The sequence below is a fragment of the Erpetoichthys calabaricus genome, chromosome 10 (assembly GCF_900747795.2).
Source record: "Erpetoichthys calabaricus chromosome 10, fErpCal1.3, whole genome shotgun sequence".
NCBI classification, from domain to species: Eukaryota; Metazoa; Chordata; class Cladistia; order Polypteriformes; family Polypteridae; genus Erpetoichthys; species Erpetoichthys calabaricus.
The window spans coordinates 44,320,360-44,464,538 of NC_041403.2; the positions used below are offsets into that span (position 1 = coordinate 44,320,360).

A 144,179-nucleotide genomic window follows, 5' to 3' on the forward strand; every position below is an offset into this window, starting at 1 on the left:
CTCCAAAAAACTCAGCATACAAGGCAATGGTCTCACACATAAATCAACATAAAATGTTCCTTTTTGATAAATGTCACAATGTTTTATGTTACATGAGCCTCTACAGTATGTAAATTCACATACAGTACTTATTACATACCTACTTGTTTTATCACTCATAATCTGAAAGGCACTTTCTGGAAAAAAACAGAAAGAGGAGCGGCTGGTAATCCATAGCATCCACTAGCATGTCATGCCATTGATGAAGTCCAGGTAGCAGTTTGTCTCCCACGGATCGATATCTGTGTAGTTATCCCTGGGCAAACATTTCTGTAGGCACATCAGCAATATGAGTGTTTTCAGCACTACGATCACCTTGGGGACCAATCAGCTGACTTTCATTTTCGATTTCCAGATTGCTTGCATCAAAATCGGAGTTTGATAAATCAGGGACCAATTCAGCAATAATATACAAAAAATAAATAAATAATATGCACAGATATTATGTTTTGAACATCGGCATCACTCTCTCGCCTGATGTTGACACCTTTCTAGATGGTGTTTATTCCACGCTACTCAGGCACACGCAGGGATTTGGTGTCAAGTTGAGTCTAACAGTCCCTTTACCAAAGATGGTCAACCTATAATGCAATGGTGACTTTCATCGACGCTTACAGCTTTTTTTCACCCTCTGGTCACGAATGTTGACTTTAGTCAACATCTGCCTTAAAAGAGTTAATCTTTCCTCATAATGCATCCCCTGTAGCCCAGGAATCAGGATAGTTGTTCTTCTCTGGACTTTTTCTAGCACTGCCAGGTCCATATTGTAGCCTGGAGACCAAAACTGTATATAGTACTCCAGAAGAGGCCTCATCAGTATGTTTTAAAGACTGAGCATAACCTCCTTGAACTTGTAGACTACAAATTATGCTATATAATTAAACATTCTGTTAGACTTCTTAATGTTTTCTGAACACTGGGAGTGCTTTTTGGGACTCCACTTTTCTTCAGTTGTCCAAAGCCATGCTATTACAGGAAGATGATAGGGGACTCTAAGTTTGACTTTAGTGATAGTGTTCCTTGAGATAGGGTGTCATCCTGTGAAGATTAAGATTAGTATGTAAATGGATACAAGCTTTTGGGAGAACATTTTCATTCATCCATTCATCCTTTTTTAAACCTGAACAAACCTGCCATGAGTAACTTTTTAGAAATATTTTTTTGTATGCTAGATTTTTCTATTGTACACCTACTGTATCTGCAGTATGTATTTTACATTCTACAAACCTTTGAGTGCTGAGTACTCATTCCTGGACAGCAATACACCATTCATTAGGTCTGTCACAAGCAGGCTTCAAACCTGCCATGCTGTAAATTGCCATTCTCTTATGTGAAAGTACTTTAACCTCTGTCGCTTTGGCAAGTTTTGCTCCTGTTTAAAATGTGTTCTGATTATAGTAGCTGAGCATATGTAAAATGAGGGAAAACTTGAGTGAGACTGAGGACAACTAAAATTTGTGGAAGTATGATATATTTTCCAATCTGCTTAAAGTCCGAGCATATCATTATGTGTTCCTGAATCTAGATGACTGGATTATGCAAAAACAAAATCATTATTTAAACCTTTTAATGCAGTATATTCCAATATAATAAGTACTTATTTAAGCACTATTAGCATGCATTCAATAAGGATAAGCTTAAGTGGAGCTGAGATGCCCAGAGCTAATGCAATCTTGACATTTCATCTAACATGTTACAATGAAGGCATTGTGGCTGTTGAAGTTAAGCATCCATATTTTAAACTCAAAAGTACCACTATTTTTTCTAAAAATATATTCACAAAGAAAAATCTATTGAGAAGAAACATTATTCAATGTTTGTTACAATGCTCTGTATTATATAAAAAGTATTGATTAGCATTATTCTTAAAAGTTTTCCAACATAAAGTTAAATGTTTACAATACGTCATATTTGATTACATCAAAATTCCTCATCTTTATATATATATATATATATATATATATATATATATATATATTGAAATAATGGTCTTCTTCTGCCCAAGTAACCTTCACACACATTTTCTTTAACCTAATGTCAAAAAGTTTTAAATAGAAGTACCCTACACTGCTTTATATGAGTAATATATTTTTATTTTCATTTTAGAAGTATAATGATACTTAAACTGTATGCCTCTTTCTATGAATCATATATAATATAAATAGAATGGTTAAAACCTAACCACGAAATAAAATGTTATTAACTATGTTTTCTTTCAACTACTGCTAGATTCATACACTTTAGTGCTTTACTGTTTGTAACTGCAATGCATGGTTATGACATCTGTGTTGTGGCATAATCCTTTTATCATTCTAGAATGAAAATACCTTCTCTATGATTTTTTTGTCAATCTTACCGAAAACAATCATTAAGTTAATATCCAATATTTATTTTTTTCCCCATTTATGATATTAAGAAAGCATTCTCACAATTGTATTTTTTAAAATGTATGGCAAAAGAATTACATTTCAGCAGCTTCTTATATCTTGTTACTCCTATATCCTGTCTAATCTACATCCATCCATCCATTTTCCAACCCGCTGAATCCGAACACAGGGTCACGGGGGTCTGCTGGAGCCAATCCCAGCCAACACAGGGCACAAGGCAGGAACCAATCCTGGGCAGGGTGCCAACCCACCGCAGTGTCTAATCTACAATGGATTCAAATTAAAGTGCTATATTTTTTAATAAAAAGTGGTAATTTAGTCTGTCATGCAGGTATAATCAGTCAGCAAGGCTAGGATGTCCCAAGTTGTTATGGAACTGTTTTTAAGAATCCATCTTGGTCATAGCTTCAGCTCAAAAACGTATTCCTGCTTTCTGCAGAGAAAGTTGTTGTGTACATGTCTTTTACAGAAATATGCAAGGACGGATTGATCCATCCATTGCCTTGTCCAGGTACCAGGCAAGCAAGCGATAAAAGAATACACACCCTTCTTTAATTAAAAAGAGCACCACGATTTTCTTGGAAATACAAAGGTGGAAAACTTCAAGGAACTAGTTGAGGAGCCTCTCTTGTCTTGCCTAGCACTTGGGTGCAACATATTTAAAAAAAAAACATTTCCTACACTCTCATTTGGATTTTCTTCTTTGAGAACATAGGAGTGGTCTCTGATGACTATAAGGAGAGGTTCCACACCAGGACATCATTCACATTAAAAAAGTGAAGTGAGTCCTTGTTACCGGACATCTGTTGTTCAATCCACCATGAAACACTTTCAGAGGATTATAAGAGGAAAATAAACTACCAAGTGACTACTTTATAGAAGCAATAATTATATTTAAAACAATTATATATATATATATATATATATATATATATATATATATATATATATATATATATATATATAAAATTTACATTTTTCCATGTATAATTAATTTTAAAAACATTACATTTTTTTCAAAAATAGTGTTTTTTCACTTTAACCCTTTATCTAAGAAAAACTGGACGAAATAGGGCAATGGATGGATTTGAGCACCCTCAAGTCTATGAAGAACACCTAATATTTTCAGTGGAAGTGAAAAAGAAATTTAAGGACTAGTGTAATCAATAACAAATAACAAATTAGTCAAATCACTCAATGAAAATCCTTCCATCCATCTGCTAAACTTCATCTCATAATTCTCAGACCTGCTTAATCCAATTCGGGGTCATAGTGGGTTACAGCCTATAAAAGGAGCATTAGGCTGAAGACCCTGGACAAAATGCCACAGAAGCCACCCTCTCATACAGTATACACACACAGAGGAAATTTGCACTTGCCAGATAGCCTAACCCAGGGATCCTCACTCATGGTTACAGGGCCTCATTTACAAAACTTTGTGTGGATTCAAGCATGAAAGTATGTGCACGCCAAAAAAAAAAAAAAATCTGATTTATTAACGGGCAGCACGGTGGCGCAGTGGTAGCTGCTGCCTAACAGTAAGGAGACCTGGGTTCGCTTCCCGGGTCCTCCCTGCGTGGAGTTTGCCTGTTCTTCCCATGTCTGCGTGGGTTTCCTCTAATGAATGGTACAGGCTATATGAAACACTGAGGGTTCCGCCAATTAGTTACCTTACCCACAAGCCAGCTACCATGCACATTACCATCATGTTTGTTAAAGCTACTTTGCCTCAAAATAAATGAATCATGGATTAACCCAGGCCACTAAGTCCTACCATAATTTGACATTCCATTATTTTTCAGCTCCTATGTTTTTTGCATCCATCCAGAAATTACAAGCTAGTAATACTGTATTTTTACTGAATGAAACAGGAATATATGCAGTATGTACTATATGGGAACGAATGCACTCTTTTTTTAATATTCTCGTTATTTAGCCAACCATTTACTAATTAAGTACAAAAGTGGGTAGCAGTGAAGAAGTTGTTCCTTTCAGAGTCATTTGCACTGGTGTCTGCTCTTCTTCATCATTTACTGTTGGCATTCAGAAACAAGAAAGAAAAGTCCACAGAAAAAGTAAATTAAAACCAAAACAAAAAACAAAATACGCATTTAAATATATGCAGTAGAAACAATACCAACATGTCTTAAAGTCTTATATATGCAAACCTGGCACTACCGCGCTTTTCTAAATGCAAAATAAAAGAAAAAATTAATCATGTAATTAAACAATGGCACGCAAAACTTCAAGTCCTTCTAACAATTTCTGCTGAAGACTCCTGTTGGTTTACTCTTTATCATAAGGGTATCATTTACTGTACAAAATATGGTCCAAAATTAGGAGTGCATCCCAAAAAGCTTGACATCTTGCATAACTAGACTTCGAGACAAGTCAAGTGCCTCATGTCACATGTTAGGGTTTTCTTGTACTAGTCAATCAGAAGGTGCTTGACAAAGAAAACTGAAGTGATTTCAAAGTAATTCTTAGTACTAGGGTGTTGTACCGTGTTAGCCATTATGAATGTAGAGAAAACCCAAGCAAAATGACACCTTTTATTGGCTAACTAAAAAGATTACATTATGCAAGCTTTCGAGGCAACTCAGGCCCCTTCTTCAGGTAATGAAGAAGGGGCCTGAGTTGCCTCGAAAGCTTGCATATTGTAATCTTTTTAGTTAGCCAATAAAAGGTGTCATTTTGCCTGAAGAAGGGGCCTGAGTTGCCTCGAAAGCTTGCATATTGTAATCTTTTTAGTTAGCCAATAAAAGGTGTCATTTTGCTTGGCTTTTCTCTACAAAGTAATTCTTATAAACACAATATTTAAAAAAGAAAAAGAATGGAGGGTTACCCACCTAACACATATAAACTTCTGCTTTATTCAGTAAAAATAAAGCTTAACCAGTTTGCAATTTCTGGATGGATGCAAAAAGCATGGAGACCGTGAAATTGACTAGCCTAAGTAAGGTTGGAGTTCAATAAAGAGAAGAAACTGGTTGGAACAAAAACTTTGTAGCCACGGTGAGCACCCAAGACTGAACTTGAGAACCACTGCTCTACAATGTAATTACAATTTGTCATAGGTGAATGAAAGTGCTCACAAGCCATATAGTTAAATATGGCGTTTCATTTTCAGCAAGGATGGAATTCTAATTAGGAAACTGGTTGGAATGAAAACCTGCAGCCTTTGAGGCCCTCCAGGATCTTTTACCTAGCAAATGCTTCTTGGATATGAAAGGAAAATTGAAGTACCTGGAGAAAAAACAATCCACATTTCACAATGACATTGACCAGGCATTGGATCTGAAACCCTAATGCTTTACATGGGATTGTGAGGCAGCAGTGCTAACGACCATACCTCCTTTCCACGTCTTAAAATTACAGGATTCTCAAGGCTCATTAGATTCAAACCTCCCAAGCATGCATATGTTGGGAATGGGGGAAAAATTTGTATACTCGAGGTAAAAAAAAAATCTAAGAGAAAGAAAACATACAAATTCTACAGACAGTGACCAGACCGGGATTGAACCTTGCCTTCTGCAATTATGAAGCAGCAGCAATATGTCAATGTAATTAAAATGCTGTATATACAATACGTGAAAATAATAAATAGGTAAAAAAAATGCAAGCAAGTATATTAGAAGAAATCCAGAACGATGTGATGTGCATCTTCCCGACATCCAAAAAACCACACCAATAAAACAAGGCGACACGCTTATCTGCACATACGGCCCAGCGACATAAAAAGGACAACGAAACTCCTTCTTTAGAAGCGCACACGTGGTGGTCGTGTATTGTTCCTCGCAGGCAGTCAGAGCAGAGCCTTGACGCTCCGCCGTAGAGTTCCGACAGTAGATCGACGATGTTCGGCCATTTCCGTCCGCGCTTCATCCGCCATTTTGTTGTCTGGCGTGGTTTTGGTTGTACTGCTGTAGAACACATCGGAGCGCTTGGTAATCCGGCAATGGACGGGTAAGCGTCTTTCTTTTTCTCGGGACCTTTTAAGCACGGTTCGGCCCATTATTTCACACAATTATGCACGAATGCACGCTAGGGAATTTTTCCTACATCTTATAGGGGGCTTCGTTAAATGTACGTTCAGAAAGATGCCGTCTTACATGTCAAAACAGGATGAGAGTATTCGCCGTTATGTTGTGGTGGACGGTGCGTATGGGGGATGGTTAGTGAGGTTATGATAAACGTTTCAGTGAATACACCGGGTATACGTGCTCATCATTTTGATTTGTCAAGGGTTAAATCGTTGAGCAGTGAAGCGGAAGGGCTCTTTGCCTGGCAGGCTGCCAGTTACTCGTCCCCGGGTTGAAAGTTTAGGTGCAGTCCCTTACTCAATACGAGGTGGCGGGTAAATGAAGATCGCTGTTTGCCACTGCCGTTCATTTGTCATATAGAGTAGACATGGAAAAAATGGTCTAGTTTTGTCGGGAGTGTGTTTTGTATCATGTGTCTGTATATGTTAAGCATTGGGGTGTAATGTTCGGCACGATTCAGCTTTGCGGTTTGGATGTTATGTTTTGCGAACCAAACTGTTTATTGCATTTCCCCCCACCGCCGGCTAGTGCAGGAGACCAGGGAGCCAGAGCATCCTTCATACATTGACTCGGAGCTTAAGTCGTGAGAAATCGCTGGATCATGTTTAAGTCTAGTTCTTATTGTAATAAGGCTGAAATGTAAGGCATTTGTTTTACTGTTTGTGAAGTGGATACGGCGTGGCGGTCTGCAGAAGCCTTGTATTTACATCGCTTCCCAGAATTCGGGCCTTGTACATATATAGGCCTTCGAACACTGGGCTCCAGTCAATTGAAAAATTCCAGACCTAAACATCCAGTAAACAAGGCCTGTCAGAAATGAAGGCATTTTAGCGTGCTGGCAGGCGGCGTCCAGAAAGAGATTCCGTTTGTCTGTCAGTATACACAGTCCTGAAAGAGAAAGAACCAGAGTCCCCTTTATTACGTATATTGCCGCAGAGGAGAAGCGGGCATTTCACGTCGACATCGACAAGGTCCTCAAACCCTTAAACTGCCGCAGATGTTAACATTTCCAGGAAAAAGATGATGCACAGGTAGGGTACACAGCGCCCCTGACAACAGTGATTATAAGGCCCTTTTGTTGCACCGAATCTCATGCGTGTTTTTTTGTTTCCTCTCTTTACAGCGTTGTCAGTGATGTTGCAGTTGGTGTAAAGGTAAGTGGAGGGTATCGGGAAGGCACGTAGTGCATGCTTGCTCGCAGTTTTAAAGAAAAGCCTGTAATTTAATTGAAGATCGCTTTCCTGAATCCAGTGTTGTCCACTGTTACTGGAAGGACGCATGCTTAAAGTGGCAGGATGATTGTTTTTAAGGTTTTGATCCCAAACAGCCAAAATTGTATACAGTGAAATAATGCAAATATTCATGATGATAAGAAAATGTACAGCTATATATTCTATAAATACAAGTGACATATACTTTATTGATCCTTAAATATTCCCTTGGGATCAATAAAGTATCATTTGTATTTATAGTAATGATATACAATAGCTGTACATTTTCCTATCATCATGAATATTTGTATTTCATTGTATATAATAAAGATGATGACATTTGCAATGTTGGCTGTTAGATATATCACTTTCACAGATATTAAGGATCGCCACTTATGCTTAATTTATCATTTGTGTGTTATTGGTTTTATGACCCTGGGTACATCAAGTGTCATGACTGTCACTATACAATTGTGTGTCTCTTTTTTCCTCCCAGCCTTTTATATATCTTCAATCTACCCATCTGGAAGGCATAACTTGCATTTAAAGTTCCTGTTTTCCTTTGTTTGAAACACAGAGAATTAGTTTGTATCTTTTCTGACTTATCCTGTTTTGTTTGCTACAGCGTGCAAGATTTTGTAGCAAGTGCCATTTTTCTGTGTGTTGGATTACTGTGCCTTATAAACAGCTTGTCACAGTAAACTATGTATATGAATCTCGCTTTCTGGGTGGCCACAGTGGCTGCAGGTTTTTCGTTCTTGCCACTTTCTCCATAATTGACCAACTAGCTATGTTACCTGGCATTGCCCGGGAAATTTCATAAGACAATGGGCCCTAGTGATAGTGCCATCGGTTAATTGGGTGCATCAGAAGTACACTGCAGCAAACTTGGTGCTTTTCTGTATGCAATATTTTTACTTCCTGTGGGTTAATATTCTTGGCAGGAAGTGTGGTGTAGTGGTTAAGGCTTTGGACCTAGAACTTCAAATTGTGCTAATGACCATGAAAAAGGCACTTCTCCGGTCTGTGCTTCAACTGGAAGAAAAATGGAATATAACCATTTGTATTTCAAATGTTGTAGGTTGTCTTGGATAAAGATGTCAGTCAGATATAGTAGTAATAATATTATTAGATCACTTGAGCTGCACTCTTAAACATGCTATACACAATCGCCTGAAAGTAAAACACTACTGCGTTGAATCAGTTGCTGCTTTTCCTAGTGAGTTGGCTTTTGTTGCTGATCAATTCAGAACACAATTTTAGAGGAAAGTATACTGTTTTGAATTGAAAGATGTAATCAGTAAGAATAATGTGAAATTTCAGCACATATTATTAGATGTTGACAATTTTCATTTATTTGTCGTTCTCCCAAATGTTTGTTCTTCATCATATGCATATGGTTGACCTGTAAAGTCTGCAGATGTAAATGTATTTATAAAAAATTATGAAGATTGTGGGTCAGGGCATCCCTGTTCCAAGTAAGCAGGCATGCGTGTAAATGTAAACAATTTTGGAGAATGGGATGGGGTTCCCCTTTCAATGCCTGTAATATGCAAACCTGTATTTCAATGGAGTAGCTCAAAGATGACCCATTAAGTTTAAATTGAACCCGTCAGTCCTGGCTTGTCTTGTGTCCGAGGACACCACTTCTGCCTCTATGTCTCTTCCCTCTCCCTTTATGCTTCTAAAGAAGTAACACCTGCAGCCACAGCACATGATACCCTCACTGGAGTTTTGTAGCACTGTTGAGCTTTGCATGTTCCTTAAGTTTCACTGAACTTTCCTTTTAGTGCTACAGACCTCGCTGTAATCAAAAAATGTGACAGTGTCTCTTCTTTCCTCTCCAGGACACAGTCCTTTCTTAGCAGATACCTACAGCCTCAGATATACAGTCCTGCCAAATTTCACGTTTCCAGCTAAAAGGGAGATATTATTTTTGTTGATAAGTGAGTCAGTGATTGAGTCAAATTTGCATTATTACTAATGACAATAGGCTACACCATGCTGCCTTTAATAGATTGTTTCATTTTCTGTAGTCTACATAACATTTGGATGGTGATCTCAGAAACAGTGAAATCATTTTTCAAAGTGACTGGCATTGCAGAATGGCAACAATAAGCCGCCTTAGAATTGAAGGGTTCCATCGACACTTAAATAGGAAATTGGTTGAGGTGAAAATGGTATCACTGCAGCCCTCCAGGATTTAAGTTTGACATCCCTGTAGTAAGGTATCAGAACCTTCAAAAATGTTACAATATTTAGGTCAGTTTCGCGGAACTGGCAATGCTGGTAGATCATTTCAGTTATTTCAATAAGGATTAGTTGTGCTTTATAATTGGTGCTGTGTCTGCATCTCAAAGGTAGATCAAATTCTATTGTAGATGTAGAAAAACAGGATAGAATGCTCTTAGACCTTAATATCCTTAATGAAATAACATCTTATTTTTTTACAAGTATTTTATGTTGTAAACTTGAGTACTTTTTGAAATTTGATTGAGCTGTGCATTTTTTTGTGTATGTTGTACAGTTTGTTTGCTTCCATTAATTTCCTTGGCCTATTCTGTTAGACACTTATATAGTCCTATTTAATTTAGTCAACTGAAACTGATTAAAAGAAAATAGTGTGTGATATAATGCTGGGTGGTATGATCAAAATTCTGTATCACAGTATTTTTCAAAATTACACCAGTTTCACTGTATTCAACAGTATTTTTTTCCCATGCATGAGTGGATGTTAACCACATTTTCCACTGCAATTACTGTAGTAGACTGGCTAAGAATAACCTATTCCACTGTCTTGAGCATTGTACAAAAAACATTTTAATGTGCACACAAGTATTAATACAGGTTTGCATGGCCCCATAAAGTGATAGTTTTCAAGGGGGGTGGTGCTAATGAAGAGAAGGGATCGCATTGCATGACAGTTGCAGTCAAAATATAGAACCATTTTATTGAACAAATTTTGCAAACAACTTGAACTAAAGTTTACACAACATATTTTCAACCATCCAAAGAGGAGTTTAGACTTAGTAACTTAGTAAATTATCCAGAGGTGCTTGTCAAAAGTTGTATTGCACTGAACATGTCTTAGAAAAGGAATAAATAGTAAATATTTTTTGTAAACCAACTACACTTTCTGTTAATGTTAACAATCTCTGTCCACTGGCACGTTAAAGTGACTTTTTAAACCACTTTACCATCATTAAATTGCATAATATTTAAACTAATAAATAATAACAATAAAATTTAAAAAATAGTGAAACTTCCAGTAATAATACTATTACTTCAAGACTAGGTGCATTACACAGTATTCACCAAATAAAAATAAAATAAGTGCAACTTGCTGAGACATCTTTACCAACTGAACCATCATTAAGGCAAATTGCATTAATATGGACCTTGTTTCAAGCTAAGCTATATACTATACATAAATATTAAAACTGCAACTTGGATTTATAATGCTATTTGTGGTCTAGCCCTATGGAAGCATATTAGGGCCACGGTGAAGAAGAAAAAACTATGTCGAGATTAAAGTCGACATTTCCACTTTATTCTCATAGTTTATTTTGTCATTAAAGCAGAATGTCGTAAACTAAACTTCATCCTAAAATCAATGTTTAATTTACTACATTTTTCTCAAACCCCGTCATAAGTTAATGTAGCACATTAAATAAGAGGAGGCGCAGGCAGGGATTGCCACACAGAATACATTCACTTCATGATATTCCTGCTCTCTGAAAAGTTAAGAGTGCTAAGATAAATACTTGATCTCATTTTCATGATGAAATGTATTAAAGCAGGTATTAAACATGCACGGTAGTATGGCGGTAGTGCTGCTCCCTTGCAGTAAGGGGTCCCCAGGTGTACGTTCAGTGTAGAGAGGTTTATGGCAGGTGTGACATGGCTCCAAAAAACTGGATGTTTGAATGGGTATCGCAAAGGTTTAACTTAAATATTGTATAAATGTTGGGTTTGTGATCTGGTGGTCGGAGACACAAACATAGAATTCAATGGATGTTCTTCTGAGCGGGCTTTCTTTATTGTATGTGTGCTGTCTCTGTCTGACGTACCAAACCCCCAGTTCCTATCCTTCCTTTTTCTTTCTCCACATAACCAATCGCTACACGATAAACTTCTTTGTGAAATTAAAACTAGTTATAAACTTAGACCACGGAGTGTTCAGATGTGTTTTCCACATCCTACATGACTTTGAAAGGAAACTGAAGCACACCGAGTAAACCCACCAGAAAAACACCCGGGACCCCCTTGCTGCGAGGCAGCAGTGCTTTCATGCCACCGTGCCCCTACATGATTAATACATGTTTTAATGCATTTCATCATGAAAATTATATGAAGTATTTATCTTAGCATTCTAAATGTTCTGGGATATCATGAAATTAATGTATTCTGTGTGGCGATCGCTGCTTGTGCCTCCTCTTAGTGCAAGAGGAAGTCAGTTTTAAGAAGCACGTAGCAATTAACATGGCTCGGGGAACACTTAACACAAAGCATTTAATGTGCTACATAACTTATGACTGGGTTTGAAAAATCTAGTAAATTAAATATTCATTTTAAGATGAAATTTAGTTCATGATGCTCTACTTTAATGACAAATCCACATTACTAACCGAAGGTTGTAAACCGGATATGGACGCAGGGCGCATTGAGGCGCACGCGCACTGCAACGAGCCTGCCCATAGCTAACGACACAGCCACAGAAAACACAGAAACGAGAAGGTTGTAAACCGGGTGTCACGCGCACTGCCGCATTGCAACGAGTCCGCCACCTGTAAACTAGACTTGCTGTAATCCACTGTGCCAGTAATGTAGATTACATAACGGTCATTCAGTTTGGCGCCTGCACCAGAGTCAAACGCAGCGGCATCCCAAAACGCAGTGGCACCTGCCCCAGAGTCAAACGCAGCGACTTCCCAAAACGCTGCGGCTTCCCAGAGTCAGTAGGTGACGCCCAAATAACACAACGTAATGCGCCGTGGCGCCCACCCCAGAGTTAAACACAGCGGTTTCCCAGAGTCAGTACATGGCGCCCAAACAACACAACCTGTGAGCTACACTTGCTCTAATCCACTGTGCCAGCAATATAGATCACATAACGGTCACAGACTCTAACCCAGCGGCCTCCCACACTCGGTGGCTGGCACACAAACACCACAACCTGTAAATTGAACTTGCTGTGCTCCACTCTGCCAGCAGTCGGTGTCAGCAAAGGCAACGGAATCATGTCTCCACAAAACGAGACCGCTTTACTACAGATATGCTTATGTAATTAAATGACATTTCCCCAGACACACCCACCCTCCATGATATGTCATCCATCCAGATATCGGACGGAACAGAAACTGATTGCCATTCTTGGATTTCCGATTTGCTAGCGAATAGCGGGCTTACTTGTTACGAGAATAAAGGCAACATGTCGACTTTAATCTCGACATAAACGGCGAGAATAAAGTAGAAATGTCGAGAATAAAGTCAACATGTCGTTACACTATTACACAGTACCCAGGTACATTACACAGTATTGAAAAAAAATAAAACAAGTACAACTTGGCTTGCTGTATTATCCAGTAGTATAGAAACAGTATTCACACATTTGAACATAATGGTCCTCATCCTACCTTTTAAAACCAAAGTATCTCCAGACAACAGACACGGCTCCTTTTTTTGGCAAAAGTTCTTTTGTGTCATCATGTTCAACTTTATCGTCTGCTACAGCTTTAGTTTTGGAATGTTCTCTGTCCATTTTCACCGTCCAATACCTCCACTAACGCATGTACTCTATTAAGCACGCATGCAACAGTGCAGCAGTGAAAAAGGTCCCCCCTTAAACAGTTTCCTGCTGCACCACATTCCGAACGCTGTTTATGCTATTTAAACCAGTGTTGCGGTATAATAAAAATCCATATCATAACAAAAATAAAAAACTGTTTTTGGTATGAACGGGTATACCGTCCAGCACTAGTGTGCTATTAATTTCTAACACAATGTGAAGAGGGTTTTGATTTTTTTTTTGTTTGGCTTCTTTAAGTGTTTTCCAATTATTCTTTGTTTTTATTGTGTTGGTTGTAAATGCTAAAGAATAATAGGACTCCATGACCTGCCTTTAGACTCCCAGTATTTTACCACTGTTTCTTCAGGTATAAGAATTGTTTATATAACTGCAAAGTTTAGTTGTGAATATTCAAAGAAAGTATATCTTCTGAATTCCATAAGGAGGAATATTAAATTCTTACTATTGTCAACAGTTCATTTTATACTTTTAAAATGTATATTTCAGCAAGTTTTACGCTGATAGTAGACTACTGTAATGATTAAGTAAAGGAACTTTGAAACGCACAGCCCTGTATGTTAAAATTTACTTTACCAGGGGATTTATTCTGCTCTTTTGTTAAATTCAAGGATGTGTGTTAATGCATTAGAGAATGCGGGGAGTGCTTTCTTGTTCCATTGTCCGTAAAATGTACTTTAACACATTGACTGCCACAATGAAAATAGGTAAATTTGTACCTGACAATGTAAAATCTTATTTTAATATGCCTATTAAATTTTGTTATTGAACTGAATTCGCAATAAAAATTTATTTTCTTTCAAGTAATCTATTTCAGTTATCTTGCAGATGGTGCATGGAACAGAATTTTGTTGTAAATGCCAGCTGTGTGATATAGACTTTGTGCACTCTTTCTGCATTATAACTCTGCAGGGTCTAACAAGTCTGATCTCGCACAATTTGTTGCAGTCGAATGTCAGTTTTGATGTGAAGTTCATAGTGGAGAAATGCTAGTTGCTGAGAGATATTCAGATGATTGTGGTTCTACGTATGTAAATTAATTTTGAGAAAAAGAAATGTTCTCCAAAATATGGCTAATCAGAAGCAACTAACTGAAAGTGAAATCTTTTGTTTTGTGACACCAGGCTGAATATATTTTAAATTCTAATTTATGATGCCCACTATTCTCAGTTTCTATGTGTTTTCCATGAATATGCTTGTATTTGGTATTACAGCCCTGAAGATGATTTGCAGGGTAAGTTGTAGTTGATCTGTTTATTTTAAAGATTACTGAGGGTTGACCTTAAGGATGTACTGATCGCTGATCAAAATCGACCAATTTTTTAGTAAAAATGAATCACCTATCAATACCTAAATTGGCTGATCACAAAAGCCAATCGTTACAGCCCCTGCTTTTCTAAGCTTTAGGGTAATTAAGATGCAGTACTCGTTTATGCAAGGTATTATGGTAGTTGAGCCAGCAGTGCTGACTCTTCTGTATAGCAGAGAGAGAGGAACGATTTGAATATTAGCCGTTATGTTAAAGAAAGTGGAGTAACAAACTCTACTCAGAAAAAGGAATTGGAGGAGTCATCCCCCTGTGCAGTTAGACAAATACCAAGAAAAGCTACTTTAATGAATTCTGACCTTTTTAGTTTCAGTTTGGACTGCGTGTTAGTTTTAAGTATATTAGCATATATTTTAATGGTGAAAAAAATAGATGAAGAATTAGAAATGGCTGCTTAGTGAACAATATACTTTAGTGTAACAGCAAATGTATAGTTTACATATAAACCTGTTAAGCATGTTAGTGTTGTGTTTTCTTGATAACACCTTATGAACATTTAAAGCTTTTTTTTTAAGATTTCTACTGTGTTTATTATTTGTATTTGTGTCATACAGCATAAGTTTTGGTAAGAAAAAAGTACTACATAATTACAACTAGTGCTGGGCGGTATACCGGTTCATACCGAAAACCGTTTTTAATTTTTTTTATGATATGGATTTTTCTTCTAACGCAACACTGGTTTCAATTGCCTAAACGACGTTCGGAACGTGGGGCAGCGGGAAACTGTTCAAGTGGGGACCTTTTTCACTGCTACACCGCTAAACAGATTTGTTGCACTAGGGCTCTTTTTCACTGCTACACCACCAAATAGTGGGCGGTAGCATAGGTATGCCGCGCGGTGAAAATGGACAGAGAGCCGAAAAAAAGCAGTCACGTCTGTCGCCTGGAGATGCTTTAGTTTTGAAAGGTCAGATGTGTAAATACTGTTTTTCTATACTACTGGATAATACTGCAAGCCAAGTTGTACTTGTTTTATTTGTTTTCAATACAGTATCTCTCTATCTATCTATCTCTCTATCTATCTATCTCTCTATCTATCTATCTCTCTATCTATCTATCTATCTATCTCTCTATCTATCTATCTCTCTATCTATCTCTCTATCTATCTCTCTATCTATCATGTAATGTAATGTACCTGGGTACTGTGTAATAGTGTGACGACATTTTGACTTTATTCTCGACATTTCCACTTTAATCTTGACGCTTATGATGAGAATAAAGTCGACATGTTGACTTTATTCTTGTAATTTGTCATTAAAGTAGAACATCATAAACTAAACTTCATCATAAAATGAATATTTAATTTACTAGATTTTCTCAAACCTCGTCATAATTTATATAGCACATTAAATGCTTTGTATTAAGTGATTCGTTCAGAGATGGGCGCAACTCTGAATGGATGGCATAATTTAACATGTATAACGAAGATATTTTTAAAGTTCTGAACACTCCGTGGGCTAAGTTTATAACTAGTTTTAATTTCACAAAGACGTTTATCGTTTGGTTATGTGGTGAAAGAAAAAGGAAGGATAGGAACTGGGGTTTTGGTAGCCTACGTCAGATAGAGACAGCATGCATGCAATAAAGATAGCCCGCTCAGAAGAACATGCATTGAATTCTGTGTTCCTGTCTCTGACCAGCAGATCACAGACCCAACATTTACACAATATTTAAGTTAAACCTGTGCGATAGCTATTCATATATCCAGTTTTTTGGAGCCTCGTCACACCTGCCATAAAGTTCTCTACACTGAACATACACCTGGGGACGCCTTACTGCGAGGGAGCAGCTCTACCGCCTCACTACCGTGCATGTGTAATACCTGCTTTAATGCATTTCATCATGAAAATGATATCAAGTATTTATCTTAGCATTCTAAATTTTCAGAAAGCAGGAATATCATGAAGTGAATGGATTCTGTATGGTGATCGCTGTCTTCTCTTAGTGCGGAGGAAGTCAGTTTAAGAAGCGTAGTGATTAACCACTGGGTCGGGGAATGTAACACAAAGCATTTAATGTGCTGCATTAATTTATGACGGGGTAAATTAAGTAATTGATTAAACATTGATTTTAGGAAGAAGTTTAGTTTACAACATTCTACTTTAATTATGAAGTAAACTATGAGAATAAAGTGGAAATGTCGACTTTAATCTAGACATAAACGGCGAGAATAAAGTGGAAATGTTGACTTTGTTCTCGACATATAGTTTGTTTTTTTCTTCCCAGTATAGCTTAGCTTGAAGCAAGGTCCATATTAATGCAGTTTGCCTAAATGATAGTTCAGCTGGTCAAGATGTCATCACCAAGTTGCACTTGTTGTATTTTATTTTAATTTGGTGAATACTGTGTAATGCACCTGGGCTTGAAGTCTTGAAGTAATAGTGCAACTATCAGTAATAATACTATTATTTATTTTATTGTTATTATTTATTAGTTTAAATATTATGCAGTTTAATGATGATAAAGTTGTTTTAAAAAGTCACTTTAACGTGTCAGTGGACAGAGATTGTTAACATTAACAGAAAGTGTACAGTAATCCCTCCTCCATCGCGGGGGTTGCGTTCCAGAGCCACCCGCGAAATAAGAAAATCCGCGAAGTAGAAACCATATGTTTATATGGTTATTTTTATATTGTCATGCTTGGGTCACAGATTTGCGCAGAAACACAGGAGGTTGTAGAGAGACAGGCACGTTATTCAAACACTGCAAACAAACATTTGTCTCTTTTTCAAAAGTTTAAACTGTGCTCCATGACAAGACAGAGATGACAGTTCCGTCTCACAATTAAAAGAATACAAACATATCTTCCTCTTCAAAGGAGTGCACGTCAGGAGCAGATAATGTCAGAGAGATAGAGAAAAGCAAACAAATCAATAGGGCTGTTTGGCTTTTAAGTATGCGAAGCACCACGGCACAAAGCTGTTGAAGGCGGCAGCTCACACCCCCTCCGTCAGGAGCAGAGAAAGAGAGATAGAGAGAGACAGAGAAAAACAAGCAATCAAAAATCAATACTTGCCCTTCGAGCTTTTAAGTATGCGAAGCACCGTGCAGCCTGTCGCTTCAGGAAGCAGCTGCACAGAAGGTAGCAACGTGAAGATAATCTTTCAGCATTTTTAGACGAGCGTCCGTATCGTCTAGGTGTGCGAACAGCCCCCCTGCTCAATCCCCCTACGTCAGGATCAGAGAAAGTCTAAATGCCTCTTTGTATGGTTGAAAATATTTTGTCAAAATTTAGTTTGTTTTTGCAAAATTTGTTCAATAAAAAGGTTCTATATTTTGACTGCATCTGTCATGCAATGTGATACCTTCTCCATTAGTGCCACCCCCTTGAAAACTATCACTTTATGGGGCAATACAAAACTGTATTAATACTTGTGTGCACATTAAAATGTTTTTTTTTTTTTGTACAATGTACAATACTCTTGACAGTGGAATAGGTTATTCTTAGCCAGTAATTGCAGTGGAAAATGTGGTTAACATCCACTCATGCATGGGGAAAAAAATACCGTCGAGTACCGTGAAACTGGGATAATTCAGAAAAATACTGTGATACAGAATTTTGGTCATACCGCCCACCCCTAATTACAACTGTAATCCATATTTTAGAATTACAAATGTCTAGCTGATACACTAAAGAAAAAAAAATACCTTTATAAATCTATACTAGAATATAAGCAGTGTTTAATTGGCAGTGTTAGTTAATTGATTGGGGGAAAAAAAAAAGTGTGTGTGTGTATGTGTGTATGTATGTGTATATATATATATATATATGTGTATACAGTCATCCCTCACCTATCGCGGGGGTTACGTTCCAGAGCCCCCCGCGATAGGTGAAAATCCACAAAGTAGCGACCTATATTTATTTTATTATTTATACATATTTTAAGGCTTTATAAACCCTTCCCACACTCCTATAAACCTTTCTCACTCTCTTGTTAACCTTTCCCACACTCTTATAAACACTTCCTATGCTCTTAAACACTTTCTATATTCTTAAACACCGCAGACCAACACTGCATGCAGCGATCAGACATCCATGTGTCTGCACTCGCTTTGTGAAGGGGGGCAGCTGAACTCACGCTGAGCAGAATTGGACTTTGTGCTGCTTCTGCCAAAATGCCTGCTTGTCGCTCTGTGTGTTCGGAAGGAGGAGGAGGAGTGGAGGTGTGTGAAGGCCTGAACGCACGTTCGCTCAAACCCCCCTCCCCGGAGGCGCAGTACGCTCCTGCCACTTCGCATTGTCAAGGGGGGTGGGGAGCTGAATGAACGCTAAGGAGAAGTGGACTTTGTGCTGCTTGTCGCCGCTCTGCGTGTCAATAATTTTAAAGCCTTGTATTTTCCTGTCTCACTGTCTTGTTTGTGTGAAGTTAAAATGTTTTATAATAGTGAGATGTTACACGCATCCTTAGCCCAACATCCACATATCATATGTGTTAACAAAGTGTGTTTTATAAGTTTACATGTGTTTAAAGCATGTGGGATGGGTATTTTAAGGCTTAAACTATAAAAATGTTTATTTATATGGTCTTTCTATATCGTGGATTTTCTCCTGTTGCTGATGGGTCTGGAACATAACTTCCGCGATAGGCGGGCAATCACTTGTATTTAAAAACCCGCGAAGTCGTGAATCCGCGAAAAGTGAACCGCGAAGTAGCGAGGGATTACTGTATATATATGTATATGTATATATATATATGTGTACAGTAATCCCTCGCTATATCGCGCTTCACCTTTCGCGGCTTCACTCCATCGCGGATTTTATATGTAAGCATATTTAAATATATATCGCGGATTTCTGCGGACAATGGGTCTTTTAATTTCTGGTACATGCTTCCTCAGTTGGTTTGCCCAGTTGATTTCATACAAGGGACGCTATTGGCAGATGGCTGAGAAGCTACCCAGCTTACTTTTCTCTCTCTCTCTTGCGCTGACTCTCTCTGATCCTGACGTAGGGGGTGTGAGCAGGGGGGCTGTTCGCACACCTAGACGATACGGACGCTCGTCTAAAAATGCTGAAAGATTATCTTCACGTTGCTACCTTCTGTGTGCAGCTGCTTCGTGAAGCGACATGCTGCACAGTGCTTCGCACACTTAAAAGCTCAAAGGGCACGTATTGATTTTTCTCTCTCTCTCTCTCTCTCTCTCCCTCCCCCTGCTCCTGACGGAGGGGGTGTGAGCTGCCGCCTTCAACAGCTTTGTGCCGCGGTGCTTCGCGTACTTAAAAGCCAAACAGCGTATTGATTTGTTTGCTTTTCTCTATCTCTCTGACATCTGCTCCTGACGCGCACTCCTTTGAAAAGGAAGATATGTTTGCATTCTTTTAATTGTGAGACAGAACTGTCATCTCTGTCTTGTCATGGAGCACAGTTTAAACTTTTGAAAAAGAGACAAATGTTTGTTTGCAGTGTTTGAATAACGTTCCTGTCTCTCTACAACCTCCTGTGTTTCTGCGCAAATCTGTGACCCAAGCATGACAATATAAAAATAACCATATAAACATATGGTTTCTACTTCGCGGATTTTCTTATTTTGCGGGTGGCTCTGGAACGCAACCCCTGCGATGGAGGAGGGATTACTGTATATATGTATATATATATATATATATATGTACAGTAGTATATATATGTATATATATCTGTATATATGTATATATATGTACAGTGTATATATATGTGTGTGTGTGTGTGTGTGTGTGTGTGTATGTATGTATATATATATAATTTATATTTTCACGGCATTCAAAGTCTGTGTCACAATCTGATTGTATGGGTGGTTACCTACCAGGTAACGCTTGTGGTTGGCCAGCAATCTGCTAACATCCGCCACGGTGCCCTCAGTTTGTGAAGAGCAGATCATAGAATGGTTGAAATAGTTTACTGTCAAATAAATGCAAAGAGTACGCGACACGTGTTTCGCCCTCATTCTGGGCTCATCAGGCGTACACACTCACTGCTGCACTCCCTCTGCTGACCAACCACAAGCGTTACCTGGTAGGTAACCACCCATACAATCAGATTGTGATTCAGACTACGAATGCCGTGAATATGTATGTATGTATGTATCTATGTATATAAAAGAATTTTTTTTTTTTAGCTTTGCTTCAGATAGGTACATTGCAGAAAAAAAATATTAAACCGTATGGCCATTTGTAATTAATGAGAAGCATTTTATTTTCTTTTATACCTTATGAATTATGGATACATATTTTTGTACGTATTTTATTAGTATATATTTTAAGGAAATTTTATTTTTTAGTATTTTTATGGTCACTGAACAATAGGTCTACATAATTTCATTTTGTTAATAAAAAATAGTTAACATCTGTGGTCTATAGCTTAATTATTAAAATGCACATTAATATGGGACATAAGGCTTCTATGGGTCTGGTTATGCCGGAGCTTATTGTAAAATGTTTTTAAAGGGATAGGGGGTGGAATTGGCTGGTCAAATAACATGAAATTGGTGATTAATGTTGGCCTTGTGAAAACTGATTGGAGTATCCCTAGTTAACCTAAACTAAAAATAATCTTTGCTGGAGAAACATTGTCAATTAGAACCTAATTCATTTTCAAAATTTTTGGTAGTTGTTGACATGTCTGTGCTACATTTCTAGGAAAGTAATGCATTTGGAACCTACTTTATTCTCTAGTATGAAGAAGTTGATGTGTTTTAAGTTGTACAAAAGTAATCATTGTTTTGTTCCAAGTTCCTATGAATAAAGCAGTGTTATACTGTGGGACATAATGAATGTATACACAATCACTTATTTTTTTTAATTTGTTGTCCATCGGAAGTTAGTCCTTAAAGGCATGACGTGAAGCCTGCACTTTCCTATTTAAAGCAGCTATGATCAAAATACTAAAAAAAAAATCACAAAATATCTACAAAGCCAACTCACACAGCAGTGTACAAGCTTTGTCTTTGCCTCATTGCACAGACAAATACATTTCAGATCTTGTTTATTTAGTTTAGAATTTTTTTTTTTTTTGGTCAGTATAGTATTGTTGGATGAAATCTAACTATCTATATTACTAACCGAGAATGGTAAACCGGATATGGACGCAGGTACATACCCATGGACGCAGGAGACATAGTAAAACAAGAGCAGTGAACAAACAAGAGCACGCCCCAGAGTGAAACGGGACACACTACGGAGTCCGCAAAGGCTCATACATCAAACCCGAGATGGTATGGACAAGCGTCTGAAACCGCGGAAGCAAAACTGTCTCGGCTCCAAAACCAAACAGCTCAACAACTAACACGGCTACAACAACGAGCCCGCGTGGACAGATCTAATGAACGTAGACGCCTACAACGTGCGTCTCAAACTGCGGAGGCAAAGCAGGCACGGGTTCAAAACGAAACGGCTCGAGTGACCGAGATACAAACACGCGCCTGCCTGGATATAATTAATGAACGCAGGCGCCTACAATGTGTGTCTGAAATGCCGCAAATCAGGCAGACACGGCTCCAAAAAGAAAGAGCTTGACTAACCAGGACTCTATACAAATACAAATCTTATTATGGGATATATCATCTACTGTTAAATTCTGCTCTGTACTTCTAAAATTTATATATATATATATATTTTTATTTCTTACTATATTGAGAAATTGTTCTGTGTACTGTACTGTATTGTATTGACCCCCTTCTTTTGACACCCACTGCACGCCCAATCTACCTGGAAAGGGGTCTCTCTCTGAACTGCCTTTCCCAAGGTTTCTTCCATTTTTCCCTACTAGGTTTTTTTGGGAGTTTTTCCTTGTCTTCTTAGAGAGTCAAGGCTGGGGGGCTGTCAAGAGGCAGGGCCTGTTAAAGCCCATTGCGGCACTTCCTGTGTGATTTTGGGCTATACAAAAATAAACTGTATTGTATTGTATTGTATTGTAACCAAGATACAAAGTGAAACGGGAAACACTACGGAGTCCGCAGTGGTCCACAATGCACCGCATAATAGTTCGGAAAGTGCTCCGTATTAACAGTGGTGGGCCCCAGAGTGACACGGGCGAACACTCCATATTAAACATATGTCATCCTCATACGTCCAAACTATACAGCATAGGTGAATCACATTACAGTGATGGATTATTAACAGTACGGTAAAGATCACAGTATCGCAAACAAATGGAAATTATTACTCGAAAAAAGGAAAATATAATCACCACGAACCAGGTGTCATTGAAACAAAAGCAGGATAAAGCGAGTTCAGAAATGAAAGACAGAGTACAAAACAAAGAAAAACGTCATAAAGAGGTTATTACTAACGGTACACAACGGAGAACTACTGGAGTCACGATCACGTCTCCAAAACTATACAGCTCCACAATACACGTAGGCGCTTACAACGCGCGTCTGAAACCGCGGAAGCATAACTGTCTCGGCTCCAAAACCATACAGCTCCACTAATGGAGCTACAGAAAAGAGCCCGTGTAGACACTTGCAATGAACATGGATGCCTACAACGCGCGTCTCAAACCGCAGAAGCGGGGCAAGCACGGGTTCAAAACAACGCAGGCTCCTACAAATGCAAAAGCTTCAAAAAAAACATAGGCATGAAACACATGCAGAGCAAGATACAGAATATGAAAGCAGAAAAAAACGACAGTGTCAAGACAACCAAAGTAAACATTGCATTAGCGCAAAGAAAGAGAAATACCACACATGCATTTATTGGTTACTTTGCAAAAGAAATTATTGACCGCTGATGATGTGGATTGTTTGGTCTGTGCTGAAATGCTAAACAGAGAATCCAATCCTGAATAATTGGTACAAAGTCATGAAACACATCAAACGGACCTCATTTAAAAGATTCAGCACATTGGGACTCGAAAGATACCAAATATTGTTTTTACAGAGGTTCAAAAATAAAAGTGAAACTAATGAAATACCAACAGTTCAAAGACATAAAAAGCAAACGGGGGTTGGCGAGCAAAGCGAGCCGGGGGCAAAGCCCCCTAGTAGCAAAAAAAAGCTGGCAGCACATTACACAAGTTCTGTTTGGAGGAGATGTCATACTTAACAGTTGTAGTTGCTGGAACTTTTCACCTTGAAGATGTCATCTTATACAACTAGGAATCACAGGGGATGACCAACTGTGTGACTCTGCTGACTTTCTAACACAGTTTTAGACTTGGAAATTATAGATTGGCTGTCAGAATGAGCAAACCTATGAGTGTGCTGCCTGATGGCACCAGAGCCTAAACAAAGGGTCTCCTGGCATGGCAAGTTCAGGTACAGTCCCTGTTCTTTTAGTTTTTCAATTCTGTTGAAAACATGACAGATTAGACAGACAAACCTGTCTTCTGTTTGTACAGTCCAAAACATTCAGTTTCATTCATTGCTTGAGGCTGAAGTGTATGCATTATACTTCTGGGTATGTACTTGCAGACATGAGTCTACCCCTATGACTTTTGGATTAGAGAACACATGAAGTGCTTTTGGGTTGTGCTATCCATGAAATGTTTGTTTCAATTTTTTTTTTTTTTTGGTTAATTTGGTACAGGTAAAATGGTTGTTACTAGTAACATTACTCTGCATGCTTTTACTTTAAGATTTGAAGGGGCCGTGTGATGTTGGATGGTGTTTACTCTCTGTACTTTGGCCAAGGAGTTCTACTAATTTTGCAGCTAGTTGTCCAGTTTAGAGTTGCATAGTATACCAGCACTAGAAAAGTACAAGAAAACCCCAAATTTTTATATGGTACAGTACCAACATTTCAGGATTTTCTGTACTGGAAGTAGATGTCTGCTTTCCTCTCAATCCCTTGGACATCCGCCGATACTCACTGTTGTTATTGTCAGATCAGGTCAGGTTGGGGAGCATGCACTGGTACAGCGCGTTGCCGCACCCATCATATGACTAAACGGCTCGACATCCAGGTTAGCAACCCCAACCCCCAGGCAGACACGCGGTCCAGTCTCACCCTCCTTACGTTTAAACACTGTCAATATCAGTTAATTGAATGAAAACTACTTTTTAAAATTAAGCTTTGTTTCAGTATTTTTGTCATCTGACGTTATTTTGTTAATACATAACATTTTTTTTAATAAATAATGAACAGGTGACACCTGTGCTCTCTAATTATAAAAATACCAAAGTTAACACTTTAGTATAGAACATATAGCTTTTCTGCTTCTAGATATGCAGGAGCATATTGCTATTGGCCCTAAAAAAAAAAAAAAAGAACCTGATTGGACCTTCTGTACAACATTCCAAAATAAACATTGCTGTAAAATCTTGCAGGTAACCCTCCACCTCATATATAATGTTGGGCTACCAGAAAGTGTACTTGCAAAGCTGCTAGCCCAGCAGACTACTGTATGCATGTACAGTGTGTCCACCCCTGCCTTCAAAGTACTATTATGTACAAAGTCTAACAAGTCAATTACATTTAAAATAGCCTTCTCTGTATGTGCTAATGAACCTTTTAATTAAAATCATCTTAAAGTGTATTTGATACCTCCAAATGCCAAGTAGTCTTTTTTTTTTTGAAAATATTTTACTTGTGTTTGATTTGTAGCCATCACTGACTTAAGCACTAAACGCCAAAGCACGTGTCTCTGAAGAGATTGAAACATGGTAGTGGAACACCAGCACAAGCATCGCTTAATTGCTTGTTCATTGTCTGTCATAAAGACTAACTATCGTGGAGTGCAGAGGTAATATGCTTAGCAACCAGAAGGCCACTTGCACATGCACAGTTTTCACAGCATGAATTTTAAAAAGCATTAATAGTGGTATTGGAGAAGGTTGTAAATTTTTATCACTCATTCAGTTTTTAGCACAATCTGCTAATGAAAAAGTTGTAATAGATTTGCTCACAGTAACCCAGTTGAGTCAAGGGTGGAGATAGGTTAGCTGTTTGATGTAGGGTCTAGTGCTTTAGTCAGTAGACCATGCTGCTTGCTATACAACAGAAATGTGCTTCTGAGAAATCTACAACTTGAGCCAATGTTGATTTCATTACCATGACACTTATTTAAAATCTACAGATGGTTTACAGCCTCACAATCTACGTCGTTAAATTTAATTGCAAGATGTGCATCATCCTCAGTCACGTGGAGGTGGTTTGGCTTTGAAAAGACTGATGTTGCTTAAAAGATGGCAATCTGTAAGCCATGTCGGAAATCGTTTGCCATTAAAGACAGCTTGACATCTAACTTGTTTCACCATCTGTGGAGTGAAATTGATCTAGTACAGAGCCCCATTGTGTCCGGGTAAAAAAAAAAAACAAAAAAAAAAACATCAGTTCAAATGAATTATTAATCCATTTGAACAAATTATGTAATTTGTTCACACAGATTATTTTTATTTCCGTAAAAAGCATGTGCCTATCAGGCGTGTTTTTAATCACAAGCCGTCCTGGTTTATGGCCCTCGATTCCAAAGCACAACATTATTTAAAACACTGGTACAGATCCCCACCTCCTGGCCCCGCTGGGATGACACAAGGGATGGAGCAAAAAAGAAGAAAAAAAAAGCCTTTTAGCAGCTATTTATATAAAAAAGTTGCAATTCAGAGAAGGTGAGTCTCTGCATACTGCTATTGAAAAAAGGTCAAGAGCTACAGTACTTGATGATACCTGAGGTGGACAGTGATATAAATCCACTTGTATGGCAGATAACACAAGAAGTATATTTCCCCAAATAGGAGTGTCTTGCAAAAAAGTGCCAGTGCAGCCCTACCTCAGGCAGCCCTTCTGAGTGGGCTTTTAGCACTGGAGGAAATGTAACCGTACTGCTAGATGTTGTGGACAGACTGGTGATTCTGTCACACAACTTGAAGTTTCGTCGGTAAAATTTTATAGTTTTATTTTTTGTAATATGTTTGTACAATATTGGACAGAATTTGAAGTTAGTAGTTTAATTTGTTACAGGTTCGGGTTTTTTTGTATCTTTGTACATGTGGCAGAACTTGTTTACTTTTTTTTTTTTTTTTTTTTTTTTTTGCAGCGTTTTGACAGAACTTTAGATTTTTTCACTTGTACATTGTTAGGTTTTTGTTTTTGCTTGTGGGCTGCACAATTCACTTTACAGCAGAGCAGTTTGTTAGTTTATGTTAATATGTTAATGATCATGCCCTGTATTTCAATTATGATTAGTATTTTATTCCTTTTGGATTCATATCTCCTTTATATAAAGGATAAGTGTTTAAAATGTTCTCATTGAAACGGTTTTGTTGGTCTTAAGTGTAATCCTTGTTGTACTTTTTTTGTGTAAATCCTGTAGGACACTTTGAAATGGTTTACTCATACTTGCATTGTTTGATCTCAGTAATACTTCTGACTGTTGATTTTAATGTTTTTGTGTTATTTTACTTTAGTTTTAAGTAAAAAAAACAATGACCTGTATTCCTTTACTGTTTCCATTAATCTCATTATTAAGCTACAATTAATATCCTATTATCAAGACCAAACTAGATCAATAATACTTTTATAAATACATTTTTAAAGGATGCAGATTATCATCTATCTTTATCACCAAAGTCCCAGAAAATATCAGGAGGTGATTTTTATTTATTTATTTTTTTTGCCAATATCTCACACTCCTAGTCAGGGAATGGATTTGCAGCATTGTTCATAATGGTACTCAGTTTTGTTTTAATGACCTCTTTTGCTACTACCTCTTGGGGGTCCAGAATGTGTCCTATAACTGAGCGTGCCCTTTTAATTGGCTTGATGATTTGGTGGTCATCTCTTGACTTGATGGTACCAGCCCAACACACCACAGCATAGAAAAATCACACTGACCATCATAGAGTTATAAATGATGTGAAGGGTGTCACTTCCCAAATTAAAGGAATAAGTCTCCTAAGGAAAATATCCTTGCTCTGCCCTTATATAGTTCCTCTGTGTTCTGAGACCAGTCCAACCTTTCATTAATGTGGACCACTTTTACATCCACTCCTTGAATAGTGACCGGACATAGAGGCCCTTTGGTGTGACGAAAGTCAACAACCAGGGGCCTCATGCATAACGCCGTGCGTAGAATTCGCACTAAATGTAAGCACAAAAGCAGAAATGTGCTTATGCACAAAAAAATCCAGATGCATAAATCTGTAAACAGCAACTTCCACGATGTACTGCTCCATAAATCCCGGCCAGCGTGAAAAGTAACACGTGCACGCGCCTTCTGTCCTGCCCCAACTCCTCCCAGAATTACACCTCTTTGAATATGCAAATCAATATAAATAGCCCTTAAGCTCAATCTTCTGTGAAAAGACAATGGCAAAAGCAAGAGGGAAAATAGAAGAATTTCAGCGAATACCAATTGGAGGCAAGGAAAAGCATACTATTTGTTGGTTTAAACAGTGATGTAATCAACAAAAGAAAGTTGATCGAGTGACATAGTGTGTCGGAGAAACTCGAAAGCTCAAGTTCACAAAGTTGCACAGTGCCCAAAATAAAAAAGAAGTCGCATATCAAAGTCGCCGTGAAAAGGCAAGTCGTAACCCACTGTCTGAGTGTCACATGAAAGCTTATTAGGGTACAAAGAGAGAGAAAAAAAAAGGCACACAGTGGGAGGGTAAAAAGCACAAAATGTCAACTTTAATCTCTAAATTCCCACTTTAATCATGTAGTTTATTTTGTCATTAAAGTAGAACATCATAAACTTCATCCTAAATAGATAGATAGATAGATAGATAGATAGGTAGATACTTTATAGTTTAATTTACTAGTTTCTCAATCCCATCATAACTAAAGTAGCATGTTAAATGCTTTGTTTTGTATTTGATCTTCTATTTGCTCTGTGTGGGTGAATCACTACGTGCTTCCGGGCTTTCTCTTCCTCCGACAGGACACAGAATCCATTACATTCGTGATATTACAGCTGTCTGAATAATTAAAATACTGAGATGTATACGTGATATCATTTTCATGATGATAGGAGTTAAATTATGTTATTAAACATGGGAACACAGTGGCGCAGTGATTGTTCATGTCTCATGCAAGATGCTTGCTGTGCCATGTGCGACCTTCAATGAAATACTTTATTGTAGCAGTACAGTCTCTTTCAAACGTACTAACCCCCAATTCCTGTCCTTACTTTTCTTTCTCCAAATTCCCAGTCGCCACACAATCAGCTCTGTAATAGACGTTAAGCCATCTGTAAGCTTAGAACACATGGTGCAGTGAGAGTAAAATGGAAAAAGATGATCCACTGTGGCAACAGCTAACGGGAGCAGCTAGAAGAAGAAGGTACAGTGAGAGTAGCAACGCTAAAGCAGTTATGGTTTTTGGAATAGTTTGACCATTCTGTGGACCATTATATTGTTACAGGTTAATTACAATCAGATGCATTAAACTAATAAGCAATATGCGGTTAATTTCAGTGTATTTATAAAGCTGCGTCAGGGATGTGGATCTAAAAAAGAATGGGTAACCACACAGGAACAGTAGCACTGCTTTGATGCTGGGTGCCACCAGTCTGCAAAACCGAGCAGAGAACTTGCGTATGATGGTATGAGCTACTGTGGAAATGTGCGTGGCTTTACGTCAAGTTTAGGTTTTATACATCGTGATTTGAATGTGGAAACGTTCTTACACAATATTTTTGTGTGTACACACCGTTTATACATGAGGTCCCAGTTCCTTAGTTTTGCTGATGTTAAGTTGCAGACAATTCTCTTTGCATAAAGAAATAATCTTTTTCACCTGACTCTTATACTGTCTCATCCCCCTTATCAGTACTCCCCATAAGTGTAGAATCATCTAAGGATTTCAGCAAGTGACAATGACCTGGTGTTATACTTATAGTTTCGGGTGTACAGAGTAAAGAGAAAAGGAGATAGGACTCATTGTTGTGCTGCAGTGTTGCTGTCATCCATATCAGAGATACAGGTTGCTCCATAGCACTTTGTACTCTTAGCCCATACTTTTGGATGCTAAGCCAGATGTGCAATGCTGCGGTTATTGATATGTAACTGAAGTCACTGATGAGCTCAAATTTAATGCTGTGTACAGTGTTTAAAAGTTAGACATTAGTATGTGTTTATATCAAACTTTTTATTGGTTTTATACGTCTAATCTACACCATAATTGCTATGGAATTTCATTTATACTGGTTCATTCATGTGGCACTGGAGTCTTGCATATGCTCATCAGCGTCTTATGAACATGTCTGCAAGAGTTTCTACTTGGTTGTGATTCACATTAAGTGTTTTTAGTTTTTAACTTCACATCAAAAAGTTACTAATATAAATTAAAAATTGAGACCGGGGGCATCTAGTTAACATTTGTTAAAATGTTATGTAGACGAATAAAGTGAAAATGAAGTTATCTGCAAATTAAAAACAAATCTTACCATACTGGATTATTTCTGGTTGTTCATATTCTGATTTTATTTATGTAAAAATGTGATTTTTTTATTTTTTTATTTATTTATTTATTTATTTTGTTTCTCCCCTACTTCTGGTAAATTTTGTTGTGTATTGGTTAGGTTTGTTGCCTTAGGTTCATTGTCTTTTGAGTTTAAATCTCATGACTAGTTGCCATGTATGTGGCATAAAGAAGAAGACATTTGTATCTATCTGAAAATTTGTATGTTTTTCAGCGTTTTTTTATGTATTATACTTGAACATGGCAAAGACTCTGCTAGTTATTCCATTTTTTATGCTTATGTAGTGTCAAGGATGAGACAGAGCCACGAAAAAGGTTTGGGGCAGCAACCTATATAACTTTTCCTATCTGCAAAATAGTTGAATTGTGTACAGGTTCGAGTCCAAAACAGAACTGTCTTGATGAGACAAAGATGACATCATCGGGACCAGGCAGAATTTTCCGTAATCGGTCTGCAGTGGAAAGAGAGAAAGGGTCCGTACACTCTGCCACCCCCTGGTCTGGCGTGGAATTACCCTCATTCTGGCCCTTTAGCTGCCTCACATGTGCACATGTGTGACAGTAGCTACTGTATTTCATTCTTAAATGTTGGGAGGTGGTGTTTCAGATATGCAGCATGTATTGTCCTTTTATTATTAGGATTCCTTTCTCTTTTGCCCATTCTTTGTCACCCCCTTGCTCTTTCCTTGCCAAAGGCCGCAGCAAAGCAAACATAAAGGGGGGGTGCGTTGTTACTCCCAAATTACTTGTGGATTCTGCCAGTTTGTTTGTTTAAAAGGGTATAAAAGGATTTTATCTGTGGTTTAGGATTAACTTTAAGTGTGTAAGACACCTATTTATGCAATGTATTTTTTGTTTACACACACAAGCTCATTTTTCATTAGAGCAAATGCTAAGAAGCAGGTGGCCTGTGAATGAGAGAGAGAGAGCTACATGTAAAAATATTTATTACTCAAAGGAAAGCCAAGCAAAATGACACCTTTTATTGGCTAACTAGAAAGATTACAATATGCAAGCTTTCGAGGCAACTCAGGCCCCTTCTTCAGGCAAGATTACTCAAAGGCTAATCCACAGAGGCAAGGAGTGCACAGTCCCCAAATGTGAGATATGTATATTTAATATGGGAACAAAAGGACAAATTTTTATGTGAAAACTGGTTTAATATTTTGTTGTTAAAATACAGAATACAGAGGATTTGAATGCAGTCAAATTAAGTATAGGTTGATATTACTTAATAAAAGAAAATTAAAGGATTTAACACAAAAAGCACTCACTGGCTCCTGGACGCTTACAGAAAGAGTAGTGTGACCCTGATGCAGCTAGACCAGAAAGAGAAGAAATCTCGTAAGAGTGCAAATGCATCAGGTTTAGATGCAGTGTTTTTTTTTTTTTTTTTTTAATTTTTAAAATTAATTTAAAAGGTGTGAAAGGGAGATCATCATACTGCTCTATGCTCCACTAACCTACCAATATGCTGACAAAGCAACCCAGCTGTAATCCAGAACTTCAAAGGTTAAAATTACTAAAGCGGAAGAGCTCACTAACTTCAGCAACTGCTCTGCATTATAATAAAGGATTGCTTATTGTACACTCAATACTGTGTCCTAAGTCCAAGAAAGCTATTAATTGTTTTCTTATTTTGTCTGTGCTACACACTCCACAATGTTAGTTTTGGCTGTCTTTCTACTTTGTTTGCTGGATGACTAACTATAACCTCCCCATTACTTCTGTGCTATGTTATAAAAGGTGGCATTGCCTGAACACTATATTTAGAAGTTATTTTCAAGTATGTGAATAAGTAGGACCGATGTGGAAGGGTTCTGCAACCCATTTTCCCAGCTCTGTCAGAAGTCGCTTTACTGTTTATAATACTTTGACAAATAAGCTATATTGGGACTTGTGTACTCTTAATTAAAAAAAAAAAAAAAAAAAAAAAATTTTCCCAAATGTGCTAAACTTTAAAATATAGTCTGTTTCAAACAATTTCATAATCAGTACACCATTCTTGCCTTTAACTGAGCTAATTGTTTAGTGAACTTTTTTTTTTCTTTTTTCCAACAAGTTCTAATGGTCAGATTTTTGCCAAAATGTAAGTTTCCTTTGCTGTGTGTTTTTTTTTTTTTTTTTTTTTAAATATATAAATGCAGCCTTTTCTATATTGTGTGCTCCCTTAATTGTATCCAAATTCTGTCAACTCTGAATGCTAAAGGGCAGCGATTACCTAAGTGTCACATTCTCTTGTCATTTTACTTGTAAAAAAAAAAAACATTTCTTAATGTGCAGACAAGCGAAGCTGGCACTAAATTAATTGGTCTACTTTAGTATTCAGTGGTGTAAGCACCTGTAACTGTACTGTTCATTGGTAATCATCAGCGAAGAAAAACCAAGAACTTAAACCAATGACAAAAAGTTTAAATAGTTTCTTAGAAATATCTGTAGGTCATAACTCTAAACAGTGGGATCAGTTTTAAGTAGGAAAGACATACTGATTGTGAAATTGGTTGAAAAATAAATTTATAGCCAAAAGGGTCCTATAGATAGATAGATAGATAGATAGATACTTTATTAATCCCAATGGGAAATTCTCTAAGGGCTTAACTTAAAAACCACTGGCCTGTGCAAGTCTGCATGTTAAAATTTGATGCTGATTTTACCATAGAAACAAGGATTTACGACACTGTTAATCATTTGCTGTCTAGAAAATGCTGTTCAAAACCTTCACTATACTTGAACTGTATTCAGTTTTCATTGAACCCAGTAGCTACACATGCTTGTGTAATTTTTCTTTTGAGACTTTTGAACATTTGAGAATATGGAATAGACTTGTTGTAGTTCAGTGTCATTTTAGTCTTGTTCCAAGTGTTTCAGACAAAAATGGCAAAGGACCCCAACCTCAGATTCTATGTGCTATAAATATGATGAGCCCACACTCCTGGCTTCTCTTTCATTATGGTTGAAGACCAGGCTAAAAGCCTGCCCACTACTGTGTCCATGCCTATCTCCTCCTTTTATCTGTTTGTGACAGGCTATATCTTGTTACAGGCTGAAACTTTGACATTGTGTATTCTGTGCTATCATAAAGCTCACCAACATTATTGACATGTAGAATATCTCAAAATAATTGAGAGAAATAGGGTGTTGCATCAGTTCTGCTAGCTTAGTGCCGTCTCAAGCATCTTACTGTATTACCAACACTAGCCCCCATCTCTCCATTGTTGCTTACTGTCTAATTGCAATATTATGATTATCTCTTCTATTTGATTTTCCACAATTTCTTCTGAATGCTAAAATCTGCAAAATCTTGAGCACTCCACATGTCACAGACAGTGATGAGCATGCAAAAAAAAAAGCAAGTTTCAGAAGAGGAAACGTTTAGAACAGGTAGTTAGTGCAGCTGTATGCTGGGATGACAGTAGGATAACTAAACTAACTAGTAATTCACATGATTCTATCAGTCCAATGCCTATGTAGCGTAAGTCCTCATTCATCCATTTAACACTGTCTCTGTTAATGACATGTTACAATTGGGAATATAAACAATAACCTTTTATCTTTTATTTTGTGTGAATTATTCAATGTTCTTGTATCAGGTATGGGGTAAAGTGCATCCTTGACCCCCTTTTTAATTTTGAGTTTATATTTTTGCATAGTAGATGAATTTAGCTTTCTTATTAAATAATTAATATTCAACATAGAGCACATTAGTTAATTTCAATATTTATAAACACTGTAATGACTCATGGGTGCAGGAGACAGAGGGATGGATTTAGCACTGTTGGGAAAGCTGGTGGTAGCTTCCACTGAACCTGTTACTTTCTTCTTCAGATGTTCCATCTGCACATATACACCACTCCTGTCTCCCGGCCTCATTGAGCACACCCAGGCCGATAGACTTTAGCAGTGGAGATACACGGTTGAAATGCTGTTTAAGTGCAGTGTCTGTGAAGCCCCCAATAACAGCTCTTGTAGTTGTGTTTTATGGCCAGGTTCTCCAAATATCCCCACCTCTTTTGACAGCCAGCGGGCACTTGAGGAACATGTACCTCTGTTCTGGTGACTTTGAATCTGTTAAGATAATTCGAGGAAGTCAAATTTTCCAGTGTACTCCTTTGTGAGCAGAGGTTCCACCGTGCTTCTCAGAATTTCAAGAGCCCCTTACAGCAGCCATATAAAGTTCCAGTTTATACTACAGATAAATCAGGATTGAGAAAGTTAAAAGCACTGGATGTACTGGAGTTGCCCAGCTGCAAAAGCAGTACTTACTATACTAATAAATGTTTCAAAATAAATATCCACACACATCATAGACTGTTACAAACAAGAAAAGGGACATAAATTGGAATCATTACAAATGATGTTTATCATAAAACAGTACAGTATATGTATAATATACATATGCACGTGTTATGATACGTGATTAGCGATGTAATGAGTCAAGCTTTGTCTTATGTAAAAAAGAGAGACAGCAGTGTTTACTGACTGGCAGAAACTCAAATATAGAGGAGTTATTAAACCAAAATGGTTTAAAAAACATGTTATTTGAGCTGGTTTTTAGGCACATTCTAATACAGTCGATTCCTGTTAATTGGAACACATCGGGACGCGATCATTTTGGTCCTAATAACCGGCTGGTCCGATTACACGAACATGCCCTATACATGTGCAACGGGACGTGCTATAAGTAACATATTAAAGTATCTATCTATCTATCTATCTATTAAAATGTCATTATGACTTTTATTGTGCTGCACACGCGTATGGCGAACGTCAAGTCCCGCCGTGGCATTTTGGCAGGGGAGACAAGACACACACAATTTCACAGACTAAAAGAGTTCTGATGAAATTTTGGTGTTTCTGGGTCAAGATGTGGAGGTCAGGAGAGCCACAAAATGCTCGCCATTCAAAACTTCGGCACTAAAAGCGTCCAGTATGACTTTCTTGAAGCAAAAGCTTTCTCGCGTAAACTTTAATCCTGATTGACAGGAAGGAATTCCTTGCACGGACATTCTTGTTTACGCTTGACTTCATGTCGCCGGCTACTGGGCGTTCCGTTTTAGGAAAGGGCAGGCATGTTCACCCCCACTTGGTACAAATTTTCCAACTTCCTGACCTTTGATAAAAGCATAAATTCTCCTGGGGAGCCCTGGGATCCTCCCGATGTCGCTGACCTGCTTTACATCCGCTTTCTGCGGGCGACTTGTGGCTTCTTTTTCTTATTCTGTCACGTTCTTTGGTCCGATTAAACGGAATTTTGGTCCAAATAAGAGAACAATATTAGGCTTATGTAATATGATCTGTTTCGGTTCTTTAGGATTCGGTCCGAATAAGTGGCTGGTCCGATTAACCGGTGGTCCAATTAACCGGAATCGACTATTTCATATTTTTGTGAGAAACCAGGCTTTTTGGACATTGCATAGAAAATGTGTATGTACCGTATATACAGCCCCTGAAGAGAAGGTGGCACAATAAAGGACATATGACCCTGGATGATAAATTTACTGCAGTTAAATGTTGGATTTCTCTTATTTTTTTTCAGGGTCAGGTTAAGGAAATGTATCAAATGTGTGTGGCTGCTGCAGGATGATGCCCTGTTGCACATTTAAAAATTACAAAAAGTGAACTGGTGTGAATCCATTTAAAGAAAAAGCAGTGACAAATGGGGCGGAGTGGTGGCTCTGAGGCTAAGGATCTGCGCTGGTATCCCGAAGGTTGCTGGTTCGAATCCCCGTCACTGCCAAAAGAGATCCTACTCTGCTGGGCCCTTGAGCAAGACCCTTAACCTGTAATTGCTCCAGGGGCGCTGTACAATGGCTGACCCTGCACTCTGACCCCAAGGGGAATGCGAAAACTAACAAATTCCTAATACAAGAAATTGTATAAGGCGAAATAAAGAACAAAAAAAAAAAAAATGGGTGCTGTTCTGTATGACCTAGCAGTGACTCTGAGAGGAAAACACAACTACAGGGAGATTCTAATGGACTAGAAACTAAAGAAATGCAGTGCTTATCCTTGATCACATTCAGTCTTGGAAGTGGTCTCCGCTTTCTCGCAAACACAGATCGACACAGTGCTCCATATTAGCAAGGTATCCACAAGCATTGTAGGGGCGATGGCAGCAATTTCCTGTTCTGGGTTTCACTTTAATTGTTCCAGTGTATGAGCTTGTACACTTTTCCTTTCAGCACTCCCCAAAGGAAGAAATCCGGAGGTGACAGGTCTGGGAAACACGGTGGCCACAGTCCCTTTGAAATGACCCGATTGCCAAAAAACTATTCAATTTGTGCCATGCTGCAAGCTGAAGTGTGACAGGTTGCCCCATCTTGATAGAAATAACTTTCACTGATCTCATGGTCATCCAGTTAATTTACAGTCAAAACATTCATACATTTATCAAGGAAAACTGATCTTTATTTTGTTTGGATTGCTTCCTTATTAAGACTGCAATTATACGTGATGCATCCGGAAAGTATTCACAGCGCATCACTTTTTCCACATTTTGTTATGTTACAGCCTTTTTCCAAAACTAGTCATTTAGCCCGTTACAATAACGGGTGCTAGAACAGTAGTGCATAAACATTAGTAGGAACAGTCTATATTAAATGGCAAGAGACTTTGACCTCATTCTTTTTGTTGGTCGTATTTTTCTTTCTTTCAGCCTTTCTTTTGTTGTTTACTTGCTGAGCTGACCGTTCTTAGTGGGCTGCCGCCATGTATTGTGTGTCTTATTTTTCTGTGACAGTAATACTGTCTTGTACGTCTGTAATATACCTTTAATTTTCTCTGACGGTAATACAGGCATGCGTGTCGGTAATATGCCTTTAATCTCCTCTGACAGTAATACTGGCTTGTATGTGGCTGTAATATGAGTCACTGTATTGTGTACCTTTAATTTCCTCTCGCAGTAATACTGGTTTGTATTTCCATAAAACGCTTGTAACTTTCTCTGAAAGTAATATCGCGCATCGCACCGTGCCCCGCGCATGCACACTTCACCAGAAGACAGACACACACGGACACCTGGACGCACAGAGGGATTTTATTAAAGAGGATGGATTAAATTCATTTTTTTCCTCAGAATTCTACACACCACCCCATAATGACAACGTGAAAAAGTTTACTTGAGATTTTTGCAAATTCATTAAAAATAAAAAAAATTGAGAAAGCACATGTACATAAGTATTCACAGCATTTGCCACGAAGCTCAAAATTGAGCACAGGTGTGTCCTGTTTCCCCTGATCATCCTTGAGATGTTTCTGCAGCTTAATTGGAGTCCACCTGTGGTAAATTCAGTTGATTGCACATGATTTGGAAAGGCACACACCTGTCTATATAAGGTCCCACAGTTGACAGTTCATGTCAGAGCACAAACCAAGCATGAAGTCAAAGGAATTGTCTGTAGACCTCCAAGACAGGATTGTCTCGAGGCACAAATCTGGGGAAGGTTACAGAAAAATTTTTGCTTCTTTGAAGGTCCCAATGAGCACAGTGGCCTCCATCACCTGTAAGTGGAAGAAGTTCAAAACCACCAGGACTCTTCCTAGAGCTGGCCGGCCATCTAAACTGTGCGATCGGGAGGTAGGTGACCAAGAACCCGATGGTCACTCTGTCAGAGCTCCAGAGGTCCTCTGTGGAGAGGAGAACCTTCCAGAAGGACAACCATCTCTGCAGCAATCCACCAATCAGGCCTGTATGGTAGAGTGGCCAGACGGAAGCCACTTCTTAGTAAAAGGCACATGGCAGCCTGCCTGGAGTTTGCCAAAAGGCACCTGAAGGACTCTCAGAGCATGAGAGAGAAAATTCTCAGGTCTGATGAGACAAAGATTGAACTCTTTGGTTTGAATGCCAGGCGTCACGTTTTGAGGAAACCAGGCACCGTTCGTCACCAGGCCAATACCATCCCTACAGTGAAGCATGGTGGTGGCAGCATCATGCTGTGGGGATGTTTTTCAGTGGCAGGAACTGGGAGACTAGTCAGGATAAAGGGAAAGATGACTGCAGCAATGTATAGAGACATCCTGGATGAAAACCTGCTCCAGAGCGCTCTTGACCTCAGACTGGGGCGACGGTTCATCTTTTAGCAGGACAACGACCCTAAGCACACAGCCAAGATATCAAAAGAGTGGCTTCAGGACATCTGTGTGAATGTCCTTGAGTGGCCCAGCCAGAGCCCAGACTTGAATCCAATTGAACATCTCTGGAGAGATCTTAAAATGGCTGTGCACCGACACTTCCCATCCAACCTGATGGAGCTTGAGAGGTGCTGCAAATAGGAATGGGCGAAACTGGCCAAGGATAGGTGTGCCAAGCTTGTGACATCATATTCAAAAAGACTAGAGGCTGTAATTGCTGCCAAAGGTGCATCAACAAAGTATTGAGCAAAGGCTGTGAATACTTGTGATTTCTCAGTTTTTTTTATTTTTAATAAATTTGCAAAAACCAAGTAAATTTTTTTCATGTTGTCATTATGGGGTGTTGTGTGTAGAATTCTGAGGAAAAAATGAATTTAATCCATTTTGGGATAAGGCTGTAACATAACAAAATGTGGGAAAAGTGATGTGCTGTGAATACTTTCCGGATGCACTGTATTTACTATGAATCATTTAACCGACTAAATTATACAGGTATTTAACCGGTATTAACAGTCTTTCCCGTAGAACAATGTTATTAGTGGACGGCACTGGTTGTTAACGGGTTCCCTTTTAAAAATTAACAACGATGTTTCGGGATTTAATAAATGTTTTGCCTCATGGTGATGAGGCATGCAAGGTCCATATTTGAGAACAAGCTTTTCCTCAGATGCAACTAGCCCTTTAAAAGCGGGTCACTCTTCTTTTGTTTTCTAAAAGTGAAGTTAACATTCATCTCAGAAAGATGCATCAAAATAGTAACAGCTCTTACAATTCTGGAGGGCACTCACTGTCCAACGCAATCTGAGCATACAGCATCATGGAGAATCTGGGCTCATACCTGATGAATGGAACTGCAAAACAAGGTTCAGTTGTGCTAGTGTGCTGTTTCATTAAAGGAATATAAAGTGCCATTTCATTGTTTGTTTTGTTGTAGCTGTTACCTCTTTCTTACAGTATAAGAAAAAAAAAATGAAAATCCAAATCAAGGAAAAATAAAACTGTGAAAGCCAAAAATAAAAAAAAAATAAAATGGAATTTGAAAAAATTAAATAGATTCCATAGGGCCCTATCTTTAGGATGAACATACGTAGTTATAAATGGTACCAGCTTAAATGAGTTTTTCTCTAGTTCAGTCTTGGGAGCCCACTGTACCTGCACATTTTTCTTTAACCCATTTCACATTTTGTGTATCATTTTACCTTTAACTGATCTCATTGTTTAATTGAATGACTTTTTTCATATTAATTTTAATCTGACAATGAGCATTAATGATGAGCAGAGGTGACCTAAACAATGCTGAAAAGATTCACCTACTTGTGGCCATTGTGTTTGCTATTAAATAGCCTAAATAAACACCAGGAAAAGTGGAATGAAAATGGTGCATATGATCAAAATCCTGAAAAACCCATGATAAACACGAAATTATCCCCAAGCAATATACGTACAACATAAATGCTGGCTGCATTCCAATAGAAAATGAGCAAATTCAGTTTTGTAACCATGGTGTCCAAGAGCAACAACATATTGAATGTGAATTACCACATTCAAGTACAAATTTCACTGCACTCTTTACATGTGACAGTAGTGCACCTAAAAACCTAAAATTTTTAATTGTTTTTAAAACAAACTAGGAAATAAAAGTTCTCTTAATTAAGGAAGGATTTAGTTAAAAGCACAGCTTAATTTAAATTAAAATGTGCCGATTAGAGTGGGCCCCCTGGATTGAAGTCAAGACCCAATGAGTTAGTGATGAGGTGCAGCTACCTTTTTATTTACATCTCATTGTTAATTAGCAACTGCCTAATAAAACAAGAAACGATTAAAATCAACAGAAGTCTAAAAAGTAAATGAAGCACGAAAATGTTGCTTTAGCAATAATTGGTTCAGAAGCTGTAGTTGGCTTTACATGATGAAATCTGTTCGGAGCAAACATCTGCAAGCCTCTGTGGCCCAGGAAGACCACTGTTATATATCCCTATGTAGTATATGCAGTGACATGTGTATATACTGTATTATAATTATCATAACAGTACACAGCATTTTAAAAGAATTTAATTGCTTTATTGTTGGAAAATCTTTTAAGGAACCCTTCTTAAAAGACAAATCCTTTTTTCAAATGCTTATGTTAGATTATTTACCTGTAGACACTAGGGCTGGGTGATATTGACTTAAAATTGATATTGCGTTTTATTTTGACCTGAAATGCAATATTAAGTGTTTCTTGATAGGTTCTTAAAGACTTTAAACATTGAAGAGCACCACCATATAGACATGTATATACATATTTTCTGTACAAAATCCAAAACTTAGTATACAGTACACCCCCAAAATTTGTGGGGGTTACGTTTCTAGAGCACCCGCGAATATTGGATGTTGTTAATAAAATGCCTGTTTTTATAGTTTAAACCCTAAATATACCCCCAAAAAACTTTATTTTCATACTCGGCTTAATACATTACCTAAAAATAAAGAATGTAAAGGTAAACCTGTATACTGTACTGCTATGTCTCCCGCAGTGTTAGAATGTAAAATACCGATGTTACTGCTATATGTACTGTAATTCATGCAAATGCGTTTTCATTACTAGAAGCCTTAGAAGGTGCAGGGCCTTTTGGCGGCATCTTGGGGCTTTAACTCTTAAACTGCCACATACTTGGGGGTTAATGCATCCCAGGACGCCAAATACTTTTTTGCTGCACTTTAAGTAAACGTCACAATTCACAAAGAAAAAGTTACATTTTAATGGAACACTTTTTTCATGCAAAGAGCATCACAATTACTGCAACACTGGTGGTCATTTTACACACTGCCAATAAACTGTAAAAACTATTTAAAAAAAAAAAAAAAAACTACTGGAACAATATGTACAAGGTGCAAATGACGCAATGGATGAAATTCAGTAAATCACCAAGCCAACTGTGCTTGAACTGGCTGCACTCAAGCACACAGAAGTAAACGCTGATGCTGGCAGGCTAGTCTAGTGCAGCGGCTGAATCCCAGAGACAGTGAGGCTGCAGGATGTCACGCTTGGGTCACAGAATTGCACAGAAACACAGGAGATTGTAGAAACAGGAACTTTATTCAAACACTTCAAATAAACATGTCTCTTTCAGAAGTAAAACGAGTTCAGTATGCAGTTAGTTCTCGATTTTAAAGAATAGACAAACATCATAGGGGAGCACAACAGGAGCGGGACCCCCCAACAGGAGCAGAGGATGTCTGGGGGAGGAGAGAGAAACAAAGCAATCAGCCAGAAAGGACAGGTGATGTTCAGGCTTTTAAGTATGTGTAGTGTAGTGCGAGAAGCATATCATGTGACAGAGCAGCAGCAAGTAAGCCCAGCAATGTGAAAGTAGTCTATCAGCGTTTTCTAAGAGGGTTTTTTTGAGGAGCGTCCGTATCTTCTAGGGGTCCGTTCAGCACCCCTGCTCACAAGGGGCTGGCAGTGGTCATGAGCTGGCTGCTCAACGAATGTATGGCACTGACTGCTCACAAATGGCACTGGGAAATGACTATAGCCGGTTGTGGCGGTTTAAGGGTTAAGAGGAACAAAACGGAAAACACAAGAACACTTGGCTGGAGATGCATCAGTCAATCAGCAGTAAGGAGAAATCAATAATGCTGTAGCGTTCCGGTGCCTTACAAAAACTTTTTTTTTTTTTTGTTTTTGGTCACCGGCCCCCTTTTTAAAAGCTGCGCTGACATCCTTTGACCCCAACAGCCCCAGCACCCTTGGCAGAAGACCAGTCAGAGCCACTGCAGGGACTGCTGGGAGTTGCAGTTTCAAATTCTATTGGCTACTTTCACCATCCCAAGCCGCGTTTTCCTCTACAGTTGCTTCCTGTTCTCTCTACAGTATAGTATTTCCACGGAAAAAACCATAAAAATCGCGGAGGATATTTGCGGTTTCTGCTAACAATTATTAGATAGGTTATAAGGAAAAATCCGTGAATGACTGAGGCCGCGAACTCTGAACCGCGACTTTGCGGGGGTCTACTGTATGTTCTCACAACAATATGAAATATCAGCATAGGTTTTTTCTTTTTAAAATAACAATTTCTTGAATAGCTGTTCCTCAGAGAAACAGCTCAAATTGTTATTTTATTCAGCCATTTTTGTTTTGTATCTCCTCTACTTATTTCAGTTTCCACTGTATGTGTTGCATCCATGTCTGACAGTCAGTAAGCATTGCTGTTTCTCTCACTGTTTTACATAAGTAAGGACAAAGCTCTTGATTAATTTTATGATAATCACTGATAACACATGTGCATATATTATACTGTTTTATGATTAACAAGATTTGTAATGGTTCCAGTTTATGCTTTTTCTTGTTTGCTTTTTCTATGATGCATGCAGGTATTTTGGAACATTTGCCAGTATAGTTTCAAGTACCTCTTTTGTAGCTGGACATCTCATATATAGATCCAGTGGTCTTAGCTTCTTGAATTCTTACGTCTCTACGGTATTCATTGGTACTTTATACAGCAGGGTGACAGGTAAGAATCTGAGGGGTGCTTGAAATTTTCCATTTCCACTGCTCTCTCAGCAGATCTTTCCATTTGTTTTCAATCTTAATCAACAGTAACATGTCACTATTAAAATTTGTTGATATAAAAACACACATTTAATTAACTGACTACTGTTTTATTATCCAACTAGACAAAGAGCCCGTTGAAACGGGCACGAGTTTGTGTCAGCAGTGTATGAAGAACAAATGATAAGTAACGAGGAAGTTGTTTTGTAATGATTGTAGTCCGCTTTACTCATTACTGTACAGGCTTGTACTGTTAGTTGATGAATTGTCCAGGCCTATAGTGTAATATTGAATGATGAATGTTCCAGTACAATATGGAATAGTAATAAGTATAAGCACCACAAACCTGATATAGGTGTATTGAATGAATGCGTAATTGAATTAGAATGCGTAATTAGGCCTCGAGCTGTAGTTGAAATCGCCTTTCAGGCCTCTAGAGCTTTAATCGAAGTCGCCTTTCTCTTTGAATTTTTGCGGCCGTAAATCCCCCGCCTGCCGCGATGTTGGGGTTGGATGTCGGTCTCGTAAGGTTTTTCGGGCAGCGGCGCAGAAGGCGACTGCACATTCGGCTTCGGACGGACGTGAGTGAGTGAGTGAGTGAGGAGAATGGCGAATTATGTATTAAGATGAAATAGCTTTCCTCACAAAGTGACATGGCTGTATATTTGACTTCCTCCAATTATCTTAAAAGATTCAAAAGTCCCCAGGACAGTATACTGTAGCGTCCCTGGTCTAGAGGTGAGAGGGACATGCTCCTCAAGTGGCTACAAGCTGTCAGAGGGGTTTGAATATGTAAAACTACAAACTCGAAATGAAAGGAAAAACAAAAACTTGGCAACATGCAGTTTACCTCATACCTGATACACAAACATTGCATAATTCACACAAAAGAAGACTACAAAGGCTACTATTTTTATTCTTGCTTGTAATGTTTCAGTAATGTGTTTAGTGGATGGATGAGGATTTACACAGGCATCTTACTGGTTAGTGTAGTTGGCTTACTGTTGTCTACTGGAGAAAACCAAATCATCTGTAAGCATTAGTGCTAAATATTCTTCTTCTTCTTCTTCTCCCAATATACTCAGCCATCAACCTCCCCCCCCCCACCCCAGTTGCAGTACATGCTTACAGGGGTGGATGCAGATTAACGTCATATCCAGAATGAAACAATTACAGGTTAAGGGCCTTGCTCAACGTCCCAGTGGCAGAGAGTCAGTTCTTTCATTTACAGCTTTGAACCGGCATCCTTCCATTTGCCAGCACAGATCTCTAGCCTCAGAGCCACCACTCTGCCCCATGTTTAAAAGAACTTATGGAAAATTTAAAGTGCTGAATATTGTGGTATTTGCTTTGGCAAATTGAATTTTTTTTTTTTTTGTTAATTGTCAAATTTTAAATTTGATATATTTTGCTTCAGAGTGGGAGGAGAACAGATACCATCTATAACAGAGCAGCCAGTGAAGAGTCTGGGCAAGGTGTATAACTGTAGCATAAGAGACATGGAAACCATCAAAGATGCAAGCAAAAAGCTGAAGGGATTGCTGAAGGCAGTGGATAGGTCTCTGCTTCCCAGAAAATGTAAGGCCTGGATCTCCCACAAGGGGAAACTTCCAAGGATTCTTTGACCCTTGTTGATCTACATGGTAGCTGTCACAGTAGTGGAAGTTTTTGAGCATTTGGTCAGCAGCCATCTTCGGAGGTGGTTAGATCTGCTATGCAGCTTGAGCAGTATTGCATTGTACAGTTACAGCAGTAAGCTAACACTCCCGTTTAGCTTGGTAAAGGAGGAGTTTATGGTCACTAGAGTGTTAGAGCACCTGTAGTATGCCGAGTCAGGTGACCAAAGCAGGGATTGAAGTCTGACTTCAGCACAAAGTCCTAGTGGGAAGAGTAGCCCAGGATAGAGCTGGACTTGAGAGTGTTGTGACAGAAAGGTATGATGCTGCCCATGGAAAAAAGAGAAGGGAGTTTGTTCTGGGGGGACTTCGAGCAGTCATCAAGGAGGAAAGGAATCCCAGAATAATGGCATTGAAACAGCAAAGAGCATGAGTGAAGTGGGGGCAGGTTTTGGAGTGGAAGATCATCTGGAAGGGAGACCCCCATAAGATTAAGTTCCTGACCCAGGGAGTGTATGATGTCCGACGACATCCATTAACCTTTCTTTGTGGGGTAAGATAGAATCACCAGCCAGTTACCTGTGCCCCAGGGCAGGTAATGTTGGAGTATATCTTAAGCTGCTGCCATAAGGCCCTGGGAAAGGGCTAATATTGATGGCAACATGATCAAGTTCTCAGGTCAGTGGCAGGAGAGATCAGTAAGGGTATAGATGCCAGAAGAAGTGTCTGCGTGTCCACCAAAGGGATGACATTTATGAAGGAGGAAGAGCAGACATGGTAGCCATTAAAGAGCAGTGAGACTGGTCTGCTACACACAGCACGGGATTGGGTGATGTCATTTGATCTAGAAAAGCCAGACCACACAGAGACCCGACATCCTTATCAGTTCAGAGTCTACGAAACGGCACATCCTAGTTGAGCTTACGGTTCCATGGAAGGAAAGGAAGAAGGCACCTGTAGAGGTGAGGTGCAGGGTGTTTGCAAGGCAATCTATGTGGAAGGCCTATGGAAACCTTGGCATAATCTGGGCAAGCATGGAAGAGGCATCAGGAATAATTTGGAGGCTGCAGAGAAAGCCTCCTGATGGCACTGGCTGAAGAGAGGAGAGCCATGGGGCTGTAGTAAACCACTTGGACACGGGTTGAGGCTTGATCAGCCTCAGTTGGGTCGCCTGGAAGAGGATGTATCATATTTCGAAAAACCTAAAATGCCCAATGATGCCAGGTTCGGTCACTGATATGTCCAAGTACATGCATCAAATGATGTGTCATGTAACCAAGCACTAACAGACCCCCAGTTATATTATACACTACCTCTGTTACTGCTCTTGTTTGACTGTTCCTTCACTTGCCAACCTTCAGGTGATATACAGTTCAGTTATAGTGAACTTGCACCTTGGACTATGGGTGCAGTGCCTTAAAAATCACTGCAGCTTCCCTATTGGGGGATTTTCTGTCTCTCTTTCACCCCATATACAGCTAGCTGAGAAAAGAATTCTGTTTCCTAGCACCCCTGGAGATAGAATAGAAAAAAAATAGCAATCAGGAAAGCAGGCGTAATACATTTTAAGTATTATTATTGCCAAACATAAAAAAACAGATGGTAGTAATCCATACCATACAACCTGGTTCATACTATTGCTTTGAAAACAGATGAGGATCTACAGACCCTTCAGTATTTAGTCAGAGTCTGGTCGGAGAGTAGTAGTGGTGTTTTTTTTTTTTGTATTTTTTTTTTTTTAAGTGTTTGCAGCATCTTATAGCATTCTTTGTGACTTCTCTTGTCATGTGCTCTATATTCAGCTCATTTTTCTGGGATTATATAACTCTCTTACTTATGAGTTTCATAAATCTCAAGTATTGCTGGTGTCCACCCAGGCTTTCTTTCAGAGGGTGTGGCTGTAGGGACTTCTGCATCTGGATACATCGGATGCAGTGCTTCCAAAACTACATCAGAAATTGGACACACTCTGAAGTGGTGCCTCTCAAACCAGGCAGAAGTGATTCACACAACTTTGTATCCAGAGACAGATGTTGTAAAACCATAAACTGTGTTTTGTGGCAGCTGCATTTGATTTTAAACGTTTATTTGTTCACAGTCCTAAAATCTCTGGACTTAAATGCCTTAGAGCCTTTGACACTTTTCACTTAGTACATATGCTTATTGTAGGAAGGCTGCTTCTTTCTGTTAAGCTACCAGTTCAGACTAGTCCCTTAAAGACAATTATGTTTCTACACCACAGGATGCATTGTGCCACAGCAGTCAGCAGTTCCATCATCAATGAAGAGAAGCGGGCCAGGACCTGTGGCAGCCATACATGCCCAAGCAATAATACCCTCTGCAAACTTCCAATAAGGTTTGCTAATGTAAATAAATTAATTCACAAACATTCATCTGAGTGATTAATATCACTTAACCGTAAACAGACATGTTTGGTCATATGGAAGTCAAATGGAGGCAGCCCTTGAGTTACAGTCAAGTTCCTTTGCTGCGTTTGATATGTGATTTTGTGTGCAAGTTGGAAGATGCCGCGACATACATCTGAGAAACATATGAGACCAGCCAGACATCACACAAAATCTGGTTGATAAGATTGTTTTCTTGCTTATAGCAGAATTGTCACAAAAAAGTGAAAAGTAATATCAGTATTTAATACTGATCTCCAATAGGAGTTAAATTAATAATTTCTGAGCATACGTCCACATGTTTTTTCAAAGAAAGGAACAGAAAAGAGCAGTGCAAACAAAATGTCTTGTTAAAGCTTTGTAAGTAGGAAACTTATTACTTTCCCTTAAGGAAATAAGGCAGGATTCATGATACTAATTGCTATTCATTGCAAGAAAAATGTGACGTTCTGAAATATTACTGCTAACAAACACTCCCCTCTTTCAAAAAATATTGGAGATTTATAATTTTTTTTTTTTATTCATTATCAATTTCAGTATCAATGTCCGTATCGGTTAAAATACTAATTGTACCCATCCCTACTCTTTTGTGTCTTCCTATGTGAATTCACCCCAGAATCATTGGAGAATTTCTGTGAGTAATGTGACCTGGTGTTGTACTTATAGTCTGAGGTGTGCAGCGTGAATAGAAAAAGTTATGAGACTGTTACTTGTTGTGCTCCAATGTTGCTCAGATACACATGAGTGTGGCAGTCCTTGATCCTCACAAACTGTGTATCTGTCAGACCACTTGAAGAAGTGGAGATAAAAAAGACCAAATCAATACAACAGCAACGACCATGATTGTGATAAATATTTTATCTTCATTTACCTGCTACCTGTAAGAGTCTGCCTCCAGTGAAGCTTGTATTATTTATTCCCAAAGACATGCATTCCGTTACTGTTCTGGACAGAACAGACTAGAATAGCATGCACTTGAAACAAAAGGATTTGGAGAGCCTGTCAACATGATTTTGTGCAAATTATTGGGCTTTGAAATCTGTCAAGTCTGTTTTTTAGCGGCAGTGGCATTTAGGGCATTAAGTGTTTTAACAAAAAAGGAAAAGATTTTTTTTATGTTCCAGTCATGGCTCATACATTCAGCCTAATTGTTGAACAAAAGGACCTGCTTTTGGAGGTATATAATTTAATTTAGAAAGCATGTACTGTACAGATAGTAAGGTGTCTTAGAGGGTCATCCTCTCATCAGTCATTTCTAGAGCACAAATAAAAATTGATTAGACTAAAAAATGTTTGTTACTGTGTTAATCACTAAAGTCACTCGTACTACATTAATCAACATATATCCAAGCAGTATTGACTGCGTTAGTAATGGAAGAAAGCCATCATCTGGATATTAAATTAAATATTAAATGGTTTGGAAAATGGATGGATGGATGGATGGTTTGAGCCATATAAACAGGATAAAGGCATATGGTGAAATTAAAAACTGTTGCCAATAAAACCTTGGTTGGCATTTGGAAGTAGTACTTCAAAAGCATCTACCAAGTAAGGATGCTCCGATCGATCAGTCACTGATCTAAATCTGCTGATTTTTACTACAAAAGACTCGATCTGTGATTCGTAAATAGGTCGATTAAAAAATGATCTTTCAGCCACTGCTTTCTTAGCTTTAAGATAAATTAGTTGCAGTGCTCCATTACATGAGTCAATACAGTAGTTGAGACAGGCATGTCTTCATTTTATTTATTTATTGCAGCAAACTTCCAGTATTGTAAACAGAGAGCAGCAAGTCAATGTTTGTTTTACATGAGAGCAGAGACAGTTAGAATATTAGCTTTTACATTAAACAAAGTGGAGTAATAAACTTGAGTAAAAAAGCTGCTTTAATAAATTCAGACCTCTATAAGTTTGTCCTTTAATTTAAACAGGACACTGTTTGTCTTAGTTTGGACCACGAGCTTGTGTTAAGCATTTTATATTTTTAATCGTAAAGAGAAAAGCATTTGGAAATTGCTGCTTAGTAAACAACAGTCTTGTTAGCTTAACAGCAAAATGTGTCTTACTTGTAAACGTGATAAGCTTGTTAGCCTTGTCTTCTTGATAAACATCTTTAAGAATATTTGATACATGTGCAGCATTTTTTTTTTAAAGAGTTGTAATGGGTTTATCATTTGTGTACGTCATACAGTATTTGGCAAGTTTTGGTCAAGAATGCTATATTTGTTTTTATTTACAGTAGGATATTTACAAATAAAAGTAGTGGCCTATATCACTAACAAATAATAGACTGTGAGCAGCAGCTTGTCTCAAGACTTCACTCTCTAGAAATCCACATGGAACTGAATTTGAAATGCTCTAATACTAAAACGCTGCCAATCAAAAAGAGGTCCAGCCACTTTGTCAGTTCCTCCAATCATCATGCAGCTGCCTAGTGTCCTGGCCAGCCCACTGCCCCATTTACTCGCAGATGCTGAGCTTCCCAGGATGTAACATTTTGAAACATTTGTCCAATAAACAAAGCATATTCTGAAGTGCCACAGGAATTTATTAGAAAAAAATATAACGTTAGACGAACTGCAAGAAACCATTGCTGATTCTGAATGAACCAACCATGAAGTTGAACATGTTGTACGTACTTTGCCATTACGAGAGCGTGCTACAACAGTATGTACTTGACAGATTTTTTTGTGACATTTTAGAAGAGTCGGAGCTTCCCTTGTCTTAGACCAGTCACTTCTGGTCCATGTGTGTACATGAATATACACATGTAAATAAAATAGTTTTCACTATTTCTGTATCAAAAAAATATTTCTTTTAATCAAACTTTATTTCAGATAAGTAAATTACAGAAACATTTAACAGTATGACAGTAATTATGCAAAGTATTTTATTTTCTTTTATGCCATATACTGTATGTTTTGGATAATTTTTTGTACATATTTTATTAAAAGTATTCATTTTAAGGAAGTTTTATTTTAGAATTTTTATGGTCACTGAACAATAAGCGTTCACAATTTTATTTTGTTAATAAAAAATGAACAGTTAACACCTGTGGTCGGTCTGTTATAAAAATACAAAAGATGATACTTTAATATAGGACATAATTCTTCTATGCATCTAGTTTATACAGAAGTTTAATGTAAAAGTGTTTTTAAAGGGATAAATCAGAAAACAAAATCTGAATTGGACTATCCAGTAACATAACATAAAATTAGTGATCAATGTTGGGCCTGATAAACCCGATCAGAGCATTCCTACTACTAAGCTGCCCACTTTTTGTCTTATTAAAGATCATTAACTAACCTGTCTCCAAGGTAATATGGGCTTAACAAAAAAAGACTGCTGAAAGGCAAGATTTAACAAAGTAGTACTAGATGTGCATGCTGATTACTGATGCTTTGAACGATTGATAGCTAGTCGATCTGAATTTTCGCTTTTTTTTTTTTTTTTGTAGTTTTCACTACAAAAGACTCGATTGATGATGGGTAAATTGATTGATTACAGAAACAGATTTTTTTTCAGCATCTGATTTTAAATTAAAAAAGCAAAAAAGCTGTATTGCAATTAATGAATAAAAATAATTCAAACGTGTGAGTATATTTACAATTAAACAGTGTTTAACTTTCAGTATCAATTAACTGAATCAATTTGTGAGAATATATATATATTTTATAGACAAATAGTAAAAGCTCTTTTTAAGATAAGTACATTACAGAGGAAATGTAAACAAATATTGATGTTTGAGTAAGAAATGTTTGAACTGGTTCACTCCCTTGAAGAATCATGTTATCTTAAAATTGTTTGTTTTTCAATTTTGCTTGTTCCAACTAACCCCCCTCAGATATTGAAAATGGTTCTGAATATGAATACTTTACAAAGTATACTAATTATGTTGAGCTGTGATTCATATTATTGGCAACCTTCCATTTTAGGCATCTTTAAAATATTTTAATATGACATAATTTTTGTTGTATATCTTTGAACATTATATCTATGTGTATGTATGTACAGTGCATCCGGAAAGTATTCACAGCGCATCACTTTTTCCACATTTTGTTATGTTACAGCCTTATTCCAAAATGGATTAAATTCATTTTTTTCCTCAGAATTCTACATACAACACCCCATAATAACAACGTGAAAAAGGTTTACTTGAGGTTTTTGCAGATTTATTAAAAATAAAAAAACTGAGAAATCACATGTACATAAGTATTCACAGCCTTTGCTCAATACTTTGTCGATGCACCTTTGGCAGCAATTACAGCCTCTAGTCTTTTTGAATATGATGCCACAAGCTTGGCACACCTATCCTTGTCCAGTTTTGCCCATTCCTCTTTGCAGCACCTCTCAAGCTCCATCAGGTTGGATGGGAAGCGTCGGCGCACAGCCATTTTAAGATCTCTCCAGAGATGTTCAATCGGATTCAAGTCTGGGCTCTGGCTGGGCCATTCAAGGACATTCACAGAGTTGTCCAGAAGCCATTCCTTTGATATCTTGGCTGTGTGCTTAGGTCGTTGTTCTGCTGAAAGATAAACCGTCGCCCCAGTCTGAGGTCAAGAGCGCTCTGGAGCAGGTTTTCATCCAGGATGTCTCTGTGCATTGCTGCAGTCATCTTTCCCTTTATCCTGACTAGTCTCCCAGTTCCTGCCACTTAAAAACATCCCCACAGCATGATGCTGCCACCACCATGCTTCACTGTAGGGATGGTATTGGCCTGGTGATGGAACGGTGCCTGGTTTCCTCCAAACGTGATGCCTGGCATTCACACCAAAGAGTTCAATCTTTGTCTCATCAGACCAGAGCATTTTCTTTGTCATGGTCTGAGAGTCCTTCAGGTGCCTTTTGGCAAACTCCAGGTGGGCTGCCATGTGCCTTTTACTAAGGAGTGGCTTCTGTCTGGCCACTCTACCATACAGGCCTGATTGGTGGATTGCTGCAGAGATGGTTGTCCTTCTGGAAGGTTCTCCTCTCTCTCTCCTCTCTCCACAGAGGACCTCTGGAGCTCTGACAGAGTGACCATCGGGTTCTTGGTTACCTACCTCCCGATCGCTCAGTTTAGATGGCCGGCCAGCTCTAGGAAGAGTCCTGGTGGTTTTGAACTTCTTCCACTTACAGGTGATGGAGGCCACTGTGCTCATTGGGACCTTCAAAGAAGCAAAAATTTTTTTGTAACCTTCCCCAGATTTGTGCCTCGAGACAATCCTGTCTCTGAGGTCTACAGACAATTCCTTTGACTTCATGCTTGGTTTGTGCTCTGACATGAACTGTCAACTGTGGGACCTTATATAGACAGGCGTGTGCCTTTCCAAATCATGTGCAATCAACTGAATTTACCACAGGTGGACTCCAATTAAGCTGCAGAAACATCTCAAGGATGATCAGGGGAAACAGGATGCACCTGAGCTCAATTTTGAGCTTCATGGCAAAGGCTGTAAATACATGTGTAAATGCATGTGCTGTACATGTGCTTTCTCAGTTTTTTTATTTTTAATGAATTTGCAAAAATCTCAAGTAAACTTTTTTCACGTTGTCATTATGGGATGTTGTGTGTAGAATTCTGAGGAAAAAAATAAATTTAATCCATTTTGCAATAAGGTTGCAACATAACAAAATGTGGAAAAAGTGATGTGCTGTGAATACTTTCCGGATGCACTGTATGTATGTATGATAACCTCCAAACATTTCTTAAACCCATGTATAAGCTCCTTGCATCTTTCTGCTGGTAGTTTCTCCAGCTCTTTAGTTCTGGCTCGAGTGCTTGCAGGTATTTTGTTTGCAAAAAGCAGATTTTAGCTCCATTCAAGGATGTTTAATTTGGTTAAGATCATGACTGTTTATCTATACCCAGTGATTTGTTTGATGTTGGCTTTATTTATCCTACCAAAAATTCTGTCACTACAATATGTAAAACATTGATTACGTCCTTAAGAGTCTTTATAGATGATGGGAAAGTATTTACTCACATTATGAAAAACATCAATTTCAAATACTTTGCTAGTTTAGTATCTTTATGTTTAAATGTGTCCTTGCTGTGCCTAAAGCACTTGACCTCCTCTTTCTGTATTTTAATACTATTTCTCTCTAACTACCTTTTAGCATTCTTAATTCAGACACTTCTGTAATAAATTACTATTACATAATGTTCTGAGTCTTTCTGGGTAACCCTAGTATAATTTTATGTTTGTCTGTTCCTTGTGTGTTTTTAAATAAGAAGGTAATTTTTAAAAAGTCTTGCTGGGTAGTAGAATTGCATCTTCAGCAACTCTGTTATCTAATTCCAGTATGACTTTGTCAACAAACATCTTTATATATAATCTTCATTTGGATCTTGATCTTTGTTTGTCCGCGACTTCATGTTCCCCTGACACTGCCTTGGTTGTTACTTTTGTTTACAAACACTGTCGATACCACTCTTTGTGTTTAGATCTGGCGTCGACACCTGCTTCATTGTCGAGACTATCGACTGTCGTTGGCAGCACTTCGTCCAAATCAAATGTTGACCCGCTTCTTGGAGTCGGCAGTCAGAGTATATAAGTCGGACACACTTCTGTGATTTTCCATCAGTCGGCGTTTGGAGTTGAAGAAAGAAGCATTGGTTCTTCCTTACTCTTTGGACTGCCACAAAGCAACCTGCGAGATTGGAGAAAGGTTGAGAAAAGATCGTGAGAGGAAACGACAGCGTCGTGAAAACGAGACGGACTGTGAACAGAGACAAGCAGAAATGCTCCTCCACCACCACATAATTACTATTCGGACAGTGATTCCGAATAGGCCGTTCCTATCGAATCAATGTCCAAGGGTTTTGTTTTGTAATTTTGTTTCCCTTATAAAAAATCATAATGCTGTGCGACGAAGGGCCCAGTTCACGACTGGTAACCGCGTTTAAACAGGGAGCCCTTCACAGACAACTTTAACACGCGCAACGTAGTCGGGCGCACATGGCTAGTTTTATAATATTTTGCTATATTTTCCTATTTGCAAAAAAATAAAAAAAGCTGTACATTCTGACCTACACTTCAAAATGTCTTTTGTGCTTTGGTTTCAGAGAGGATCTGATGAACTCCTATCTAGCAGTTTATACAACAGTCCCAACTCTAATATGAGTGGAATGGTGGTAACTGGTAAGTGTATTTGGCAGTTTTTGTATGTTCTGTAGATCTGACAGTTGGCAAGTGAAATTTTAACGGGGTACTAGTGCACAAAAATAGTTTTACAGGATTACAAGCAATCTTTTGGCTAAAATATAAATACATTTAAATAATTATATAGCCAATTACATTTAGAATGCCTTTTGAGCTGTCTAGATTATGACATTTTCCTCTAAATAATTGTTTTAATTATCTGCATATACAGAAAAAAAACTTAGATGTGGTGTTAAATTTTCTCATTCTCCAGCTAATGGAAATGATAGTAAGAAGTTACGAGTAGAAGATAGGATGGACTGTCCACCATCACGTGTTCTTCACATCAGAAAGCTGCCTAATGAAGTTTCAGAAACAGAAGTAATTGCCTTAGGTTTACCATTTGGCAAAGTTACAAATATTCTGATGCTGAAAGGAAAAAATCAGGTATGTTAACTATACTGTAATTTTTTTTTTCTTATTAATAAAGTGCTACTGCTTATTGGTAAAATTACATTTTAATTGGGACAGTGACTGGGTGGATATATGCTAATGTAGGTGATATTCAAAGAAAACAAAACTTGGAATTTTAATTATGTTGACATTGGAGCTCATTGTTGACATTAAAATTCACTTTTCTGTCATGTTATTAAATATAAGAATTTATTATGTACTAGAATGAATATTACATATATGGAAAATTATTAAACACAAAATGTAATCTTATTAGATGCTTAGCAACTTTTTGTTAGCATTCTACATAAAGCATTTTATGCCCTTGCAAGCAAGTGTTGGTCTCTTTCTCTCTGCACTTTAATGGAGTTGTACTTTGAGTTCAAATTTCATTGATTTAATTAATCAAACAATTTAATTACATTTATGTAGCACTTTTCTAACCTACTCAAAGCACTTTACATAGGCAGTGGGGAAGCACCTTAACCACCAACCAGTATGTGGCATCCACCAGCATGATGCGACCACATACATTCTTGGACTTGTATACTTACCACATATTACCTATTAAATGATGAAGGAGTAAAATAGCCCATTAGAGATAGGGGGTGATTAGAATGAACAAGGCCGTGATGGGCAATTTAGCCAGGACATTGGGAAACACCCTACTCTCTTCGATCCCTAGGGTTGTTTTATGACCATAGAGAGTCAAGACCTCTGTTTTACATCTCATTCGCATGACAATGCCAATTTTTACAGTACAGCATTCCCATAATTTCACTGGGGCATTAGGGTTAACACACAGACTACAGTGAGAGCCCCCCCCAACCCCCCGCTGGCCTAACTAAGATATTTGCTCAATATATGCAATTGCACTTTGAGCATATAAGGCAGAAGTGTCAAACTTAAGGCCTGCATGTTTTTTAAAATGACTTTCATCCTTTTATTAATGTGTTATATACAGCCCATTGTCACTTTTATGTTTTACAAAAACTCTTTGATGTGTGTTTCATATAGATTGTATCGGTATATGATTTAACTAAATTACTTTTACACCTGGCATTACAGCACATCTCTAGTGTCCAGTAGCTCAAATCTTCACTCATGGACACCCTGTGTTTATGTAGAACATATATCATATCATTCAGAATATTCTAATTTGATCTAATTTCTGTGTCTAGAGGACACCATAAAAAGATGGGTTTCAAATCACAGTGACCCTTTTTTCATTTTATATATTGCTTTGTATTACAATAGTAGTTTTAGGTTGCTGACAGCTAGTACATTCCCAGTGTAAGTTAATATATAGGACATTTTAGCCTTGAGATAATACTAAGACTGAAGCTGATGTTTTTCAGAAATTGTTTTGGCTGGAATGTATTTTGGCAATGTAACAACACAACCCTTTAAAATGGAAATGAATCAGTTGTTAAAAAGCAGCTTAATGAATAACGAGGTTACTTTGTAATAATTTAATTGATTATATGGTTCACAGATGCTGTAAATAAAATTATTGTAATGTAAAGTTGGTCAACTGTTTGGCAAATATTTAAATGTTTACTTCTGTACTTTTTTTACTTCAATTAGGCCTTTTTAGAGCTTGGAACAGAAGAAGCTGCAATCACCATGGTTAATTATTACACAGCTGTAACACCTCATGTTCGTAATGTGCCTGTTTTCATACAGTATTCAAATCATAAAGAACTGAAGACAGACAGTGCTCTCAACCAGGTATGCTTTTATATCAGTAATTGCAGTATTGCTACATTGTACAAAGTAGATAAATTGAAATATTAGACTTGAAATTTTGCACTGAAAATATTAAATATTTTTGTTTTGTGCAATTACTATCATGTGGTTTGATATTCCTGATGGTTTGTATTTTTACAGATTAGAGGCATAAGCAAGATTTCACTATTTTTTGGATAAAAGTACTAAACTATCATCGTTTTTGATGCAAAATTAAAGGCATTCAGTGTTTTGTCATTGATCTCAATTAGAATAGGACAATGTCTAAAGGAAATTTTCCCTTGATGTGAAATTCAGTTTGTCACATGCCTTAAAGTTGAACAACAAAAACATCAGCCTTTTTTGAAGAGGGCTAAATGCTTTCTGTTGGTAGAGCACAGTTTGCATTTTATTTCTTTTTGTCCCTTCTAAATTTTTATTTTTGTCTTTATTGAGAACTTTGTGTGTATGTGTCTGATTTTGATTTCTGCCCTGGTCGAATAGGTGGATTTAAGAATAAATAAATGAATGGAAATTGTTTTTTAGCTTATCTTAACCCTTTAACCGCCAACTCCCTAAATATTCCCCACGCCAGGCGAAATCTGAACAATTTTCGTTTTTTTACTTTTTTACTGTAAGCGGCCCTTCCACAACAATAAACTTTCATCAACTGCAACTGACGGTCCTGGCATGTAGGGCAACTGAAATGCTTCAAATAAATGATCAATCAAAGGACGTAGCTTGAACAAGCGGTCGCGGTTTGGATCTTTCTTATCTGGCTCATTTCTGTTGTCATTCAAATGAAAGAATTTCAGCAGCAAAGAGAATCGGTTACGTGTCATGACAGCTGCAAAAATAGGTGTTGCATACATAGGATCTGTAGACCAGTACATCTCAATATCTGGTTTTCTGATTATTCCCATCAACATCAAAATCCCAATGAATTTTTTCATTTCGTTTTCATCAGTGTCAAACCAAGCACGAACACGGGAATGTGGAGGTAAATTGGGATTTTTCTCAATAAACTATGCTGCATACAGATTTGTCTGATGAACAAAATGTCTGATCAAATCAGGTGACACAAACAGCTCATAAAACTGCTCAGCAGTGTAATTGTTTACATCAACAATAAAGCCAGACGTTGCCTCAAACGGATGCAGAAAAGGTAGTTCACCTCGGGAAGCAGTCCAGCTGAGGTGCTGGGGATACACCCACTCAGCGCCGTCATCCGATGCGTCTTCATTCACAGTATCATGTAGCGCACGTTGCTGCTCATCATTGTCGCTAAAATCTTCTTCAGAACTGCTACAATCATGATCAGAATTGTCCAAAATCGCCTGCAAAGCCTCACTTGAAGTCAGTTTACGTTTTGCCATATTCACAGCTGTCACATGCGAATCACGTCACATGACCGGCCAAAACAACCACAGACTTGTCGAAATGCAATGTAGTAATAATACCCACGCCAAACCGTCAGTTATACTACTTGCCAGGCATTCATATAACCACAGGCAAATGTGCCGGATAATTCCGGCAGTATGGCGTTAGCAATAAAGCAACGGTGCCGAGGGGGTTAATAGTCATGCTTGAATCCAAGCAAAGTTATAAATGAGACCCCTGGTGTGGAATTTTCCACTTGTAGTGTGTTTTTTTTTTTTTTTTTTGTGTTAGTGTGTTTTTTTTTTTTGTGTGTGTGTGTGTGTGTGTCCCATGCAGCACTCTTGAAAATACATGGGTGTTGTCATTTGCATGTACAGCATATTGAAACTGTCACATTTTATGGGGGATCCCTTTAAGCCTCTTTATTCCATATAGTTGATTGAGTGATGGTGCTACGTGTTACTCACTACTTCACGAGAGACCCCAACCCCAGTTGTTGATAGCATGTCTTAAATATATATTGTCTCACAGTCCACCCTGCATGGGGAGTGCTTTGAGTAGTGAGAAAAGCACTATATACAGTGGTGCAAAAAAGTATTTAGTCAGCCACCAATTGTGCAAGTTCTCCCACTTAAAAAGATGAGAGAGGCCTGTAATTTTCATCATAGGTATACCTCAACTATGAGAGACAAAATGAGAAAAAAAATCCAGAAAATCACATTGTCTGATGTTAAAGAATTTATTTGCAAATTATGGTGGAAAATACAGTGGGGCAAAAAAGTATTTAGTCAGTCACCTATTGTGCAAGTTCTCCCACTTAAAAAGATGAGAGATGCCTGTAATTTTCATCATTGGTATACCTCAACTATGAGAGACAAAATGAGAAAAAAAAATTCAGAAAATCACATTGTCTGAGTTTTTAAAGAATTTATTTGCAAATTATGGTGGAAAATAAGTATTTGGTCACCTACAAACAAGCAAGATTTCTGGCTCTCACAAACCTGTAACTTCTTCTGTAAGAGGCTCCTCTGTCCTCCACTCGTTACCTGTATTAATGGCACCTATTTGAGGTTGTGGACAGGTATCTTTTATATTGATAACGAGTTCAAACAGTCACACTCCAAACTCTACTATGGCCAAGACCAAAGAGCTGTCAAAGGACACCAGAAACAAAATTGTAGACCTGCACCAGGCTGGGAAGACTGAATCTGCAATAGGTAAGCAGCTTGGTGTGAAGAAATCAACTGTGGGAGCAATTATTAGAAAATGGAAGACATATAAGACCACTGATAATCTCCCTCAATCTGGGGCTCCACGCAAGATCTCATCCCGTGGGGTCAAAATGATCACAAGAACGGTGAGCAAAACTCCCAGAACCACAGGGGGGGACCTAGTGAATGACCTGCAGAGAGCTGGGACCAAAGTAACAAAGGCTACCATCAGTAACACACTACGCCGCCAGGAATTCAAATCCTGCAGTGCCAGACGTGTCCCCCTGCTTAAGCCAGTACATGTGCAGGCCCATCTGAAGTTTGCTAGAGAGCATTTGGATGATCCAGAAAAGGATTGGGAGAGTGTCATATGGTCAGATGAAACCAAAATAGAACTTTTTGGTAAAAACTCTACTCGTCGTGTTTGGAAGAGAACGAATACTGAGTTGCATCCAAAGAACACCATACCTACTGTAAAGCATGGGGGTGGAAACATCATGCTTTGGGGCTGTTTTTCTGCAAAGGGACCATGACGACTGATCCGTGTAAAGGAAAGAATGTATGGGTCCATGTATCGTCAGATTTTGAGTGAAAACCTCCATCTTCAATGCCCTTGCTGATGGAAATGTGGCTGGGTCTTTCAGCATGACAATGATCCCAAACACACCACCCGGGTAACGAAGGAGTGGCTTCATAAGAAGCATTTCAAGGTCCTGGAGCGGCCTAACCAGTCTCCAGATCTCAACTCCATGGAAAATCTTTGGAGGGAGTTGAAAGTCCATGTTGCCCAGCGACAGCCCCAAAACATCACTGCTCTAGAAGAGATCTACATGGAGGAATGGGCCAAAATATCAGCAACAGGGTGTGAAAACCTTGTGAAGACTTACAGAAAACGTTTGACCTCTGTCATTGCCAACAAAGGTATATAACAAAATATTGAGATGAACTTTTGTTATTGACCAAATACTTTTTTTCCACCATAATTTGCAAATAAATTCTTTAAAATCAGACAATGTGATTTTTCTGGATTTTTTTTTCCTCATTTTGTCTCTCATAGTTGAGGTATACCTATGATGAAAATTACAGGCCTCTCTCATCTTTTTAAGTGGGAGAACTTGCACAATTGGTGGCTGACTAAATACTTTTTTGCCCCACTGTATGTGAATGTATGGATATTGCGGGAGTTTTTCCCTTTACTTTTGTATGAGAGCCGTATATTTGCCTATATTGAAGGTCAGTGCCACAGATATTTTGGTTTTCTTCAGACCACTTTATTTTGTCTGCAGGCTTTTCATAATTGTTTTCGTTAGTATAGCAGCTACTTGCTGAAAATAGTAAACGCATCAATTAAAACTTCAATATTTCCTTAAGCATGAAATACTATTAGCACCTTGTAAAGAAGAGCAGCCTGGATGTTACAGTACTTAACTATAGATCCATTTCAAATCTTCCTTTTATAGGTAAGATTATTGAAAAAGCTGTCATCTTACAACTCAACACATTTTTAAACTCCAGTGGCTGCCTTGATGATTTACACTCTTGCCTTCTACCAAAATTATAGCACTGAGACAGCATTTATTAAAGTTTTAAATGATATTGTTTATACACAGACTGTTTAAAATAACAGCTGTGGTATTGCTACACCTCAGTGCTGCCTTTGTTACTGTTGACCATGGAATACTTTTAGAAAGGTTTGATAACTGGGTTGGATTATCAGAAGTAGTTCCCAGTTTGTTTTAGGACATATTTTAAAGGCAGGGGGTTTCTTTGTTGAAACTGGTATTTATTGGTCAAAGGCGACAGAAATAACACGTGGATTACCACAAGGATCTATTTTGGGTCCTCTCTTATTTAATCTTTACATGCTTCCATTGGGTAGATTGTTACAAGTAATCAGTCTTAATTACCACAGCTACTCAGACGATACCCAGATTTATTTGCCTCTTCCTCCAAATGATTTCAGTTCTGTTGATTCACTGTGTGATTGCCTACAGCTAACTAACATCTGGATGCAGCAAAATTTCCTTCAATTAAACAAAGATATAACTAAAATGATACTATATATCAATAAACAGGAAAGACTTAAAATTGTTTCTTATTTAGAGTCCAAGGCACTAAAGGCTGAAGTCCAAGTCAAAAATCTTCAGGTACTTCTGGATGCAGATCTTTGTTTCAGTAAGAATATTAAAGCAATAACTATATCTGCATTCTGTAATGTGAAAAACATTTCTAAAAGCAGACGCTTGATGTCAAAAACAGATATGAAAAAAAATTATCCATGCCTTTGTTTTCAGCTGAGTAGATTACTGCAGTGTCCTTTTCTCAGGTCTACCTGAAAGAGTCTTAAAGTTGCAATTTGTTCAGAATGCTGCTGCCAGAATGCTTGCCAAAATTACTCCAGCATTAAGATCACTACATTGGTTTCCAGTTAGCTGTAGGATTGATTTTAAGGTAGCAGTTTTAGTATACAAGTCACTAAACAACTTAGGACCAGTAAACCTCTCCGAGATACTAACAGTTTACAAACCTTTTAGATCCTTAGGCGCTGGGCAGCTGGTTATACTGTGTTATTATTTTATTTATTTTATGTGTTATTTTTACTTTCTGCCATTTGACTGTGTTTCTAATTATCTTTTGATTGCAACTTTTTTATTGGATTTTATTCTTATTATGTAAAGCACTTTGAATTGCCTAATGGTATAAAATGTGCTATATAAATAACTTGCTTTGCTTTGTACTGCCTTGCTATGACTATTGTTTTGAGAACCAACCACGTTTAGCCATTTTTCAAGCTAGCACCAAGTTTATTTTTAAATATTAATTATCTTTGAGAGCATATACAAGTCTCAAAGATGCCTTAACATGTTTCCAAGTTTTTAAACTGAGTGATGCACCACTGATACTCTGTGAAAAGCAAAACAATGTAGCATGAAACAAAAGTATCAACAACTGATTTTGAAATGGTTGCAAGAATATAAAATCACCTGAATCACAACATCCCAAGTCTATTGTCAAGTTGTATGCAAATAATTTTGCTTGTTTGTATTTATTATTATTTAGTTCTATTTTATGCAATGAATAGCATTACTAAGCACACCATTGAAATGCCTTTGTGATTACACGTGGGTATTTTAAATGTTTAAAGTTGTAGGAGCTGTAGAATGCCTACTAAAAAAAGACCCTTTCTTATCGAGGCAACTGTAGTTGCATTACAGGTTTAGGCAACACAGCATGCTTAACCTTTTAAATTCATGCTTTGGATAAATAACCCTAAATGCAGCATTAAAAATCGCAGGAATTGATCTCCTTGCAAGTAATACATACAAAAAGACCTGTCCTTTCTGTAATCATAGACTAGCCGAAATACCCAGTGTTGCCCTGGAGGAAAATGGTGTGTTTTTTTTTTTTTTGTTTGAGAAAAATATACTGTATGTACTCACATATAAGTCGGGTCTTGAAATCCAAAAAATCGATCATAAAATCAGTCCCCGACTTATATGCCTGTTCAAAAATGCTACACTTAAATTTCCTACTCCAATCTCGCATCAGTTTCTCAGATGCATTGAATTTTGTTGCAGCAGTGCATTTACCAGTTTCTTTCGCTGCTTCAGTGACGTTTAATTTAAAACCAGACTTCATATTTTCTTCTGATCGAACGCTCCATCGTAGATAAGGGATGCTCTTACAGTAAAGGTGTATGAAGGTGTGAGATACAAAAAACACAAATCAGTGCAAACGTTGCTTTGGAATAATTTGGGTATTACTGCGTGGTCCTGTAGGCACAATAGGGAGAGAGAGAGAGGTTAGGAGAATATACTGATACAGCGCAATGCCGCACCCACATAGAAAATAAAGGCAGTGTGCTCCGTGGTTACTCTCTCTGGTGAGTGTTAGCATATCATAATTTCTTGGACCAATAGCGTGAGTTTTCCGCATTCGACTTATACGACCGACATTATAAAATACCAGAAATTATACAGTAAAATCAACTCCCGACTTAACCGTGGGAGAACTTATCCGCAAGTATATATGGTAATAAAAAAAACACAACTTTAAAAAAGCACAAAGGAGTGGCTAAGGGACAATGATGAGAAAGTTCTTGAGAATGCACAGTCAGAGCCTGAACCTGTCTCTGTAGAGGCCTGAAAAAAACCTGACAGAGCTTGAGAGGATCTGCAGAGAAGAATGGCAGAAAATCTCCAAATCCAGGTTTATGGAGCTTGCTGCGTCATATCCTAGAAGACCCTAGACTGGGGTCGCTACCAAAGGGGCATGAACTAAATCACTAACTAAAGATTTGTATAGTTGTGACAATGTTACATTTGGGTTTTTTAAAATTTTATTTTAATACATATTCCAGAAATTCTAAAATCCTTTTTTCTGTTAGTCATTTTGACGTATTGAGTATTGTTTGATGAATGGGGGGAAAAAAAATAAGATTAGTACAAGGCTGCAACATAGCAAAATGTGAAAACAGTGAAGGGGCCTGAATGTACAGTATGTTACTTTATACAAATTGCAGGTAAAATGACTGTTTAAGTAAATAAGCAAGTATAAGTGAAAGAGTGAGACAGTAGATAGGAAGACTAGAAGAAAAAATCCCACTTTCTCAATCAGTAGTTAAAGTGAAAATAAAAAGGGATGGAGATGGAAGAGTAAATTGAGATTGAAGAAATGGAAACTTCCCACTCCTGATGCAGCCCATGATAGCAGTGTCGTTAGCGAACTTTTGCACGTGACAGGACTCTGAGTTGTATTGGAAGTCCAATGTATATAGGCTGAACAGGACCGGAGAAAGTACAGTCCCCTGCGGCACTCCTGTGTTGCTGACCACAGTGTCACACCTGCAGTTCCCGAGATGCACATACTGAGGACTGTCTTTAAGATAGTCTACGATCAATGCTACCAGGTATGAATCTACTCCCATCTCTGTCAGCTTGACCCTAAGGAACAGAGGTTGGATGTTGTTGAAGGTGCTAGAGAAGTCCAGAAACATAATTCTTACAGCACCACTGCCTCTGTCCAAGTGGGAGAGGGATCAGTGTAGCATGTAGATGATGGCATCCTCGGCTCCCACCTTCTCCTGGTATGCGAACTGCAGAGAGTCGAGAGCGTGGTGGACCTGTGGCCTCAGGTGGTGAAGCAGCAGCCGCTCCATGGTCTTCATCACATGTGACGTCAGAGCGACAGGCCAGAAGTCATTCAGCGCACCTGGACGTGATACCTTTGGGACTGGGGTGATGAAAGATGTTTTCCAAAGCCTTGGGACTCTCCCCTGTTCCAGGCTCAGGTTGAAGATGTGCTGTAGAGGACTCCCCAGCTCCAACGCACAGGCCTTCAGCAGTCGTGGCGATACTCCATCTGGACCCGCTGCTTTGCTGGTACAAAGTCTCCTCAGCTCTCTGCTTACCTGGGCCGCTGTAATTCTGGGTTGGGGTAAACTCTCACCTATGCTGGTATCAGCAGAAGGATGGGTGAAGAGTGCAGTACTCCGAAGTGAGAGTGGGTAAGAGTGGTCAAACCGGTTTTAAAAAAAAAAAAAAAAAAAAAAAAAGAGGTTCATCTGGTTTGCTCTCTCCACATCTCTCTTGATGGTGGCACCCTGCTTCGAACTGCAGCCAGTGATGATCTTCATCCCATCCCACACTTCCTTCATGCTGTTATTCTGCAACTTCTGCTCCTTCGCCACCCTGAGCTAGACTCGGAGTTCCTTCTGCACGCGCTTGAGCTCATGCTGATCACCGCCTTTAAAAGCCCTTTTTTTCTGGTTCAATAGGCCCTTGATATGTCTTGTAATCCATGGCTTGTTGTTAGCATAGCAGTGTATTGTTCTTACTGGAACTACAATGTCCATACAGAAGTTGATCTAGTCAGTAGTGCAGTCAACAACCTCCTCAATGTTCTCACTATGTGATCCCTGCAGGATATCCCAGTCCGTAGCTCCAAAGCAGTCTCCTGCTCTGCCTCGGGACCACTTCCTGAATGAGCATGTTTTTGTAGGTAGCTCCCTCACTCTTGGTTTGTAGTGCGGCTGAAGCACAACCAGGTTATGATCTGCTTTCCCAAGCGCAGGCAGCGGGGTGGAGCTGTATGCGTCTTTAACGTTTGCATACAGTAGGTCGATAGTCCTATTTCCCCGGGTGTTACAATCCACATACTGGGAGAAGGCAGGCAATGTTTTGTCCAGCGTCACATGGTAAAAGTCTCCAGCGATTAGCACAAGCGCCTCGGGGTGCTGTGTTTGCAATTTAGTAGCTGCGGAATGGATGACATCACCCGCTATCTCCACGTTCGCCTGAGGAGGGATGTAAACAGTAGCAACAATGACGTGTCCAAACTCTCTGGGCAAGTAATAGGGATGCAGACTTACGGCCAACAGTGCGATGTCCCTGCAGCAAGTGGAGATTTTAACGTTAACATGTCCAGAGTTGCAACACCTTGTATTGACATAGAGTGCAAGTCCTCCTCCTTTGTGCTTCCCGCAGGTACTTGTGTCTCTGTCCGCTCTAACTCTGCTAAACCCGGGTAGCTCCACATTAGCATCTGGAATGATAGTTGATTGCCATGTTTCACTAAAACACAACAAACTGCATTCTCTGTAGGTCCTGACATTTTTCACAAGTGCAGCCAGTTCGTCAATTTTATTTGGTAGTGAGTTCACATTTCCCAGGATCACAGAAGGCACCGAAGGTTTGTAGCGCCACTTTCTCGCTAAACACTTGGCTTTTATCTTAGCACCGGCTCTGCTGTCGCGATACCACCTTCTTACCTCGTCAAGTAAATAGGGAACCACTCCGGCGCGGGCATTTGTTCTCAGTGCTTGAAGTTGACTACTTGAATAGACGAGTCTCAGTGTGTAAAAATCCATGTCCATAGTAAAAAGTGTCCAGGGAATGAGGTAAAAAAATGTAGAAAAATAGTCATACCCGGAGCTCCTGGAATAGCTGCCACACGCGGCGCGCCATTAATTCATTTATGATCAAATCATAAAAATTCATAAAATTATAAAAAAAGGATCATTGCACAGAATTTTACCAGCAACCAGCTGCTTTATATTCAGGGTACAACACCTGCTGCTTTAGGAAGTCAAACTTAGTTGATTTTCTCACTTCCTCCTTCTACCAAACAGTATAGGACCATTGGCACTCAACAGTATATTGAGAGATAGTTTCTACTCTTAAGTTGTAAGGTTGCTTAACAGTCATTCATTAAAAATTCTGATATTGGAAGTAATATATGTTGCATGCTGTGTATACTTTATTTTTTGTGCTGTATTTTAGTTTAGTGTTCTCAAGAGGCATGCAAGTAAGAATTTCATTATATTAGTTACCAATGACAATAGCCAATACTCTTGACTTGAGAGAGGCTGGAATAGTGTTTGTTTGTATGCAACATCTTCCAACAGGTGCAAGAGTTTTTCTACATAGTACCATTTTATGACATGGGAGTTGACAGAATACCTTAAAGAAAAAAAAAGGTGGAGAAGGAAAAGTAGATTCTGTAAAGAGCAATTGATGTGTTTGTGGGAAGGAGGACATAGCCAAATAAGATGGAGAATGGAAAACCAATAGTATAATGTCTAGGTCAGGAAGAGACACCCCAGCACTCAAGTCTGTCACAAACTAGGGTTGAATGATTAAGATTAGGTCTCTTACATTCCAAGGAAACTTAAAACTGATGACTTCAGCCCAAGAAAGGAGAAAACAGGACCATAGATTGCATGGTGTATACTGCTCATTTTAACAGTGGCAAGATGAGATTGAATAAAGAGAGAAAGCTTAGACCAGGGGTCTTCAACATGTCAGATTGAATAAAGAGAGAAAGCTTAGACCAGGGGTCTTCAGCATGTCAAGTAGCTCGCCAAAGGGTTAATGAATCCTATATAAATTTGAAAACTTGATTAGTCAAATTAGGGGTGTGCGATCTTTCCAAAAAATCATATCACAATCCTTTTAACACAAAGTCACAATCCACAATCTGAATTGCAATCTATCTTTTCAATGTGTCATACAAGAGAGAATATCCGGACTCAAACTCATCAAGACCTAAGTAACACTTTATTTTAAATATCAAACAAAGTTGAATTCAGTTGTTCTCTCGTTCGCTAGCTAAGTGGAGTTAAGGAACACGACCCAAAGCTGGCGAGCGAGTGAGGAACGCCCCTCCCCTCGGCCCGCTGCATATTTCCCAGATTCGCACAAAGAAATCAGTACCACAAGTGAACTATGATAAATAGCGAAATAAGAGAAGTCGCAGAATTAACCGGAATGTTCAAGCAGATTATAGAAAAAAACCCGCTCTAAAACCGTTAAGTAGTTCTCTCATGAAAAACAGACAGAGACATTGGATTTTATATATTATATATTAGTAAACCTTCAAAATAATATGCAGTTAAAGTCTCAATAGCACGCTCAGCATTTCTGGAGCTTAGTAGAGCCAGATAACTACAGTATAAGAATCTTCACCAAGCAGCTCTGAAAATGTCTGCTTTGTTTGGGTCTATGTACCTCTGTGAGTCTGCCTTTTAAGTGGCTACACTCCACCTATACACCTCTCTTGCAGTGCCAGTCATCTCACTAACTAAAAAACACATCACACATGCAACTGGACATGTGAATACTCTTGTGAAGTGAAACAAAATGAATGACAAATGATTAAGTAATATCTGTGTATTTGTAGTTGCATTGTTTTGTTTTAACAGCATTCATGTTTTAATTCAATAGTGTGAGATACGCTAGAAAGTGCATACAGACATGCAAAAATGTATTTGCAGGTGAACTAAATATTTTTGTGATTTTTCTAATGCAAAATGTGAGTTGTGGACACCAACATTTTGTAAATGTTCAGGCAAAACAAACTCATTCAGTTTGTTTGGGTTGAAATAAGCTATGAGAATAAACGTTAGAAAACATGAGTAACTCTCGTCCATTTTCATTTTGTTAAAGTAGCTCGGGGGGATGTTGGAGACCTCTGGTTTAGACCCATTATTAAGAGGTTCTTGCATTAGAAAAGACCCAAATGCAGTTATTAAAGAATATATCTGAAGATGGAATAGAGAGCTCAACTCTGAAAACCAAAATCTGAAACAGGCACAGGAGTAAAAGAGAGGATGGAGCCTTGGAGACAAAACTCTCAGAGGAAAAAGGGAGGGTTTAGTCTAATTAATTTTGTACCACATACAAAGTCCTAAATAGATTTAAAATGTGATGGGCATCCTCTGCATATGAGCCTATTATGCTAATTCAGAATTTGAACAAGTAATATAAACCGCAAATTTTACTTGTCTACTGTTAGTGGTTTAAGACATAAATTAAAAAGCAGTGGTAAAGAATGCAGCCTTGCTTGGCTATTCCTCTGTTAATAGAGAAAGGGCGTGAGATGTTGGAATTATTAAGGCGGTTCCATCCCTGGGGCCTTGCTTATGTTCATGAGGCCCAGAACCTCTGAGTTTAGCTATAGAAAAGTGGAATCTAAAATAGAAGCCTCTTTCTCTGTGTGATGTGGAAGGGGACGTTTATCAAGAAATAATCTAATATTAAAGGGGCTGGTGCTGAGATAATCACTAAATAATTTGTTGTAGTTATTAAAAAAAAAAAAAATTGTTGGAGCTGTTTGACATCTAGTTTACATCCTTAATCTGCAGATTATGTCTAAGCAAAATAAGAATCCCGCACATCTTGGATTCAGCAGAGGAATAAGCTGCATCCAATATATTTTTTTTTTAACAGATGTGACTCCTGATTTAAGGCCATATCAATATTGTGACAGCAGAGAAGGCTGAACATGCTTAAGTGCTGCTGACCAGAGTTAAAATCCCTGACAATCCAGTAAATAATATTAAACAAAGCCATAGTCAGTATTAGAAGAGAGGTAGCTACAACAGAATATTGGAAAACTTGGGGGAATGAAACTGGTGTATTATGGCACCATATCCAGTGAATTCAAAAATCTACATCCCCGAAGTTCACTCAACTTAGTTACCCATCCCTGATCTATGCCCCCAGCTGATACTTCCAAATCTGACTAACCACCAGCAGGAGAAAGGCACTCTTTATGTTGTAAAATACTAAGTAACAGTTTATTAGGAAAAACAAGCAATGGCCACAAAAGTACCTCAAATCATTAATCCACTCCCCATATAATTAAGCACGAGCAATAACCAAATGCCTATTAGAGTACAATTGTATGAGTAATTGGGCAAATAAACTGTAACAAATCACAGGATGATATTAAATGCAGCATTCAACTATTAAAGGTAATGCTGTGATTGTCAAATGGCACCTGCTGTAGCCCCTACACCATCCCCAGCCCACAAGCCAATATAACAAGAGGAAAAAAAAATAAGGCAGTGGTGCTTAAATTAACATAGGTGCACAAAATGAAGCATAATACCAAGAATCCATAACAAACTAAAGGTTATAAAAGTTAGGACTTTGAAGCAGATCTTAAAATACTAAAGCTGAGGAGTCAGTCAATCTGAAGATAAACGATTGTAAGCTTGGCCACAACTTGAACTAGTTTAACAACTGAATGAAATAGCTGCTGATAGTGAAGGATAGGTGCTAATTGTAGTGAAATTGTCTGTTTGGGCAAGCGTCTACAGTGGCGAATTGGGGGGGGCGGGAGTGCACTAATCCGAAAGTTGTTTTTCTCTTTATTAGGACTAAGTGAAATATGAAGCTTTACAGACTTTTTTTGACCAGGATGGTAGCATTTCTATATTGGGTCATAATCAGACCAGTCCTGCAGCTCCCAATACCCTTCACATATAATATTCTGAACCTGACACACCTTCAGAATTAAGCCTGCAGTCTGAGAACCTCAGAAACTTAATAAAAGGGCAGGAACCTGATGAATCTGCACAACCTGTATACACTAATGCACGTGTAATATTGGGGACAAAGTCTGGGAGACTTGGGAAAAACAATTTCCTGCTTTTTGTATGAGAAAAGAGATCAGATTGTCTTTCCTGGCATCTCTTAAAGCCCTAGAATTGTTAAGTTGTCTTTGGTGAATGCATTCTTCTGATTGATTAAATTTGTTTGTATAGTGGCAGCCTCATTATGCAGCACGTTTATTTATAAATCATGGCAGCATACACACTGGATTGCAGAGCCTGATTAATTTTGTCTGCTCCTCCTTAATGCCAGACAGTTCAACACATATCCCTGTAAAGTTGATCAGCATAGTTGTATTACTCGTGGTGTTATGTTTAAGAACTTTCTCTTTGAATTTCCCAATATTTATTAATGTTTTTGCAGGATTCTGATGATGGGTGCTTTAGCTAAAAAGAAAAAAGACTAATTCTTTATGCCTTATGCCAGTGAGGTTTACCTTCAAACGCATCCTGCTTATTTATCATCTCAAACAAGGGCAGCCCCACAACCACATCTGATTCTCTTAGATATTGTCATTTGGTCTGCCAAAGTTGTTAATAATTGACCTGTCTAACTGAATCTACTAAAGCTCATGTCAATATTATGCAATTTTTGTCATGGGGTATGCCCGCTGCACCATGTCAAATTAAACAGCTGAAAATCATAGCCTGTGTTACATTTCCCGATTTGAGCACCAATCTTCCAGTGCTCACCCTTTTTTCTGATAGCTAATGTTCTGTTGCCTGACCAATGCCACTTTACAAATTAACAGCTGCAGTTAGTTCAGCAGCAATCTGTGCCCTTTATTTTTCTCCTTCTGGTAAGATAAAATATTAGGCATCAGACACACAAGATTTAGTTCAGCTTGTGAAGTTGAAAACAAATGTGTTCCTTATTCCTCGAAACTGGATTCTATTCATTGTATTTCTAGAAAGGAATTCATTCGTTCATTTGGTTGTCGGCACTCTTGCATATACAGCCTGCTCCTAGGCTAACTGGAAAATCAAATATATCTAGGCAGGCGTAGACTAGTTGGCCTCAATTCTTAGACATGCCTCATTAGACAATCAGGTTACTGGGAGTATGACTCAGACTGGCCAAGATAATGTAAATGTGACATAGGCTTTACTTGCTTCATAAAATATGTGTTCCTAGTTGAGCCTTTCATCCTTTGTGGTAGAGGGCTTCATTCCAGCAAAATGTACAGAGCCTGACAAAAAATATTTATGGTCTGAAGATGACACTCCCAATTTTTTTTTTTTTTTTAACTTTAGAAACTGCAAACGTGCATAATTCTCCAGATTAAATCATTCAGTAAAACTGGTTATTCTTATACATTCTTCAGGTTGGCTACAGGCATGGCATGTACATAATCACATTCATTTATGGTAGTGATGTTCTGTTCAGTCGGTCACTATTCTAAGTAGGCCAGTTTTCACACCAAATGACTAAATGTTCTGTAAATCTTAATAACTTTTTTCAGTATCTTTTTTTACAATACGTTGCCTGAGGAAGTGCATGTGTACTTTTGCTGTCGGAACTTACTGCAACTCGCTGTATTCTGGGATTAACAAATCCTTGATACACAGGTTACAGTTGGTACAAAATGCTGCTGCTCGCTTTCTGGTTGGGGCAAGAAAGTATGACTCTCTCTCCTATTTTAGCTTCTTTACACTGGCTGCCTGTCAGTTTTCGAATTGATTTTAAAATCCTGCTGCTAGTTTTTAAATTTTTACATGGGCTTGCTCCTGCCTATTTATCTGAACTGTGTGTTTTACACCAGCCATCCAGAGTGCTTAGATCTTCTGGTCAGCTGTCTCTGGTTGTCCCTCGTACCAAGTGTAAAACCAAGGGGGACAGGTCTTTTGCAGCTGTTGCACCTCGCCTGTGGAACTCTTTACCTCATCATATAAAGGAGTCGTCTACAATTGAACTGTTTAAAACAAGATTAAAGACTCATTTCTACTCACTTGCATTCAGTTACCTTCAGTAATACTGATGGCTTCCTCTTTGTGATTATATTACATTACTTCTATTTTTTATGTATATAACATTACTTCTATTTATTATGTATTTTATTTTATGTTCAAATATTTTATTTCTATTCATGTTTTATGTAAATTTGTTCTATTTTTGTAAAGCACTTTGGCCACAGCATTACTATGTTTGTTTAAATGTGCTATATAAATAAATTGACATTGACATAACCTGAAAACAGAGCATACAGGAGAGCGAGAAAAGACTGGAATATTGGCCTTTACATTAACTCTTTTAGGGCTAATTTTTTTTTTCCATATCTCCCAGGGCTGAATATTTTTCCAAAAACTAACATTTTTAAAAAAAGAACACAAAGCAATTGTTTAACATATCAAATCAAATCAACAAAAAATATTTACTTTTGACAAATGTTACTGTCTTGCATGTTGTATGAGCCTGCATACTATATATTTCACATACATATCACATACATTTTACACAGCAAAGTCCTGCAAAGTCTGATCTCGCTCAAAGCAGCCAATTTCAGTCATTGCCCCATTGCACTCCTTACAATATGTGTTGCTTTGGTGCCTACTTTTCAATTGTCTGTTGCTGCACTTTCTCACATATATTGTTAGTGTGTACTGTAGAGAGACAAGTCACCCATTTGCCATCGTGCCATGCCACTGCCACCAAGTTTTCTGCCCGCATGAAAACCGGATTGTCACCTCTTTTCATCTTCTGAAACTTTATGAACTTTATGCATGGCATTATAGCCTGGCTCACCCCATGGGATTTGCTTCTGTTTATTACAGAAGTGAATAAAACTTTGCAGCAGCACGTACCTATCACCACGCTGCATAACCTGTCCAAAGCCACTAGGGGACAAAGCACGTTTGGACCAATGCTCCCTGAAGTTATATCACCAGTTCTGTCCCATCTCTATTTGTAATGCCACAGCACGCTTCATCTCGTCTTTTGTTGTGGGTTTCCACTTTGAAAAATGAGAATGCGAAAAAACCGCAACCCGCGATTCAAAAAATTTCTCTGCCTACCTGTTTGTCTCATCTGACAGTAGCTGAAAAGCAGCATCAGGAGAGAGCAGCCTGAAGTAGTTCAACAGCTGGTGATCTGTCGTGTCCAGTAGCAAGCCATGCCTTCTTGTGAAGTCAGGTAGCCAGATCGGCTCCCATGGATCAATTTCTGGGTATTCCTCCCATGCGAACCTTGTCGTAGGTGTACCAGCAGCGCAAATGCGCTCAGCTGCCAGCCGACCAGCTGGGGCGGCATCGGCTGGTCTCCGATCGGCTGATGCCGGCTCCTCAATCTCTTCCTCAATCTCCTGATCACTGTCTATGAAATCCGACTCTGAAAAATCAGAGTCGGACTCCGCGATAATGCGCAAAATGTCATCTGCCGAGTATTTTCTTTTCTCGACTCGCTTAGCTCCCTCGTGAGATGTTGATGACATGTTGTCTTTGTTTACATTTCGCAACTCACGCACACGCAAGGATCATTTGTTGAGTCAACGAGTCTAGCATTCCTCCAAGCACAAAGGGAATGCCAGTGACGTGACAATGAGTTTTGTCGCCATTAACAGCTGATTGTTGCCCTCTATCCCTGGATGTCAACTTTTGTCGACATCCACCCTCAACCCCTCCTGTCGACAAAAGTCGACATCCGCCCTAAAAGAGTTAAAGAAAGTGAAGTAAAAATCTCATGAAAAGAAATGATCCTCTGCATAGAGAGGAACAGCAGATGTATATGTTGTCTGGCTGAAAGATTGAAGAGGTGGAAGAAAAGAGGGTAATCTTTGACAAACATTATGAGAAGCTGGTCTAATGAGTTCAGACCTTTTAATTTTGTTCCTTAATATAAATGCATGCTCTGTGTGTGTCAAGCATGTATGATCTTTATAAATTCCTTATAAACATTTTATTACAATTGTGACTTGTAATTAGGGTTGCCACAATATAAGAACTGTAGTAGTCTATGGCAGTACCAGTGAACTTTCACAATACTAGATATCGTTCAACACCAGTGTAACAGCAAGTGGTGGAAATTTTATAATGTTGAAGAGATTTTGGCATAGGGCCTATAAAGGATGATATTAGCATGGACTGCTTAGTTCACTAGACAGTTACCTTACATGTACACCTTCCATGTTTGTTCTCTGACATGTACTTCTCCACTAACTAAAAAATATTGCTTACTAAACATTAAAGTTTATTAAAGTACAGTTATTCTATCTGTACACCTGGATTTTCTTGGAATTCATTTATTCAAGATATTTTAATTGAAACATTCTTTAAATCTGTTTTTGTAACAACATGCTTTTTAAAGCCTGGTTTCTCATGGAGTCACTCTATTAGGGTTCTAATATTTGCTAAAGAGTAACAGATAAGTCAAACTGTCCCTCCTTTTTTATTTTTTTACATTTGTCCAAACCTTTGATTTCATGTAAGAAATTATCTTGTCAGCATTACTTTAATCCATTATTTCAGACCACCTGTAAAACACTCTTTGTTCAGCCATTTTCAAAGTTTCGTATGTCTTTTTTGCTTAGCCTGTGTACAAGTCCAGAATTAGAACATTAACTGGGCCTTTAGTTCAAATGGAAAACTACATTATTCTCACAAATGTACCTTTAAAATATGACATATGTGCTTTCACTATGTATGTTACATATTTCTGTCTTTAGCAATGAAGTGTTTCATTTCGCTCATCCTGCTAACTGGCATAATTGCAGTGCTTTGAAGCACTACATTTTTATTTTGGTATTTAACAACTTGAGCAGCTCGATTCATCTCCAGTGTAGGCAAGCCAAATAACCACTTTGTTTAGAAACTTACCACAATTTTTACTTGCTACAGCTGTTTGTGCATTACAGTGCATGTGACATTTTCCACGCAACCAAGAACTGTACAAAACCAGTTACAAAATAGACAGATGCTTAAAAGTACATTCGTGGACATGTTTGACGTAATCGGACATGGTTTTAAAAAGCGATTCATTACACCTTCATTTTGTCTCCTTTTACAACATCAAGACTGTACAAGTTGAGTGATTAAGACTCAACATCTGATCAGTCACATCATGGCACTCGCAAAGCATGCATGAAGCTATTTATGAATTAATTCTCTAATGGGATAAAAGAGGAAATACCAAAAGCCTGTGTTTGTGTTTTGACTTTTTTAAAACAATAATAATCATGATTCTTGCAGTCGTGTACTGAAATTCTCCTGTCGTAAGGGCAGTTTTCTAGATAAGTTTTTTCTTTTGAATATATAGTGCTGATCATGGAGTGCTGTATCATCATCACCATGAGCCATTCGTGTAGGTAGCTCTTATTCACATTTATCTCACATTACTTTGCCTACTGGAATAATTTAAAGTTTATTTATTTCAGCATTTTATGTGGTCACTGAACAATAAGCCTACAGAATTTCATTTTGCTTATTGTAAAAGACAAGGGGTCCCAACAAAGCCTTAACACACCACACTAAAACAGTCCCTGGTGTAAAGTAAACATTTTTATTTTACAAAAATTCCTTTATACAGACCAATCCACAAACTTCCAGTATGCAGTCCGCTCCATTTGAGCTTTGCCTTCTGCTTCCTGACTCTGACTCAACTGGCTGGATGGATTGCTTTTATGTTAGATCCTAGAATACTTCCGGTATCGACATAGCCCAACCAAAGCACTTCTGGGTCAAATGGAACCCTCCTGAAACATGGAGTCCTTCTCTGGCAGTATCCAAAGGCCCCGACAAGGTTGTACCTCGGGACTACGATTCCTATGAATCCCAGCGGGTGTCTATACTGGGTCCAATCCAGCAGAGCACTGCCATCTACTGTACTGGGGGAAGAACTGCTCTTGATGGGCCAACTCCATCACACTATCTGCTAATTTTTCCCTTTGCATGAGGTATTGATCCAGTCCTATCCCGGCTGAGTTATGCCTCCTTCCATACTATCCTTCCGTTATGGCTTCCCGACTGGGAAAGGGTCCAACACCGCTCTTAAATTATAAAACAAGTTTGTAAAACCTCTATAATAGTAAAAATACCAGAGTTAATACCTTAATTGTAGAAGTTAAGGTTAAACATTATTATTACTATAGGAGCTTAGTGTAAAAAGTCTTAACACTAAAATCCCTGGAGCCTATGAAAAAAATCATAATGCCAGGCCACCTCAAATTCCTTCGCACCTCTTCATCAGCGTCTTTGTTTCGCAAATGTGTCAATCATCACAAGCAGCAAGCAGTTTGCTGTCCCATACCTCAGTGACACGGATGAAGTGAGATGCAAAGTTCTCCCAGCTCAAGTCTGTTTATCTGGGTGTGAGGTGCCTGGAATTGTATAGGGTAAATAATATATCTTTATTTGGAGTACATGCATTTCATGTCTGTTCCGTGTCTACAATGATCTAGGTAAATGTAGGAGGACAGGAAATGTGAGGCAAGAAATGTTGAACACATAACTAAAACAAACTTTATGTTAGAGTAATAATTACAAAATGCTGACGTGAAGTGTATAATGTGTGAAGACTGATGTCCAAATATCAAGTAAACACTTTCACAAAAGGTATAATGAAACAAGTGTGCTTTTATTCAAGAAAATAACAAAAGAAAAGGAAATCGTTCAATATGCATATTGATGTCAATGAGTAAAAACCCAAGCCCAAATATCAATCATCAGAAAGCCTGCTTGGTTGTTGCAGAGGTGAGAACTGCTGCCTCATAAGTAAAAGGTTGCAGTTTCGAGCCTGTTTGTTTTCCCTGTTTTCAGTAGTGAGCTGCTATTAGATAGATAGATAGATAGATAGATAGATAGATAGATAGATACTTTATTAATCCCAATGGGAAATTCACATTCTTCAGCAGCAGCATACTGATACAATAAATAATATTAAATTAAAGAATGATAATAATGCAGGTGAAAAACAGACAATAACTATTATATAATAAAAACATACATTTGATTTGAGTCTGTAACACCTGGTGTAAATTTTTGCTACCTGTAAAAGTTAGCGATTTTTTTTTTAATTGTTTTATTCTCTGTCACATTAACGTAGTACAATGAACTTACCTCTCCCTTAATGAATTGACGATGTTTATCTCCATTCTTTTCACAAGAGCAGTGATGACCACAGTTGCTGCTGTGGTTGATGCCTGGTCAGAATTATTTGTTATACCGGCAATCAAATATATGATGCCCCGTGACCGCTATCAAGAGTATCATGCATCATTTGCGCTTTGACAACAGACTCCCTTGCAGAATGAGTGAAAAACAACAGATTTGCTGTGATCTCGGACATCAGGCAACATTTTTGCTGAGAACTGTGTTTTGAGTTACAACCCAGGTCAACATATTACTGTTGATGGGCTCCTGTTTCCATCCAAGGTCAGTTGTCCTTTCTTGCAATCTCAACCAAGCCTGACAAATGTGGCATAAAGTTTTGAGTTGCGGCAGATTTGGAGACAAAGTACATGTGCAATGCCACACCTCACTTAGGAACAGATCCCAGTTGTCCCAATTCCAGTTACATGAAATCAGAGATCAGTAGTGATGAGTGAACTTCACGCTGTTCACCTTGCCTCAAGTTCAGAGAAATCATGAAAGTCTTTATGAATATCACCGAACTTAGCAAAATGGTTTTAAGTCAATGGGGAAGGACTAACTGAACTAGATTTGACTGGATTATAATTGTGCAATCACCTTCTAAATGTCCCTGAGGGCTAGGGAAATGTCTGCCAACTACACTGGACTAATTATTTTGGGCAAAAAGTTGACCTGAGCCATGCAGCAACAGTGTCGACCACTGCACTGCTGTGTCTCAGTGAGATCAAAGAAAAAAGAATGCTGTAAGATGAGCACAATCATATATCTCGTCAAAACTGAGCAGAAATGCCAAAATCATAGTCAGTACCTAGGTCTTTTAAAGGCAGAAAATTCAAAGTTGCGTGTCAAGATTGAAACTGCTGACTCTTTTCTTTTTATGAAGTTGCTCTGAAGGCTTTCCGGACTGTGCATTATCAAAAAGATAGAAATGTCTTGTAAATAATGATTAATCTTTCAGTATTATTTCATGGGGTCTCCTGTTTTTGTATTTCAGGCTCCTTCAAGGTTTTTTTTTTTTTTTTAATCTCCATGTGGCTAATTATGCACATGGCATGCATCTTCTTCGCTTATAAAGATCGACCTGCACATTTGATGACAAGCAGATATAATTTGTTACTTATGCTGTATATGTTTCATAAAAAAATTTGAGAACCTGCATTATTTACCTAAGTCCCACAGTCTGTAATGCAAATGATCAGCAATATATACGCAGGGACCGGTCCTATCCAGTGTTGGCAGTTTCAGCTCCGGTTGATGATGTACTGGTCTCGCAAAGTATTATGTATAGGGTGCTCGGGGGGAAAAAAGTTCCCCTAATCGAGCCAAATTATCAGTAAATAATTCGACAAACAAGAGTGAACCAAATTCAAATGCAGCAAATTCGCTGCAAATGATCCTTTGGTGAAATTCGCTGATCAATACTAGTGATCAGTATTGTCCCTAAGAGAAAGTGATTGGGATATCCTTAGTCTATGACTGTATTTTAGATAAAGAAATGTTTTGGAAACAGAGCTATAATGTGAACCAATGCAGTAATCCCTCCTCCATCGCGGGGGTTGCGTTCCAGAGCCACCCGCGAAATAAGAAAATCCGCGAAGTAGAAACCATATGTTTATATGGTTATTTTTATATATTTTAAGCCCTTATACACTCTCCCACACTATTATAAACATTTCACGTACAATTATACAGCATAAACCCTTTGTATTCTCTTAGATATTAGGTAAGATTCATTGAAATTATGTATGTAAACACAGTTTACATACAGTAAAACCTAAATATTATTTTAAAGATATCGAGCGTCTCCGATATCACATATGTTACAGCCATTACGACATACAGGCCACCAGCAATAAATACATACAATGCAAGAAAAATTGTATACAGTAAAATGTGTGTACAGTGACACTAAACTATGTACATGTAATAAGTACTGTACGTAAATAATTATGGTTACTCACCAACAATGACACGACGACTTGTCCGATAACGATGAGTTTAATTTTACTGCATAACAAAGGATAGCGTTACAGCTCTTCTAAAGGAGCCTCTTCAGGCGACTGTTTAGCACCGCCGTTGTTCTTCTTCCATCACTCTTCAATCCAAATCCCTAAAGCAGATTCCATCCATACTACTGCCTTATCACGTCCACTTGCAACTCGTTTTGCGCCCTGGTTAAAGGAAACTGCAGCCGTAGATCTTACATGCTTTTCCTCCTTTTTAAATAAAAAGAATCGTGGACTCATTTATGCTGTAATGGTGTCCTGCAGTGGTGTAGCCGTTTCCTTCCTTCAACATATCCAAAACTTTTACCTTTTCTGCAATCATTTGAACCTTCTGTTGGCGCTTGGGCACGTTAATGCTGAATGAGTGAGATTACACTTCCTGGTTAATGCAGCACTCCGTCAATGAGCCAATCAGCAGCACACAGGAACTTAACTGCGTGCTCTTATTGGGTAGCTTCTCAGCCATCCGCCAATAGCATCCCTTGTTTGAATTCAAATGCGTCCCTTGTTTGAATTCAAATGGGCAAATCAACTGAGGAAACGCACGTACTGTAGACCGCAGACATCCGCGAACCAGTGAAAAATCCGCGATATATATTCACATATGCTTACATTTAAAATCCGCGATGGAGTGAAGCCGCGAAAGATGAAGCGCGATATAGCGAGGGATCACTGTATTTGATAGTGGAATTAAAATATATATTTGTTTATCATGAGTTTATTCATGATTTTAATTTGTTTTTGAGTTTGTTTGGGTTGGAGTTTCTGCTGAGTTTTGTTTTTTTTTTGTTTTTGTTTTTTTTTGAACACTTTCCTCATTTAATAGCATTTGAATTTTCACCCTGTGAAAATGATCAGGACGACAGAACACCAAAGCAATAAAATGTGGCATATGACTGTCAGATCAGTTCTGTACAGACTTATTTGTTTTACTTCTGCATGCAGTTAGGTTCTCTTGTTTGCAAGTGGTCCCTTAAAAGACTGCTCTCCATTGGTGCAGGTATTTCTCGTCCCATGGCTCCATAAACTCTAAACCACTTGTTTTGTGATATCTTTTTAAATTTGTAATCTTTCAAAACACAGCTGATATGTTTCTTTCATATTTTTTCCTTCCCTGGTATTATAGCACAAAGTGGCTTTATCTTTTAGAACTCCCAGTATGTGTGTCATTTTTATTATGCTCAATGAGTATCCAAGCAAAAATATTTACATGTATCACTTGTGTGCCTGTTACTTTGCACTTCATTGTTACACAAATTTCAACTTTCTCAAGTCTGCTTAGTTAAAATACGTTTAAATCCACTTTTAGCATCTAGCCACAAAGTTGTCTATCATTACGACCTGGGGCCTCATGTATAAACGGTGCATACGTACAAAAATGTTGCGTAAGCCCGTTTCCACTCTCAAATCGCGATGTATAAAACCTAAACTTGGCGTAAAGCCACGCACATTTCCACGGTAGCTCCAACCCTGGCGTTCTCCGCTCTGTTTTGCAAACTGGCTGCACCCAGTGTCAAAGCAGTGTTACTGTTCCAGTGTGGTTTCCCTTTTTTAGATCCGCATCCCAGATGCGGCTCTATAAATACACTGAAATTAACTGCATATTGTTTATTAGTTTAATGCATCTGATTGTAATTAACCTGTAACAATATAATGGTCCAAAGAATAGTCAAACTATTCTAAATACCATGGCTGCTTTAGCGTTGTTACTCTCACTACACCTTCTTCTTCCTCTTTCAGCTTCTTCCGTTAGGGGTTGCCATAGCAGATCATCTTTTTCCATATTACTCTCACTGCACCAGTCGGAATATTTATATCGCTGTATCTGAGTGGGGAATCACAGCTCTACAACAGATGATTGGAAAGAGAATTATCGGAATACAGCATCAAGCACACGCTGCCTCAGCCATGCTGTCTATTGAACTGCTCTCATACGGCAAACACTTCAGAGCCTTTTCTCGCAGTTCAGAAACAGTTTCATCCCAAGAACTATAAACGCACTCAATCAGTCCATCAAGTGCTCCTTGTAGAACGCTTTGTACTTAAGTACAATTACCTCACTGTAAACTTGCGATAGTTATAATATTGCACAACCTGAGCCACTTTATAAAGTGCATATTTACATATGATAATAATATATCATTTTTAAGATGAAATGCTGGAAAATGTTTATTATGTTATACACATAGATTATTTAAATGCTGTTAGCATTTTATTGTTAATAATTAAACATGTGAGGACACTGTGCCACAGTGCTAGCAAGGCGCTGGCACTCCATTCACGGATTGTTCCTGCCTCACGCTGTATTCTTGCTGGGGCTGGCACAACACTGGAAGGATAGATGGATAGAATAATTAAACATGTACTACAAAGATATTTCTGAGCGTGAAGTATAAACCGGCCCTAAGTGTAAATGGACAATAAAGTTAATTACTTAACCACAGTTATTGTGACAGATGTAAATACCAGAAATTATGTCTTTGTTTAATTACAAATGTTTTGAGTTGGGAGTAAACAATTAAAATCTTTTTAACTATATCAATATTTCTTTTATTAAGTTATGTAGAGATAATGAATAAAATTTAATTCTTTTGAGTTATAAACTTCATTAACCTGCCACTTATTGCAGATTGTTATAAGACTTTGAAATATATAATGGGTGATTTGAAATGTTTTAAGTCTTTAACCTTAAAGAGAGATTCTACCTCCTGTGTACTAAAATGTACGATTTTTAAAAATGTAAAAATATATGTTGCATGTTTCATGTTTCAGAACCAAATGAACATGGATATAGATAACAGAACGGCAAAGTAACGTAGATCATTGAAAGTATAAATCTAGGAAACAGTACAGCTTTAAAGGTTAATTTAGTCCAGTGAACGTTGATCAGAACCTGTCCCCTTTTAATGCCATAGTCAGAAGAGGGGAGCAGAATTCTTGTGTGGAAGGACATCTCTCAAAGAGGATTCAATGTATGGTTGGCCATTGACATAGATGACAGAAGCCTGAAGTGGCAGGCAGTATAGAAGTTAGTTGTCGGTCAGTTGAAGTATGTTTTTCATGGATATTTAAACATAAGAAAAAGTCGGGACACAGTGGGTGCCTAGAATGTTGACTTTTCAAGGAGAATCTTGAGCTAATTAATTCGGACTGGAAGAAATTCAAGAAGTGTTTAATAATTGAGATTGAGACTTGAAATAATAACTGATGTAAACAATGGAAGAATGGTCATTCTCTAACACCTTCACACTTCATAAGCTATACTAATTATTTTGAGAAAAAGTAATGCCACATTCATCCTGCCCTCCAAATCTGGCCCTTTGTAACTACCACTTGGACTACTTCTCTGAGCCATTCTATGCCAGTCAAAGTGTAAATAGTAAAGTGGTTGCACAAGCAAGACAAAATATTTTACTTTAGTGGAATGTAATTTTTTTATTTAAAAAATCAAGTTTATCAGCAGTCAATGGGGTGATCGCCCCAAAATATTTCGATCACCACTTTGTATATCACTATTTAAAATTGTAATAAGGGCAATTAATAATATGTCTATATTGACTTTAATTTTATTTATTTTCTTTTTTAAACATCTTAGCGAGCTCAAGCAGTGCTGCAAGCGGTGTCAGCTGTGCAAGCAGCAAGCACCCCTATATCAGGAGCAGCCGTGAGTGAATGTGCAATAACACCTGCCCAGAGCCCCGTTCTGAGAATAATTATTGACAACATGTTCTACCCTGTTACATTAGATGTCCTTCAACAGGTAAATTTATAGTTTTTATTATTTATGCCTTTGTGGATGTGATTTCCAGTATTTTTGTTTCTAGGTATTTGTTGGTGGTGTGGGTTGTTTTTTAATTTAAGACCTTTTTTTTCATCTCAAAGATATTTTCAAAGTTTGGAACTGTCCTAAAGATTATTACTTTCACAAAGAACAATCAATTTCAAGCTTTACTCCAGTTTAGTGACCCAATGAATGCTCAACAAGCCAAACTGGTAAGTACTTGAGAATTTTATTTTTATTTTTTTTTGCCTGTTCCTGTTTATAATTAAGTTTAAATGTCTGCTTTTGTCAAACACATAAAATTAGCTTTGATTATTTTACATTTTTTTCATGAATTAGAAGTTATAGGTGATACTTTCAGAGGTGGTTTAATGTCAACCCCAGATTCAGTGTGGAAACTGTCTGAAAACTGTCACAGAATTGGCCTCAAAAAAAAAAAAAAAAACATTTTTCCAGTAGACAAGGACCGGAAGCTGGTACTCAGTTGGTAATGTGTCATGGCCTGCGATTTTCCGTTATGTTTGACTTGGTACAGCGATCAATGACTGTAGTCCGCAAATCTGACATACCCCCACAATAAAAAGTTGTGCAATGTGATATCTGCTTTAGTGTGAAAGCGAGTGAATAAAATGCTGTCCTAGTTATCTTACACCATATCTGCTCTTTTCTTAATAAGCCTGCTTCCTTTGTCTCAGAGCAATTTCTCTGGATAAGCATTTAGTCCCATTTAGCTTTATTTTTTTGATGTAGAAGTGATTTGGTTGATTTAGTGTAAGTGATTAAGCAAACCGCAGTATTCCTATAATCAAACACTATAATAGAATTCTGTTAATATACTACAGTTACATTACTATATCTATCTATCAAGTATGCTGATGACACTATGGCACTATGGCTAACTATGGTTAGCTCGTCATCTTTTGGCTCGTTTCACATCTCATTTCTGTTTGTCATTTAATAAAGAAACGAATCAATTCAGAGGTCTGAATCCTTAAAAACAGGGCTATTAAAATGAAGGGAAATGAAGTTAACTAGCAGTGGTCACTGATTAGGAAAAGGGTTAGAATGAAAACCTGCAGCCACTGCGGCCCTCCAGGCCCGAAGTTTGACACCCCTGTCTTAGTGGGTAGAGAAAAAAGACAAGGAGTGACTAATGTAAACAACCAGTAAGTTATTTTTTATGAAGGAGTTAGGGTCAAAAAGGGAGAGAAATAAGATTTGTACAGAAAGGAAGTAACGTCATTAACTATGTCGAGTGTGATCCCCTCTATTTTCTGGCCATGAGGTATCCCTTAACTGAGCTGCGATAGTATTTGAACTGGCCAACAGACATTGTCAGTCCTGGCATATCTTTTCCCCAAAGATGCCACATTCTCCTCTACTTTTGTCTCCCTCCCTTTTTGCTCCTAGCGAAGCAACACCTGCAATCAGTCACAGCATCTGGCACCCAAACTTGAGTTTTTTAGTTCAGTTGCTTACCACAACTTACTTAATTAGCCAGCTGCTTTTCCTTTTGATTAGGTTATGTTTTGCATGCAAATTTGCAATAGCAAAACTTATTATAAACAGGTATTTGGCTTTGGGCGTTTAAGTTTTTTTTTGGGGTGTGTTAAAAGAAAAGAGGAGGATTCTCATTTTCAGTAACTTTTTTACTAGTAATAAATATCATCTTTTCTTGAATTTAATCAGTGGGTTATACATTTTATTTATTCAGTATTTATTACAGTAAATTGGAGGAATGTCAGGGTTAGCAAAATATTTATAAACATAATCCTCATCCTCTCTGCAGTGAACGATTACCAGATTATGTGAACAAGACTCTAATTTATGATGTACAGGTCCACAGTCTGTTATCAATAACCCCAAATCAAAAAAGCTTTGAAAAACAAAATTTCCCTTCCCTACCTTTTGTCTAGGCTTTACATCAACACCTTTTACACATTAGCGATCAAGAAATGCTTCTCATAATTGTTTTTGCCATCAGTTTTCAAATGAATAGGCTGCAGTCTGCTCTTCCTGTTGAGTGTGTTACAATATCTATCCATTTTCCAACCCGCTGAATCCGAACACAGGGTCACGGGGGTCTGCTGGAGCCAATCCCAGCCAACACAGGGCACAAGGCAGGAAACAATCCTGGGCAGGGTGCCAACCCACCGCAGGACACACACCCACACACCAAGCACACACTAGGGCCAATTTAGAATCGCCAATCCACCTAACCTGCATGTCTTTGGACTGTGGGAGGAAACCCACGCAGACACGGGGAGAACATGCAAACTCCACGCAGGGAGGACCCGGGAACCGAACCCAGGTCTCCAAACTGCGAGGCAGCAGCGCTACCCACTGCGCCACCATGCCGCCCGTGTTACAATATGCTTTTAAATAATTATAATCAAATTCATAATATTGGTAATTGTAAGAAATCATTTAATTGTAAAGCTAAGTTGTTTCATATAGACAGTCATCATTTTGACAAGAGTAATATTTAAAAAAAAAAAAAAAAAAAAATCAGGAGTGTGCTCCCCTCGATTTTCTTGTACTATATACTGAGATAGAGGAAAAGGTCACCAGAACCGCTTCCAGTTGCACAATATTTCTCAAATATCATATTTCTGTTTCACGTCATAACTAATTGAGAATATAGATATACATAATATTATATTTTTTTTTTTTTGGTCAAAATTTGTCTGTAAAACTCAAAGTGCTTGTTCATTGTTATTTAAAAGACACGTGGGGAGCTAATCCAGCCCTTGATAAAACAGTGTTTCACAGATAAAAGGTTTACTGTGAGTATAAAGTAATTCAGTAGCCTACATAAGAAAGGCATATAAAATCACTTGTGAATGCAGTCATTAATGAAACTTGTTTTTTTCGCAGCTATATTTTCTGTTTGTACAAGGTTTTGATTCACCAGTGTGGATGCATTTATTTTTAATTTTTGTTAAACAGGTAAATTTTTAGAGTCTACTTTAAATTTTGTATTATTTTGGAGCAAATTGTTTTATTGATTAGTTGCTGATCACTGACTATCATGTATGTTTTGTTTATAGAATATGGCGTTTGAACTAGAGAAGTAAAACTGTGACATGTTTTAACTTTTTTATTTTTTTTATCTCTCAAAAGGCTTTGGATGGTCAGAATATTTACAATGCTTGCTGTACATTACGCATTGACTTTTCAAAACTTGTGAATTTAAATGTGAAATACAACAATGAGAAAAGCCGTGACTATACACGGCCAGAGCTTCCTGCAGGAGATGGGCAGCCAGCTATAGATCCATCTGTAGCTGCAGCATTTAATAAGGATTCGTCTCTTCTTGGTAAGAATCAAGGTATAATAATTTTGTTCCAAATATTAAATGTTAGCATCAGAAATGTTTAGTAAGTGATTTCTATTTTTACTTAATAACAGTATCAGTCCATTTAAATACTGTGCTGTCCTCTTTACATTTCTTTGAACTATATTCTAATTTACTTTAATGTAAAGGGGTATATATCCAGTTTCAGTGTTGGTTTATTCCATTTTTTTTTTTTAAAGAGTATACTTTTCCATATTTTCAAATTTATAATTAAAATTTGAATTTATATTAAATAGTAAACATTTATGCAAATTAATTTGAATATTGATTAACAGTTTTGAACACTTTAACTACTAATTTGTACTGTACATGTTTTTTTTTATAAATATTCAAATTATATCTGGATAGTGACCTTCACAAATACACTTAAAGCAAAATGGTATCCAATAAAGATATTGTACTGAGCACAAAAGTTGAAGAATGTGTATTAATGATAAATGTGAAATATAGTAATAATTAATAACATTTGGTTCAAATTCTAAATATTACAATTTAAGGAATGGGTGCATTTTAGGGAACCCTGAAATTTTCTGCCTTTTTGATCACTGCCAGGACATTTAGTGTCTTGATTTTTTTTTTTTTTGGTTACCTGCTACCTATTTAGTCCCTTTTTGCTGCAGTATGTGGAAGAAAATGTGGTTATCAGCCACATTGAATCCTTGGAAAAGCCTGTGGTGTCTATTTGGGCGTGGGAAGTCTCTTTTAAGATACTTTAGTTTATGCCCATATTACCAGCCACACAAAGCTCAATTTATTAACACTAGAATCCCTGAAGCTTATGATTTTTTTTGTTGTCCCTTACCTATTTTTCCTGACATATGTCAAGAAGCTCATAGCTGCGCTAATAATCTTTTTTTGTTTTGCAAATGTGTGGTTTATCCGAACACAGCTTGCTACACCCTCAGCAATTCCCCCCCCCCCCTCCCCCTTTCATTCAGATGAAGGCATTGCCCTGATGCAGTCCTCACAGTTCAACAGTTCAAGTCTGTGCAGAAGTGTTTATGTGGCGATACGTTTGTAAACATTTATATAGGTAATGAAATGCTGTGATTTGAAATGCATACATTTCATGTGTGGTCCGTATCTGCAATGATCTGTGTAAATATAGAATGACAGAGGACATGCAAGGCAAGAAATGCTGAAAACATCTAAAACAGAAAATGTTTTCATATGTTATATTTATAATGACACAATTTTGACACAAAGTGTAAGATGTGTGAAACTGAAGCCCAGATATCCAAGAAACACTTTAACAAAATGTGTAACACAACAAGGATGTTTTTGTTAAAGATTAAAATCGAAGAAAAAGACACTGCTCAATTCACATATTGTTGAAGCCCAACTATCATTCTGTAAAAAAGTAAATGATATTCGCATATGTGTGTTTTTGCGTGTTTCATTTTCAACCAGTTGTCACAGTGGTAACACTGCTCCATCACAGATCTGCGCAAATGTCACAGTGAATAAGCTTCAGTTTAGTAATCTTGAGATAATAGGTTTTAATCCCGCATTGTCTCTGCATTTAGTGCTTTGGGTAGTGACCTGCTATTATTATTGTTACTGTATAATAACATGTTTGATGAGTCTATTAGCGCAGTGATAAGGAGCTACGAGCTTCTTGGCATATGTTAGAAAAACTTGAGGTCAGGGACAGTGGATAAAAATCATAAACTTAAGGCATTCTAGTGTTAATTTACTGTTATCATCAATACATTTACCAAAAATAGCTTTGTTTTTATTCATAATACTTCTATGGCTTTAAGTCCAGTCAGGTCTTATTATATGTGGGGATTATGTTCCTGAAAAACCCAGTGGAAACCGAAAACATGGTGGACCCTATTCTCTGTACATTTTGCTACCCTTTACCATAAACACACATTTTGAATAACAGAAATCACCTAAGCTCAACATAGCACATTTGCACTTAGGTACACTTGGCAACATACTTTCATTATCACTATGCTTTGCTATTTTTGAAATTTAATACATTTATCTGAAAAAGTGATACACAGAGAAAACAGTACATGTAATATTTTTAGAACCTGGAGACTTGTCAACATAAGTCTCAAACTGAAGTCATTAAACTTCCATTTGCAAAGCAGAAAGAGAGGTACCTTGGCCCTTGTCACCAAAAAAGGAAGGAAGGGAAGCAAAGAGCACATAGTGACCATTCCGGTTTAAGTAGGAACAGTTGGCAGGGCTTATGAGGTTGAAAGCAGGGGAGATGGGTTGGACGAGATGCCAGCTCGAGTCCCATCCTTGTACCTGTCCCACCTCTAACATCCCCCAGGGTCCACTTTCTCACCCTTGAAGTTCAGTAGTGATACTTCCGCAGCTTCATACAGAAACCTTGTTATGACTTTCTCTAGATAGTCTTCTTGGCACACTACTGGAGGTCATGAGCGACAACGGAGGGCCGATCTGAGTACCTCACTGTACCATCCAATTGGTAGAAGCAACGTGTAGTGTGAATAATGGGCAGGGACCTAAGCAGTGTAAGCTTGTGGCCTGCACTTACTGGGAGAGGAGTTCTGGTTGCCATCACAAATATAATTCAGGTGGCTTACCTACGCCTCTTGGTGCCAGGTTTGACACACGTTAATCCATTCAGTGTAGCATTTTTGCATTGCAGCCCCTGATATCTAGCACACAACAGACATTTTTTTGCTCAGTCTTACATGGTGCTACTGCACGATAAGCTTCTCATAAATGTTTTTGCTTTTGTGCATGTCCGTAAATAGGCACTAGTAGACAGCAGGTTTTGCAAAATAGGTTACACATTTTTAATACCAGAAAAGGGAATCCTGGGGAATTGAATCAGCAAATAGTGAGGATATACTGTACTGTTTTTAAAATCTTACTGTAAATATAGAAGTAAATGACTATTTTTCAAAGTCAAAGTGAACTTTGTCATCTCAACCATATACAAGTATACAGATAGACAAAATTGCGAAGCTCAGGGTCCACAGTGTAACAACATGATGTGCAAATCATAAATTAAAAATAGAATTTTAAAATTTTAATTTAAAATTAAAACACAAACAAGACAAGACATTGTGCAAAGACAAGACAAAGAAGTAGCAGCAATATCGATGTGTAAGATATGTAATATAATTAATAAATAATAGATATAGATAATACAGAAATTATCAGTGTATGGTAATAGTTAAGACATGTGTAAACAATAACAGGTCAGAATGTTTCACAGCAGAAATGGAACAAAATAACTGCTCCTTTCCTTGGGTCATTGCATAATATATTGAAACACCACTGTCAGAGATTTGTGTTATAATGGATATAATTTGTCTGTGTAATTTGTTAATTTATTAATAAAATGTCAGTAATTTCAGTGAATGTGCCAGTTCTTATTATAAGCAGTGCCATATTTAGCAGCTTTCAGTTGAGCCACTATCTTAAGTCACTGCTTTAGGAGATTTGTTAAACCTAGATGAAACGATTTGTTGAAATTGTCATTGTAAAAGAAAGATTTTCTTTTAGGTACTCCATCTGGAATTGTACCTTCTTACTCTAGCGGTGGTGGATTTCCATCTTCCCTTGGCTTTGCTCAATCTGCAGGTGCCTAATGTGTTTTACATTGTATGAAAAAACAGTTTTCATTACAAATGTTATCATATGCAACTTTTGTATGTTAATCACCAGTAGGTTAGAGTAGAGTTATTTTTAAATGTGCATACAATTGTGATCATATTATAAGCTGCTGTCAGGGCATTCAAAATAAACTAGCTTTATCTGCAAACAAGAATTACCAGTGGAAAATTATGCCAGTCAGCAGTTATGTTGAGCTATATCCATCTAAATCAGTGTTTCTCAACCTCGGTCCTGGGGACCCCCTGAGGCTGCAGGTTTTTGTTCCAACCAGATTCCTAATCAGTGACAACACCTGATAGCACTGATCTCATTTAATTAGATGGTATTATTTTTCTTTTATCCTGCATTCAGAAAAGCACAGCAGCATGATTTTTACATTTATAAGACATTTAGAAATATTTCTGCTTTTTCTATAGATTTAAATGCTTAATACTCTTTTGTTGATTTCATCATATTTTGCCCTTTCTCTGTGCAGTTTTTCCCCTTTGTTTTATCTTATTAATGAGAATTAAAAATGAGCAGCGCAGACACACTGGCAAACAAAACTGAATAAGCAAAGGCTGCATCTACTTTAGCATCGGATCCACTAATTAGTAAATAATGGATTAATTAAACAATTAGAACACCTAGAAAAGTAGAATGAAAATCAAGATGAAAATATTGTTAAAAAGAAAAAAATACATTATTCCCATATAACGTCTTGGTACATTTTAATATACAGTATAGATATATATTTTTTTTTCTTTTTAACCAAGCTTAATTTTCTAATTTCTATATTATTCCCAAAACACAGAACTTGGGAAATAACAGTTCACTTAATTAGCCCAGGAGTCCAATTAAAAACAGAAGCTGGTTGGAACAAAAACCTGCAGCCACAGTGGGTCCCCAGGACCGAGGTTGAGAAACACTGATCTAAATGGTGTTGGTATAGCTTGTCATAGTAGTGCCCAAAGTGAATTATTATTCCATTATAACATATGACATAAACAAAAAATATTAACTGAAAATATTATACACAAGACTTTATTCGTTTTGCTCAAATTTTAATTTCCAAACACATCACAGTCAAACAACTAATTAATGTGAATGTACGAAGACATAATTTTCTGAGCTTTGCTGATATAGAATTTTTTGGTTATACAATTACTGGGATTCAAAAGATGTTTATACAGTGGAGGAATAATTATTTGATCCCCTGCTGAATTTGTAAGTTTGCTCACTTACAAAGAAATGAGCAGTCTCTATTTTTATGGTAGTTTCATTTTAATGGAGAGAGACTCAATATCAATCAAAAATCCAGAAAAAAAACACATTACATAAAAATTGTAAATTGATTTGCATGTCATTGATTGAAATAAGTATTTGATCCCAGCCAGAATACTGGCTCCCACAGATTGACTGTATGCCCATATGGCACACAGATTACAATCAGTCAATCAATCAATCAATCACAGATACTCCTGATCTCAACTCATTATGTGTATAAAGCAGCCTTGTCCACAGAATCAATTTCTTCCATTCCAACTTCTCCACCACCATGGGCAAGACCAAAGAGCTATCAAAGGATTTCCAGGACAAGATTGTAGACCTGCACAAGGCTGGAATGGGCTACAAGACCATCAGCAAGAAGCTTGGTGAGAAGTTGAGAACTGTTGGTGTGATTATCCAGAAATGGAAGAAATATAAAATGACCATCAGTCGCCCTCGGTCTGGAGCACCATGCAGGATCTTGCATAGGGTGAGGATGATCATGAGAAAGGTGAGGGATCAGCCCAAAACTACACGGTAGGAGCTTGTTAATGATCTTAAGGCAGTTGGGACCACAGTCACCAAGAACACCATTGGCAACACACTACTGCATACAGGTCTGTCTTAAGTTTGCTAGTGAACGTCTAAGTGATTCAGAGAAGGCTTGGGAGAAAGTGCTGTGAAAGTGCTCAGATGAAACCAAAATCGATCTCTTTGGAATCAACTTGACCCGCCGTGTTTGGAGGAAGAGAAATGCTGAGTATGATACAAAGAGCACCATCCCCACAGTCAAGCAATGGAGGTGGAAACATTATGCTTTGGGACTGTTTTTCTGCTAAGGGTACAGAACGACTTCACCTCATTGAGGGGCCAATGGATGGAGCCATGTACCATAAAATCTTGGATGAAAACCTCCTTCCCTCTGCTACAACACTGAAGATGGGTCGTGGAATGGTCTTCCAGCATGACAATGACCCAAAACATACCACCAATTCAACAAAGGAGTGGCTAAAGAAGAAGCACATTAAGGTAATGGAGTGGCCTAGCCAGTCTCCATATCTCAATCCTATAGAAAATTTGTGGAGGGAGCTAAATCTTCGAGTTGCCACGTGGCAGCCAAGAAACCTGCAGGATTTAGAGTTTATGTAAAGATGAGTGGGCCAAAATCCCTGAGATGTGTGCAAACCTGGTGACCAACACAAGAAACGTCTTACCACTGTGCTTGCCAAAAAGGGTTTCTCCACCAAGTACTAAGTCATGTTTTGCTTGGGTATCAAATACTTATTTGTCTCAGTGTCATGCAAGGGAATTTATAACTTTTATGTAATGCGTTTTTTCTGGGTTTTTGATTTGATATTCTGTCTCTCTCCATTAAAATGAAACTACCATGAAATTAGATACTGTTCATTTGTTCGTAAGTGAGCAAACATAAATTCAGCAGGAGATCAAATTATTTCCCTCACTGTACATGTAATGTAAAACAGGTTTTATTAATATTTAATAAAAGAGTATAATGTGTAGTAGAAATGTTTTAATAAAGCTTCAGCTTTGTATCAGTCTTAAACATAGTGCCTGTCAGGTACGTCTTGTAGTGTTACTGTTAGTTTGCTTTGGTCTTTTTTAGAACAGTCCTTTTTTAAAATACACCCACTAGAAGTAATGAAATTGTGGAAGTAATTATTTTGTTTGTGTCAATCTTTGTGCAGAAATAATTTAATACTTGTATAATTTACTAGCCATCCCCTACGGCTCCACCAGCGTAGTAGTTAAACAGGACAAAATTTAAAAATCACAAACAGGTATCGCTAGCTAAGCTGCAGGGTACACTCCAAAACGCAGAGGTTGACCGATTCAAACGGAGGCTGGTGCATGAGTGAGGATGGCTCCACCTGGCTCCCTAATCCTGCCGTCATGCCTCCTCCTCCCTTGGCCCACAGCCTCTGTCTCGGAATAGCGTAAATATATCGCTCCTGCAAGTGTACTATGATTCTTAGCGCGATGAGAGAAGTCGCAAAATCATCTGGAATATTCAAGTAAATTACAGAAAAAAACCTGATTTAAATCCGTTAAGTAGTTCTCTCGTTTGCTAGCTAAGTGGAAGTAAAGTACGCCCCAAGGCTGAAGCTGTTTTGCGTTTTTAGTAGTCTGTAATACATAAAATGATTTATGTAGAAGATAGTTTTATGTACAGATTTTTGTTTTCTAATGGATTTTTTTCATCGTAGCTGTTCCAGGAGCCCTTAGTCCTTTGAGTGCAGCTGCAGCTGCAGCTGCTGCAGCAGGTCGAGTGGCACTTTCTGGAGTGTCTGCATCAAACAGCAGTGTTCTTTTGGTTAGCAACCTTAATGAAGAGGTCAGTGAGAACCATTCATTCAGCTCATTCTGGTTTCTTTCTGCTGAGTGAGTTAAACATTGCATAATTATTTTAAGTTGCTCTTTTTGTTGTTTTTGATGTCGTACTTTGCATGTATGTGTTATTTTTTTTTTTCCTTACAATTTATTTGAAAGTTATTTTGAATTTCTACAGTCGCTTTGTTTACATTTCTGAAAGGCTAGATATAGTTATTTTTAATGTGTAAACCCATGCTAGTTACATCATTCAGAATTTCTTTAATCTTTATTACCTTAGAGGTTAAACAATGTGTTAAATGTATTATGTAATTATCCATATCAGGTAATTTAAGTTTATAGTAAAATGCTCTCAGTTAATTTAATCAAAATCCTAAATAAAATAGTAAAACTGTATTAGTTCAATTTTTGCTTTCACTTTTTTGTTAGTTAAATCTGTGTATTTTGGTTTTTGTTGCTATGCTTGCTTATATCATTTGTTAACACTTTCCTGCTTTTTTGTCATTTCTATTGATGCACATTTTTCTTTTAAGGGTCCCCCCAAAGAGCTTGATGAGGTGCTCTATCCAGTCTTTTAGTAGTGTTCTCTATACAGATCTTGGTCACTGTCTTTTGTACTCATTCTTTTACACCTTGTTATTAACTAAATCTCTATAACTCTTGGTCTTTTTCTCTCTCTATGCTCTAGTTATTTGCTTTTACTGTCCTGATCTCTTTCTACTGTTCTATTGCTTTGAAAGCTGGTATGAAATGTAGGGTGCTTTCTATTGCCCATTAAAGATTACATGATGTCAGTTTATCATGATTGTCCCTGAAACCTGTTTGTGGAATTAAACATATTCTGCTTTGTTCTGTTACCATAACCTTGCAAGGTGGTTTTTCATCAGCACACCTGCATGCTTGCCGTGTTTGATCCTTGGCAGCTTCAGAATAGTTTATTTGTTTGCATTTCATACTCAGCCATGCTTAAGCAGTTAAAATTAAATTTTGCATGTTTTTTCCTTTCATTCAGTCAGTGCACTGAAGGTGTTCTTTAATATAAATGTACTTTGCCCATGTTTGTCTTGGGTGACTACATTTTGCACTTTTTTTTCTTGTTAAATACATAAACCAGCCATTTTTCTGACCAACTCCTGCATTTCCTATGTACTGACCTATATTTTATTTTTGTTCCCCAACTTCTTGTTTTATTCTGCATTGCTACTCCCCTTCCCTTTTCCATACCTTTACCCTTTTTTTTGTCATCCCTTCCCTTTCCCTCTTCAATACCTTTCCTCCTGTTCATGCTTTGTGCTTGAACAAAAATGTTCCTCGGACCAACTTGCCCCAATTAACTGCCTTGAACCATGATCCATGACCACCTCACCATTCTACGGGAAACCACCCTCCGTTATGGATGATCTGTTCATCTCCGCTCTTCCTCGACTCTTCTCTCTTCCTGTCTTATGCTGCTTGCTCTTCTCTCCTTCTAAAGATGGTTACGCCCCAAAGTCTGTTTACCCTCTTCGGTATGTTATCGTTAGCACTATACTTTTTATTATTGATTTTTTTTATTTTGATTTTAATTTTTTATTTTATATTTCCACCTTTAATTCTTTCTTATAGCTAGCTTTTTGGCTTATAGTTGATTGGTAACTCTTTGGCTACTCTCTCTCTCTCTCTCTCTCTCTTTCTTTTCTCTCTTTTCTCTCTCTCTCCTCTTTGCTGTGAAATCTTTTCTCCATAGACAGTTATGTTAATGCATGGTATACTTATTTTGCATGTAATTTTTAATTTTATCATTTCATGTAGCATTTCTGAAGGCTTTCTTCCAATCTTTATTTCAAATCTTGATTTGTTTATTCATTTGGATGAATGTCCTATCTTTTCACATTTCTTAATGTTTGTCTGTAAATTGAGAAATTTCACTTTAATTCCCTTTTCATTTAACTGCTTTTCAATCCAAAAAGGTGTTTATGGTGATGCTCAGCGTGTGAAGATTCTCTATAATAAAAAAGACAGTGCTCTGATTCAGATGGCAGATGGAAATCAGGCTCAGCTTGGTAAGAATCTAAGGGACCCCTGCATACAATATGTATAGGATATCATATAAAATGTTTATTGTGAAAGTGTTTATGTATTCATTTATCTTAAGTACTCGTCTTCTATAGCATATTTGATCTTTTTTTTTTCCACTGCTTAGCAAGGCTAATATAACCTTAAATAATTTAATACTGCACTTAAGGGGGGGGGGGGGGAGGAGAGTATGTAATTCTGTTTCTGTGGGTCATAGAGAAGTAATCTGCTTAACTGAATCTCAGTGATCACCTGCTAGAAATGTATTTGGGATTGTAAGTATTGCCCACTAATTGAGGAAGGGCACATAAATGTAGTCAGAGTAACTGAATGATTTATTCAAAAACAGTCTTCACATATAGGTGTCATTTAATATTTGTTAGTGTTTCCCTATTTTTAAACAATTTGATTATTCGTATATTTTCATTTTTTTTGTTTTTAATACAAGTAATGTTTTTGTGTGCTGTAAGTAAAGTGTGAATGACTAGCCCTACTAACAATACTTTTTTTTTTGAATAACAATTTACAGTAGTGTGTGTTTCAGGCTGTTTTGTTTTCTTAATCGTATGTATAACATTAGCCAGTTATTACAAAAATGTTCTACATTATTGCTGTTCATTACTGGAGAAAGAAATTTGTTTTCAGGATGATTAGATTAGAAAATCATTACTCTGTATTTTGAATATCCAGTTGTACAAAAACTTTGAAGCATTGTTGTAACTTTTAGTGCAGTTGGAATTATATTATTGGAAATAGTGTTACAAGCAAGATGCTTGTAACAGAAATTTAACTGGTAGTGAATAAGCCACTTCTCTTCAGAATGCCTTATACATTACACAAGAACAGTAAGATTGAGCATGGCACTGGGAAATGCTTGTTCCACTAGTTTGGTCGTTAATCACTGCTGTAGAATTGTCATTTGCACCATCACCCTCCCTCCATCCTTGCATCGTAATTGACTATATACTTATACTAACGATATATGCAGTAGTTATCACTGGAAAGCAGTGTATTATTTGAATGGTTGTTGAAACAACTGGATACATAAATCTGTATTGTGTCAACTGGCATTGCACAGGTCAGCAAGATTTTTTCCATTTTTTTTAATTGTAAATTTGGCTATAGCTTAATATCTTAAGTGTGTACTTTGCATTGCCACTTAATCATTCTAGTGCATTTAGTGTGAGCTGAGAAAAGGGCTAGCTAGATATTATTCTCTGATTTAAATGTCAATTCAGAACAGCCACTTGCATTTCCAACAACTGAAGACAAGTGTGCACCATATTTCTTCCATTATCTATATCTAGCACTTTTTCTGTGTGGACTTTCCCTGGCTCTCACTCATATGTGGTCCCCTTCACATATTGGTACCCCTGATAAAGATGAGTAATCAAGATTAATATTCAGTTTTTGGTGGATTACTTTAATCTCACTCTGAAAATATGGGAGAAATCCCACCTTTAACTGAAGTAACTTTATTCTTAGAAAGAAATCCTAATCAAAAAATAATTTTAACAAAACCACACATGCCACAATCATTTGCAATTATGATTTACATTTAATAATTTTGTACAACCAGCACAGAGTTTGTTTTTTAACATCTTAAAAGGTTGGAGAACATAGAGCAGGGTTTTTAATGGGATTTGGGTCCAGGAACTACAGTATGTATGGGAGGCATTTTCTGTAAAAAAAAAAAAAAAAAAAATGGAAATGAAAATTAAAATTTATAAAATGAAAATGTAGTGTCATTTGCAATTTCATTTTTCAAAGTCTGCACGCAAGAAGGCTGCAGATATTAAAATTAAAATGAAACAACCCCATTTGAATTTTCAGCCTGAACCAAAATGAAGCTGCAAAAATGAAAAGTAAAATGCAAATAAACACTGGTGCCACCTGCTGCTCGTTGAATTTTCATTTTCCATTTTGCATTTCAACATGAAAATAGCAAGGGTCTTTGGGCGGGGCTTGGCGATGTTCCATAATTTTTTGTCCTTCATAGCTGTAGAGTCACTTTGATCGATAGATACTTCTGACTTGGACTGTGTTTAGTTCCCCGAGTTGGATCTTTTCATTTCCGTACTGCTAGCTTCACAGCAAAACTGTCTCTCAAATTCCGATGACCACGCATAAATGTAGTTCTGAAGAAGTTAATGTGCACTTTAATTACAATATTTAACATGGTGGAAATTAGCCTTTTACATCATAGTTTACATTTATGTACACTGAATTGGGAACGGGATACTTTTTATTTTTGTAGTACTGTACCGTCGGCGCCAAGCACCACAATGGCTCTTTGGTGGAGGTGCTGGAGAGCCTCGAGGCCCAGATCTATATCCTGGAGTGCTTTTTGCAACAGCAGTACAGGGATGAAGACGGCCGAGAAACTGACACCATTTTTGCAGGTGCATGGACAATGGCAGAGCTTCAGGCTCATGAAATTGGAGAAAAGTGTGGCAGATCAAATTGCCACTGACCCCAAGTGAGTCGTGAAAAGCAGGGCTGGTGATTAAAATGCAGAAGGACAAGGCAGATCATAGAGGCATTGTGAAGCACTGGTGAAGGGAGAGCAACAAAGTTGAGATCCAGACCATGAACGTGGTTTGCAGCACCTGTTCAATAAATGAAACCGCAAAGAAACGTACATCTGCACCTCCACACCAGGAGGTTCGCCTGCTTGCCTACAGCTGATCAGTATTGAACACACCTACTGCGCCAAACAACAGCACAGTACTTAACATCCCGGTTGTGCCACCTGTCAGTGCAGCATGCAGTATCCCTGCTGTGCCATCTGACAACACAGCACTCCTAAACCCTAATGATGAGCCATCAACACTGGCTGCATGACTGAAGCAGGAGGGAAGACCGCTCAGCTGTTTCAACTAGTTTGTGCACTGTTGCAAGGAGTTGGAAGTGGCCGCTGGGCACAGTGACTTTGAAGGGAGGGCTAAAAGATCAAAATCCCATACAGTCGAAGTGGGAAGTATTCTATCGACAAAGTGGCTCTACAGCTATGAAGAACAAAGAATTGTGGGAAATCGAGGTACAAAGCCCCTCCCATTAACCCACACTATTTACATGTTGAGAACTTGAAAATGCAACGTGGAAATGTTTTACTTTTCATTTTTGCAGTTTAGGTTGAAGATGAAATTGCAAATGGGGGTATTTCATTTTCATTTTTGCAGCATGAATGCATGTAGACTTTGAAAACGAAATTCCAAAAGAGAGATTGCATTTTCATTTTGTTGTTTTCATTTTCACTTTTGCAGAAAATGCCTCCCATACAGGAACAAAGGTAGCCTTGGCAGGAGCTTGATTTTGTGTTCCTTAAACCATTTCTGTTTGATTTGGAGATATGTTTTTTGGATCATTGTCCCACTGGAAGATACAACAATGACCAGGTTTTAGTTTCCTGTCAGAGGCAGCCAGATTTAATTTTAAAATCTCCTGGTATTTCATGAAGCCCATGATGCCATGTATCCTAACAAAGTTCCTAGGCCCTTTTAGAGCTAAAACAGCCCCCAGCATCACAGAACACACACCATTCTTGACGGTGGGGATCAGGTTCTTTTCAGTATAACCATCCTTATACAACTTGAGTTTTTGTTGCCAAAAGGTTCAATTTTTGTTTCATCTGACCATAGAACACTGTTCCATTTAAAGTCCCATTAGCGTTTAGAAAATTGCAGGTGCTTACGTTAAGGCTTTTTTTTTTTTTTTTTTGCTGGTGTACCTTCCAGAAATGCTTGGAGTGGAGGTGGTGTCTGATGGTAGTTATGTATTTCTTCATCAGTGATCTTTAGGGGTTTATTTTACTTCTTACTCCTGTTCACTGTGCTTGGGGGCAAAATAAACGTCTTCTTCCAGGCAAACTGGTAACACTTCCTGTTGATTTGAACTTTTTAATTATTGCTCTATCAAAGCTTTATGCAAGCTTTGGACAACCTATTAAAATATTATCATTGTATATATGTAGCTAGAGAGAGATGAAAAACATAGCGTTTTATTTTTTTTTTTTTTTTTGATGCTTGTTCTTTTTGGGATGTGTCCTCAGGTTTCATTAATCACATTAAATTTTATTAAACTTGTGCTACATTTGCTCTATTACTAAGAGGGAATTAATTTTGAAATCTTTAGAACTGTAGAGAGTGACATTTGATTGTTTATGTCACAGTCTGTTTGCAAAAGTCTTTAATCTGAACACATTAATTGGGTTATATTGGTTGGTGGCAATTATTATGTCCATCTCCACACTTTCTTTCCATTGACATGCTGAATTCAGTGCTGTAATCCATCTTGAATTTCAAGGCATATGTAATGAAGATTTCATAAACACTGATGTGAAGAAATTGGTCAGACAAGTCAATATTAGTGAATATTACATATGAAAAATGGTCTAAATCTGTTCTCAAAAGTCCTAATTCCATGTGTTTTTTGCTGCTGAATGTACTGATGGCATGAAACCCCTAAGCACGTTTTTTATTTGTTTTATTACATTTTACAACATCAATAGTGCTGTGCCAGTGTGTGGCATTCAGAGTCTGAATGAATTCTTTTAATCTCCTTTAAAAAAAAAAAAAAAAAGTTGGTCAAAGCGTCTCAATGAAAAATGGAATCTAAGTGGCATAAAATCCTAACTTTTTCTCATGTCTTATGAATGTTTTAAGATTAAAATCAGAAGTTAGTCAAACAGTAACTTCAGATAAGCTACCAGTGGATAAGACCTGCTTAACTTCAGGTTTGTTTTTTCAAAAATCTAAATTGATCAGTCTTCAAAAATCAAAGTAACATAAAATGCAGTGGTATGAACTAACAGATGTCTAATGGAAATTTATTTCAAAAATATTTCAGTATATTTGAATGATGTTTTTCTGATTTTTTTTTTTTTTTTTTTTTTTTTTTAAGCCATGAGCCATCTTAATGGTCAAAAAATGTATGGAAAAATAATTCGTGTTACCTTATCAAAGCATCAGACAGTACAGTTGCCAAGAGAAGGGCTTGATGATCAAGGCTTAACAAAGGATTTTACAAACTCGCCATTACATCGATTTAAAAAGCCCGGCTCAAAGAATTTTCAAAACATATTTCCTCCTTCTGCAACTCTTCACCTCTCCAATATACCGTAAGTAAACAGGAAAGGCTATAAAATTGTTTTTAAGGCTTTTTTTTTTTTTTTTAAATGAATATAATATGTTTGCTTTTACCTTCTTTTACAGACAAAATATTACAGAAGAAGATCTACGTTCACTGTTTTCAAACTCCGGTGGTACTGTGAAAGCCTTCAAGTTTTTCCAGTAAGCACTTTATACTAAACACAGTTCTGTTCTTTATAGCTCCTGTTTCTGTAATTGCATATTATAGTTATTATATAGCACAGGTTATTGTGCTGGTGATATCCTCAGATAATAATATTTTTCCTTTTTGGTTTTAAGGAGTGTTTCTTTTGTTTCTGATGCAGAAATTATGTTTGTTTCAAACTGTTGGACTTTCATCAGTTCAAAGATTTGATCAACGTGCTACATACTGTGTGAAGTGTATTGTTATGGTATTTTTATTCCTTTTATACAGTGATTTCCTAGAAGTTCCAAAGATTTTTCATGTGAACACATCTTCAGTTAATTTATTTAACAAAAATGCTTGTACCAAATAGAAGGGTGTTTATTTCAGTCTGATTTATATATTTTTTTAATTAATCAAGTGATATAATAATGGTGAAGATGTTAGTAACTGGGAGGTACAAGGATTTGACTTGCATAATAATACTGTCCCTTTTAGCAGTGGTTTATACAAATTATATTCTATCTACTACAGTGGAAAATATAATGCTGTTGTTTATAAAATAAGTTTATTCCATTACAGCTTAGATATATGAACCTAGAGTCTATTTGTTATTTGCCTGTGAATTTTTCAAAATAGTAAATTTATTGTAAAATGAACTGTTTGTATTGAAATTTTTATATAGCCTGTTATAGGTCATTGCAATTCCACTGTTCATGATGCATTACTTTAGCACTATTTTTTTTTTTTTTTTTTTGCATGGGTTGCGTAACTTTTAAAAATATATTCCAGATTGTGAAATATTCACCTTTTATTTTGTCAATTAAAAAGCCTTGTCCTCTATTTGCAGAGATCACAAAATGGCACTTCTCCAGATGTCAACTGTGGAGGAAGCAATTCAAGCCTTGATTGACCTTCATAATTACAATCTCGGAGATAATCACCATCTGAGAGTTTCATTCTCAAAATCTACCATTTAAGCTTTTCTCCCCTTTTTTATTTTTCCTTTTTAAACGCTGTTTAGCGTGGCATTACTTGTTGACTGTTTCAGGACACTGGGACCACAGTTTGGCATATAATTTTGAATTTAGTCATTCCTAATACAATACATTATGGTAAAGCTGTAAATGAAAATATGTTAAAGCCATGATTTGGGGCTTTTATTTCAATGTTTTCCCCTTTACCTATACCATTGGAAAGTCATTAACAATTTTATCACTTTGTAAAAAAAAAAAAAACAGAAGATAATTCATTTCTTTATGATAAACGTACAAGTCGACAAGACGTGCCTTACCTGACAAAACAGTATCAACACTTTTCCATTAATGTGTTTGTATCAGTTTATTTACAGTTTTACAGTTTGGAATATAGGCACATTGGTTCTGGTATTTAAATGAGTGGCTGTGTGAAAAGGCTTTTGTTTCCTTTAAGTAACCGTACAGTTTCTAAAGTTGGTAATGCCCTCATAAAGGATATTCATAGTTTTACCTAGTATAATGAAAAATATTAAAGTATTTTTGTTTACCATGTCTTATTTTGCTTTTTGGGCAATGTTACAAAACATTTTACCTTCATAAAACTGCCATCTTTTTCATTTTTAGATATAACCTGCTTTATCCTATAACCAAAGATAAAGCTTTAACCCTAGTTATCATTTGTGATCATTGTTACCTTTGTTTGCACAACCACTGCTGAAGAACTGGTATTATTTGAGTAAATATTCTTTGTAGCTGTTCTTTGTCATTGCATATGTGCATTTATTTATATTGCCATCTTTCATTTGTACCTTGAGGATTTAAATGGCTGTGGACTTTCTAAGCATGTACTGACTGGTATACTTAGTTTTGGAAAGACTGCTGTTGCATGCATTTTAAAAAGCTAGCAGAAGTGAGCTGCACAGTGAACAGCAGCAAAGTAATAGTATGGCAGTTTTCTAAAGCTAACAACCTGGTGGGACCAAAGTTTATGTGCCTTTAGTCTTAATTTACCTTGCATTGTAATAATTAAGTTTTGTTAAACCTGGAATATTTTATATTTCAAAAAAAAAAAAAAACAGACTTTTTAACTAATGGTTCAGAATCTACCAGTTAGTTTAAAGGCCATTCATGTGTAAGCTCAGTTGTTACAGTGTACATTGTTTGAAAGGACCCACCCCCCATTACCCCCTCCCATTGATGTATTTAGGTTAAAACTGATAGATTCTGTGGTCTGTTACAGAAAATCATGTATATTTTCTATATTAGTTGAGTTTTTACATCTTCAGAAATGTAAAATTAAGTCTAGTTTGGAAGCGGCACAATTAAAAATTAATTTTCTAACAAGTTGGAAGGTTTGATGGTTGTGTTAATTTCACGTTGTGTGTACTCTGCTTACCTCTGTAGCATGCTCAATAAACACTTCTGTAGCTCTATATTCACCTCTTCTGTCTCTATGCTGCCTCTCTCTCTTTTCTCTTATGTTTCACCTCACTTTGCTTCTGAAATCATGTTCTTTGTCAGGGTGGGAAAATCTTTCAGATTTTTATTTCCATTGATTTAAATATTAAAATGACAGTACTTCAAGCTTTTGTTAAAAATCTAACTTTATTTCCCACCCTGTGTTATTCTCCTTCCAATTATAACTGAGTTCTGTGAACTTTCTTTTCTGTCTGCATAGATGTATCTACCAAATCCGCCTTTCAGGGTTTCATGCTTTTCTGCTGCAAATCCATTTCTCTCCTTCTGTCTGCTGTAGATACTCTAATTCTGTAATGTCTGAAGTGCAATTCCCAGGTGGATATTTTCTTTATATTTCTTAAAGATCCACTATCAAATTTAAGCAAATGTTTTTAAGTGTAAATAACAACTAGTAATTATGTTCAGTACATTACCAAAACATTCGACTTTTGCATATTTTTTGCCACACTGCAATTTTTTTTCAAGCCTAAAGCTTAAAACTAAAATATGGATGAAAAAGACAAGGATATTCAACAACTGCAGAGGGCAAAATCAGAAGGTATGTGGACAAAGACAAACCATGTACTAATGTTTTTTAAACATCCAGATTCCTCTGGATTGTTTGTTTCAGACTTCTTAAGGCTTAACAACTTTTCACTAGTTTTGTTGTTACCAAGTTAAAGTTACTAAAGTGGTAGGTACAAGAAGATGAAAGGTTGAAAGGAAACAGGACTTGAAATTTGAGATTTGTATATCATCAATTTTATTATGAAAGAAGTTCATAAAATCTGTACTGCTAATGTTTTGTTTTTGCATAGAAGTGGACAGTTTTATTCTTCAAATTAACAACTAGTCATGGCAGGCCAAAGCTTCTTTTACAGATACATTTATTATATGTCAGCATATCATTATTGTTCTCCATAACTATATTTGAGTTTCTCAGAATATTTACATTTTTATGTAGAGTTGCCAGCTACATGTCATATTGTCATGTTTTTAATCTGTGATTGTACTGGTAAGAGCAAGAACAAGTCAAACATAATTATTGATCAAAGATAATTTTGTTTGTGGAACTATTAAGTGCCTGCACCGTTCCTGACAGAGTATCCTCAGTTTTTGTACATTTGACAAAGTTAATGACTTCAGATCCTTAGACAAAATGTAATATTGGATAGAGGGTCACAGTAAACATAACACCATTTCCATGTTGCCACTTAATATATTTAATAGTTATCCAGCATCTGTTGCTTTTGTGAAAAAGTAAGTGCCACCTTCGTTCCTTACTTGATCCTGATTACAGCCAGCCCTGTTGAATCTCAGCCTCACCACTTATTAATCTTTACAATAACAATGATGATGTTACCACAAATTTTGTAGAAGATAAGTATGCTTCAGTCAAAGGAAATTCCAAAAGAGATGACAAAAAAAAGTTTTTGAAGCTAACCAGTCTAAGGATTTACAACGTCATTACTAGAGCTCTGTGACTCCACCGCTCCACAGTGAGATTCGTTATCTCAAAATGAACATCTGGAACAGTGATTCATCTTCCCAGGGAAGATGACCTGCCGAAATTATCTGAATGGCACAGTAACAACTCATTTAGAAGATTACAGAGGATCCTAGAACAACATCGAAAGGGCTCTCTAGCCTCAGCTAAGGTCAGTTTTCATGACTCCATACTAAGAAAAAGACTGACTAAAATTGGGTTTCATAAGAGAGTAGCAAGGCAAAATCTGCTACTATCCAGGATTAACATTGGTGCTTGCTCTGAATTTAAGAAGAAAAATTTGGATGATCCCCAAACCCTATAAACAGATGAATCAAAGTATACCTTTTTGGATGGTATAGGAATTGGAAAGTAAATTTTGACTTGCCCACCATGGGGGCATCAAACCAAATGGAAGCATTGAGTGAATTTTAAGTGATCAGTTTTGATTTGGCAATACCAGTAATGTCCAGTGTTTCATGGAGTTGCTTTGCTGTTGGTCTGGGTTTAAGTGGGTCATGCGTTGGAGTGCAGTCTTTCTCCTTGATTCATGATCCTTGTCAGTGTTGTGCTGCCTCTTCTGCTGCTGCTTGTCTTCCACTGTCTTTTGCCACTTCATAGGGAAAAGGCATTATTCATTCTGGCCCAGGAGTTTAATTGCTGAAGCTACTTTCTTGAAGTAGTGGCTCCTCAGCCTTTTCAATCTACTGGCACACAGCTTTGGCTTGACAGACTGGGTCTCGGCTTCTCGTCCACAATGAAGTGAATTTCAACATTTCAGCTCTTCATGGAGAAGGCCGCTTACAGCTCGTTAGTTTGAGAGAAGATTTTAGGAAGTCATGTTGGTGAATGTACACAGAACGCCCCCAGGAAAAGTCCCAGAGTACTCTAGGATTCCCTAGAGAATTTCAGTGAGTGTTCATTTTCCAATTCTCCACACTTCTCTTTGGCATGCAGTTAGTTTATAAAGGAAGGTTGAACCTTCTAATTGGATTAAAGTCACTTTCATATACAAAATCGGTGTCTTCTAATAGGCAAGTTATTCCATCCATCCTAGTTGTTATCTTTTGAATTACAGGTCTTTGTTCTTGCTTGAGTCCATTTCACGCCTTTTGGCTCAAGAAGTCAGTAGAGGGACCTATGGAAAGATGTCAGTTCAACATCAGATTTACACCGTTGTTATCAGATGAAGCCCAGGCAGATCCTAGTATGAAGAGTTTAGTCACTTAGTTTGGTAGTTCAAGTGGGGGTTTCGTACAGCTAGAGGTTTGCTAAATATGCTGCCTTACAGGTCAGTTGTGCCCCTAAAGTCTAGCCGAATGAGAAATACCCACTTTGCCCTAAAACGACACGACCTACTCTGTCTGATGTAGAACCAAACAGTATTTGACCATACAAACATCATTCCTATGATAAAACATGGGGGTGTTTGCATGGGGAGAATTAGCTGCTTCAGGGCCTAGAAGACTTGTTATTATTGAAGGAACAAAGAATTCTGCACTTAACCAGACATCACCCTCAATAGCATTCTGATTATCTGTCTGAGAGCTGAAGCATAATTGGTTTAAGCAGTGAAACTAAACAAATAATTGTCTATAGCTGTATAGCTCAGCTCAGGAGAAAGAGGATGAATATTTTGTAAGTAGCCTTGTGAAAGTTCTGATGTTAACCCAATGGAGATGTTGTGGAAGAACCTGAAATAGACACGCTGGCAGGTTTGCAGTGATGAGCTGTACATGTTAAAGTATTTCAACAAGGAAGAATTGCCTAAAATTTGTCAGCTGTTATGTGCAAGACTGATATATATTGCAGTTATTGCTGCTGAAGGTGTTACTACTAAGTATTATTCAATGATTAAACAAAGTAATCATATAAAAACTTTACTCAGTTTCCCTTTGTCTAATACTGAATTTTACTTAAAATCTGAGGTCATTGATTGTGTAAAGTATACAAAAACAGGCTATTATGAAGGAAACACGTGCATTTGGACAGCTCTGTAGTGGAGTAATGCTTAAATTTAGAATTTTGGCTCAGTAGGTAACACTTGGATCTAATGTATGATTATAATAGTGAATCAAGCCATTAATAATCTGGCAAAATTCTATCAAGTTTAGCAGGTAAGTAAAACATTTATTATGGGCTTCAGTTTCCACATGTGTGTGAATATTAACATCCTTAACCCTACATGATCTTACTTTATAGCTGAGTCAGATAAAAGGATGCCAAATTCAGTTATGAACCAGAATAACAAAAAAAAATGTCCTAGGTGGTCTGTACATTTAGTACCATAGTTGTAATGGATTCTGCTTTAACTATTTCAGGACAGGTGTTATGCCAACCCATATGGTTGAGACAGATGTCGACATTAGTCAACATCAAGGGGTAGAAAGCAGTAATTGGCTGTAAACTTGGACAAAATCTGCTGTTAGCTCTCTTTTGCTAGCAATATGCTGCTTGCAGTATGTGTTACAATAATACCACTGTTTCAAGCGTGTGTTGCTGGATACTGTGGCCTGCTGCGCAAAGACAGCTTGGTGACAGCGGTCATATTATGCAGCAACAGATGACTGAAACAGTGGCACCAGTGTAACACATTCTGCATGCAGTGTAATGTGGCAATGCATGCTGTTGGCTGCTGCTAACGTTACCATATGTTGAAGGCTCATGGAGCATAAAACACAGTAACATTTGTCATAAGTAAATATTTAATGTTGAGATATATATATATATTTATATATAATATATATATTCACGGCATTCGTAGTCTGAATCACTATCTGATTTTTTGGGTGGTTACCTATCAGGTAACGCTTATATTATATATATATATATATATATATATATGTCTGTGAAACCAGTCCTTTGTGTGCTTTTTAGAAAGCGGAGTTTTTTGGAAAAAAATTATTCCGCCTTGGGCCAAATCAGAAAAAAAAAATCCCTCAAAGACTTAATGTCATTACTGGTTCCTAAAAAAACAGAAATTCACCCAAATCTGTGGAAGTGATGTGTACTTCATCATACAGAATTATTTCAAGGCCACCTCCTTGAACAGTGTTCAACTGTTCAGGAAGGATTTTAAAACAATGTGGTGCAACCTTAGCTAAAGGAATTGTGTGAACTAGGTTTTGGTAAGAAAACCGATCAAATTTTGTACTTAATATACAGTATTATTCACCAAAGCAGGTAGTGTTTAACCTCCTTGCCGTTAATCCCCAAGCGTGACTTGGGCTCAGAATGCTATGTAATTAGGGAATCCATTCCCGGGCTCCCGATTACCAGGATTCCCAGACATTTTTCATTCCCGCATTCCTGGGAATGAAACTGCTGTAATTCCCGGGAAAATGGGAACGGCCAAGCTCACATATATAGAGTGTAAAATTGTAAAAATCGATCAAGAAATAACAAAGTTATAGTTGAAAATAATTAAGGTGGTGCCATTGCTGCAGTTTGCACCTCATCAGACAACAGCTTTGAACAGCAACTTGAAATTGCAATGCGTCAGTCTGTTGCATCCACATTATCTGTGCCAAGAAACTTGCCATCACAGAATGATGACAAGAAACTGGATGCATCGGTAAAAGCTGAAATGGCGGTGTTTCAGAGCAAACGGCAAGCGCGGGTGTTGTTTAGAACAAGTGTATCAGTATCTGATGACTGTGCCGCTTACTTCAATGGAGGCAGAGTGTGCTTTCTCAGCGGTTGGCATACTCTGCACGAAGGTGCGCTCTTGCTTGGACGACCGCACACTGGACACGTTGTGCTTTCTACGCTCTTATTACTGCAACTAACTAGATACATGTACTTATATGACAGCAAGAACTGCTTGTGGATAAGGTTAGTCTTTTATTTGTGTCAACATATTGCAGTAGTTTTATTAAAAAGTGTCGAATGTTCTAAAGCCGTTCACATGTGAGATGCCCGTGCACTGTGTCATCCCCAGGCACCCGTGATTCCCTGGAATGGATTCCCTATATGTAATTATGCTTAAACCCAAGTCAGGCTTGGGGTGACATATAATGTCAATAATACGCTTTATAATGTTAAAGGGTGAGTAAGTTCAGTATTTTTCAGGTTGAGGTTATTTCTTCACAGACGTGGTATGTATGCATGTGCCACATGAAATTAAGTTCTAAAGTTAAGAGTTTTGTGTAAATTAAAAAAAAAAAAAATCTTTCCTGCACCTTAAGGTTTTACAGTGAAGAGTATGGGCATGGCAGACCACTGGCAAACAGTATTCTGCTGCAAACCTCAGGATGACATAAGATGCTGCCACAAAAAGTATTTCTATGGTTTCTGCCACTTTATGGTAACTCTAAAATTAACTTGTGCATATGTGATTGGGGTGGAGCCTGCAATACATAACACAATGGCAGGCAAACAAAAAGCCATAAAGACAGTTTTAGAACAAACTAAAACAACCATTTTTAAAATCAAGCAATAGTGATAACAATGGGAATTGGTCATCAGAATTTGTCACAAGAAGTGAAACTGATGAATGATAATGAAATTATACAACTGAACCACCATGATATGCCCAGTGAAATCAGTCATGTGAAGCTTCACCACGGTGCGACAGTAGTTGCATGACAAAAAGGTAAAATAATTGCAATCAAGTGCAAGTAAGACATTCATCCCCTAAACACTGTTCACAGTGTGGCAACTGTCAATGTTTGTGCCTGGAGGAATACTGAATTCACTAACCCTTGCACTGTGGCAACCTGAAATAACACAAGGGACGTCAGTTGTCCCAGTCAGGCACTGACATTATACCCTGTAATGTGCAAGTAAAAAAAATTAGAACTGTGCACAAAGAAACATGCTTTTACTTTCCCAGTTGCAACACTGGGCTGTGCGTCTGTGGCTGTCTCAAAACATATCCCACAGAGGACATGTACTAAATCTGCATCAATACAGCAGTGGAAACCAGACATACCATTTATGTTGACATTTCGGTAGTGGCTTGTTTCTCTTACACATAATGATAATTTTCCTTGTTTGAAAAAAAAAAATTGGCTTGTTTTCCTGTGGTAAACAAAAGCTAAGAAGGTTAACAAACAGTTTTAAATTGCAAATATGTTTTGGGCCAATTTTATGCTTTGTAGTTAATTCATTAATGCAGGTGGAGGATTCAATTTTAATTCAGATTATTTTTTGTATAGCACTTCATTTGGAAGTATTTTTCATAACTTGATTTTTGAGATGCCTTACCACATGCATGTTGTGCAGTATTTAATGAATGAACAATGGGATAAAAGACTGCCTGTGTTTTAAGGTGACACGGCTGCAGATTACACAGTGCTCTAATAAGCCAGTCAGGCAGTTTTCCTGCCATATTTTGGGATAGAATAAAAGATCCCTTCCAGTCAGAACAGAGACTGTCTTAACTTATCCGGGCCTTTTCTAAAAATCATCCCAGTGATTTACCATAGCAAACTTTATTCTCTTAATTGCACACCAGGGGCCCAGTGTATACAATCTTACTCAAATTCCATACTATCATTTTGCTTATGCTCAATAGGCAAAAGTGGCATACATGCATAAAAAAAGGATTTATTAAACTCCTACCTATTCCATGTGCCAGAGCAAGTTCTTTCCAAATCTTAAATCAGCTTATGTATGTGTGCTAGTGCTTGCAGCCACTCCCTGTCACCTCCCACCAGTAATCATGTATGGCTTAAAATGCCTTTTTTGAATATTCATGATTTAATTCCCATATAAATTTGGCCATGTTCCTGAGCATGACATCTTTACTACAAACCATGTAAAAACACTGAAAATGGAACTAAAGTGAATATGCAGTTGACTTATTACGGACTAAAGTGGAAAACCACAAAAACGTTCTCTCTGCAGGAGTCGCCACCACAACAAAAAAATAATTGATGCAGGGTTTATACTCAGAACTGTGAGATATTAAGAACATTTTTATTGAACATGTGAAAAAAATAAAATCACTTTTCCAAGTAAATGTCAGTGTTGCACAACATGCATGACTCCTTATATTCCATGCACAACTTTAAAATGTCTTTGAATTGCCATTGTGTTGATGTTCCAAGGAATAGGCACAGCTTTTGATCCACACAGACGGTCAGTGTTTCTGTGCTATTTTGTGCAGTACTACACTTTTGCACAAGCTGTAAAATGGAGCAAACTCTTGCGAGTCTCTATGGCAGAGTGCCACCTACCGAGTCCAACCACCTCTACCCTCTTTTTACTGAGTCAATGGTTTGTTCGATCACCGAGTGTTTGTGAGATTATCTTTCATTATATCTCCTCTCTTGTGGTGTTTGCAGGTTGTGTTGTGTGTTATTTCAAATAACTGGCAATTGCACATTAGCTTGTTTACACAAGGAGTTTTTTTAGGGGTCCCAATCATTTTTAATTTCTTGTATATGAAGTATAGGGAAAGTATTGTAATCGTCCAAAGATTCAGTGTTGAGATTTTGATGAATCTCGACATTTTAGACCTCCCTGACTATCTCATGTATGAAGTGTAGGGGAAGTATTGGAATCCTCAAATTCGATTTCGAGATTTTAATGAATCTTGATGTGTTAAACCTCCCTGAGTCCAAAAATACCATTCTTGGAATTATTTCTTTGTTTTTGTGTATGTAAAAACAAAAACTTGAGTACGCTTTCACTTAGGTCAACCTAATTTTGTATACAAGGATTAGGTACAAAACATGGATTTCTATCAACTTTTGGGCTGTTTCTGTTAACCGGAAGTGGTACTTTACCTTTTATTCATGCAGCTGCAGAGTTGATTTATTCAACTTTACTTTTATAAGAATTGTTCAATATATTAGTAATTTGATTTGATTTGTTGTTGATGGTTCTTTAATGTACATAATGTAAAAATATAATTATTGTCTTGCGGTTTACTCCTCAAATATCCATCCCTATATCTGAGTATATGAGAAAGTCGAGGGGGGACCGCTCCCCTTAACCCCCTCCTAATGATGATGACTGGCTTATAAGCAGATTTAGACTTCCTACAAACATCCTCTTGGTGTTATCTTCTGAACTGGTGCCTACATTACAGAAACCTTCATGTAGAAATCATGCAATCTCTGTCCCATTACAGTTCTAACAACCATAGCGTATTTGATGATAGGCATTTTTCAGGGTGAACTGGCTGACCGGATCAAAATCTTGCAGTCACCCCTGAGCTGTGTCGTACCATCTGCATGGGCTGGTATAGTTAAGATGCTACCCAGATAGACAGAAGCAATTTTCTTACTGTCAGGGTAAGCAAGCCAAGGTTAGATGGCAAATTTCAGCGATTGCTGGTTTTCCTGATGTAATCAGCACAGTTGTCCCTCATCTTGTAATAAAGGTACAGAATAAATTTGCTTTTGTAAACAGAAAGCAGTCTCATTGAATTAATATACAAGTAATATGTGATGCTAAAATTCCTGAATCTTATTGGAAGCTGACTCCCATCACACTTCCATGCTGTGTGTGATGGTTGGCTCCTTGGTTAATGCTGCCATCACCAGTTAGGTCCTATGACACACACATCACTCTCTTTTTATAGATAATACCAATATGCTGCACATTAAGCCAATCCACATTGAGTGTATCCATTAGGTGTTGTTTTAAACACTCATGTCAGACTCATTGAGGGAACAAGTCAGTTAACTGTAATGTGACACTGCTCAGGATAAAGCAGGTTTAGAAAATAAATGGATTAATAATTAGTTTAAGAACATTGGAATGTGAGAGAAGCACAATCACAATATGTTCTGTTCACTTCAGTGTCCTGCTGCTTGGAGGCACTAAAATGCCATCACTTGGGACTTGCGAATGGTCAAAACTTTCTGTAATGCTGGGCCAATTTTCATGTTTGTGTTTTATAAATCTCAACTGTAGTATAAGAAATGAATTACTGTATGAACATTTCCAACAATAATCAAGTTTAACAGCTGAGATCCCAGATAACTAGTAGTAAAGGGAACCTAATCTGCATTAGGCCACAACCCCTCTTTGTAGCCTTGATAGGAGTCCGGACGTAATCGAGGTTTGTTTTCATTTTGCTTTGGTGCACAAAGAAGTTAATTTTCTTTTTAATACTTCGGGTTGCTGCAAAACAGTATCATTACTGCCAGAGCCGTAATATGGTAGATAATTCATCAGTAGTTAAGAAGTTCATCTTAGCCTTGATGTTGACACTTAAACTGTGTCCTAACTGCTGCATTTGCAGAGTTTTGAATTCTAGTATTTTACAGTATGGAATTGCCCATTATCAGTACTGTTTAGTGTCTCGACAGATGTGCCACGGAGAGGTGAATGTTAGTTTTTTAGGTCTGAATTGGTGGCCCTGCTGAGGGACTAAATTCTGACTTCATAGTCCCCCATCTCACCCTGTGGCCAAATAGGTGTCGCCAATTACCTGTGGCTAAAGCGGAGCCTGAAGTGACAGGAACCAAATCAGGAATGGTTGAATTGCTTAAATAAACTGACTCGGTCCAATTTTTGGTTTATCTAATTGCAGTCAGGTCCGCCAGAGTGCATATTTTCCTCACTCCAAGTATGTCTTGTCATGCATATACATCAGAGGATCACCTTCCATTCTCATCTCCACGAGGAGAGAGTGTGCTGGTGTTAATCATATCCTCTTCCTTTCCCGCCAAGTGCCAAGAAAACACCCAGTGAGGGGAACCGACAGTCATATGAAAAAGTTTGGGAACCCCTCTCAGCCTGCATAATAATTTACTTCACCAAAAAAGATAACAGTGGTAAGTCTTTCATTTCCTAGGAACATCGGAGTACTGGAATGTTTTCTGAACAAAGATTTTTAGTGAAGCAGTATTTAGTTGTATGAAATTAAATCAAATGTGAAAAACTGGCTGTGCAAAAATGTGGGTACCCTTGTAATTTTGCTGATTTGAATGCATGTAACTGCTCAATCCTGATTACTTGCAACACCAAATTGGTTGGATTAGCTCGTTAAGCCTTGAACTTCATAGATAGGTGTGTCCAATCATGAGAAAAGGTATTTAAGGTGGTCAATTGCAAGTTGTGCTTTCCTTTGACTCTCCTCTGAAGAGTGACAGCAATGGATCCTCAAAGCAACTCGCAAAAGATCTGAAAACAAAGATTGTTCAGTATCATGGTTTAGGGTAAGGCTACAAAAAGCTATCTCAGAGGTTTAAACTGTCAGTTTCAACTGTAAGGAATGTAATCAGGAAATGGAAGGCCACAGGCACAGTTGCTGTTAAACCCAGCAGGTCTGACAGGCCAAGAAAAATACAGGAGCGGCATATGCGCAGGATTGTGAGAATGGTTACAGACAACCCACAGATCACCTGCAAGAACATCTTGCTGCAGATGGTGTATCTGTACATTGTTCTACAATTCATCAAGAACATCTGTATAGCAGGGTGATGAGAAAGATGCCCTTTCTGAACTCACACCACAGACGGAGTTGCTTGTTGTATGCAAATGCTCATTTAGACAAGCTAGATTCATTTTGGAGCAAAGTGCTTTGGACTGATGAGACACAAATTGAGTTATTTGGTCATAACAAAAAGCGCTTTGCATGGCGGAAGAACACCGCATTCCAAGAAAAACACCTGCTACCTACTGTCAAATTTGGTGGAGGTTCCATCATGCTGTGGGGGTGTGTGGCTAGTTCAGAAATCTATGGGATGATTTGAAGCAGACTGTCCATGCTCGGCAGCCATCAAATTTAACTGAACTGGAGAGATTTTGTATGGAAGAATGGTCAAATATTACCTCCATCCAGACACTCATCAAAGACTTTAGGCGTCGTCTAGAGGCTGTTATATTTGCAAAAGGAGGCTCAACTAAGTTTCGATGTAATATCTCTGTTGGGGTGCCCAAATTTATGCACCTGTCTAATTTTGTTATGATGCATATTGCATATTTTCTGTTAATCTCATAAACTTAATGTCACTGCTGAAATACTGCTGTTTCCATAAGGCATGTCATATATTAAAAAGAAGTTGCTACTTTGAAAGCTCAGCCAATGATAAACAAAAATCCAAAGAATTAAAAGGGGTTCCCAAACTTTTTCATATGACTGTATATTGCTCAGAGAATTAAGGCACACTTAATCATCACAGCCTAATACCAAGTCATTAAACTTCAGAGATATCAGTCTGTCCAGTTAGGAAGCATAAGAGGTTGTGAATCAGCTTCGCCTGCTTTAGTTCAAATATGACAACAGGTGTACTGGGGAGGCAACAGCAAGACAACCTCCAAAAAGGGAATGGCTTTACAGTTGGTGACCACAGACAACTAACTGTTCTTTCTTTATTCTTCCTGACCGAGTCTTCTCTAGTTTTGCTAGTGTCCTTGTCACTGTTGGTAGCATGAGGCAGTACCTGCAGCCAGTTCAGGTGGCACAGGTAGTCCAGCTCCTCCAGGATGGAACATCCATACGTGCTGTCCCAGGAAGGTTTACTGTGTTTCTCAGCACAATGTCAGGAGCATACAGGAGATACCAGAAGACAGGCTGTTACGTGAGGAGAGTTGGACTGGGCCATAGAAGGGCATCAACCCAGCAGTACAACCAGTTTCTGCTCCTTTGTATGAGGAGGAACAAGAGGAAAACTGCCAGAGCCCTGCAAACTTACCTCCAGCTGGCTACTGGTGTGCATGTTTCTGACCAAACTGACAAAAACAGGGTGGCATCAGGGCCCGACATCCTCTAGTGGGACCAGTGCTCACACCCCATCACCGTGTAGCTTGATTGACATTTGCCAGAGAATACAAAATTGGCATCTTCACCATAGGTGCCCTGTTCTTGTCATAGATGAGAACAGATTCACATTGCACATGTGTGACAGACATGAAAGAGTATGGAGACGCCGTGGTGAACATTATAAAGCCTGCGACATCACTTAGCATGTTCATTTTGGTGGTGGATCAGTGATGATCTGGGGGATGCATATTCACGTGCTAAGCAAAGGTACCCTGACTGCTGTAAGATACCAGTATGAAATCCTTCTAGCCACTGTCAGACCTTATGCTGGTGTAGGACAATCCTCGGCCTCATGTGGCCAGATTGTGTAGGCAGTTCCTGGATGATGAAGGCATTGTTGCCATTGACTTACCAGCACATTGCACAGACCTGATGCAGTTGAGAACCTCTGGGTTGTTTTGTATCCGTGCATCCGATGCCCTGATCCGGGTCTGGGAGCGAGATCCCCAGGACACCAGCCACCGTCTCATCAGGAGCATGTCCAGACGTTGTTGGGAGTGCACACAGGCACGTGGGGGCCATACACACTACTGAGTCACATTATGAATTGGCTTGATGAAAAATCACACAAGTTGGATCAACCTGTGATTTCAACTTTTGACTTTGATTTTTAGTGTGATGTTGAATCCAGCCCTCAATGGGTTGGTGATTATGACTGTTGTTACATCATTTTGTTCTCGACAAACTATAAAGATTTTCCACTTGAATATTTTGTTCATTGAGATCCAATGTGAATGGCTGAGAATCGGTTTAAAAAATGAATTGATTGCATAATTGTATGTGATTAATTGCATCTAACATTAAAACATGCAATCATAAAATTACATAAATCATGAAGTAGATACACACTGAATATAATATAGGATCAACACAAAGGAATTAAAAAAAAATTAATGGCATACTTTAAATTAAAATAACATGACCTTTTAACAATAATACTACTTGAGCAAGTACAACCTGAATGTGAATGCCTTCCAAAAAGGCAAGTTGAAAAGAAGGTAATAAGAGAAAAAGGCCAATGTATTAATTCTCACGTTGACATAGCATATGAGACACAGACGTGTCAAAGTAAAATTAAACGATTAAAATGACTGTTGACTTTGAATGCACTGCTAAAGGCCGACTTAATTGAAAGACAAACCTTCTCTTAAATGGGAGTACATTAAAACTTATGTTAAAACTCCGCACATGCCGCCCTCAATTGTTCATCATCATCATTAACAATCTTATTATACTCTGCACAAATGTTTTTCAACTGGTGCGCAATGAGAGCTCCCCAGGTGTGACGTATAGGAGTGCCTGTATGAGTGGGCAAAGGGACGAAGAAACTGGGAAAATGCATCTGAAGTGCTTATTAAGTGCTGTGTCTGCAAATGCCAACCTCCAAACTGATTTTTTTTTTTTTTTTGCCAGCATCTCTGAAAGTCTTGCCCCTTCAGACAGTTTAACATATCTAAGAGATTTAATGCATTGGTGATTGGTGCCTTTGGATTTTTTGGGTTACAAATAGTGTGCCACCACAGAAAAATGGTTAGAAAACACTGCTCTACCTACACCTTTGCTCCTGGCACGCTAAAAAAGTTTTCTGTTGCATCTATCTCACTTACAAACTGACACCGTACATTACTTGGGTAGTTATGTTGCGTTTTTGCATAAATTAGCAAAAATACTGCAAACCGGAATATAGGGTAGGAATAATCATTACACTTCTGTTTTGTAGAATTTGCAAGTATATTAGGGCAGTAAGCACTGTAAGCTACATGGCAGACTGGGGAGTTAAATACAGAGGTACAGGAGACTTACTTTAGTTTTAGTGCCACTCAAAGAAAACGTGTTTTACACATATGTGGTATGACATTGGATCGATCTTCTTACAGAAACATGACACGAAAAAAGAAAAGAAAGAGCGTAATTTTTACCTTCCCTACTTTTCTTTAGTATTGCTCCAGGACTACCATAAACCCCCCTTTTCCCACTCCCCTACTCCTATGTCAGTATGTATAAATCAAGGAAATTAATACTGGTACCAAGTACTGACATGTGTCAAGGCCTTGTGAAATGTGTAATTTGAAACTTAAATAAAATTTTATTTCTCAAAATTTTTAAAGATAGTATATAAATACAGTACTGGATGTGTATGTAATTCTTTAGGTACACACTTAACTTTTTTATATTATTGTTTTGTAATGTAAAAAAAAATTACATGAAAATTCCACCCTGACCAAAGCACTGCCTGATATCATCGTCTCGCTGCCAGCCCTGGCTGGATGCAACAAAATTTTTTAGTATGTTAAACAGGCTACATTAATTGCAAAATTAACGTGTTAACTTTCCATGACCGGATATAAATATATACATACAAACATACACATATAGTACTGTATATGCAAAATTATTTTCTATTTTACAATGAAAAAAGCAACAAAAGTTAAAACATAATCCATCCAAATTGTTGTTTAATTCTGCATTTTCCAACTCTAATGAATTTTTTTAATATGTGTATTAAATATTTGACAAATATTAACACAATTTAAATAATACTCCAAACCATGTAGGTTTAATTTCTTCTTTCTTTATCATGTAAAAAAATGTATTTGTACACGTTCAAGATGATCTCTGCTTTTAGTGATCTCATGCTCCCAACCTGTAACAACATGTAAAGTTAATGTTAACACTCAGTAATGTACTAGGAGTGTCTGTATACTGCAAATATTTTGCAGGAGCTTATTTTTAACCTAGCATTCTTATCCATTCCCCAGATCCAGGACTCCAGAGCAGCTTTACGAGTAACAAACATTCCTCGATAAAGTGGGGATAAACTGATAGGAAAGCCGATACATCACTTGTATGAAGAGGTGCTAAGATCAACAGGACAATCCACAAAACACCCCTCCTAACAAAGTGGTGTTCAGATTAATGAAGGACTCAACCCAGAAATTACTGGTGGTGCTAGTTGATTGGAGGAGGTAATAAAGTTCTGCATATTAAGAGTCAGATGACGTGATGTATTAGGTAATGTAAGTAAAAAAAAGTATAAAAGCAGATGAATTGTTTAATTGATTAGTCTGTAGACTGGGACATTTTTGCATAACTTGGTGCAAATAAAGAAATGTTCTGCATTCTGACCTGGACTCCATGACAGGATCGTAAAAAATGCTTTTTAGTGGAGCAGAATGAATGTTTATATTAGAAACAAAGCATTACCATGTCTTCTCTTGTAAGAGCAGATTTTAAGTTATAGTGAAAGCATTCTGCCAGCGGTGCAAACCCAGAGAGAATTTCATCTTACTCCAATAAAACAAAGTCATTTCAGGTTTTCCAAGTCCCCAGTGTGCCACCTTCATTTGTGTCACATACCCCCAGTCCCCTGGGTAAACAAATAACATTTTAACATTTATAACAACTTTACCTTTCACCTGCTTCAACCTGTGCCCGCCAGTTCTTGCTGATCTTATTCTAAAAGTGTAGCTGGCATCCACTTATTTCGTTCTTTTCCTTTCTGAAGTGATGCTCTATGTCTCGTCTCAGCTTTGCCCACGTTCAGCTCCTTCAGTATCTTTTCATAGCTCCTGTGGTCCTGCATGACATCTTACTGGTTTTATTGTCCTTGCCCTCACCAGTGTGACATAATTTTTCTTGATTTGTATGCCGCTCTACATGGCGTATTCCTTTTATCACTGGCTGTAGATGGCAATGTGCCAGCTAGATTTGCTTGCCTTTCACTATTAATATACACTTCCCGCTTATCATTGTACCTACTTATAAATCTTTATTTAATATAATCACATTTTCCATTTGTGTCATGTTTCTCCAGGTTTACAAGAGTTTATCTGTTAATCCACCTAAAGTGTTCTTTGAAAATACAATCAACTTGTTTCTTACATTTTCAACTAAATTATTTATATAAACTGAAAACAGTTGCGGCTGTGGCACTGATTTCGGGTGAGACCTGCAGTACTCTGCATAAGTCTTAGGTACATGGAACAAAATCCTGGCAAGTACAGGTGCTTTCAAAATTATTGAAAAACTAAAAAAATATCAAACAATTTCTTGTAAAGAGCAGATAACAGTAAAAAGCAAAAGCAAATCAGTATTTGGTGCGACCACCTTTTGCCGTTAAAACTGTGCCAGTTCTCTTAAGTTCGCTGTTGTGTACTTTTGTGAGAAGATCATCTGGTGGTGGTGATGTGTTCCAAGCATCGTGAAGGTGAGCCCAGATCTCAGTCCAGTTGACAATCTGCGAGTGGACTTGACGAAGGCCATTCACTCACAATCCTCATGCAGCCTGACGGAGCTTGAGGAGTTTTGTAATGAAGACCGGAGAGAAATTGCAGTCCTTCAGTGAAATCAGTCATTAAGAAACAGAACTCCAAGCATATTCACAGCGACTTGGATATTTTCTTGTGTCCATCCCCAGACTTTTTTGTCCTCTTTTCATGGAGATCCCTGGAATGTTCTTTTTGTGTTCGTTGTGTAGGTTGGGTCACCTTATACTAACCCACTACAAGCTGGATCTTCCAGATAAGGAGCATTTATACTACAATCATTTTAACAATCAATTAAAACTCCAGATCTAATTCTGTGACTTCTAAAAGCAGCTGGGTGCAGCAGTGAAGATTCAGGCATGTCATTTTAAAGTTGGTGAGCACTTATGCCATCAATTATTTTGTGTTTTATATTTGAAATTAATTTGGACCACTTTGCAGAGATCTGTTTCTGTTTTGATTTTAAAGAGCCTGTGGACCACCGGGGTGCGTATAGCCGCCCTAACCTGACACAGACAGGCTGAGACTCGAGTTCAGCACAGCATGCATTCATTTATATCTGGGGAAGCGTTTCTCCCTTGCTCCCCAAAGTACAGTACAGTACATACAGCACAATTCACAGTCCATATGCCTCCACCTCCTCTCTGACAAGCTTCGTCCTTCTTCCTCCCGGCTCCTTTTATTCAGCATCTGGGAGTGCTCCAGGTGGCTCATCAGCATTACCTGGAATCACTCCCAGGTGTGGTGGAAGTCCACTGTAGGACTCTGCAGCTTCACCTGGCGGCCCCCACAGAACCCAACAGGGTTTTAACAAACTCCAACTCCCAGCATGCCCTCTGGGAATCCGTGGTGCCACAGCTGTCCAGGAGGGCTGCCTTCTAGCGTGCCTCACAGATGGTGTCACCCCCAGTCCTTACATCCAGCTGGCGTCCCAGCCAGGTAATGAGTGTGGCCATCCATCACGAGTCTTTATCTGTTACTCAGCATCAAAAAAGTTAAACTAAATCTAGTATTTAGATACGATTAGTTATTCACAACTTAATTTGTAAAAGATTTAACTCCCTGATATTATTACTGTTTCTCATTTGTTACATTACAGGATGTCGACTGAGAGTTTGAATTAAGAAAACAAAAAAATAAACAAAGTGAATTCCAAACCAGAAGTTCTCTTCATGTCAAAGAGAGTGTTTTGCATGAAAGCAACAGCTTGAGATGCACTGTGTGTGTCTGAGTTCACTCTGATCTTAATGATCTCAATGACTCCATCTTCTAAACTAGTACGTTCTGTTCTGTATTTTGGTTTATTGCTATAGCATTTGGTGCTGCTGCAACACTGCAGTTTTTATTCTTAATAAGACAACAGAGAGGGCAGAAGCCTTGAAATCTAAGGATTCATTGATGGAAAGATGACTCTCCTCACGTTAGCTCCCAGTTTGCTAAAATATGTTGTACAGTCAGCTTCTCATTCAACAAACTCACCGACATTGAGCTGCATTGAGTGAATGGAGATTATGCAGTCTCTGTATTTGTTGGGAGGGGTGGCACGTGGTGCAGTGGTAGCACTGGCTACCATAAAATAAGGATACCAGGGTTCTCGTCATAGGTCGTCTCCATGTGGAGTTTGCATGTTCTTCCCATGTCTGTGTGGATTTCCTACAGGTGCTCCATCTTTCTCCCATAGTCAAGAGACATGCAGGTTAGGTGGATTGGCAAGTCTAAATTGGCCCGGTATGTTGTCTGTCTGTTTGTCATAGACTGGTGCCTTGTTCAGGGTTTGTTCCCCAACTTGCACCCTATGCTAGCTGGGATGAGCTCCAGCAGAGCCGCATGACCTTGGTCAGGAGAAAGCGGGTTACAAAATGCCTCACTGATTCTATATGTTAGATTAGACAGCATTAACACAAATCATGGTTCAATGTTTATTACAATTCAGTTACATCAAATCATGTGATTGGGTTAGGGTAGTCAGTTTATTTGAGGGACCTACATTAAATTTATATGTTTATGGGGCTGCTTTGGTTAGAACTGGGATTTTGCAATTCCTATCACTGTATCAGTTAAGCTGGCAGATCAGATTCTGATGTGCATTTATAAGAAAGTTGTAGTGACACGGAGAGTCCAGTGGATTTGCTCTGGTCTTTTCAACTTGGCTTCATCCCCCCACCATCCCCTAACCCAATGTCACCCACATAGATGGCAGCTGTACACAAATTAGATCACTACTTCTGGGTGGGTGCAAGAACGAATTCTTTGTCACCAAGTATATGTCCTTGTATATGTTCTATAAATTCATACTTGCACTTACAATGTTATTTTTATTAATGATGATGTGACAGCTAATTCTTATTGGTAAACAGCAGTGTTGAGAATTTTTATATAAAAAAATAGTTTGATTATTATGTGTATGTAAAGAACACTTCACACAATTGTGGAGAAAATTGATTTGTCTTTTCATCAGACATGATCATCTACTTAGAAACAACAATTCAGGGGAGGCTTGATTGCAGTCATATTAGATTTCTCTATTACCGAAGAAGATAAAGGTTATTTTAATAACATGGCACTAAAAAAGAAAAACAGATATTTTGTCATCTCTACATTTCCATATAATTTATTTCGAAAAAGATGTTTCTTCCCACAATCAGCAAGATAGTTTAATTTTAATTACATAAATTATTTACTGTTTTTGTAAGCATTCATTGTTATATACACATTTAAATGCATTTTGTATTTAACTCTTTCTAGTCTTAGACGCCTTCCTTTATGATTTTTTTTGGGATGCATCTTTTGGAATGAGAAGCTGATGCATTTTTTCCCCCTTTTTATTTGAGGCCTTCCTGTTTCAGTGAACTGAGCAGAGAGAGCCCAGGGTAGGCCCTTTGGAATGGGGACAGAGAAGGAAGGGGGGGGGGGGTCCTGCTTTCTTTTCAAGTTCAACATTTACTCTCATGTGTCCATAATATGAAGAAACACTTTCTAGCTGGTGCCACACAGACTAGTGACAGGAGCACAATACCAGCAATACATCATGCATCAACTACCGCATCAAACAGTGGGTGTGAGAAACTGCCACACAGTTGCCAGACCTCACTCTTGTGACCTGTGAATAAAAACCATCCTTGAATCTAATGGTGCAAGGGCCAATAGTCCTTGGGTCTCATTTAAGAAACTTTGCATGGATTAATGCGTGAAAATATGAGGGGAAAAAAAATCACATGTACAAATCCTGGTGTATGCACATTTCTACACAATTTACCCTTTATAAATCATAATCACCTTGTAAATGTACAGTCGAACAAGCCCTGATGCTCATCAACCTCATACATATGCAGTTACAATGCTGTAGATGTTTACTGCCTCGGGGAGGCAGCCTTCCTCCTGACTTGTTGAGACCCCACCACCTGCATTCAAGAGCATCTGCCTGTGCTCTGCAACTGAGTGCGTATGATCATGTGTGACATTACTGCGCCTCTCTTCTGTGTTCTGGGGGTTTGGGAAAGGCATGGGGTGCCAGTATCTGAGTAGCTACCTGGTACATGTAATGACACAATTTTTTATATGAAGAATAGCATGAAACATATGAAAATACTGAGGTTTGCCTCAAAATCTTTAAATATAATACACTACCGTGGCTGTTCGTTTGTCTGTTCAGGATTTTAAATCACCATTTGAAGTATTGACCTGAAATTTGCAACACGTATACTACATGATGTCTACTATCCGCTTTTGGGGTGATGATTGACCTCCAAGGTTATTCCTCTTTTTATTTTTATTTTATTTTATTGTAGAATCAACTCTTGTCAGGGGCCAGCAGGTCGGCCGTGTGGCGCATGCATGCAGGCGCCGTTCTCATCCTTAACCACTTTTGCTATCACTTCCCCTACCTCTCTATATCTTAAATCATTCTTGAGGCAGATTGAAGACTTAAGTGCCAGCTTAAGCGAGAAATTAAAGAAAACATACTAAGTAATTGCAACACAAACACTGACTTAATTAATTTTAACGCGAAAAGATGGCGACAAAAGAAGAGAAGAAGTGGGCCACTAGAGTTGAGAAAAGAAGAGCTGCTCAGGAAGCAGCAATGCGCATCAACCTCCGAGCAAACGAAAGCTAAACGTACAGAGAAAGAGTATGAAAACTATGAAGTCAAGTGTATTCACTGAACGTTATAATAATAATAACAATAATTCATGTTATTTTATGTAGCAATTAAATTAATCACAGGTTGACCGAGGCCTGAAGACATGGACTTTGTCAGCCTCATCTTGGCATCACATATGGCTTGTGTGTTAATTGAATGTAACAGCTTATAGTTAATAAAAGCAGCTTCATTTTTGCTAGATGCCTTTATTGCAATATGAGTGCAGTAAAGTGTTCTGATTATATTAGTAGAACCAGACACTGCTGTAAATTGCCATTTTATGTTGGCAAAAATGTTACACTTAATATACGTACACTCACACCATGTGAAAAGTGGAAGTCGTGTCTCAAGATATTTGTGACCTCTCGATCAGTTCTCTGAGAAGTGACAAAAGGTAGTCGATATAAACTGACGAGAAACCAGAGAAGTTCTTCAGTGAAAATGTGCAGCATTGACTCTCTTAAAGGGAACTACAGTACATCATATTCAACAATATTGGGGTTTAATATGTTTGTCACAACGATGCATATTATAATGGCAGTTTAGAGATAGGAATTATTATAATTCATATCAACAAGCTGTTATAATATTCTAATAATTTGTGTGAATCATCATTTATCTGATTTGTCTGCATTTCCCTACTGTATTAAGGGTACCATCATTTCCCAGTTTCTCCAAAATGTTGTGTAAGGATTGGGTCAGAATTGCTGTAAATATGTGCAAGCTTTCTCATCAAGTTTTCTTTAATAAATCCCGATTTTTGTCTGGGAAGCTCCATTCACACATTGAATGAGGCCCCTGGACTGTTGTTGGAACAGAGAAGAGATAAAAGCAATGGCTAAGGTCTTTAATATTACTGTTTCCTTTTCTATAGTGGCACATGTTATGTGTGTCCCTAACTGAAGGACTGGAAATGTCCAAGATAAGACGTTTCCACCAGGGACACCAGATATTTCTGTTGGATAGTTCAACTCAAGGAGTTATGAGAAGGGGAAGGGTCCTTCTGGTCACCTGACACACCCCTATAATTTTATCATCGTGTCCTTCTCAGTTGCTCAACTTCCTGTTAAGTTTCATCATGTGGCAGAATGACAATGATGCTATTGCTATCTCAGCATGTGTTCCTCTTATTTTGGAATGTACGTCATTACTCTGTCCTAATTCAACTCCTTGTTGGCTGTTAAACTTGCTAACACTAGCAGATGAAGACTTTATTAAAATCATATTTTACACAAATTGATATTTCACAGAAATCAGTGCATCACAAGAAGTATAAGCAGGAACACTTTGGTAAAAATGTAGAATATATTTGAGGGATTATTTCATAAGTCTCTAGAAGGACATTAGAACTAATTAGTGAAATGTCTAAGAATAACCAAAAATATGCAGATGAACGTTATGCTACACAAAAAAGGTTGTTGGTATAACCAACTTTGAAACTTTTGACCTCAAGACCAACAGAGCAGCTAAGTTATAAGCCATATCACTCATCTTATGATCAAAGAGAGAACCTATTAAGATATTAGCACAACAAATATGTAATAAGGAAGTGTGAAGTACTGTTGTAAAGATTAATGACACATTTGGAAATAAGGGTATTGAACATAAAGAAATAACCATATATTGAAGGAATAACTGAAACCTCTAAACACTCACTGAGAAAATTATTAGGAATGCTATACTGATACTGGGTATAGGGCCTCCTTGTGTTCTCAAAATAGCCTCAATTCTTAATGACATGGATTCCACAAGATGCTGGAAACATTCCTTTGATCCATGTTGATATGACTGCATCACACAATTTCTGCAGATTTCACAGCTGTGCATTCATGTTGGATTGTTGAAAAAAGGCAGGTTGGGTACACGGATTCTTGCTCTTGCCGACAAATTCTGAACCTACCACCTTTGCAAAAATCGAGCTTCGTCAGACCAATTAATGATGTGGGTTGGATCCAGACTACCAGTTGCATCCTAGGAGCTTCTGGAATCCTTCATTGCCAATAACATACTTGAGGATGAGCCAGCAGATGAGGACACAACACACAAACATAGCAAGAGTTATGTGTAAAACAATCAAACATCATAATAGTGTTCAAAATTAAGTGCAGTGCTCTCTTCAATAAGTAAATAATTCTTTAAAAACACATGACAGTTTGTGAAATTAAAAATCATAATTAAAAATCAAGAGTAAATCAACAGTCATCAGGTCCTTCATGCTCTCTCAGACGAGCCCAGCGCAACTTCCTGTTTGTCTCCCCAGCTCACCCATTGTTCGCTCTGATGGCGAGGATACTAGCAGCCGTGGTCCTCACCTTCCAACCCCCATCTTAGATGCCTTGAGTGGCATCGGCCAGACCCCTTGGGGTTGGTTGTCCTCCTGTCTTCCTTCTCGCTCCCCTGGAGTACTTTAGATCCTTGGGGTAGGATTTCTTCTCGATTGCACCGACTCCTCACCAATATTCAGTGGGGATGATCCGACCCCTTGAGCACCGATCCTTTGCTCCTTCATGGGGCTTACACCCACACTACCCTTCACTGCACTGGATAGCTGGCTTGTCCCACCTCTTCCCCTTGATGCTGTTCTCACGGCTGTTTTTTTCTTTTCTTTCTCGTTCTTTTTTTTTTCTCCTTTTCTCATGCCGGCTCCCACTTACAGTTTATGCCTCCATTGGCGCAGCACCTCAATCGCACACAGCAGAAAGTCGGTGAAGCAATTGAGACAGACCATACCCTCACATGCAGGTGCGTCTCACCTCAGTTACCTCACCCACCTCCCACAGCTCTGCGACAGGCCACTGACATGTTAAGCTGCAGAATTGCTATACCACAGACCCTGCTAAGTTTTTCCAGTCTTCAGCTGCCCAGTTTTGGTAAGCCTTTGCCTACTGCAGCCTCAACTTTCTGTTCTTGGCTGACAGGAGTGAAACCCAATGTGGTCTTTTGCTGTTGAAGACCATCTGCCTGAAGGTTTTGATGTGTTGTGCCTTCTGTGGTGCTATTCTGTTCACCACTGTTGTACTGAGTGGTTATCTGTAGCCTTTCTGTTAGCTCAAACCAGGCTGGCCATTCATTCTCCTCTGCCTTCTCTGCAACATGACTTTTGCGTCCACAGAACTGCAGCTCGCTGGATGTTTTTTGTGCCACTGATGCATAATTGGCTGCTTAGATAATTGGATGGATAAGTGGTTGAACATAGGTTCCTAATAATTTGCACACAAAATGTGCATCTTGGAATGTCAACAATTTCCTTCATATTTTAACACATACTGTAGTTACTGTCTGCGGTGAGTTGGCACCCTGCCCAGGATTGGTTCCTGCCTTGTGCCCTGTGTTGGCTGGGATTGGCTCCAGCAGACCCCGTGATCCTGTGTTCGGATTCAGCGGGTTGGAAAATGGATGGATGGATGGATGGATGTAGTTACTGTCTAACAATCAACATTTGTGTGGAAAATGTTTTGACAAAATCAATTTTTGATGTCTACTGATGACACCTCAAAAACCATATTCCTTAAACAGCATCATATTATGCATACAAGTACTTAATGTGTTTGTTTTCACTGTATTTCTGAGCTGCATTAGTGGTGATCCCCCACAAAGTTTCAGAGGAAATGGTTTTTTGGAATGTGAAATGGCACATGATAGTAATGGACACAACAGTCATTTGACATTCTTCTTATCATTACAGGAAACTAAAATGGAACTTTTGTTAAGAATTTCAGCATTAAGCCTTGTTGCCTATTCTTACCAGCTGTGTCCCTCACCCTCTTTTTGTTTAGATTCCATAATAAAACGTCACTTACATCAGAAAGTCAAAAACAGTGTTGGCACAAAAAACAAAATCAGATTTATAAAACCGTATGTATGCCAGGTCCCATGCCAAGTTCCGTTATTCAGTCATATGAAAAAGTTTGGGATCCCCTATCAGCCTGCATAATAATTTACTCTCCTTTCAACAAAAAAGATAACAGTGGTAAGTCTTTCATTTCCTAGGAACATCTGAGTACTGAGGTGTTTTCCGAACAAAGATTTTTAGTGAAGCAGTATTTAGTTGTATGAAATTAAATCAAATGTGAAAAACTGGCTGTGCAAAAATGTGCAAATGTGCAGAAATCAGTAATTTTGCTGATTTGAATGCCTATCACTGCTCAATGCTGATTACTTGCAACACCAAATTGGTTGGATTAGCTTGTTAAGCATTGAAATTCATAGACAGGTGTGTCCAATCATGAGAAAAGGTATTTAAGGTGGTCAGTCGCAAGTTGTGCTTCCCTTTGACTCTCCTCTGAAGAATGACAGCATGGGATCCTCAAAGCAACTCTCAAAAGGTCTGAAAACAAAGATTGTTCAGTATCCTGGTTTAGGGGAAGGCAACAAAAAACTATCTTAGAGGTTTAAACTTGAAATCTACAAAGGCATTCATGCAGAGGGAAAAGTACAATGTTCTGGAATGGTCGTCACAGTCCCCTGACTTCATCATCGAAAATCTATGGGATGATTTGAAGCAGGCTGTCCATGCTCAGCAGCCATCAAATTGAACTGAACTGGAGAGATTTTGTATTGAAGAATGGTCAAAAATACCTCCATCCAGAATCCAGACACTCATCAAAGGCTATAGGAGGCGTCTAGAGGCTGTTATATTTCCAAAAGGAGGCTCAACTAAGTATCGATGTAATATCTCTGTTGGGGTGCCCAAATTTATGCACCTGTCTAATTTTGTTATGATGCATATTGCATATATTAATCTCATAAAAATGTCACTGCTGAAATCCTACTGTTTCCATAAGGCATGTCATATATTAAAAGGAAGTTGCTACTTTGAAAGCTCAGCCAATGAGAAACAAAAATCTAAAGAATTAAGAGGGGTTCCCAAACTTTTTCATATGACTGTAAATCTCAAATGAACTTAAAACTATGTACTCATGCAAGTGCTGCTCATCACCTTATACCAGTAATCATGTATAGTTTAAAAACGCCCATTACGAATATTCATGACCTAATCACCATATAAATTTGGGCGTGTTCCTGAGTGATGAAATTTTAAACCATGGAAGAACACAGTAAACAAATCTTCAGTGAAAATGAACTTGAGGTGTTACTGACATCTGGCAGTGTTTAAGGAGTAGCCAGGGGTCTAATGTATGCACTAGATTAGTCACACATAAAGGGACTTTTCTTTCCAATTTCTAAGGCCACAGCAAATTTAAACATTTTAATTTATTAATATGACATACAGTGATGCAGCAGTAGCGTTGCTATCTCATAGTAAAGAGTCGGAGGGTCGAGTCGGGGGGTTTGCTCTGGTTTCTTCCCACAGTCCAAAGACATGCAGCTTATGTGAATTAGCGCTGCTGAAGTGTCCACTGATGTGTATGAGGGTGGGTGGGTGTGCTCACCCAGTGATGTGGTGGCACCCATTGCTTGCTGGGATAGGCTCCAGCTGCCCCCCGCGCTGGATAAGTTAGTTTAGAGAACAGATGGATCAGCGAATACTATAATCTGTTCTGCCCAAAGCAACTCTAACTTGCATGTTGACAATCCTTCAAACATAAATACTCTGTACAAATTTAATCACAGGCTCGTCCACTGCTTCGGATTTAACATTAGAGAGATTGTTTTAACTTGAATATGTTGTCTACAGTGTTTTCCTCTTTTATACGCCAGAAAGACATTACTGTCGGCAAGCAAACCTTCGGTAGTCAGCATGAGTAACTAAAATGTGGTGCACGTGGAGGTGGCTTATGGGTGTCTGTACAAACAGCGGCACAGCAGTCTGAGCAAATCTCTAACACACGTCACACTGTGACAAAATATTTTAAAAAAAAAACAAAATGTGATCTCTGTCTCTTTGATGAAGCAAATAAATAACAGAAAACGTTTCAACTTTCAAATCAGTTAACAAAATCACACCCAAATGTTATGCTATGCATATATTTTCTAATTTCTGGAAACAAGAAAGTACTTATTTTGTTACAATACAATACTTAAAAGACAAACAAACTTAAAAACACAACATCTTCTGTCATTTAAATATAGTTAATGGCATTTGTGTCATTTTTCCTGATGACGACATGACTTTTAAACTCACTTAGACATCCTAGGGCACTTCCTCCTGGTGTTGTGTTCTGAATTGGAGTCGACATTAGTACAGTGACGATCAGACAGAAATCACGCGATCCGTGTACTGTTACACGTTTACAAAATGGATGGATGGATAGACATCACAATGTGACTGACACTTTATTGAAATGCATAATTAAATCATTTTTCTTCTGTTCAGCTCATTGTCCTGCTACCTGGAGTCACTTAAACATCAGAATCCTAAAAGTCAGCATAGGACTTACGGATGTTCAAATCTTTCGTAACTTTAAGCCAATTTTCTCAAAAATTTCAGATTTTTTAAATCTCGGCTTTTGTGTAAGAAATGGCTTAGTCGTGTTTCTGAACGTAAGAAAGTTTTATTACGCGAGGCCCCAGGTCATTTCCTTCCATTTGCTTTGAGGCTTCATTTTTCCTAGAAAATGGGGTATGGAATACATGAGGTAAGTTGATTTATGTTTTCTCTTAACCCTCACGATGTTTATGGGTCATATGTGACCCGTTTTTGTGTTTGAAATCAGTTACTTACTCAGATCAGTATGAAACGTTTTGAGATTTGTGATATTTCCCCAAATTAACAAAACATCTAAAAAAAATAAATAAACATTCAATAATTTGTACAGCTTCTAGAAAATGTTTGCCTTGCTTATCTTTCAGGCCAGTTTTGACCCACCATTGACTTTAATGGATGTTCTGCTACATTTTGGGTAATTCACTAACCCTTTAAAAACATGTTACCTTTTCAGCTCAGAGATGGTAAAGCTTTTAGCAAAGTGCCCTCATTTTACAAAAAAAGCAAAAAGTTTGCATATTTCACATATTTGTACAGATACTACACATTTTGAACACTGCCATGTCCTTTGGGTCAGTTCTGACCTTCTATTGACTTCACAGGATTTTAAGATGCATTTAGAGTACAATAGAACATTTTCTCTTAACCTTTTTGGTGTCATGACCCACCTCTTTCCCAGGTAAGCGTCTTTGCGACCACCGTGGTGAGTGATCTGAGCACAATCATCAGCATGGGTGGAGGGTAGTTCCACTGCAACCCATTTGGCAACCCACTATACCGCCCCCCCCCTTCTATTACAGACAACAGCAACTCACTGCCAACCAGCAGCAGCCCGCGACCCAAACGTAGGTCATCACAAGCCAGAGGTTAAGAAACAGTGCATTAGAGCCTCGATAATCCAGATTTGACGGAGCCGCGCTTGGTCTGCATTAACTATAAACTATCCTTCAAGTACCAGTTTCTTATTTAAAGTTTTCAGTTACTTTCGTATTTTTTCTATGTCTGTTTGCTTTGCCAGCCCTAATTCTTTACATTAAGCAGGTTTCATTCCATTATGACACGTTACAGTTTGCTGATAATATACGCGTTTGCAAAGTTCTGTAATAGTTTGCAGCAAACATTACTAAAACACTTGTTTTTCCAAAAAGAAAAAAGACTCAACAAAATATAGAGTGTAAGTGCCACATAATTATTATTGTTTCTTTTTTACCTCATTTATGAATCTACTTAATAAATAAAATTGCTACATGATTTATTCAAATTGCATTATAATTGTTTCAATTTAGCATAATCTGCTAAACGACATAACACTTTGTGTTAAATTCCCACTTTTGGTAAACAAGTATTAAGATGTTAAGAACACTGCATTATGAAAATAAAATCTTTGATACTGGGTGTTGCTTTTATTTTCTGATTTTTTTTTGTTGTAATATATCATAGGAGATAAGTTTATTTAATTTACAATGTGAATTGTGTAGGAGTGTTTCTTGGTTTTCATCTCTGGTTATGCAGTTAATCTGCCTTAAGCTTTACAAAGTCTAAATCTGGAACTGATCCAATCACACTTATATAAATACATTTTTAACACACAACCATAGTGTCAAACATAAATGCTGAAGGTTTAGTTCTTAAAACTTAACATATTACCTATATTTCAATTCAGACTTAAGGAGTGAAGATTATTTAAAGTATTCATACTCTATGTTATATAATGAAAAAGTGAGTTCAGAAAATGAAGGAATGGACTTTCTTATCTGGTGTGTCTTGGTGGTTAGTGGTGCTGCCTCAAAAAGACGGGAGACTGGGGTTGAATGCAGTGCCCAGAAGAATGCCCATTCTCTCTACATCTCTGTGAAGTCTTCTCTCATATTACAAACTGTACAATTTAAGTTAGTCAGTCCCTTGAAATTAACACCATGTCACTAAGAGTGGGTGTCTGCTGTAAGATGGACCGCCAACCCATCCAAGGTAAGCCCCCCTCTTGTGCCTGGTGCCTCTGAGATAGTCACTGCCACCCTGAGACCCTGATTTGGATTAAGTGGATTTGATAATAGGAGGATAGGATGTGAGTGTGCGTCTCTGTATATATATATATATATATATATATATATATATATATATATATATATATGCAAATTTATATATATATATATATATATATATATATATATATATATATATATATATATATATATATATACAGTTCCTATATAAATTATTCAACCTCTTTGGAAGTTCTTACATTTTATTGTTATACAACATTCAATCACATTGGATTTAATTTGGCTTTTTTGACACTGATACACAGAAAAAGACTTTTTTTAATGTCAAAGTAGTAACATATTATTGCAAAATGTTCTAAATTATTACAAACACAATATATACAATAATAATAATAATAATTTTCCCCCTTCAAGTCAGTATTTAGTAGAAGCACCTTTGACAGCCATGAAGGCCTTGAGTCTGTGTGCACGGGTCTCTTTCAGTTTTGCACATCTGGATAATGCACTTTTTCCCCCATTCTAATTTGTAAAACTCTTCAAGCTCTGCCAGGTTGCATGGAGCTCATGAGAGCTCAGCCTCTTTCAATATCTAACACCAAATTCTCAATTGGGTTGAGTTATAGACTCTGACTCGGCCATTCCAGTACATTAACATTGTTGTTTTAAGTCATTCTTTTGTAGGTTTGGCTTTATGCTTAGGGTTGTTGTCTTCCTGGACATCATCTGAAAGCACACCTTTTTTTTCCTCCTGGACATCTCTGTATTTTGTGGTATTCATTCACCCTCTATGCTCACAGGCCTACTGCAGAGAAGCACCCTCACAACATGACGCTGCCTCCACAATGCTTCATGATGAGGATGGTGTGTTTTTGATAATGTGCAGTGTTTGGATTACGCCAAACATGGAGTTAAGTCTGATGGCCGATTTTAGGCTCATCAGACTACAAAATCATCTTCCAGCTGACGTCAGAGTCTCCTGTGCCTTTTGGCAACTCCAAGATGCCATTTGAGTATTTTTTTTCAACAGTGGATTTCTCTCTGCCACTCTCCTATAAAGCTGGGACTGGTGAAGCACCTGGACAACTGTTGTTATCTGCACAGTCTCTCCAATCTGAGCCTCTGTAGCTTGTAATTCATATAGAGTTCTCATACTGTAGGTCTCGTGGATGCCTCCCTCATTAGTCTACTCCTTACACGATTACTCATCTTTTGTGGATGGTCTGCTCTGTTCAGATATACAGCTGTGCCATTCCCCTACCACTTCTTAATGTTTGATTTAACTGGGCAACAAGAATATTGAGTTACTTGAATATTTTCATGTCTCTACCCCCTTGACATGTGCCTTTCAGTCTCCTTTTTATGGAGATCCATAGAGTGGTCTTTTGTCTTCATTGAGTTGGCTAGGCTACAATACTGACCACTAGCAGGACCTTCTACTTAAGGTGCATTTATCCTACAATCAATTGAAACCCCTGATATGTGATCTTCATCGAACTAATTCTGAGACTTCTAAAACCAATTGGCTGCGCCAGCGATGTGTCATTTTAAAGAGGCAAGTATAAGGATCTGAGCCACTTTGACAAATTATGATGTCTAGATGACTGGGTGAGCATCTCCAAAATGTCAGGTCTTTGTAGGATGTTCCCAGTATGTCAAAAGTGGGAAAAAGGAAGGGCAACCAGTGAACTGACATCAAGGTCATGGGCACCCAAAGCTCACTGATTCGCGTGGGGAGTAAAGGCTAGCTTGTCTGGTCCAATCACACAGAAGAGTTACTGTAGTACAGATTGATGGAAAATTTAATGCTGGCCGTGACAGAAAGGATTCAGAACACACAGTACATCACACCTCGCAGCAGATGGTGATGCGTAGCCGCAGACCAGTCAGAATGTCAAAGCTCACCCCAGTCCACTGCCAAAATCACTTATAATGGGCATGTGAGCATCAGAACTGGGCCATGGAGTGATGGATGATCAATTGGCTGTGTGTGTATGCATTGTTTACCTGGTTAAGAGATGACAACAGGATGGAAAGAAGGCAAGCCAGCAGAGGCAGTGTGATGTTCTGAGAAATGTTCTGGTAGGGATCTTTGAGTCTTGGCATTCATGTCATACTTTGACACGTACCACCTACCTAAACACTCTTGCAGATCACATATACCCCTTCATGGTAATGGCATTCCCTGATAGCATTAGCCTACTTTCAGCAGAATAATGTGCCCTGCCACAGTGCAAAATCTGTTCAGGAATGGTTTGAGGAACATGGGAAAGAGTTCAGGGTGCTGACTGGTCCTACAAATTGTCCAGATCGCAAACTTCTCGAGTATCTGTGGGATGTGCTGGAAAAACAAGTCAGATCCATGGAGGCCCCACCTCACGACTTACAGGATTTAAGAAACCTGTACCTAAGGTCTTGGTTTTTCTATGGGTATTCTGGTTTTCCACCCAAGACATGCAATTTTAGATTTATTGGCCACCCTAAAATGGCCCATGACAACTGAGTATAGGTGTCTATATTTATGTGTCTTGCACTGGTTGTTTGGGCCAGTGATGGTTCCCGTCTTGTTGTTGACATTGCTTATACAGTCCCCAGTCATCCTCTCAGGGAATTAAGATGAATTGAAAATAGGTTGGAAAATGGATGAAGAACAGACAAGTTGCTAGTGTTTCCCATTTCTTCTTCATCTGTCCAGGAGGTATGAAATTCTAATAACCTAGAACAGAGGTCAGGTCAGGTCAGGCAGACATGCGGTCTAGTCTCACCACCCGAAAATGACTCTATCTGCCACAGCCAGGTGTTACATGGGCGTCCCCTGGGCATGGTCCAGCTGCTCGGGTCCCCAACAATGAGGATCCTTTGAGGTGAAACATCCTTTGGGGGATCATGCTGTTTGGCCGTAGTGCCTTAACTCACGCTCCCTCACAATGCAGGTAATGTGCCTCATTCGGGACTCCGTGAGCAACTGCTCATTCGACACAAAGTCAAACCAGCGGTACCCAAGGATTCTCAGAAGAGACACAGTACTGAAAGAGTCCAGTCTTCATTTCAGGTCATTGGATAATGTCCATGTCTCGCAACCATATAGCAAGACAGGAAGCACCAGGACTCGAAAGACTTGGACCTTTGTCCTTTTTGCAAAGATATCAGGAGTGCCACACACCCCTTTCCAGCGACCTTATTATCCCCAATGCTCTCCTAAGCCGTCTACTGACTTTATAGGAAGATTCACCAGAGACATGAATATCCCTGCCATGGTAAGTAAAACTCTTGACACAGTTGACACTCTCTCCGCAGACAGGCACATTGCTGATGGCTGTGCCCAAGAGGTCATTAAAGGCCTGTATCTTGATATTTATCTAGGACACACAAGCCCAGACACTCAGACTCCTCACTCAGCCTCTCGAAAGAATCGATCAGAGCCTCCATTGAGAACAGAAACAAACAGATATTTATTATTAAACCATACCGACTTCAAACCTCTTGGATATTGAAAAAATGATACAGCACTCTTGATTATGTAACCAGTTAAGTTGCCCGCTCTGCTCAATTTTCAATGCTATGCTTACAGTATCTCCGTGCTCAGCACTGCTTCTGCTACTAGTGACCCAGGTTTGAGTTCCTACTGCGGTTTCTGTCTCTCTGGAGTTAGTGTGTTCTCTCCATGCCTGCATAGTGTTCCTCTAAGTGTTTCAGCTTCTCTAGTATACCAAAGATGTTCATATGAAGTATGTGTGTGAGTGTTGGTGTGACTAGTCACGGAGTGGCATCCTATCCAGGACAGATTCCGGCCTTGTGCGCAATTCAGCTAAGACAGTGCTAAGCAGTCTGCATCTACAAGGGTGGGTAAAATCAAACAGAAGGGAAGGCGGAGGCATTACCATATTTTAGAGAACTAAAAAGTGAGTATTCTTGTTAAGAAACTGCTATAAGAAGTGCCGGGGTAAATCTTGATTACAGTCTGATATCTGACATGTTTGTGTTAAATTAAGTGTGAGAGTGTAGAAATCCCCTGGTTAGGGAGAGAAGAGCAGCTGCTTCATTATCTCTTTTTAGTAGACAAGTAGCCAAACGGTGCCTGGCTGGGCATGACCACATCTTCCGTGGTCCAACAGCATGAAAACATAAGCATGAGAACCAGGTGAGATGTGTGAATCCAGCACCAGAGCAGACAGCTCTTCAACTCTATCTGTGCGGGGAGATGCAGAACGAGAGTCACTGCAGAATTACAGGATGGTGAATAATTCCCCTGCGGTGGGCTGGCGCCCTGCCCGGGATTTGCTCCCTGCCTTGCACCCTATGTTGGCTGGGATTGGCTCCAGCAGACCCCTGTGACCCTGTAGTTAGGATATAGCGGGTTGGATAATGGATGAATGAATAGATGAATAATTCCCTCTGTCCTTGTTTTCAGATGTGCAGGTAGAGCTCCAAATACATGTCTGTCTTAAAAACAGTCTAGAGACCTCACTGAGAATTCCTTCATATTTTATCTTAACCTGGTCAGTAAAATTATTAAACTTAAGTAATGACTCGATTAGGAGAGGTGTCCATGCTATTCCCCCCAAATAAGTGAAGTGCCTTTCCAAACACGTCTTAATAAACAATGGCCAATAGAGCTGGACTTCTTTTTTATTTCAACAAAGTGGATGACATTTCAGTCAATAATTCTAATACCACAGAGCAAGTGGTTGTAAGTACACCATCACCAATGTCAAATGCTGTAAATTCTTTGATCCACATTGGGGAAGACAAGCTCATTTTGAACAGCTGTTTTTATGCAGGGAAGCAAACAGAGTAATTGATGGAGGCTGTGCGGAGTATAATGCACCTTAATGTATGATTATGGATTTAGAGATAAGAGATGCTTTTAGACTGAAAGCTCATTACCTAGCAACCACTCGGCTAAAAAGATCCAATCGTAGAACTACACTTAAATGTGTCTGTTGAGGGCAAACTGCATATTATTTTTTAATTAAATGGACTGCATGGTTGTATATTTGAGTAATGAAACCAGAATGCATCAGATATTCACAGGAAGTCTATTATTTTGTACCCAAGACACATGCCAGGCTTAGTCTCCACTGGGAAGAACACTAGGGGGGTCCAGCAGTTTGAGAAAGAGCCTCATGTCCCAGAGGATTTCCTTTTCAATTAATAATAATAATAATAAAAAAAAATAAGCAGGATGATGAAATATCTTATAATTATTAATTATTATATTGTCAAAGGATTTCATGTTAATTAACAATAATAGCAAGAAACCTAATGATGTTAATTAATTAAAACAAACTTTTTGTAATTATTAATCATTGTAATCCCTAAGGATTTACTTTCAAATAGTTGACATTATTAAAGCCAAGTAATTCCTTATTATTATTATTATAACCTATTGATATCCTTTTAATAAATGTATTATTATTATTACCTACTGTGTAGGCAGTTCGGTAGAATAATTATTATAATGTCAAAGAGGTTCCCTTCAGTATTATTCCAATAAGATAAAATCTAACATTTTTAAACCTACTTAATCTATTTCAGTGTCACGGGAGGCCTGTGTCTATCTTTTTAGAACAGCCATCACAAGGCCATTTTGGAACAAATAGTTAACCTAACCGGCATGCCTTTTGGCACGTGGGAGGAAAAAGCTAAGCAGGAATAGGGAGAACATGCAAGCTCCACATAGACAACAGCTGGGCAGGGGATTCTGTAATAAAACAATCACCTGAAACAGCCAAAGTGGTGTGAGGCCTACAAAAATAGCCCACGAGGCAGACCCGTCTCCCACCAGCCAGTCCAGAGGAGGTGCACCGCAATGCAGCCCAGCATCCACTTGAGTGGCTCACTTTGGCCTACACCAGGCTAAAATGTGTTTAATTCTCAAAGTTCAAAAATATACTCAAAATTCCCCACTACCGAAGGAAACACTATCAACCCCTGACTCATACTGAGCAAACGAGAAAAACTAAAGGAAAACTTTTTAACAAAAGTTCTAAAAGCCAAAAGGAGGTCAGAAGGATTTTCTAACAAGGCAGTCCTAAGCAAACAAGTCCCAAAACACTATCTAGAAATCAAATTCCCAAAAAACTGAAGCAAAGGTGTCAAAAAGCCAGCATACACCAATAATTAATAATAGCAAAAAAACAGAGGAGGAGAAGTCACCAACCACCAAACTCATACAATGCACCGTGAGGGACTGCAATCCCCATGAGCCTTTATAGGTCTCACCTCTTGGGGAACCACCCACAAAACACAATGGACATGGCAGAACAAGCAACCACATATAATAAACAAAACTGATAAAAATACATAATAACACATGTGATGAATATAAATAGTTACATTAACATAAGTTTTATATTACTTTAGCTACCATTGTCTAAGAAGAGCTAATTCATCCAGTATTTGGTTAACTGAAGAATAGTTATTTGACACGTGGTTGATATTAGTCTTGGAGCTAAGATCTTCAATTCATAAAATTAAACTAAACATGCAAAAATTGATATTTTTCTACCTTGTGCAAGTAATGCAGGGAGACAAATGAAAATGAATTCAACATTAACCTGAAATGGTTCTATCAACGTATTTGTATTTTTATGCTTTACGTGCACCAAACAAATTATTAGGAACACTATACTAATACTGACAAGGGCCTAGGCTTTTTCTTAAAACAGCTTCATTTCTTCATGGCATGGATTCCAGAAGATGTTGGAAACATTCCTTTGAGATTCTGGTTTATGTTGACATGATTGCATCGCACAATTTCTGCACATTCATGCTGCTAATCTCTTATTCTGCCACATCCCAAAGGTGTCCTATTGAATTCAGATCCGGTGACTGGGAAGGCCACTGAAGAACATTGAACTCATTGTCATGTTAAATGAAACCAGTTTGAGATGACCTTTGCTTTGTTGTATGGTCCACTATCATGTTGGGAGTAGTCACTAAAAGATAAGTAAGTTGTGGCCACGAGGAGATGCACATCTTCAGCAACAATACTCATATACTGTAGGCCATGACATTTAATCTACGATTAATTGGTATTTCCAGGCACAAACTATAGCGAGAAAACATTCCCCCACACTATTATACCACCACCACTATCCTGGGCTCTTGACACAATTAGGTTTGGTGCATGGATTCATGTTGTTGGTGCCAAATTTTTACCATACCATTGGGCATCTCAGGAAAAATTGAGATTCATTAGACTTGATTCACATTTTTCTAGTCTTCAACTGTCCAGTTTTGGAGATCCTGTATCTACTGCAGCCTCAGCTTTCTGTTCTTGGCTGACAGAAGAGAAACCCAATGTGGTCTTCTGCTGGTGTAGTACACCTGCCTCAAGGTTCAATGTTTTGTGCATTCTGAGATGCTTTTGTGCTCACCACAGTTGTACAGAGTGGATATCTCAGATACTATAGCCTTTCTGTCCACTCAAACTAGTCTGGCCATTCTCGTTTTTGATCAATAAGGCGTTTCTGTCCACAGAACTGACCTTCACATGTTTTTTTGTTTTATGCACCACTCTGAGTTAACTCTGGAGACTGCTGTGTTTGAAAATCCCAGGAGATCAACAGTTATAGGAATACAGTGGAACCTCGGTTCACGACCACAATTCGTTCCAAAACTCTGGTCGTAAACCGAGTTGGTTGTGAACCGAAGCAATTTCTCCCATAGGGTTGTATGTAAATACAATTAATCCGTTCCAGACCGTACGAACTGTATGTAAATATACAGTAATCCCTCCTCCATCGCGAGGGTTGCATTCCAGAGCCACCCGCGAAATAAGAAAATCCGCGAAGTAGAAACCATATGTTTATATGGTTATTTTTATATTGTCATGCTTGGGTCACAGATTTGCGCAGAAACACAGGAGGTTGTAGAGAGACAGGAACGTTATTCAAACACTGCAAACAAACATTTGTCTCTTTTTCAAAAGTTTAAACTGTGCTCCATGACAAGACAGAGATGACAGTTCAGTCTCACAATTAAAAGAATGCAAACATATCTTCCTCTTCAAAGGAGCAAACGAATCAATAGGGCTGTTTGCTTTTAAGTATGCGAAGCACCGCGGCACAAAGCTGTTGAAGGCGGCAGCTCACATCCCCTCCGTCAGGAGCAGAGAGAGAGAGAGAGTTAGAGAGAGATAGAGAGAGAGACAGATAAAAAAATCAGTACGTGCCCTTTGAGCGTTTAAGTATGCGAAGCACCGTGCAGCATACTTAAAAGCTGCACACAGAAGGTAGCAACGTGAAGATAATCTTTCAGCATTTTTAGACGAGCGTCCGTATCGTCTAGGTGTGCGAACAGCCACCCTGCTCAATCCCCCTACGTCAGGATCAGACAGAGAGAGAGAGAGAAAGAAAAGTAAGTTGGGTAGCTTCTCAGCCATCTGCCAATAGCGTCCCTTGTATGAAATCAACTGGGCAAACCAACTGAGGAAGCATGTACCAGAAATTAAAAGACCCATTGTCCTCAGAAACCCGCGAAGCAGCGAAAAATCCGCGATATATATTTAAATATGCTTACATATAAAATCCGCGATGGAGTGAAGCCGCGAAAGGCGAAGCGCGATATAGCGAGGGATTACTGTATATATTTTTTAGTTTTTAGGCATAAACATAGTTAATTACACCATAGAATGCACAGCGTAATGGTAAACTAAATGTAAAAACATTGAATAACACTGAGAAAACCTTGAACAACAGAGAAAACTAACACTGCAACAGTTCGCGCTATAGTGCTAGAACCGCTCGCTAAAAACACTTTTTTTAATGAGTTTTTAGCACAGGGGAAAAAATGAACATTTGAAAAATCCGTAATTTAATAAACCACCAAGAAAAGTAACATTGCAACAATGCAGGCTATGAACAGATCACTGTAAATAGAACTGAAAACAAAAACAAGCCTTCTCTACCTTATGCGTCCCTCGCTCGCTCCTCTCTCTCTCTCTCTCTCTCTCACCTGTGTGTGTGTGTGTGCGTGCGTCTCTCTTTTGCGAGCCTGGAGCACCTGTGTGTGTGTCTCTCTAGCGCGCTCCTGTGTGTGTGCATGCGTCTCTCTTTTGCGAGCCTGGAGCGCCTGTGTGTATGTCTCTCTAGCATGCTCCTGTGTGTGTGCGCACCTCTCTCTCCCGTGCTTGTGTGTGTGTGTGTGCGTCTCTCTTTTGCGAGCCTGGAGCGCCTGTGTGTGTGTGTCTCTCTAGAGCGCTCCTGTGTGTGTGTGCGTGGCTCTCTCTGTCTCGCGCTGCCTGTGTGTGTGCCTCTGTCTCTCCCGCTGCCTCTCTCTCGCTGCCTGTGTGTGTGTGTGTGTGTGTGTGTGTATGTGTGTGTGTGTCGCGCTCTCTCGCTCTCTCTCTCTTGCTTGCTGCACAGGAAATGCACAGGGAGAGACTGAACATGTACAAACCGAAAGGGAACCTGGCTTGTTCGTATACCGAGTGTGTGGTCGTGAACCGAGGCAAAAGTTTGGCGAACTTTTTGGTCGTAAACCGAGTTGTACGTGTACCGAGACGTTCGTGGACCGAGGTTCCACTTTACTCAAACCAGCCTGAAATCATTCCACGGTCAAAGTCACTAAGTCACATTTTTTCCCATTCTTGTGTTTGATGTAGACATTAACTGAAACTTCTGACCTGTATCTGCATGCTTCTATGCATTGTGCTGCTGCCTCATGGTTGGCTGATTAGATAATTTAATAGATAAGAAGGTGTACAGCAGTTCCTAATAATTTTCTTAGTGAGTGTATATGTCAACATCTTAACATATGACTAGATATAGCGTGATTTTGAAAAAGCATTGCATTGTTTGAATTAAAAACAGATTCACATTTCCTCATGTAAATGAATATAAATGTTGGTAATGAAAATGACTTTATTTTAGCTGAATCAGAGAGGAAGTCAGGAAACTTTAAGAATGAGTTGCATTGTCTGAGTGGTCTAATCATATGATTGCACTTGATTCTCTTTTAATATTGAAAATAAGAAATTCAGAAGATCACCTAATCTTTAGAGATATCCTCTATAAAAATAGTTCAAGAAGATTTGCTACCTTTTGAATTAGAGATCTGTGAAGATCTACTGTATAGCCGTTAGGGGATAGTTCATCTAAAAGGATGGTGTTTGTATCCTTAAGCCAGTTTTCCTTCTAACATGTTTAGTCTTGAGTAGAGGAGGCTCCTTGAAGACCACACCAAGTTTTCTTAATTCTCAAAGGCTTTGCTGAAGTGGATAACACAACATTAATCTATTTGCAAAATGATTCACATGCTTTAGGATACCGCTGGAAACTAAGAAGATGTGCATTTGAGACAGAATCTGGGAAAGGCACCTTCATCTAGTGAGTCATGGGAAACTGCAACAAACCTTTGCTCTGGTTTACCAAACAAATTTCTTGATATAGTTGAAGTGAAATCTAGACTTGTCTTTCAAAAAGTGCCTGATGAGTTATTGGATGTAATGTTTCATCCAGGGTGTGTTCATTGGCTTCTGTTGATTTTTCTATTTTTTGTCTTCTTTCTTTATTTTACTGTAAATGGTTGTTTTTCATAGTTTTTTTGGAATTATTTGTCTTTGTTAATGTTGCCTTGTTAATTCACAATTCAGGTTCTTTATTTATTATATATTTTTGTTCTCTTATATTCCTAGTACCTTGTGGGTTAAACCCAAAGAGGCAGGGCCATCTTGATGTCACTGCTGAAAGACCGCCCTGAGCCTTTATATTCTGAAGTTGAGAGCAGATCCTTTAGTGGCTCATTGACATTCGTTCAGTGTACATCATTTGAAAGTATTGGATTTCCCCGTTTATTGCATTCATTTTGTTTTATATCTTAGTTTTAGATCATTGGATCACAATTTGGGATTAGGTTGCTTTTTAGGTAAACCCTTTTGCTTCATGTTTTTTTTGTTATTTCTAAACACATCGTTTTATTTATAAGGATGACTTTGTGGCCCTGTCCTTCCTAAACAGAAGGATTTACACTTCCTCTCCCTAGAAGGTCATTTTGTGCAACCTACTATATTTTGGGAATATTAAAGGAGCATTTTGAACTTTACAAGTCAGAATCATTTTTGGGGCTATGTAGGTTGAAGCCAGCCATTGGATTTTGGGACCGTGCTGCCTGACGTAACATTTGTTTGTGAATTCTTTGGAGTCCTACACACTTTGGGCTATTAGAAATCACTCGATTCATGGCTTTGGACAGCTATGTTATTAGCTAGCCAAACAAACACGTTGGGCTCTACGCTCTCCTCTCATTTGATAAGACTGGTATCTCAGCATTTTAGATTTTTTTCATCAAGCTCTCTCACCACTTTCACAGTTCTTGTAGACTGTGAGGAACCAATCCAGGAGTGCATTGTGGAGAAGGCAGACAGCTTAATGAAATAAGATAAATGTTGTCATCAAGTTTAACTGAATGAAATAGCACACAAAATGCAATATATTTGGCAAGTAATAGTGTATTCTTACCCAAAGTCTCTTTTTTAAATAAAGGCCAAGACTTGTGCAGCAAGCAGCGTAGTGATTATCACATGCAGATACCTGAAAGAGCTGCTGTGTGTAAGACATGCTATGACATTTTAATGCAGCAATTTACTTTATTTTTTACACATCGTACAGTGCACTCCCAGTTAGCAGTTATCCTGTACATTTTGTCAAAAAGCGAGACGACTTTAATTGGTTTTGTGCATATTGAAGACTCCAGCAAGGATTTTTCATTCACACCTCAGACACCAAACCCCAGATTTCCATTCTACCTGACTTAATAATAAAATATTCACAAGCAAGTGATGAGTGGATGCAAGGAGCTCAGTGTACATGGGATAAGGTGACAGGTGGGCGAAAGCTTCTACCCATAATGCAATGTTCTCAAACTTCTGCTTAGTCCAATTCAGCTTTGAGAGATGTAAGCCAGAGACCAAGTTAATAGCATTGGGCTATCAAGTGTGTGTTTTAAATGGTTCTAATCATATATATTCAGACCCCTACACTTTGTACACATTTTGTTGGACTGCAGTCTTGTGGTGAAATCATTTAAATTCATTTTTTCCCTCAATAGCTCAGAATGACAAAATGAAAACAGAATTTTCAAAATTTCAAACAAGGTGCCGAAACATCTCAATGATGGTCAATATTAGTGGATGCGCCTGAGTTAGACTTCAAGTGTCATTACAAACCATGTGAATACTTGGATCAATGTGATGTTTCAATTATTTTATTTCAAATACATTTGCAAAAACTTTCAAAATCCTGGAGGGAAAGACGAATTTCAATGATTTTAGAATAAGACTGCAGACCAACAAATTGTCAAAAAAACTGAGGGGGTATTTTGGAGGTACTCTATATATATTGTCA

The 144,179-nt window shown here is 38.1% G+C and overlaps 1 protein-coding gene across 3 annotated transcripts; it reads left to right on the forward strand.

The window, feature by feature from the left end:
• Window positions 1–6,244: 6,244 nt before the first annotated feature.
• On the forward strand, window positions 6,245–102,798 carry LOC114658373 (polypyrimidine tract-binding protein 2). 3 transcript variants are annotated; one of them, XM_051933023.1, is made up of 15 exons: window positions 6,245–6,392; window positions 7,593–7,623; window positions 53,884–53,959; window positions 54,234–54,406; window positions 56,000–56,143; window positions 82,310–82,474; window positions 82,597–82,707; window positions 85,619–85,826; window positions 89,352–89,429; window positions 92,936–93,063; window positions 94,534–94,567; window positions 95,009–95,101; window positions 100,017–100,233; window positions 100,328–100,405; window positions 101,239–102,798. In XM_051933023.1, exons 1-15 carry the CDS (start codon window positions 6,283–6,285, stop codon window positions 101,366–101,368), a joined length of 1,776 nt encoding a protein of 591 aa, XP_051788983.1. In that variant the 5' UTR covers window positions 6,245–6,282; the 3' UTR covers window positions 101,369–102,798. The 3 variants fall into 3 exon arrangements, with proteins under 3 accessions (XP_051788983.1, XP_051788984.1, XP_051788985.1); XM_051933024.1 differs by having other exon boundaries at window positions 6,246–6,392; window positions 85,619–85,814; XM_051933025.1 differs by lacking the exon at window positions 6,245–6,392 and adding an exon at window positions 6,789–7,500.
• The last annotated feature ends 41,381 nt before the right edge of the window (window positions 102,799–144,179 follow it).

What these genes read in the sequence shown, in the direction of transcription:
- LOC114658373 (XM_051933023.1), top strand. Translation starts at nt 6,283, where the DNA reads ATGTTCGGCCATTTCCGTCCGCGCTTCATCCGCCATTTTGTTGTCTGG. An exon ending in ATGTTGCAGTTGGTGTAAAG is followed by an intron (nt 7,624 to 53,883) that starts GTAAGTGGAGGG and finishes CTTTGGTTTCAG; the next exon opens with AGAGGATCTGATGAACTCCT. An exon ending in CAGACAGTGCTCTCAACCAG is followed by an intron (nt 56,144 to 82,309) that starts GTATGCTTTTAT and finishes TAAACATCTTAG; the next exon opens with CGAGCTCAAGCAGTGCTGCA.